This window comes from Phoenix dactylifera, chromosome 8 (assembly GCF_009389715.1).
Source record: "Phoenix dactylifera cultivar Barhee BC4 chromosome 8, palm_55x_up_171113_PBpolish2nd_filt_p, whole genome shotgun sequence".
Classification (NCBI taxonomy): Eukaryota; Viridiplantae; Streptophyta; class Magnoliopsida; order Arecales; family Arecaceae; genus Phoenix; species Phoenix dactylifera.
Window position 1 is genome coordinate 20,246,593 of NC_052399.1, and position 140,140 is coordinate 20,386,732.

At 40.8% G+C, this 140,140-nt stretch overlaps 15 protein-coding genes, 1 long non-coding RNA gene and 1 other non-coding gene across 31 annotated transcripts in view; 9 read left to right on the forward strand and 8 right to left on the reverse strand.

Annotated features, from left to right (window-relative positions):
• Positions 1 to 855, reverse strand: part of LOC103707348 (putative pentatricopeptide repeat-containing protein At1g53330) — a 4,742-nt gene extending 3,887 nt beyond the window's left edge. The window contains exon 1 of the mRNA XM_008791794.4: positions 1 to 855. This exon is cut by the window's left edge and continues 1,368 nt beyond it. Within this exon, the coding sequence (XP_008790016.1) occupies positions 1 to 733 (733 nt within the window). The 5' untranslated portion in view covers positions 734 to 855.
• Positions 856 to 970: 115 nt separating this feature from the next.
• Positions 971 to 10,086, forward strand: LOC103707347 (protein HIGH CHLOROPHYLL FLUORESCENCE PHENOTYPE 173, chloroplastic). Of its 5 annotated transcripts, none has more exons than XM_008791792.3 (18): positions 971 to 1,124; positions 1,635 to 1,880; positions 1,992 to 2,153; positions 2,272 to 2,322; positions 2,651 to 2,785; positions 2,918 to 2,941; positions 3,087 to 3,198; positions 5,734 to 5,859; positions 5,994 to 6,043; positions 6,441 to 6,599; positions 6,683 to 6,778; positions 6,877 to 6,992; positions 7,220 to 7,343; positions 8,580 to 8,693; positions 8,913 to 9,014; positions 9,157 to 9,305; positions 9,426 to 9,734; positions 9,812 to 10,086. In XM_008791792.3, the coding sequence occupies exons 1-16, from the start codon at positions 1,056 to 1,058 to the stop codon at positions 9,295 to 9,297; spliced, it is 1,827 nt and encodes a 608-aa protein (XP_008790014.2). In that variant the 5' UTR covers positions 971 to 1,055; the 3' UTR covers positions 9,298 to 9,305; positions 9,426 to 9,734; positions 9,812 to 10,086. The 5 variants fall into 5 exon arrangements, with proteins under 5 accessions (XP_008790014.2, XP_026660564.2, XP_008790015.2 ...); XM_026804763.2 differs by having other exon boundaries at positions 9,524 to 9,734; XM_008791793.3 differs by having other exon boundaries at positions 8,913 to 8,993; positions 9,524 to 9,734.
• Positions 10,087 to 13,465: 3,379 nt separating this feature from the next.
• LOC103707349 (ras-related protein RIC2) lies at positions 13,466 to 21,576 on the forward strand. The gene is made up of 2 exons (XM_008791795.4): positions 13,466 to 13,910; positions 20,838 to 21,576. Exons 1-2 carry the CDS (start codon positions 13,690 to 13,692, stop codon positions 21,268 to 21,270), a joined length of 654 nt encoding a protein of 217 aa, XP_008790017.1. The 5' UTR covers positions 13,466 to 13,689; the 3' UTR covers positions 21,271 to 21,576.
• A 5,613-nt stretch (positions 21,577 to 27,189) lies between these two features.
• LOC103707350 (probable WRKY transcription factor 65) lies at positions 27,190 to 28,767 on the reverse strand. Its single transcript, XM_008791796.4, has 3 exons — positions 28,348 to 28,767; positions 28,154 to 28,276; positions 27,190 to 28,050 (listed from the first exon to the last, which is right to left on the reverse strand). The coding sequence occupies exons 1-3, from the start codon at positions 28,479 to 28,481 to the stop codon at positions 27,453 to 27,455; spliced, it is 855 nt and encodes a 284-aa protein (XP_008790018.1). The 5' UTR covers positions 28,482 to 28,767; the 3' UTR covers positions 27,190 to 27,452.
• An 8,358-nt stretch (positions 28,768 to 37,125) lies between these two features.
• LOC103707351 lies at positions 37,126 to 37,884 on the forward strand. Its single transcript, XM_008791799.2, has one exon. The coding sequence runs from the start codon at positions 37,126 to 37,128 to the stop codon at positions 37,882 to 37,884; it is 759 nt and encodes a 252-aa protein (XP_008790021.1).
• A 4,111-nt stretch (positions 37,885 to 41,995) lies between these two features.
• LOC103707385 (pentatricopeptide repeat-containing protein DOT4, chloroplastic) lies at positions 41,996 to 46,278 on the reverse strand. The gene has a single exon (XM_008791844.3). It carries the CDS (start codon positions 46,225 to 46,227, stop codon positions 43,594 to 43,596), a length of 2,634 nt encoding a protein of 877 aa, XP_008790066.1. The 5' UTR covers positions 46,228 to 46,278; the 3' UTR covers positions 41,996 to 43,593.
• An 887-nt stretch (positions 46,279 to 47,165) lies between these two features.
• Positions 47,166 to 47,238, forward strand: TRNAE-CUC. Its single transcript has one exon. It is a non-coding gene; the product is annotated as a tRNA-Glu (tRNA).
• A 75-nt stretch (positions 47,239 to 47,313) lies between these two features.
• On the forward strand, positions 47,314 to 51,770 carry LOC103707352 (60S ribosomal protein L11-like). Of its 2 annotated transcripts, XM_039129200.1 has the most exons (6): positions 47,314 to 47,461; positions 47,568 to 47,675; positions 48,303 to 48,345; positions 48,433 to 48,628; positions 49,798 to 49,874; positions 51,334 to 51,770. In XM_039129200.1, exons 1-6 carry the CDS (start codon positions 47,459 to 47,461, stop codon positions 51,468 to 51,470), a joined length of 564 nt encoding a protein of 187 aa, XP_038985128.1. In that variant the 5' UTR covers positions 47,314 to 47,458; the 3' UTR covers positions 51,471 to 51,770. The 2 variants fall into 2 exon arrangements, with proteins under 2 accessions (XP_038985128.1, XP_008790022.1); XM_008791800.4 differs by lacking the exon at positions 49,798 to 49,874 and having other exon boundaries at positions 47,321 to 47,461.
• A 3,154-nt stretch (positions 51,771 to 54,924) lies between these two features.
• Positions 54,925 to 57,565, reverse strand: LOC103707353 (E3 ubiquitin-protein ligase MARCHF8-like). Of its 2 annotated transcripts, none has more exons than XM_026804766.2 (2): positions 57,119 to 57,565; positions 54,925 to 56,961 (listed from the first exon to the last, which is right to left on the reverse strand). In XM_026804766.2, the coding sequence occupies exons 1-2, from the start codon at positions 57,550 to 57,552 to the stop codon at positions 56,934 to 56,936; spliced, it is 462 nt and encodes a 153-aa protein (XP_026660567.1). In that variant the 5' UTR covers positions 57,553 to 57,565; the 3' UTR covers positions 54,925 to 56,933. The 2 variants fall into 2 exon arrangements, with proteins under 2 accessions (XP_026660567.1, XP_008790023.3); XM_008791801.4 differs by having other exon boundaries at positions 55,051 to 55,513.
• Positions 57,566 to 59,187: 1,622 nt separating this feature from the next.
• On the forward strand, positions 59,188 to 61,067 carry LOC103707354 (berberine bridge enzyme-like 15). Its single transcript, XM_008791802.4, has one exon. The coding sequence runs from the start codon at positions 59,273 to 59,275 to the stop codon at positions 60,935 to 60,937; it is 1,665 nt and encodes a 554-aa protein (XP_008790024.2). The 5' UTR covers positions 59,188 to 59,272; the 3' UTR covers positions 60,938 to 61,067.
• Positions 61,068 to 64,110: 3,043 nt separating this feature from the next.
• LOC103707386 (berberine bridge enzyme-like 18) lies at positions 64,111 to 66,752 on the forward strand. Its single transcript, XM_008791845.4, has one exon. The coding sequence runs from the start codon at positions 64,857 to 64,859 to the stop codon at positions 66,537 to 66,539; it is 1,683 nt and encodes a 560-aa protein (XP_008790067.2). The 5' UTR covers positions 64,111 to 64,856; the 3' UTR covers positions 66,540 to 66,752.
• A 1,647-nt stretch (positions 66,753 to 68,399) lies between these two features.
• Positions 68,400 to 69,420, reverse strand: LOC103707355 (enoyl-CoA delta isomerase 1, peroxisomal). Its single transcript, XM_008791803.4, has one exon. It carries the CDS (start codon positions 69,348 to 69,350, stop codon positions 68,622 to 68,624), a length of 729 nt encoding a protein of 242 aa, XP_008790025.3. The 5' UTR covers positions 69,351 to 69,420; the 3' UTR covers positions 68,400 to 68,621.
• A 4,407-nt stretch (positions 69,421 to 73,827) lies between these two features.
• Positions 73,828 to 82,511, forward strand: LOC103707387. Of its 4 annotated transcripts, XR_003385787.2 has the most exons (6): positions 73,828 to 74,195; positions 74,374 to 74,451; positions 77,664 to 77,767; positions 78,797 to 78,917; positions 80,032 to 80,128; positions 82,279 to 82,511. It is a non-coding gene; the product is annotated as an uncharacterized LOC103707387 (long non-coding RNA). The 4 variants fall into 4 exon arrangements; XR_003385788.2 differs by lacking the exon at positions 77,664 to 77,767; XR_003385789.2 differs by lacking the exon at positions 77,664 to 77,767 and having other exon boundaries at positions 78,852 to 78,917.
• Positions 82,512 to 83,491: 980 nt separating this feature from the next.
• LOC103707356 (shaggy-related protein kinase eta-like) lies at positions 83,492 to 95,602 on the reverse strand. The gene is made up of 12 exons (XM_008791804.4): positions 95,456 to 95,602; positions 94,305 to 94,391; positions 94,151 to 94,210; positions 93,795 to 94,067; positions 93,641 to 93,715; positions 93,149 to 93,205; positions 90,783 to 90,923; positions 90,610 to 90,660; positions 90,434 to 90,529; positions 88,054 to 88,137; positions 87,065 to 87,166; positions 83,492 to 83,952 (listed from the first exon to the last, which is right to left on the reverse strand). The coding sequence occupies exons 1-12, from the start codon at positions 95,543 to 95,545 to the stop codon at positions 83,857 to 83,859; spliced, it is 1,212 nt and encodes a 403-aa protein (XP_008790026.1). The 5' UTR covers positions 95,546 to 95,602; the 3' UTR covers positions 83,492 to 83,856.
• Positions 95,603 to 111,389: 15,787 nt separating this feature from the next.
• On the reverse strand, positions 111,390 to 114,151 carry LOC103707357 (U-box domain-containing protein 17-like). The gene has a single exon (XM_008791806.4). The coding sequence runs from the start codon at positions 113,836 to 113,838 to the stop codon at positions 111,634 to 111,636; it is 2,205 nt and encodes a 734-aa protein (XP_008790028.1). The 5' UTR covers positions 113,839 to 114,151; the 3' UTR covers positions 111,390 to 111,633.
• Positions 114,152 to 121,139: 6,988 nt separating this feature from the next.
• On the reverse strand, positions 121,140 to 127,879 carry LOC103707358. 2 transcript variants are annotated; one of them, XM_008791807.4, is made up of 7 exons: positions 127,543 to 127,879; positions 127,349 to 127,420; positions 127,097 to 127,267; positions 126,673 to 126,843; positions 126,377 to 126,586; positions 122,364 to 122,446; positions 121,140 to 122,105 (listed from the first exon to the last, which is right to left on the reverse strand). In XM_008791807.4, exons 1-7 carry the CDS (start codon positions 127,616 to 127,618, stop codon positions 121,464 to 121,466), a joined length of 1,425 nt encoding a protein of 474 aa, XP_008790029.2. In that variant the 5' UTR covers positions 127,619 to 127,879; the 3' UTR covers positions 121,140 to 121,463. The 2 variants fall into 2 exon arrangements, with proteins under 2 accessions (XP_008790029.2, XP_008790030.2); XM_008791808.4 differs by having other exon boundaries at positions 127,349 to 127,417; positions 127,543 to 127,850.
• A 7,321-nt stretch (positions 127,880 to 135,200) lies between these two features.
• Positions 135,201 to 140,140, forward strand: part of LOC103707359 (protein GRAVITROPIC IN THE LIGHT 1) — a 6,605-nt gene continuing 1,665 nt past the window's right edge. The window contains exons 1-3 of one of the 5 annotated variants that reach the window (XM_039129202.1): positions 135,201 to 135,374; positions 135,451 to 135,565; positions 139,296 to 140,140. The exon at positions 139,296 to 140,140 is cut by the window's right edge and continues 1,665 nt beyond it. In XM_039129202.1, the coding sequence (XP_038985130.1) occupies positions 140,067 to 140,140 (74 nt within the window). In that variant the 5' untranslated portion in view covers positions 135,201 to 135,374; positions 135,451 to 135,565; positions 139,296 to 140,066. The remainder of the gene's footprint in view (positions 135,375 to 135,450; positions 135,566 to 139,295) is intronic. The other 4 variants (XM_008791810.4, XM_039129201.1, XM_039129203.1 and 1 more) reach the window with 4 other exon arrangements.

The following is a 140,140-nucleotide window of genomic DNA, read 5'->3' on the forward strand; positions in this document are numbered from 1 at the left end:
GGGCGAGATCCAACTTATTTGTATTGCAAAGCCCTTTTATCAGAGAGGTGTATATGTAAACATTAGGCTTCACGCCGTGCAATTTCAGCATCTCCTTTTTTAACGTAAAGGCTTCATCTAGCTTCGAGTTCGCGCAGAGAGCAGAGACCAGAGTCCCAAAAGTGGCGACGCTCGGCCGGATCCCCTTCCTCCGCATTTCGTCGAACAAGTCCCAGGCTTCGCCCAGCGACCCGGACGATGTCGCGGCGTGGATCAACACGTTATAGGTGCACGCATCCGGAACGAACTCGCGCTCGTCGAGGTCCCGCCACAGGGACTGGACCCTTTCGAGCTCTCCGCAGTTGAGCATGGCGTGGAGAAGGGAGTTAAAGGACCGGATGGTCCGCCGGCACCGGAAGGAAGGGATCCGGTCGAAGGCGTGGAGGGCGGGGCCGGGCATGCGGGCCCGGCCATAGAAGGAGATAACGTGGCAGAAGAGGGCTTCCTTGGTGGTGAACCGGGTCTCGAGGCTCATCTGGTGGAGAACCTCCTCCATCTCGGCGAACATCCGCGCCCTGCCCAGTTTGCAGATGATGAGGTCGTAAGACCGAGCACTGTAGCGAAACGGCTTCGGGGGCGTCGCAGGCGCGGTGGCCCTAGGGTTCCTGAAGAGCTTGAGGGCGAGGCGAGCGTTTTTCTCGAGGCGGAGGAGGGAGGAGAGACGGAAAGGCGAGATCTTGGTGGCTTTCTCCATGCCGTAGGAGAAGTCTCAGCGATGGAGCAATGGAGAGAGGAACGAGGCGGGAAGAGAGACGGCGAGGATTTGGCGTCTTGTGTTCCGGATGAACTTTTAGCAGGATGCACTATCCGTTTGATAGAGGCCATGAATGGCGGTTGATTGACTTGTTCGGTGTATGATGGTAGGAAGTAGTTTAATAAACATGGGGAGAAAGGATATTGGACCGCGTCAATCTGCTCCTGCGTTTTGTGGTCCATACTCGCTCTTACCTTCGTGTACTGTTATTTGTTGATATATAATTGCATTTCCGGACAGTAGGCTTTTGCTCTTCTGAGAAATGGAGTACTGCTTCACTCCTGCTAGTCCTTCTTCGCGGCCTTCTACTGCTGCTCTTCTCCATCCTCAGGTGATAACTCTATATTCAACTTGGATATTTGAGTGTCTTGGAGGAAGAGTAATTACTAGGTTGAGATTTGGTTGCTTTCGCTTTCTGTTCTTCTCTGTCTCCTTTGTTACCTCTGTGGGATGTTTTCTTTTCTTTTGACTAATTTTGCCTAACTATGTAACGTGGATGACCATGAACCTCTTCATCAGTTCACAATATAGTATATCAAAAAGAAAAAAAAAGAAAGTTAAAAAAAAGGAAGCAGATGAATAGACTGCATAATTTTTGAAAACATGTCTTATATATGCAAGGTAATTGAAAGTGGCACAAAGATCACCTTATGCATAATTTTTGATTTTCTTTCCAGATGTATGATTTTTAACGAGCATCAACAGAATATACAACTGCAACTTTAAGTAGGATTTTGTGATACTTCTTACTGCTGAACCCATTTCTTGTTGAAGTTTCTAGATCGTCCAATGTCATTTACAATTATTTGCTGATGGTTAACTAAATTAACTGTTCTTTCAGGGGTTTTCTTCATCATATACTCGTAGAAGTCATTCCAGTGCATTGCATCTAAAGGTGCCATCCCATCAATCTAAACAATTTATCCAACTTACCCATACAAGGGATCAGCACAAAGGAGCCTCCCGCTTTGTATATTCAAGACCATCAAAGGGGACCATAATTGCCAAGTCTGGTCGACAAGCTTGGGATTTTAGTAGATTTTTTAGAACATTGTATTTCTTCAATGGGCCCCCAAATCCTGTCGAGGTTGGTTTCTTAACATTCTTACTGTTGTTGGTGTAAAGGCTATTATTATTTTCTCTTTATGTTGAGAATACTCTATGTTGCGCTTATCGTTTTTTTAAAAAAAATGCGAAGTTCATCAGGTCTCTGATTGAAAAACTGGCAAGCCCAACCGCTAGTGAACCATCGAAGGAGATGAAAACTTCTAGTATAGTCCTGGTAACTGGCGCTACTGGTGGTGTTGGGCGAAGAGTAGTTGACATCTTACGCAAGAAAGGGTTACCTGTTCGAGCACTGGTATCTTTCCATAATGAAATATTTATACACATTCTGATTGGTTTATTGCTGAGATCTTAAGATAGACTTCCCCCTTCATCTTATTCATTAAGGTTTTGGACTTACTATGGATGTCCAGGTTAGAAATAAAGAGAAGGCTAGAACCATGTTCGGACCAGATGTGGACTTGGTGAGCTGCATGCACTTATTTGACTTTTTTTTATTTTTTTTATGTTTTTACAGAAAGAGATTATTTCAAATTCAGTTTCAGACCTATCGGAAAGTTGAAATTATATCTACTGATGTAGATGTATATGCAAAATGTTGATATCTGAAGCTTGATTGAGCAAACTATGTTAGGACACTTTATTTTTTGATTTTAACTAATTATACAGCATTGAATGGGAATTTCTTTTCCAATTATTCTTTTGCTCTGTGGATGCATCTAACTCTATTTCTAATCTAGCATTTTACAAAATATTTGCTTGTAAATATCCATAGCTCTCAAACTTTTTCAGATTGTTGCAGACATTACAAAGGATGATACATTAGCTCCTGAATATTTCAAAGGAGTGAGGAGAGTCATAAATGCGGTCTCTGTTATTGTAGGACCAAAGGAAGGGGATACTCCTGACAGGGCAAAGTATAGCCAAGTATGTTCTATCCATATAGAATCTACATGATGAAGCACATCTATTCACTATTTTTTCTTGATCTAAATTGAAAATGAACTCACTTGAACTTTGCCTCAATAACCCTGACATTGCACATCTGGTTTTGCACAGGGAATCAAATTCTTCGAACCTGAGGTAGTAAAATGGTCTCCTAAATTCTGCATCATGAGTAGAGTTGATTCCTGAATATATATCATATTTTCCATCTTATACTTGTTTAAATTTCTATCTTTTGCTATTTTTAAATCCATGAATGTGACCAATTTCCTTTTTTAATCAGATAAAGGGAGATTCACCTGAAAAGGTAGAGTACATTGGAATTCAAAATTTGATCAGTGCCATAAAGAATAGTGTTGGACTACAAGATGGAAAACTGTTATTTGGATTCAGAGGTCTGCATCACTTCTTGACCTGCCTATTTAACAATCGATGAATATGAACAATTCTGATGAATGAATACAGATAAAATATGACTTATTATGCTGTGCAACTATTTGAACTTTGCGCCCAAGTAAATGAATGTAAACTATTTTCTCACAAGCAATGTAGTGGTCCTATGGGTTCCTGTGAAATTTGTATCATTTATGCAAGCATACTCAAGTTGTGGAGTACTTGTTTGTTGCATGATCTTAATTAAGAGTAGTGGCGTTTGTTTCTGGCATAATTTTCATCTTCTGTCTATGTTCTGGAACATGCTTGTATGTGGCCATTCTGTCAAAGTTGAGGATTGGTATCCTCCTTCTCTCGCATTGCTTTTCTGCCATATTCAATATGCTGTTTATATTCTCTGAGGATGATGGGTATCCAGAGAAGGGACTAGAGAGCTTCGTTACATTCTCTTGGAAAATATTTAACAGGCAAAGGGAACAGCAAATGAAGATTACAGGACACAGGAGGTTAAAACAAGTACAAAGCAATGTTGGGAATTAGTTTTGTCTTTATTCAGCATTTTTAAATGTGCTAATCTTGCATGAAGTCATGGAATTACGACCTATTATGTTCATGACCTTGTGATGCACTTCAATGGAGGTTTAGAGTGCTCTAGCTGTACAGTGTGGATCTAGGGATTTCGGATTTGATTTCATTTGGCAACCAAATCATCTCGTCGTTGCTTATGATGAAGCAAAGACATTCTGGCTGTGATGGAGGTGAAGGCACTAGCTTTTAAAGTTAATGTCAATTTGCTAGCATAGCAAATCCTGTTTATAGTTTTCTTTCCTTTTTCAGATTGTTAACAATGGGTGAGAGATGAAATCAATTTAAGGGGACAAAACTGGATTTATTGGACAGATCTAGGTGTCTGATGTTGGATAAGCAAATGGCATCTGCCAAGAGAAGAAATTGCATCATTTCTGGTTGTTAGTGTGGTAGGAGTTATCTATGTATAGAGAAGAGGTTTAATAGTTTGGAACTTTGGATGCTAGTGGCACAGACTAACTCAAGGTAAGGGTTGAGGGTACTTCTCTGTTGTACACCTACAGGAGGATATTTGCCCACTGATTGTGGACAGGTTTTGTCCGCTGTCCACCTACAGGAGGATATTTGCCCACTGATTGTGGACAGGTTTTGTCGTGCAGCTTTAATTCCAATGTGGTTGAAACGGGCTAGAATGATATATCTTGAAGATGATTCCTAACTACATTATGGTTTGTTTTTTCTTTGAATAATAGTTTGAGGACCTTATAGTTCTGCAGTCTTGAGGTTGTGACCTCAGATCCTCGAGCTTTTTAGATTTTATTTCTTGGAGTTAGGATCTATATCTTCTTTTAATCTATGGAGGCAATGTAGGCTTCCTTTGCATAATGCTATTGGAAGCCCCAAGATTTGAGCTTGTTGGAGGTACTCAGGGAGCTTTTGTTGGCTAGGTGTTTTACACAAGGTTCTTGCAAATTATGATTGGAATTACCCACAGTGCTCTTCTAAGCTGTCACTCTTGCCCATCATGATTTTATTGTCGGCTATGAATGCATTTGCATAGGAGGTGTGGCATAGATTCTCTCTCTCTGTTTTTTTTTTTTTTTTTGAGAGTATCAAGTCCTAGTAAAAATTTGCTCAACTCTTTGTTTTATTTCCTCTTTCCCAACCAAGGATGGCTTCTTGAGTGACTTGGTTTGTTATGCCTGCAAATGTGGAAGATATGGAACTTACAAATTCTAAGCTTATTGGTGAATTTCCGTAAGTCAGTTTTATAGGTATTTGGTAATAGGTATTCAGGTGGTGAGCTCTAATGGGCGGTGAGTAAGTTCATGATGCCACAAGTGATGACCCATGAAAAATATTGGAAGAATTTAAAATGCAAGGCTGCAGTATTAATTAGTAGGCAATAGACTCCACTCAACAAGGAAACTTTTTGACATGGAGGGGAAGAAGCCAAGAGCTACTTCCTCAACTGTTCTCCTCAATGCCAATGTTTACTCTACTTACTTTAACTCCATGGTGCCACTTAGTATGGTGATATTCAATGGAGGGGCTGCCCTTTTGGATTCTGTTTACTCATAGATTTGCTTTTCAGTAGGTCGGGAGAATGACCGACTTAATATATCTCCCTGTTTAAATGCAGCACAAATGCTATAATTGGTCATCGGTGGAGTTTGTTGAAACATATATTTGCATTATCTTTATGTGAAGTCAAATCTAAATATCTATTCAGCAGTTGACCTTGCTTAAAACAAATAATAATCCAATAAATGTTTGTGAGTCATTTCTGAGCCATTGCTTTCAGTTCATCCTTATTTTCTAGTTTGATATCTCCTAATTTAATTTGACTCTGGTGGTGAATTAAACATTTTTTTCCCTTTTATTCCCCCAGCCCATATTTTTTTTAACCACTCAGCATACCAGTGATAATATTGTTTATGTTTTAAAGATCCTAAAAAAGTGATAGCTATGTGCACTTTCATAACCTTCCTATGACATTCTACTTGTAGGCAATTTGTCAGGGAAGCTTGTATGGGGTGCCTTAGATGATGTTGTCATGGGAGGTGTTAGTGAGAGTACATTTCAAGTTGACCCGACTGGTAACGAATATGGGGGACCAAGTGGGTTGTTCAAAGGTTTCTTCTTGTTCTCTTTTCACTAACTATTGTTGGGTGATTTAAAGCTAAAGTATGGAGTGATATCTATCATAATGTCTCTTTTATGTTGCTACATAATGTTTATATCTAAAATACATAATTTGCTCTTTCAGGAGTTGTTTCTACTGCAAACAATGGTGGCTTTACCAGTATCAGGACAAAAGTAATTGTTCTATCTTGTCGTGATAAAATCATAATTTTCTTATATTTCTAAGTATGAAATATAATGTTTATGTAATAGAACCAGTATCAATGTAGGAGTCCTAGGTATAAATCTTTCTGATATCTATACCAAAAATAGGACTTGATTTGAATTCTGGTAGTCTCATGCTTAGGACCTCAATGCCATGAACATTATTTTTTGTCAAATCATGCTTTTGCTGTATTAAACTGTTATGATCAATACTTTTTCCTATGGGGTACATTTAGTGTTTATTTAGTGTTTAAACTATATTAACTTTATCATTCAAAACTTTATTCTGTGCCCTTTAAAGATAATTCAGTATTATCTTTGGGATATAATTGCTTCATGACAAAATCTGGTGTTCCTATAAATTCAGAATTTTTCTGTACCTGAGGATCTTTCAGCTTATGATGGTATTGAACTGAGACTCAAAGGTGATGGACGTCGTTACAAGCTTATTTTACGCACTAGCGCTGATTGGGATACTGTAGGATACACTGCTAGCTTTGATACTGTAAAGGAGCAGTGGCATACAGTAAGATACACTACTGTTTGTATATTAGATGTAATAATATTTTCAGATAGTTCTAATTAACTATTTTTTTCTGTTTGCTTCAGATAAAGATACCTTTTTCATCATTGAGGCCTGTATTTCGTGCTCGAACTGCAGTTGATGCTCCACCCTTTGATCCAAGCAACATCATTTCACTGCAGGCATGCCTCTCTCTCTCTCTCTCTCTCTCTCTCTCTCTCTCTATTCTATCATTCCTTATATTTGCGTCCCTTAAAGTCATGAGAAAACTGTTTTACAGCTTATGTACAGTAAGTTTGAATATGATGGAAAGCTCAACCCAACATTTGTGGAAGGCCCATTTCAGCTTCCATTGTCAAGCATACGAGCATACATAAATGAGCCAATCACTCCCAGGTTTTATCTCTTAACTATGACTTCAAACTATCATTATCCACATGCTTTATGTTGGATAAGAGGCCAAAATCCCCAGGAACTGTAATATAGAAAGTTCTCAAACTAATGTGGCCAAGACATTATGTATGAATTAACTGCATAACATTGACTACTGATTTGCATGGCCAAGTGTGCATATTAAGTAGTATGTGGAAGAATCACACCTCTTATGTGGCTTCACGTTGCAGGTTTGTACATGTGAGTTCTGCAGGAGTTACCCGACCTGACAGGCCTGGACTTGATTTAAGCAAACAACCCCCTGCAGTGCGCTTGAACAAGGAGTTGGGCTTTATTCTCACATATAAACTAAAGGTCTTTCCATTGCATATGTGAATAATTATCATCCATTATGCCACAGTTATAGAAATGGAATGATTTTATGCAGTGCAGAATAGCTTGAGCATAATAGTTTCAGATATGGTTGACAAGTTTGTGGACAACATTTATTAGAAAAATATTGAACCCTCCTAATTTATCTGAGTGTTTTTGATCAGGTTAGATAGAGAGATAGAGAGAGAGAGAGAGAGAGAGAGAGAGAGAGAGAGAGAGAGAGATGGTTAATTTCTTTGATTGCTCATGAATTAGTTAATATATGTTAGAAAAGGGGGATGGTATCACATGGAACAACCTCTGTCTGGGACTCGAGCATTTGTGATATGGTCACCAGAACATAAACTTTTAGGACCTATATGATGGAATGCGTATGATATATTTAGTTTGGAGTCATTCGAAGACGATAATTCTACAAGATTGCTAGCACAGGAGACTGCTTTGAACCATAATAGTAGCTTCGAGTTGCATGTGCCGATGAAAGTGACAAAATACTTTGTGGATGAAGTGGTATATTCCATCGCCACAAATGAGTAGTGAAAACAAGGCTCATTTTAGTGGAATACCATTATGGTCCTGCATCGGTTGGATCAGAAGTATGGCTTGTGCAATTCTAGATTTTCCATGGGTGGCGTAGATGAATTGATTCAAACTTTAAGGCTTAGATGGTACAAGTGCAATTGATTATTGGTATTTCTTGTCTGCTTATTACTGGGGATCACTGAGCATGTTAATAAACTAGATGTGTTTCTATGGCTCAAGAGGCCAATTCAGGAATATGATTCATGGTGGTACAGAAGAATCAGTTAAATGTGGGCACTAATTTATCTATTAGCCATTCTTAACAGATCATTTCTATTGTGTACATGTTCCTGCAGGGGTGAAAATTCATTGTTATTTTTTTTTTGAGAAAAATAAAAAACAAAAACTCATGCTGAAGCAAACTTCAAGCTTGTGATTTCAAAAGTGTGTTGTATGCACATATATGTGTGCGTTCGCACACACAGAATGGATGTTTAAAAGCAAAATCTGTTGGCTGTAATTTCTAGATGTTCCGTTGGCATACTTCCATGACATACTCATAGGTTGATACATAACCTTTTCTGATAGCATGTTTTACTAGATAAACTGAGGTGTCTGGCAATGAATGTTTCTTGTACTTATTATCAATCTTCACTCCAAAAAAAAGTTTTTATCAATCCCTTATTTGTGCATCAGGGGGAGGATTTGATACGAGAAAGTGGCATCCCTTATGCAATAATTCGGCCCTGTGCACTGACTGAAGAGCCTGCGGGAGCTGATCTCATATTTGACCAGGGAGACAATATAACGGTATTTAGAACTCCCTAACATTTATGTTTTTCATAACTGTTGGGACATCAATTTTTCTCACTTACTGAAGGTAATGGGCCATAGGTTCTATTGGCTGCCTAAGAGTACTCCTCTAGTGTTAGCAACTCCTATCTTCACCTGTAGTTCTTAACTATAGTGTGTTAAATGTAATTTTTCAAGAAAATCATAATGAAGTACTAAAATTTTATCTAATTGCAGGGGAAAATTTCAAGGGAAGAAGTAGCACGAATATGCATTGCTGCTCTGGAGAGCCCACATGCATGTGGGAAGACCTTTGAGGTCTGGCACTTATTATATCATGTAGGATTTTAACAAAACCTATTAGCTTTTGATCGTGCTAATATGAAATGGCTTAGCAATTTCTTCATTAGTGCTCGAAGAAGTTCGGTATATTTGACCACCCTCAATTAGTTATCAATTATTGCATTGTCTATTGGTGCAGTTTCCATGCTTCCTCTCATGCTTTTATTTTCTTCCTGAATACCCATTTGCCGAAGTATCCTCAACTCCAATAAGGTCATCTTTTTGGATAATGGTCTTGTCAGTTTATGGACGGGGGCTTTGCTGTCCAATCTCCATCTGATGCAAACGGTAACAATTAAATTTAATTGTCACAAAGTAAAATCTAATAGAAGGAAAGAATTTCTTGCATTTATATCAACTGGATATAATGAGGGAAATAATTGGCATGAATTCACTATCTTTTGGCAGGGAGCTTGGTTTGCACCATGTGATTGGTGGCAACAAGAAGAGTACCATGATGATGTTGTCTCTAGAAATTTACTCTCCCTGTTTGTAATTGCATGCAGGTCAAAAGCACCGTACCATTTAGTGAGCCATACACAGTGGACCCTTCAAACCCTCCCCCTGAAAAGGATTATGATGTGTACTTCAAAACTTTGAAGGATGGAATTACAGGGAAAGAAGCATTGGAAGGGAGCTTGGCGCCAATTTGAGAATTATGCACAACTTTAATTGATGCTTATGAGATAATCCTACTTATACAGCTCTCTCTCAAATGTAAGTGACCATCAACCCTTAATTGTAATTCTCTTAAAATGCTTTGGTATGTTTCAAGTCATTGTGTATTTAAGCAGGTCTTCAGCCCGGATGAATCTGAATATTCTTCCTTCCCTATATGGTTCGCTCTTGATCAGCCTTCCTCCAATTCACTGGCAGAATTCTCTATCATTTGCTCTGTGCTTGTTTGGCCAGGAGTGCAGTCTCTGCATGTATGTTACTTCTAGTCGTGGAGTTACGTGATTAGCAATGCTTGATTGTACAAATTCCGGATATAGATGCCTTTTGTAGGTATTAAACCCAGAATATCTCTTAACAAGCATGACAAAAATTTTGTTTCTATTTTCTTGAATGCTTCGGAGCAGCATTTGGTTGCGTAAGATCTAAGAATCTGATCCAAGTGACCTAAATTTTAAGGTGCACTTTGTCTCTCGTCAGGCGATAGCCTAAGACAGACAACTTCTAGTGCGGCATGCCATAAATTCCGCTTTGGTTGGTAAGCTTTCATCATCTTCTTTTAGTAGTTGAGTATCTTCGTTCTATAATTAACTCACTAATGGTAGATGGTCACATTTAACTCTTGTTTCGTCGTTGTTTCATTTTCTGATTAATAAATTAAGACTCTTTTGTTGCCTCTGCTTCGGTTATCAGAACAATAATGGCTAACCAACATAAAGAACTGAAGTAAGAAATGATGGAACTCCAATCTCTAGGAGTTGAACATCTTTTTGGTACTGTGGTACAAGACACAAAATGAGAATATTAATTTACGCAAAAGAATAGTTAAAATGAACTTTATAATCTTATAAATTGTCAGTAATTTAAACACATTCACTAAAAACCAGAAGAACAATTCAATTATAAAAGGCAGATTGAGCTGAAAAAAAAAATCCACGGCCCTCATCTTTGAACCCCAATGAATTTTCCAACACGCCAGCATCCCTCCCTCCATGTCGTGCGCCAACAGGGCCTGCAAATGGGAAAACAATTAACGTGAACTGTTGAAAACTAAAACCTTTCCAAAGATATATTTAGAACTCGTTTGGTTTGCGAGAGGCGAAAGAAAAGTATGGCTAATGAAAAAAGAAAAAATATTTTATATTTGGTTGGAGTTTTGAAAGGAGAGAAGGATGGAAAATAGTTTGTTCATGAAAATAAGTTTTTTGTGTTTCATAGAAAATAAAAATCTATATGTGATATGAAAAAAATTCATTTTCATCTACTAAAAATTGGGATATTTGTTTTTTCAAAAGTGCTCTTAAATTTTTCGATGGAATGATATGTATTTTACATAACTTTTCATATAAGCTACTCTATAATATTTCTTTTTTTTATGGTCAACTAAATATATAAAAATTATTTTTAAACTATTATATATTCAGATATCTACTTTCTTAAAAAAAATATTTAAGTGAGAAAAACGGCAAACCAAACGAGTTCTTAATGAGTACTTTGTGATCAATTCGTCTTGAGAGCATGCAAGACCCAGCGAGGTGAGGACAGCGCCACGCGGCACCAGCGGCAACCACAGGCCACTCTTCTGGTATTCGAAGTTGAATTCTGACGTGTCAGACAACTTGACGCGGTGTATTCGAAGTTGAATGCTGACGTGTCAGACAACTTGACGCGGTGGTCGTCGGCGACGAGGTGGGCCGTTCTTGAAGGAGAGGCTTCATGGGATGGAGACGGGAGTGGTGGTCTGTGAGCTGCTAGACCTTGGTGAAACTGAACGTATTGGCTAACTCCATGATTAGAGGAGGAGATGGATCATGAATTAGAGTCGTAAAGGTCGAGAGCGGTCTTTTGGATGATGAGAGAGGGTGGTGTCTCCTCCCGCTTTTTAGACGGGGAGGAGGAGAGTTGAATAAGAGGATGGTGGAAGTGACGGAGAAAAACGATGTGGATATCGGTCTTTTCGTTAAATAATGGAGAGGACGTGGGAAGCATGATTGTGGAGTCCATTTGCCGTTAGAGCTTTTTCCCTTTGTTTCCTTATTCCATGCCACCCGGCTATGTTACGTAACCACCGCATGGGTCAAGCACACTAACCTATTCTGCAGGATCAAATGTGATATGCGATGTACTTTGTAAATATTAAATATGGCACAGTATTCTACTCCGTAAGAGTTAAGTATGGTATTTTGATTCTATTACCATCATAGTATTAGAGTCAAGTATATTTAAAATTTAATATCTATGAGTATATCATCTGCCACGTCTCAGAGTTATAGAGCAATTTAAGAAGATGATATCAGTTCTGCATATTACTCATGTGTTTGGAGAGGCTAATCGGTCAGTTGATTGGTTGCAAACAAAAGTAATTACGAGGATATGGAGTTTTTTGAGATGGATGTTCTTCCTTGGGAGTTATTAAGATTCGTGCCTGCTAGGGCTGCAGAGCGTATCGATTTTAGTTTTGGAGTCTCTCCTCCAATTTAAGTGTTTGAAAAAAAAAACACGAAACATTGGACTTGAATAAATAGTCCTTGCATTCACTGGTATATGCCTTGAGAAATGAAGGGTCCCTCTATGGCTCCCTTGCAAGCTATTTTCAATCTCTTCAATACCAACAGCACTACTTTAACAGGCCATCCTAGGGCAAGCGCCATACTCTTAACATTATTTGTTCACGCAATAGCCGTTTTTTTTCTTCCAACCATATCATCAAACTGGCACATGAACCCACTCCGACCAAGGGACCAGTGACATGTGTGAAACGTACATGATATAAATGGTAGGTGATACATAATGTGACATAGCTCAATCATAATCTATGCTTTAATACATGCAAAATAATAGCCGAGCTTTTTTCAGTTTCTTAACATTAGGAAATACGATGCGGAGTGGCAATTGAGTGCACTCTATGGCAGAAGCCACATCTAAAAGCTTCATTCACAGTGATAACTTTATAGCATCATCCTTGCGCCAGAAATACTTTTCCCCACGTAAAATGATTTCGCATGCTTGGCACCGGCCCGATTCTAAAATCTAAACGGCAATCAAACACCATCACGGCGGCACCACCAATGGCGATGAGAGCGGAGCCATGAAGGCATTAATGATTCTTCTATGCAAAGCAAGTTCTAGAAGTTCGAGGTATCATTTTGGAGGGAAACTCTAGCAAGATGATTGATTGAATTCTATAGGAGAAGTTGAGGGTGCTCGACCACCAGCTTCTAGAAGACATTCGACAACTATTGAGGAAATGTGATATCTTTCAAAAAGTGCACGTATTTCGGAAGACAAACAAAGCTGCTGGTTGGATTGTATTATTTGCTGTTCATCATTTTAGAAATATTTTATAGTCCTGTTTTGTATCTATTTCTCTACTTATGTGTAGTATTTTATCTTTTGATTTATAGTGCTTATGCAAGATTACTAGATTAGTATCAGCTGCGGATGTATAAAAAAATAATAATAATAGGTAATGCGTACTAACCCGCTAAATTCACTCCTAAACGCTCGTCCCGTGGCCGGTCGAATGATTCAAATCCCGTCCATTCCCCAAAAGGGAAGCCTTATCCCCACCCTCAATAACCCCTAAATACCCCTCTCATTAAAGCGTCGTCAAGCGACTGAAACCCCAACTCTCTCCCGTCAAGAAACCCATATTAGTAATTTCCTCCTCCACACCGACTGTTCCATCTAAGAAGCCGCCCCGCATCGCCCGTCTCGCTTCCACATAAAAAGATCCGGCCCGAGCCGATTAAAATCTCGCCTTTCCCCTATAAAAACGGGAAAGAGGGACACAAACGCAAGCCACCATCGCTACCGGCCTACGGGAAAGAGGGACACAAACGCAAGCCACCATCGCTACCGGCCTGCGTGACCGAGGAGGAGGAGGAGGAGGAGAACCGTATCGTGCCCAGCTCTTTCTTTCCTTCCTTCTTGTTCTTGTTAATTAAGATCCAAGAAGAAGAGAGAAGCACGAGAAGAGGGGAGAAGGAAGAGAGAGATGGCGGGCTACAGGGCGGAAGACGACTACGACTATCTGTTCAAGGTGGTGCTGATCGGGGACTCGGGGGTGGGGAAGTCGAATCTGCTGTCGAGGTTCACCAGGAACGAGTTCAACCTCGAGTCCAAGTCCACCATCGGCGTCGAGTTCGCCACCCGTAGCCTCAACGTCGACGGCAAGGTCATCAAGGCCCAGATTTGGGACACCGCCGGCCAAGAAAGGTATCTTTTTCTTTTCTTTTGTTTTGTTTTAAAGAAAAAAATACTGTCTTTGCTTTCTTGAGGTAGGGCAAGGGTTCAATTGAGTGTAAAGAGTTAGGATCTACTGATGGTGGCTTATTATTAGCAAGGGTTTCTTCTTTTGGAATATCTGTTAATGTTCTCAGTTGAATCGATCTATTACTGACACTTTCTCTGGCTTCTCCTCGTGACCTTCTTGCTTCTTGAGTTAGTTTCTAGGCTGTACTGTTAGATCTCAATCTTGGACAGCGGTCCTTTGTGATAGTGATGTGCTAGAAAGGGATAAATACACGATTTGTTGGTATGTCGGCAAGATCCTACATGCGTGTCAATGCTTTTTTTTTGTTTGTTTGTATGTCTGTTTCTTGATCTTGTGGTAGATTACTGAACAAAGCATGCTATCTGGAGGGGTCTGTGCCAGCGAATCAGCTGCACGTCCGGGCCATTTGGTTCTGGGTAAGATTGGAAATATTGAACAAGAGACCGCATGCTGTTGATGAAAATTGAATTCAAAAGTGACGAAAAATTAGATGGACCGAGTCTTTTCCTAGATCTGGAGCTGAGAATACCAAATAACAGTCACTCAGAACTCTAAAGAATGCTTAATGGATATGCATAGTCCGGACATTTGTAACCACCGTTCTTTGTTCGGCATTATGGAAGCAATTCCCTTAGTTGAATGGTGGATCAACATGGCTGTTTGGGAGAATTCCTGCTAAGTAGTCTATCTGTCATTGCTAAAAGGAACACATCCTTTGGCTTGTTACTGTAACTCTGAGCTAATGGTACTTCGCCAATTCGATATCGATAGTAGTCTATCTGTCCTTGCTAAAAGGAACACATCCTTTGGCTTGTTACTGTAACTCTGAGCTAATGGTACTTCGCCAATTCGATATCGATCCACACTTGCTAAAGAGTGCATTTTGCTGGGGAAAATATGCATTAAAGACATTATCGACCATTGATCTTGAACTGTAGTGGCAGTAACATATCAAAATGGTTAACTTTAAATTTCAAGAAATACTAGAAGATTTAAATACTTTTCTAGGTTTACTTGAGATCAGAGACTTAGTGATGATAAACTTTTCTACATTATGTTGTTAGTATTAGATTGCAGGAAGGAGAGGGTGAAAAGCTAGTGTCAAACTATGATTGATGCTTGTGACACATTGCTTATGGAAGCATTTCTAGTGGCACCACAAGTATTGAGTTCTAGCTCATTTCTCTTTACATCACAAGTTTTGAGTTGTTTAACAGTGGTACACTGAAAAATTCTTGACATCTTAGTTATAAGTGCATGTAAGTTGCCTAAGTAAGATCATAATCAGTTTTTAGACAGTGGAGGTCTCTTTTTAGAGTTTTTCTGAGGATCAATATTGGATTAGTCTTCTTATATAGAGGCCAATGGTAACAACAACCCAAAGTGAAGGTTGCTACTATAACTACAATGGATAGAATCCACGTTGATCCATAAATGAATGCTTGGGATGTCTACCTTAGAAAAGTGTGGGTGTGCGTGTGCACGCGCGTGTGCGTGCGTGCGTGAGCGTGTGCGCATGTGTGCCTTTAGGAAGAAAAAAAACATCAAAATTTCCAACTGGCACAATATTTCTTTATATTCTTGGAACCGATGCTCATGCCAGAAATCAATTCTTGTAACTTAAGCCCATATCGGACCAAAATTATACAATCTATCAAGGTCCAATTTGGTCATATCAAGTTGCTTCAGTCAAGTCCTAGCCTAACCCACAACAACATTCATACATGTCCCCATATCCCCCTGCACCCACATTTGCGGATAGTAAAGAAATCATTGTCTAGAGGATTCGGGGTTAGATATGGAGATAAACTGAAGGGAGCGTAGGAGGCGATGGATTTCAACATTGGCGAGAGAGGGATCAAAGATTTTGGTTTTGGCGTTATGAGGAAGTATTTATGTTGGATCATTTAGGATTTGATCCTTGTACTTTTTCAGTTAGAGATCCTCCCAAGGTGGAGGGTGGCTTAGCGATAAGGAAGAGATCTCTTATTTGGGCCTGCAAAGAGTATCTTTGCTAAAGTAGGTTTCCCTTCTTCATGTTGAAGGAAAATGAAAATAAAAAATTTGGATACTATTCCAGCCTATAAGTTACTTGTTGGCACAATGTTGCACTTGAGTTTTGGTAGTTTCTCTGTTGTAATGTTTTATTTCTTTCTAGAGTAGTTTATAGAGAGATAGTTGTATGAATGCATATATAGAATATTATATATACTTTTGCTATCCCTACTTTTGGATGATATATGACATTATAAATAGGTCGACCTTTGGGTTAGGTAGGATTGACCTGTGGCTGACCTGATATCTATTATGGTCCAATGAATGTATCCAGATTGGTTTACTGCTATTAATTTTTTGAGTCATCTGACTCATTTAACCGAGTCAGCTTCGTGGCCCTTTGTGCTAGCCCATGCTATTTGCTTACCTACTAGAGTGTATGTATCATCTCAGTAAGGTCACAAACGTATCCCGAACATAATGAAATATATCCTAAACTTTTTTCTTTACAATGCTTAGGGGTGTTGACTGTGTGGCTCTTGCCAAATCCATAATTTAAGTTAGCAAGGTTTAAAACTCTCGAATTAGATGACCATTATTGATTTTGCAATGATGAGAGTGGGCTACAGTCAGACTCTTTGGTTTTAGCTTAACTCTCACTTTGTGGGTGTGTGTGTGTGAAATACTTGGCTATCTTAGTTTTTTTTTCCAGTTGACTTGGGTATATAATTATTGCATTGTCTCAATATGTGGAACATGATAATCATATTAAGTTTACTCTTTTCCTAAAAGAGTTTTGTCTGTTTTTTCAGCTAAACTTCTCTAGATTCATTTGCATTGTCTCAATATGGGAAACATGAAATCATAATCTTGTTTAAAAAGCTCATGGATTTTGTTGTGGAGAGTATTGCCATTTGAACATATCCATTTTTTATTTCATTTCCGTATGAATTCTGCATTGAAATCATGATCTTAGCCAATTTCATAGTTGGATATTTGTTTTCCTGACTCATTATTTCTTTCTTCCTTTTTTTTTCCTCCATTTCATGCGTTATCTTCTGTGTGCTGACCATGAGTTCCAAGTCATTTACAAGCTTCCCCCTTTAATAATATGGACATACTAAACCATCTTTGTGGATGGATGTTAAATAGTCTCTGGCTCTCTGCCATCTTTTCTCTCCCTTTTATTCATCTTTTAAAATTTCTTTTCTTCTATCATATTCTTATGTTTTACCCTCAGGGCTAATTGCTGTAAGCTTGTTGTCTCATCTTAATATTAGTTTACTTCTCTTTTGCTTTACTGCTGTACTTATTGACATGGAAGATTTGATGTTCCATATCATTTTATTCTCTGCTGGATTCCACTGTACAAAAGTAGGCCTAAGATCAAGAGGGATTTTTCGTAAGCAAGCTCTATTGAAGCCGATAACAGATTCAAAAAGAGCCTCCTTCCTTCGGATCCAAACCCCTTTTTGAGTGTTTATAATAGGTTTCTTTTCTGTTGCATGGCATGTCCATGTATTTTGGTTCATCTTTATGGGCAACATATGATTTAACAGCATATCCCCTAGCACCCCCTCAATTTATGGATCTGATTGAATCTTTCTCTTTGCTAATATTTTTAAATGGGATTCTTTCAACTATATGCAAAAGAACAATTTCCTGGTTCTTCTGCTCTGAAATATTTACATAAAGAATTATTAGACTGTTACGTTGTCTTGACTGCATGTCTGATCTTGAGACACAAGATTCTGATGTTGGCCATTCTGCAGCATTGCATTCTTGTGTGCTGGTTATTATGCCTTGTAACGCCCTGTTTCAAGCAGGGTGCATGAATATATTTTAGATTGCATCTTCTGTATGAATATATCTTTGTTTGCATCTTCAGTAACATTGTGGTTTATAATCTATTATTAACCTTGTGTTCATGCTTTAATTGTTATACCTTGTCGCAGTCCTATTATGTTGGCCTTTGTCCCCACACCTCTCTATTTTATTGGGGTGAAGCTGCTTCTTGTGAATCCTTTGTCTTTGTAATACACTAATGATTGCATGAACTAGTTATGAAGAGTGAACAAACACTTCATAGTCTAACATGCTTGATTACTATGCTTGCTTACAGCAATGCTTACGGACTTTATTTCAAGCTGGCCTTAAATCTTTTCCCCTGAAAATAGTATTTTGAATTGGAAACTTCTTGAGATACACAAAGCTTCTTCTGACTGAAACTTAGGAATATTTGTCATTTCTTTATATAAGATAACTTGAAGGTGTTCCTTTTTCGAAAATGAAAGTTAAATCAGTCCTGCAGTTTAATATATGTTCTCACTCATTCTTGGCCAACTTTAAGCTTCACCCATCTGCTCATTATTTAGAACCTTACATTCAATATCTTATTTTTAATGGAAGGTGTAATGGCTGCTTTGGTCAATTTTTCTAGTTGTTTTGCCCATCCTTGTAAATAACATGACTGTAGAAGAGGCCCATTCAGTATCGTGCCATTTGTCACCCTCCCATCCTTGTAAATAAGATGACTGTAGAAGAGGCCCATTCAGTGTTGTGCTTTTTGTTACCCCCCCACCCAAAAAAAAACACACACGCATGCACATGTGCGCTGGCACACGCATCCCTCCACCTAGCCATAGCTGATCCTGTACTGAGTTGCTAAGGATCTACTTCCAAGTCTACCCTCATTTCTCACAATGCTAAATTTAGTCACCAAAAGAAGATTATCATACGTGATACCCTCTGGTTGCGCTACTCCTTATTAGATATCATCAACAGATTTTACATCCCTCTCAAATATGGGCCACCAATGTATGATCCTTAGCATTGATTGATATAAAAGAATGCCAAACAATAACATCTCTGTGTTCACATGCTTCATTTTCAAAAATTTTCTTGACATAATATTATTGATTCAACTAGAGGACCGCCAATTTTAATGAATTCATCAACTGGCAGTTGCTCTGATTGTTGGCCCACTGGTTAAACCTAAGACTGCCACGTAGCATGTACAACACCACTAGAATGTATCTCCATATCTCCACCATAGGTCCTGAATTTTACTCCCCCCCTTGGGTGAATAGTGCCTTAGTTAATAGTGGAGTAGATTTTGATTAACCTAAAACCACTATTATGACTTCAATAAATTTTCAACATATAATTAATCATATCAGTTCTTCTAACAGAAGCCATTTGGATTAGATATACACTGTTTTTTTATTTTTTGACTGTTTAGGGTTTTGGGATTAGGGTTAGGGGGACCCTCACAGTCATTACATTTTTTTCACCCTAGATCTACGCCAAATGATTCACAATAAAAAAACCTCAACGTAGGTAATCCTCCATTTCAACCTAGGAGTATTCTCATTTCGACTTGACACCCAATGGCAAACTCCCACTCACACTCCTTGAACAAAATCAATACAAGGGAAAACTTAAAATATAAAACGGTCAAATTCTCAGCAACCTTTTCTACTGCCCTCTCTCATTTTGTATTTTAGCTTCGATAACTTGAAGAAGCTGTCGTACAATTCTGTGACACTCTCATGACCAAATTGTAAGAGGGCTGCCTTCTCTATTTCCCTCTAATTTATGTCTTTCAGTTGCATTAACCTGAGCATGCTGTCCAGTTCTGTTTGGCTTTCCAGACCAAATTGTAAGATGACAATCCCATTCTCCTTTCGACAAATTATACCCTTATCCTCTTCTAAACAATCTATGTCCTTCCAGATCCACATCTATCAATTGTGTCCTTTCATGAGTCACAGAGTGATGTACATCCAAAGCTCTGATTACCGAGTTACTTCTCCCTAAAAATACCCATTTCTTGTTCTTAAGTTACAACTGTCAAAGCACTTAAAAATGATTAGGTCTCCCTAAATCTCTCCCTTTTCACTTCAAGCAATTGCTCCCTGTCCTGATTCTGATTCTCAATGCCTTATATTTTTCTATACCTTTACTAATTTTGTTATAATGAAGCTATCAAAAAAAATTTTACTGAACAATTTATGGTCCTCTTTTTCCCGTAATCAGTCTAGTGAATGATAAGGAAGCTTATCACAGAAAACTATCTAGCGTTTATTTTATTTATTATGGTAATAGCCTATATGAATCATACCTAAAAGAATAATGTCTGTGAATGGTTTCAGGTGCATAAGCTCCCCACAAGCATTGACTACCAACTTTTCATTGCCCTTCCATTTGGATTTTTCTGCTTTCAGCATAATGATGATCTCTCGCAATAAATTAATATTCCAAATGTTAATCTGAATCAAATTATCACTGCGAGTATCTCATGGTGATGCGATAGTCCAGTTTTTATGTACCAGGGGGTTATAGGGAAGGTATTATGTTCTGCTTGTAATACTAGTAGTGTCATTAATTATTTATAAAAAATATATGATATCATCCACCCTGAGCAAACAATATGGGCCAATATTGATTGCTTGCCTTGTTAGTAGTATCTAAATGTAGAAATGTAGAATTTGTACTCTTAAAACTGTTTTAAAGTTTCTTAGCAATGTGAATACTTGGAGGCAGGTTTTATAATGATGTTCTCATAGTTTGGAACAAGTACTGATCGACATTTTGTATCATTAAGAACTCTCCCTTTCAGCTGGTTTTACATGGATACCTGGATTTTTTTCCCCCTCCCATTAACTGGTTTTTGGCAAGATTGATTACATAACATGGCCATGATGCTGTGCGGTAGCTGACATGGACACCATAATGAAATGAATGATTTTGCTTGAGCTGGTACCATTGAGAGACAGTTCCGTTTTAGGCCTAGTTTATGCATCATTTATCTCTAACCAAGTTTAGTCATACGGTGTACCTGCTATGCCAGCGTAGCTCACATTTAAGTGCAGGTATCGTGCCATCACCAGTGCATACTACCGTGGAGCTGTAGGTGCATTGCTTGTCTACGATGTTACTCGGCATGCGACATTTGAGAATGCTGAGCGCTGGTTGCGGGAGTTGAGAGACCATACAGATCCAAATATAGTTGTTATGCTTGTTGGAAACAAGTCTGATCTTCGTCATCTTGTAGCCGTTTCAACGGAAGATGGGAAAGCTTTTGCAGAGAGGGAGTCACTCTATTTCATGGAGACGTCTGCGCTGGAAGCAACAAATGTGGAAAATGCCTTTGCTGAGGTCTTAACACAGATCTATCGGATTGTAAGCAAAAAAGCCGTTGAGGCAGGCGATGATTCCGCTTCTGCAGTCCCCAGTAAAGGGGAGAAAATTAATGTGAAGGATGATGTTTCTGCACTAAAGAGAGTTGGCTGCTGCTCCTCTTAAAGTTGCAACCAACCTTTTCCAAGGTAAGGGCCTGTTTCAGATGAATTGTGTGACTTAATGTAATTTCTTTTCTCCTCTGGAGTCGACAATGTTTGTAGCTGAAGGGTTTGGATAGGTTCTGTTTTTATTACATGTCATCCAAGAACAGGAGAGCTTGATTCGGTTTGATCTTTACTAGATCTGATATGGCCGAGTACTATCAGAAAGTTGTTCCTTAGAGACATACAGATTTACATCTCCATGTTTAGATTGTAGCAATTGTGCACAAATTCCAAGTGGATTCAAAGGTTCAAATTATCGACGATATATGGTAGCACACTGAAATCCACGAGTTCTAGGTGATGGTATTTCATACTTTGTGCATCATAATTCAGTTTTCAACCCATTATGCGAGAAAGTGTGGACCAATAATGCTGCTTATTTTTTGAAATATTTCTTTCTTTTCCGGATCAAACGCTCAACCTTTTATCTGGAGAGGTAAATTGTGGATAATTCAACTTTTCCTATAACCAACTGGATTCGATGTACCTCTTGTTACTCGATAATGTCAAAGAACGCTAGTAGCCAAATAATAACAAAATCGTCTACAAGCAAGCCTAAGATATAAAAAAATATTTATAGGTAACCGAAAAGAGTGTGTTTGGGTCCGCTGCCAAAGTAGATACTTTTTTTTGACACTGCATGACGCCCTACTTAGACAGCAAGAGATATTATGGAGACAAAAATCGAGGGTACAGTGGATAGTGGAGGGGGATAGAAATACCAAATTCTTCCACCAGGCGACCGTGATCAGGAGGCACCAGAATAGGATTAGAGCCATCAGGGGAGAGGACGGGCAGTTGTTGGAGGACCCGGCTATGATTCAGAGGATTCTGGCGGGCTTTTTCAGGGCCAGATGGACAGAGCAGACTACGGGTGGCAGGCCATCGGATATACCACCGCCTCTGGCAGGGGTGGTAGAGGAGGAGTCTGTAGCATTGATTAGGCCAGTCTCGGAGCGAGAGATCAGGGAGGCGGTGTGGTCTCTTGAGGGAGACAAGGTCCCAGGGCCAGATGGCTTTCCACCTATTTTCTTTCAGAGATATTGGATGATTGTTGGGCGAGACGTTACGGCGGCCATACAGCAGTACTTCAGTACAGCAGTTATGGCGACAGACTGGCAGAGGACTTTCATCACCTTGATACCGAAGCGGCAGGACGCTACGGAGCCGAGTCATTTTCGCCCGATCAGCCTTTGTACGACTTTGTACAAGGTTACGGCGAAGATACTTGCCGTCAGGTTGAGGGATGTTCTCCCCAGACTTATTAGTCCGGAGCAGGGGGCTTTTCTGGAGGGGCGGAGTATATCTGATAATGTACTTATTGCCCAGGAGTTTATGTTTGATCTTGGTAGATCTCCGATGAGGAGGAGTCTGATGGGGATCAAGCTTGATATGGAGAGGGCCTACGATAGGATGAGGTGGGATTTTTTGCAGGAGTCTATGCAGGGGTTTGGTTTTCATGAGACATGGATCAGATGGGTTATGGGCTGTATCCGCGCCCCCTCCTTTGCTATTTTGGTGAATGGCACTCCTTCCCAGTTCTTTGTGTCGTCAGGAGGGCTACGCCAGGGATGCCCCCTCTCCCCGTTACTGTTCATTATTTGTGCGGACGCTTTGTCTAGATCCTTGAGGCAGGCGGTTACCACTCAGGAGCTGGAGGCCTATAGACCGGTGGCGGAGGCTCCTCCGATTTCTCACTTGCTTTTTGCTGATGATTGTTTGCTTCTAGCCAGGTCGTCTCGGCAGGCGGCACGGGTTATAGGGAGGATTCTCCGAGATTATTGTGCAGTGTCGGGACAGCGGGTCAATCTGATCAAGTCAGCTATTAGTTTCAGCCCGAGGACCAGTTTGGCAGCGAGGCACTCTATACTGGAGATTTTGGGGGTAGGAGAGCAGGAGGGCACTATGACATACTTGGGGATTCCTATCTCCGGCCGACGGCTACGAATTAAGGATTGCACTGCTCTTGAGCTTAGCATCAGACGCAGATTGGAGGGGTGGCAGGCGCATACACTTTCTATGATGGGCAGGATCACTCTGGTTCGATCAGTGCTTACTTCCGTCCCTATCTACCTTCTCTCTAACGCCATTATTCCAGTGGCGGTCTTGAGGTCCCTTGAGCAGCTATTCAGGAGTTTCATATGGGGCAGGCGCGGTGGCAGAGATGGTATCCATCTGGTGGGTTGGGAGGTGGTGTGTCAGCCGACCGGGTCTGGAGGGTTGGGGGTGCAATCCCTGGTGGCGCGACGGGAGGCCCTAGTGGCCAGACATGCAGTCAGACTAGTGTTGGAGCCGGAGAGTATGTGGGCCTCGTTGATGAGGGCCAAGTATGGAGCCTTGGTACCTGGGGCACGATCTGGGCGTCACCACTCTCCGATTTGGAGGGAGATGTGCGCCAGAGCTGCGGTGGTGCTCCCGGAGATTAGGTGGGCTATTGGTGACGGACGATCTATCGATGTGCTGGAGGACAGCTGGGTGACTGAGCAGCCGATGTGTCGGATGCCCACCATGGTGGATTCGGCGAGATTAGCCGGCTGGAGGGTGAGCGATCTACTGGACTCAGAGGCCGGTGGCTGGAGGGAGGAGCTGATTCGGGAGACTTTTGGAGAGCAGTTGGCAGAGTTGGTTCTGACTTTGCCGGTTCCTATCGGGGGGGAGTCTGACAGGCTAGTGTGGATGCCGACGGGACGGTCGCGAGTGCGAGCGATGGATCTTCTCGGCCTATTCAGATCGGAGCCAGATCGGCAGATTGAGGGTGGTTGGATATGGAGGTTGCGGATCCATCCTCGAGTGGCGCTCTTCATCTGGAAGGTGGCATGGGGCTGCCTCCCGACTAGGAGTTTGTTAGTTCATCGTGGTATGCGGATCTCTCAGTGTTGTGAGGTTTGTGCAGATGTGACCATCGAGCATGTTCTTGTGTAGTGCCCTAGAGCCCGAGAGATATGGAGGAGGTCACCGGTCCCACTCCCTGACACGGTGGCTTCAGTGGATGACCTGATCCGCCTGCTGAGAGATTCCACGCGGGGCCCTCGGTCTTTGGAGGTAGGGATTCTGATGGCTTACTTATCTTACTACATCTGGTTGGACAGGAATGCTGGTCTGTTTGAGGGGAGGAGGATGTCACCGAGGATGGTGGTGGATAGAGCACTGACACATGCGAGGGAGGTTTTGATGGCTGCCGATGTGTTTTCTGCTGGGACGGCTAGGGACACCTGGGGTACTCGTCACACTTTTTTAGCTCCCCGATTTGCCCTTATTTCTTGGGTACCCCCACCCCTTAGCTATATCAAAGTTAACTTCGACGGCAGTAGGTCAGTGGATGGTGTGACTGGAGGGGTTGGTTTTGTGATCAGGGACCATTTTGGTAGGATGATAGCTGCAGAAGGTCGCCGCACGCCGGGACTTACGGTAGTGGGAGCTGAGCTGAGGGCAGCCTGGGAGGGTATATCCTATGCGAGGTTGGTTCTTGGTGCCGAGCGGGTGTACCTCGAGGGAGATTCCTCCATGGTGATTGATTGGGTTCGAGGGGCGGATAGGTTTGGTGATGGTCATCCCCTTATCCGGGAGATTCGCAGGATGGCTCAGATGCTGGGCGGCTTTCGGGCAGCACACGTGTTTAGGAAGGCGAACAGTGCAGCAGACTGGGTCGCCTCCTATGTCGCCCGACATTCTGGGGATGTTATTTGGACGTCTGTTTCAGATGTTCCCTGTCCTTTGTATTCTTTACTTTTCCGTGATTTGGCAGGATGTACTCACGTTCGAGTTATATGATATGAGTAGCCGTTTTCACCAAAAACAAAAAAAAAAAAAAAAATTGTAGTAGATACTTTCACCCTCGTTTGCTTGCATTGACATTTACCATTTGGATAGGTTTTAACTTTTCCGTGTACGATCATGTATGCATCACAGGATCCACCCAGATCTAAAAATTCTCAGTGCATGGCAGGCAGGCTGAAGGGCGGACCCAACCACACTCGTCTCCAAGATAAGTGTGCTTAGCTAGTCATAAAATCTTATCAAGTAAAAGGAAATGTGTTCAAAATTCAAACACATTTACTTCTTAAGCGTTAGGAGAAGTTGGTACTATATACCTACTAGCATAATTGGATGAACGACAGCAACAATAGCTTTGGGTAATTACCATACAAATTTGACAAGCAAAACATGTATAAGAAAAAATATATATTTGATAGCGTAGTCTCGATCTAGTACTTGATACCGTAAATCCAAATCTCTTCCAATATGAAATGCCAGCTTTTAGATAGAAATCAAATTTAATCCTCTTCCGTTAACTGCTGCTGCCCCCAAAGCAGATAAAGATTCCATGTTGGTAGTTGGTTTATCCACCTACAGAAGCACTGATTTTGGTGTGAATTCTACCCTCGTCGCCACACAGTAAAAATCAGGTTTTCGGGGAGCCATGCGCAAATGTCTTACGTTAAAAGACTGGCAATAATTCATTTAATAGGCATAAACCGTGCCTTGTAAAATGATCAATTAGCTGATGTCCGTGAACCAATTATATAATTATAGTACGCGTGCATGCCGTCATTTGTATGATTACATAGGTGCACAGCAGTTACATGGAAAAATAGACGTTGCTAATGATATATAGACCGGCCGCTGCTGCTAATTACGTACAACAAGATGAAGCCGAGTCAAACAATGCAAACACCTCAAACTCTATCACCATTTCTTAACAATAACTTAAGGCATATTTGGTAGGAAGTAGTTGAACGCTAAATTAGAAATAAAAATAAAAATAGAAATGAGTGACTTCAGTTCCAACCGTTTGGTTGGAGGGAGTTCAATTTTCATTTTGATTTTTGGAGCACTAGGAATATCCCAAACCCTTCAAAATTCAATCCTTTCGGAGCGTTTCTCCAAAACTCAATCCTTACTCTCCTATAGTATTCAAATTGCATTCTGATTCCCATCCCTATTATAGCAACAACCAAACACGTCGGAAGATGTTCACGCCAATTCATTCTAATTTCGATTTCGAAGCTGATTCTATTCGCGAACTCAATGCGTCCTTAATCTCTCACTCTTTTTAGCCAAAAGGACAAAAAAATAATCTAATAAAAATAGTAAATAACTTTATACATTAGTACAAGTGCATTGTATGGTGTACTCACGGAGAACATGGTAGGTTTTCTTGTTCTAAAAGGATTCTAGAGTGCATTTCGTTTGCAATTGAAATTATAATTGATTGAATTAGAAATTAGAATAACCAAATTTCTCGACGCGTTTGATTTATGACTAAAATTGGAATAAAATTTGAATACTAAAAAAAAGAGTCTAAATTAAACTTTATTAAACTTTGAAAGATTGGGGCATTTGTATTCTTCTTAGAATGGGAGTCCTTCGTTCCTATTTCTATTCTCATTCAGGAATCCAACTCACGTCAGTTAACTAAATAAATTTATATGATTCGCTTTTTCTCATGCAGCATATAACAGATAGATTTTGATGCAAATTGTTGTTAATTTTTTTTACTCTCTTTTTTTTCCCCTTCATTCTACCGATATCGCCCCGTCAACAAAGAGCTACAGAGCAGTGCTGCAATCCCTGCCGTCCATCTTAAGGACCAGCTGCAGCAGATCGTTGCCATCTCTGCGAGCCGGCGCTGCAAAGCCTCACGAAGAAGGGAGTCTCCGCTTCCTGCAAGCAGCTCTCCCTTACAATCAGACAATTACCCTAATCATCCCATAGAACCCGCGAAACAACGATCAGAGGAGTCAAAGCGATAGGAGAGTAGGAAGGTGGGAACGAGAATGAGAACCGGCGAGGTCATGAACTCATGATGGCGGCAAGGGGAAAAACTTGCGACCCGGTGCACTCGCGCAGTTGATTAAAGTATGGAGATACGAAAAAGTAATCGTTAAAGACAAGCACCGACGAAAAATTATTTCCTACACTGTATACATCATATATATTATATATCACAGCCGTTCGTTTTCGTAGTGGTGTATCAAGTGAGCTCTTTGAGTAGATCATACAGTAATAATTGACTGTGATACGGATGACGTGGTGCAGCAGCGTCTTCATGTGCATACAAGAAAATTTATGGAGTCGCACGGCGCACGACACGCTCTCAGGGTAAGATGGGTAAGGCAGCGCAACGATGACGTCATCGTATCATCCGGTGCTCCCGCAGCACGGCGCCGTCGTTAAGGTGCACCGCCGGCTCTCCTCCCCTCCCACGTGCCTCTCTACGAACGCTCGCCGGAACACCGCCGAGCACTCCGGCAACTCCCCCAGGTCCGCGAACATCGAGTCCTCCTCCCCCTCGCCGCCGTGGCCTGCCAACCTTTCGCACTCGTCGGCGAACAACACCGCGATACCGGCAGTGGCGCTGTCGCCCCCGGCGCAGCATATGGAGCCGTAGAGGTGGGCGTCATCGGTCTCCGGCGGAGAGGTGGACCCGACGTCGGAGAACCAGTAGAGTTCGTTGGGCGTTACGAGGGACGACGACTCGTCAGCGATCAAATCGGCGAACTTCTGGTCCGGATCAGCTGGACCGGGCGGGACTGATTCAGCCGTGGCCGGTTCCGGGTCCGGGGTCGGGGCTTCGACCGGCCGGAGCTTGGAACTTTGGTGGTGGTTTTTTGGGAGGGGCCCGGAGTGGTTGTGCTGCCCGGCGTACGTCATCACCAGCATGGTGGGGTCCACGCGGCTCCTCTCCACTTGCTTTCTCGCCGGGCACCCCTTGTGGCTGCCGCACCTATAGTAGCCCCTGGAAGCGAGAAGAAAGAGGAGGCGCGTTATAGCGGGATCCGACTGTGTCCGGTTAAAGTGCACCGGAGGCGGCGCTTGATAGGAGGGGAGGCAAATGGTACCTGGGATAGGGGGAGCCCTTGATCGGCTTCTGGCCGTACTTCCGCCAGGCCCAGGAATCGGACGGCGGAGCAGCTCCGTCGCCGTTGGGTACGGACACCACTCGTTTCTGGACCGACCGCCGGCTATCAAAATAAATTTAATTAAAAATTACCTAATATAAAGCTAATTAGAAGAAAGAAATAAAAAGACCAACCTTCGGTTGGGGGACGTACGGGAGGGAAGGCGGGTGGAGCTGTTGAGGTCAGCGGTGGCGGGCGGACAGACATCGTTGGATTCGGGATCGATGCAAGGATCTTCCGGATCGCTGCTGTCGGAACGGCCATCCATGACGTGGATTCGCCGTACTCCACTAAATCCGAGCCGTTGATTTCGCGATCTCCGTTCCTCGGTCCGTAGGGAAGTCCGGAAACAAAACGAGAAAAGAAATACTAGAAGAATATCGCGGAGGAGGTGAGAGAGAAGAAGCGGAGGGAGAGAGGAGGAGAAAGAGCAGGAGGGTGCGCCTTCGGGTTGGAAGAGAGGTTAGGTTCTTGAACCAGAAAAAAAGGGTTAGGTTGCCAGGCAATGCGGACGGGTAGCCCCATTGTCCTTTTTTTTAGAATACTGAAATGAGTAATGGAACTATGGAAGGAGTATAAGACGCTATTTGGGTATATAAATTAATTGAAGTGATTTGATTATAATATTAATAGGTATTGTGGGGCATAGCGTTTTTGCCTTTGTATATTAAGCCAGCATGATTCAATAAAAAAAAGAGATGAATATTTTATGATATGTACCGAAACGGAGAGCATCTTCAAACCTCCATCGTTAATATCCTCCAACCATGGCTATTCATTTTTGATTTTTCTCCTTTCTCTATTTTTTTTTTGTTTTACCAAAAAATCATTCCCCTTCATTTTTCAACTATTGACGATGGGTCAGAGCGAAAAAATCAAAATCCAATACCATGGTTCCAAATCGAAACTAAACTAAAATCAAAATTAAACAATTTTTTAAATCCAAAAATTATAACCACCACAGAGAAAAAAAAGTGCGAAGTTGAAATTGAAACCAAAAATTGTTTTATTTTTTTATTCATAAAAAAAATCCACCTCTCTCCGTGCTAGGATTTGTGGCAATGTGGCAATGGAAAGTCCAACTTGAATGGGATAAGGAGTTAGGATTATTGATGACCATTCTTATGAAGTTAGTAATTTAAATTTATACTAAATATAAAAAATATTAAAAATCGAGTATTTTTTATTTTGAGTTAGATTTTGGATTTGGTTTCGAGTTGGAAAATCATCCAAACTGCAATTAAAACCAAAACCAAACTATTCTTAATTTTTAAATCCATCATTAAAACCATTTTCATTTAATTTTGGTTAAACTGTCGTGTTCGATTAGAAGTATGCTTGGTTTAGAAATGAGTAAAATATTGGAATATCTAAAATTTCTAGTCGCGATAGAGTTCGGATCTTCTACGTTGCATTTTTGCACCGCAGAGTATTGTATACATATAGATCTCCGCCAACCTCATCCACCGATATAGATGACTATTTGTTCATGTATCATGTTTGATAGCCATTTATTTTTACAATAGGATGATGTAGCATGATCACGGTGCGTATGGCATTCTGCGGTGCGCAAAACTAGCCCTGCAGAAAATCTGAACCAATGGTGATAGATGTGGGCGAGCTCATGGCTTGCTGGCTTCGGCTGTGGCGGGACCCAGCGGATCTCAAATCTCTGATCTTGTCCCTCTCTCCCAGCCCCCAGGCTCCCCCTGCCGAACATGACAGTAATTTGTCCGTTGAGGTTTACCGTTTACCTTCTGTCATAAGGCCTAAGAACTTGGATTACCAATTTTCACACCGGCCGGTAGGTCGGGTTATCGAAGGCTAAAATCAGGCATCCATCTCCTCATTAAAAAAATAAAAAAATCCATCTTCATCCCCTTCATCTCTACAATCAAGGAGCAGAGGAATGTCTATCTGTTTTTTTTATAATAAAACAAGTATTGAGCTTGCTCCACATGATTTATGATAACATGCAAAGTATAAAACTAATGCCATTTCTAATAAGAAGATTGAGCATGTTAATTGCCATTGAGGCATCAATATCAAATCCATGCCTCAATTACAGCAACATTTTTTTTTATTTTAAAGAGAAAGATAGCATCTCTTGGGATTCATTCAAAAAAGGATAAAATAATAAAAATAGGTTTTTTTTTCCTTTTTGTCCTTTATAACCCTTCATATGAACTGACTCAGCATAAACAGTAATAAATCACTCGCAATAGCTAATTGTTCTTGATATATCTCAGCACAGAAAAGTTCAAATAATCGAAGTGTTATCATGAAATAAGTTTTAAGCCAGGCGTCGCCTCCTGCTCTGCTTTCTCCGACTCCTGTAAGGGAGGTCACTCAGGAATCATGATATGTACAAATTAATCATGTCCAAGTATCATACTTAGAAATCCCCATTTCCAACACTAAAAGATTGGCACCGAGCTGCGATGGAAAACCCGTTTCCACATTTCTTTAGTATCCCCCAACTCGATGACTTAATTCCCAACTATATTTTTAATCACTTGCCATCTCTTATTTAATTTTATAAGCTTCCCTCTACCTTCCTCTCTTCGATACGTTGATAACCTTGCTTAAATCGAGTGCAAGACATCTAAAACTAGCCATCCAAGTTTTCGACTTGTTCGATACCTAATTTGGGCAAGCAACAAACAAGAGGGGAAGATTCATGCCACACAAATACCAATCATCAATTGCCAAGTACTTCACACAGACGTATTTGAGCGTAATCTTTAACTAATTTGGAGAGGACTCAAACTCATTTATATTAACTTTTTAAGTTCATTAGACCATGGCGATATTTAAAGTAATGCGAGAGCTAGTCACGACGAGAATGGCATTTAGATTGACTTTATTGGATAATTAAGCTTTAACCATATCAAGGATGAAGGGACCCATTCTCTAATTTAGGCCGTTGTTCCACTTTACAGCCCAAGAGACCGGCCTTGTTCTCGCATAAGCAAGTGTTTGGGCCAAGGCATTATGGGCCGGCCCATCTATTCGAATCCGGTCTCGGTCCGTTTGATTTGGTTCCTTCTATTTCATCCAAATAATGACTCTCGCCCTGTTCGTGCCTATCTCCAACTTCGATCTTGAACCTCGAAACATGTGAACTTCCCAACAAAAGTAGCCTCCAAAGGTTTCAGTAAATAGCTATGTACCTGGCTATGTTTGTAATGCAGCCTCCAGGAAAAGCTGGTGCACGCTACCAATCACTGCAGTGTATTGCGATGGACCAATTACTAAAATGAGCATATGATCACTGGAACCTCTTGTGGTTGAAATTTGGCCTAAGGGCGACCAAGCCAGAAGGGAGCCGAGAAGATGCCGGCCAGAAATGGAGAAAGAGGGCTGCCTCCGGTGGTCCGGGGTACCTCCGAGAAGATGCCGGCCGGTAAGGAGCAAGATGGCCACCTCCCTGTGCTCCGGCATACCTGCACAAAGCCTTGGCCAGAGATTCCGGTGAAGGCCCTCCGATGGTTAAGTTACCCGGGCTTTTTTGTGAAGAGGAGAGCTTTCTGAGTGCCTTTGATGACCTCTTGTCGCTCAAAAATAGTTTGTAGAAGCTTAAGAATGCCTGTAAAAGCTTACCGAGGGTCTTTTCCTATCCCTTTTATCGGGTGAGGGTGGCGGCTGTTACCTAAAATTTTGGGCTAAGATGTGATCAGCTAGTCAATAGCTGGAGATGGCGTGTCGGCAAATGCGGCAGGATGTAACCCTTAGCAGGCGTGGCAGGGTATGACCCTTGACAGGTGGGACAAGGTATGGCCCTTAGTTGACACATCATGGCTCTTGGTAGGGCCGAGGTTAGCTTGGCTCTGAGGTCTGCTCTGCTGGAATTGGGTGACTCCATACCGAAATAGGACGATCCATTTTGCCTCCTATCAAAACCCATGCTTAGTATGTGGCATGCACGGGCAAGGCCGTGCATGCAGTGCATGCAATAATTTTTTCTTAATTGGAAGCCACAAAATTTCTCCAGTCATGGCCTACATCGGTCTCTTCTTTTTGGTGCTCTTCCACTTCTCCGAGTTCTCTCTCCAGGTAGCGCCTGCTTACGAGACTCGGATAAACAACAACGATTCCACTCCATTCACTGCCCATGCACTGTGCGTGCGATGCTTCTTACAGGTGCAGCTAACGCTAGACCGCGGCTGGCATTCCCTTCAATTTGCTCTCGGATTCTACATCTCGTCGACCATTGTTATACCTTGCCATCAAGATCCGAGACTCGACAAATTGATCCAATCTACGGCCTAAATCTGCTCAGGTGGTCTGGAGAGCAAAGCTGCATAGAGGACAGAATTAAGCTCATATCAAGCCTTTCAACCACTTATTTGGGGGATGGTTGGTTGGTTCTATCAGTAACGTCTTTCGTGGATCGCAACCCATATCAAATCAGACCCTATGTCCCATATCAAGAGAGAAAGCTCAGCCTGCTTCCCTATTTCTTTGCCATATGTGTGGCTGGCGTGGAGATGCCTGGTTATATAGCTAAGGATGGAGATGAAAGGAAGGAGCCGGGAGATGATTAAGTCCGGTATACATGAAATATGAGATATATTAGTCGGACTAGATCTATGAGCTCAATGGTGGATCAGTTCAATCACGAACTAACACACGCAAAGATGGACAAAATGAAATAAAAGGAGGAGGGTAATACCGATATATTGGTTCATAGTTGGACTAGTCTAGCAGCTAAAAGTTTCATAATGAAATATGGGTTACTTGGATTTTACTGATATGACAAAAATACCCTGAGTCTTTCGGGCAAGATTTGGCTAGAACATAATTGCACAAACCGGCCGAGAATAGGACAATAATTATTACCATCCCAATCGGAAATTCGAGAATCCTGAAGGATACGGAATTATTTATTTCTCATTTAATGTCTTATTCATAAAATAAAAAAATAAAAAATTGTACATATCAAAAATTAATTGTACATAGGGTCGGCCATTTGTGCAAAGTAACCCAGCCCATGATTTTATTTAGACATTGAACCTTTGTGCGGTAGCATTGCTCCATCATAGTCTTTTGAAGTCGATAGCATACTTTTGAAAATAAATGTTTAATCATATTGATAAGACCTTGTTTTTGTATCAGGCTTTTAGTCGTAATCTTTCCCTCAAAATATTACGTTGGTAACACAGCTATTCAAATATTGGTATATAGCTACTTATGCTTCCCAGGCTCATCTAGTTTGCCCTGGAACAAGATGCGACCTTTGACAAGAAAATTCTCGAACAAAGGGTGAAGGTAAGGCTGTGTTTGTTCATGGAGTGGTGGCCACATCACCGAAAGGGTTGAGAATAAAAGAGCTAGGATTTCCTTCGATCGACATCCATGGCATCCAAAATGTAGAGATGGATCCACCCCCTCTGCAAGCCCACTCAAAACGCATCGTTCCAACGCGCAAAGAGACATAAAATCTAGCGGAGCTGGATTACAGGGCAATTACTTCTTTGGCAGGCAGCGACTGCCAAAGGAGATTTGCCCCGGAATTCACCTCCACAGTGCCTTCGTCTTAGAATTATCATCAGGTATGCTTCCATTTCCAACTCTTTGAATGCACACATTGAAGAAGGAACCGGCAACTTTGTCCGCATTTTGCGAGCGGGGCGGGACCGGGTTGTAGCTTTCGCGCGAAAGAAGGATCAACCTTCCTTCCTCTGCGACGAAGGCGGGACCGGGTCCAAATGGTGAGAGGTACTCGATAAAAAATCTTAGTTTTTATATTATTTTATTTGGCAGATAGGGCCATAGATAAATTTGGGCTGCTAGTACTCTCTACTCATATGTTCCAACATCAAATAGATGTTTTTTTCCGCGGTAAACCGATCCATCCTGAGTATCAAGTTGGTGGTGGTCGCAGAAATCTCAGCTCGTCTCATGTCCAAATTGGAAAAATTGGATAGGATTGCTGCACGCCTCCAAAAAAATATTTCGGGATCAGCGGTGATCTCGTTGTCAAGCACCTACGAGTCGATGATGGATGGCAGAGGAAAGACTTCGAGTAGTATTCCGATGCTGGCTCCAACCTAAGACAACAAAAATCAAGAAGTCCATGCACCAGAGCATATTCGGCGAGGAATCCTCCAATACTTAAGTCAAATGCAACTTTTAGGGAATAAAAGGAGATCTAAGAGACGCGTAAAACAATCAATATGGAGCTTACTTGGAAAGCCCTTTGGAACACAATATATAGGCAAGGGTCGAAACCCGTTGTCAAATGGTTTAGAGTTATATACTGGTTGGTAAGGCAACAAAGAGCATATTTTGCCTATAATTTTGCCTACACTTCTCGGTCGCGGCATTTACATGGATATCTTATTTATTGGAAAATAGTTAGCAATTATGGTCAAATTAAAATATCTAAAGAGCTAAAATATTATCATTCATCTTAAGAGCTAAAATAGTTAGTAATTAGGGGATTTGCACCTTCATTCATTTTAAGAGCTAAATTACCTTCTTTTACCACACCCTTCCAAAAATCAATACATTTTTCCTTGTCATATGAAGACAAACAGTATAGTAATAAACAATTGAAGAATAATTCCAATCTCCATACATGTTGGCCAACAACTTCTTTTTCTTGCTTTGTTACAATGGTAATGGATGCTTTAGAGATCTGGGTTATAATTAAATAATCCTGTAGTTTCATCCGATCTAACAATACCTTCCAATCTTCCTGGAAATTTCACCTTGCATACCGATTTTCATCAATTTTTCTGACTTTTAGAAGAAAACAAAGATAGAGGAGAGTTTGGCTACGGAGTTCAACCAGGAGAAGGCTAACTGACTTGCTTTTTTGCTGCACTATCTTCTTGAGATATCGAAACTCCATCAAAATTTAGTTCAGAATCACCGACAAGAATTATAGATCCTCATTATCTCATGATTAATACACCTCCATCCCTTTCTAGCTTCAGTATAGCCAAGAAATATGCACTTGACGGATTTCTTATCCAATTTGTTTTGTTAGGAAAACAATCATACTCGTGCACAATAAACAAATCCAAATACAAGAAGATGAGAGATACTACACTGTTCCCAAATAAATTTTATGGAATCATGTAACCAGTACTCCTCCAAGCTGTCATGATAGTAACATATACCATCATCTACAAGCACTCTATCCAAAATAAATGCTTCATATTTATAGCATTAATCATACTACGGATAGCTCCAAATAAATGTTTGTTCTTCGTTCTTGTCATACTTATTATGCCCAGAAGTATATGGACAAGTAAGCCATCCATATATGCCACAACTACCCTAATTGTTTGTAAGTTTTTTGAAAACATATCACCACCACTGTCAGTCCTCAAATAACCAATCTTATGTTTAAAAAATGTTCAATAAGAATTTTAAACTAACAAAAATTTTTAAATACTTCTAACTTGTCTCTAGCAAAGTAAATGACAGTAACAGAAATAATCAGTAAAGATAGGTTATGTACCTGTATGATCATGAATAAAAATAATTATCTTTATATAAACAGTAAAATAATTAGAATATTTAGAATTAAAAAATATGTTTTTTTCATCCGGTAGAAATCATGGTCATGATACCCATGTTCTCCCTCTCCCCTGTTCTCTCGCCCGCTCTTTGCCTTTCCCCGGCAGCCTCTCTCCAGCCGGACTCAGCGGGAGATCCGACGTAACCCAAATTAGATTTCTTCCCATTGTAATTATTAAAACTTAAAATAAAAAAAGTTGGGGTCAACGATCCATTGGGTTGGTCATCAGTGATCGCACGCCCCTAGCTGATGTGTCATCAGACGTGGCAGGTCATTATTCGTAATCCCCATACAAATTTCGACGGAATCCGGTTTCGTCCGCTTGGGGAATATTCTCAACCGCAATCCCATCGCCATCCCGTCTTTCTTCTCCCAGCGGCAACCCAAAAAAGACATTCCTCCGCGGGACCCGCCGCACAGTCACACCTCCTTTTGTCTCATTCCTTAATCCAAATTTCCGCCGGACCACCGCAACGCATCCCATTCATAAATCACAATTGGATCCCGCTAACCTTGCCCCCGGGCAATAGTTAAAAAATATTAATTAGCCTCTAACTACCTTCACTATATTTTTTCCAAAAAATAAAGCGAAATCTTTATTTAATATAATATATCCTTTAAATATTATATTAAATGGAGAGAGAAAATAAAAATAATAATCATAAAAGTATAAGAGAGAATAAAGAAATACTTCCATCTTTTTTCCATTTCCTACTCTACCAATCAAGAGAGGATAAAAATGAAATGGCAAGGTTCAGTGGATACCACTATGACTACTTTTGCACCTACTCTGCCCATGGTGACATGATGTTATTTTAGTAATTTTCAATTAACAAATGGAGATACACCAGTATAGCTAACAAATACTGTACTAATAACTTTTCCACTTTAAAATTTCAATCAAAAAGCAGAATCAATTAAAATCCCACTAATCATCCCAGGCAACTATGTGTAATATAATTTGAATCTCACTAATCATCCCGAGTTAAGGGATAATAATTAATCTCCAACCATCTTTATTACATTTTTTTCCCAGCTACTTTTTAGAAGCAATTAATATCTTTGGAATAAGCTGTCTTTTGGAAGCAATTAATATTCTTGGAACAAGCTGCCTTTTAAAAGCAATTAATATTTCTAGAACAAGTTGTTTTTTGGAAGTAATTAATATTTCTTAACCATCGGCCCCGGGCGATGGTTATCATTTGCCATCACAATTAACCAATTAATAATTAATCACGTGGTAATCACCTCCTACCAGAAGAAGTAATGGTATTTCTGTAATAAAGAATCCACCCAGTGTCATTTGCGAAGACCGCCCCGCTGCCGGCTTTATAAGCTATCCAGCTCGGTCTATCAACTAACGGTCATGCTTTCGCCGATGGAGGAAGGGAAGGAGGAGAACGCGGACTACGTGCTAACCCTCTTCGATGTCTATTGGTTTCACCGCCAAATCCTTCGCCCTTCTCCCCGGCCGCCGCCTCCACCGTTGCCGGTGCTACCTCCGCCTCTTCTGGACCGGGAGGACGCTGAATCCCAATCCTCGGAGTCGCCTCCTGCCTCCCGCCGCTCACTTCTCCTCCGTCGCCACCGACGATCTCTCAGCGACGAGGACGCTCCCTTGACGGAGCTCCGCATCCAGACCCCCAAGCTGCAGACAATCCTCTCCGGCAAAGAAGGCCTCGTCAGAGACGAGCCCCGGCAAAACGGTGCGACCGCCAGCGGCGGCGAGAACTGGACTGCGGCCACGAGGCGGAGGCGGCGGCGGAGAAGGAGGGAAAGGAGTGGGAGGAGCAGCAGGAGCTTATCGGAGCTGCAATTCGAGGAGGTAAAGGGGTTCATGGATCTGGGTTTTACGTTCTCCGAAGCGGAGGCGGACCCCAGGCTGATATCGATCGTGCCCGGGCTCCAGCAGCTGGGGAAACGGGAGCCCGGAGACGGGGAACAGGCGGCGGAAGGCTCATCTTGCGCCTCCGAGGAGGTGGACGAGTCGGCGATCTCGAGGCCGTACCTCTCGGAGGCGTGGGACGCGCCGGAGAACAAGCTGGTGAATTGGAGGATCCCGAAGGCGGCGGACGGCGTGGTCCTAAAGGACCACCTCCGGTCCTGGGCCCACGCGGTCGCCTCCACCGTCCGATGAAGGTCAGGCGCCCATCACCGCCGTCTAGTTTTTCCTAGGAACTTAGATTCGATATTAATTGGGAATCAATTGTAAATATCGCGAGCGAAGTATATTTCCTATCAGGCCTTCAGCTTCTAGTCTTTTGTCTTTACTCGATTTCTTTGTTTAAGATGGGAAGTAGACCGTCGACCCCAGTTTCGCTGATCCAAACGTTGAGATATTGTATGATGGCGGAACATTGATATGTCATAGAGAAGTTACTTAGTTTTTTTTGCAGTGGGTGACGCTCAACCATCTCTCTTGGCGTGCAGCTCTTGCTGCAGTTGGTTAGGAATTAAAATGTTGCACTGGCTTTTTTTTTTTTTTTTTGATCCTAGATTGAAGACTTTCTTTGGTTGTAAGTAATCTATGATTGCGGGAGACTTTTAATGGAATTGAAAGAGTTTGCTGGGCGATGGATGAGTTGCTAGGGCTTCATGAAATTGATATGATGGAAAGTGTAGATCACAAATTACATGTTCATGTACTGGTGAGAAATGTGGAAGAAAAGAGGGGAAGGTTTTTGCTATTTTCTTTTGAACTTTTTCTACTACTTGCGTTACAGGCAACTTTTCTATGCAGCAGAGCTTAGCGTTCTCAGATCCAATGGCCAAAGGATTTTGCATCAAGTACTGCAGACTGCTGGTTGTCAACTAATGGAGCTGGTTGTACAACCCGTTGACATGACGACCCATTTAGATTTTTTTTCTTTTAATCATATGTAGTCTTCCTGGCAGAAGGATTTGCAACGAGTAATTGAGGTGGTTGTGGAATCCTTTGGACATAACAATGTCATATGATATCATGGTCCATGTAGTTTTTTTTTTTTTCATTAAAACAAGTTCCAAGTGGTTTTTAAATTTTCAGCTGATGCTCTTTCGGAGGTGTCAAGGATATTCTTCCTATGATTCCTGCCAAAGTAAAATATTTTTCTCTGCAATGAAAGAAAAAAAAGAGAGGAGAAACAAATGAAATATAACCACTAGAAATTCAATAGCTGGTGACAGTTGATCAAATACCTTTAAGCTGCTTCTTTACCATGTAATCAGCAGCTGCACACTATAACCATTTGCTCAGCATATTTTATTAAATTATTAGAAAAATACGGCAGCAGCATCAGCTTAAATAAGGTAAGTAATGGGAGATTATCAAAAAATTGAATGGTGGATTTAGAAAGATCATAAGCAATGTAAGCCAACAAGTCAGTCACTTGATTTTCTTCTCTGTAGGTGTGAGTTGTTTCGGCATATCAACCATAAACTCGAACAATAAATAGGATTATACCTTCTAATCTGAGTTAAAAAAAGTGTAGTGCCTATTTTGTTCAAAAGTTGCTCATAAATTTTAACTAACAGAGGAAGGAGGTTATATTAAGCTTGGAGGAAGAAGATATTTCCTGCATGGTTGCTTAAGAAGAAAGCAAAGATGTCACATGCTCATAAGTTGGGCAAAAAAGTCAAAATGAATGTCTAATAATAACTTTCGAGAAAAATCTAGATTTAGGGGCATAGTTTGGATGTCGATAAAAGATACCATGTAAAATAAAGATGAAAAAAAAAGAAATAGTGATATCTAATTTCATCAAAACAATATTGCATATTTTTATCATGCTTTGGTGTCCACTCGAGTAAAAGCTTGTGAATTAAAAGAAGCTTTCCATTCTGAACATCTTTGCCTTCTTTTTTTTATAGGCAGGTTAAGAAGCACAGTCCATCTGCCGGCAAAATTTTCTTTTTTTTTAACATTGGCAGCTCATATTAATTTTGTATGAGCATTGTCATTAAAATTAAAAAAATAAAATATTTCATAAAGATGGCAGATTCAAAAAAAAAATTTATTACGGTGGGCAGAGAAGACTTCTCCATGCTGCTTATATTGGACGGACGCAAAGATTATTTTAATGGCAGATTAACTTATTAATATTTTAGCCTACCCAACGGGCCATTAAAAAAAAACCTTCTCGCATCACTTGCGTATCCAAGGGAGCAACCACGGGCGACAGATGACATCAGCTCTCCTCCCCCTTCGTGAGGGTGATGGGTTAATAAACGTGCAATAATTCTCGTTAATAATTGTGAGTTGAGAGGACGCCGCTATCCTAGCCTGGACGCCATGTTTCAGCTCGCCATCACGTGAAAATCCCCCCCGCGGGCAGTACCGATTGCATCTCCCCGCCTCACTTGAATGGACGTGCCACCCGATGTCACCCTGTTATCCGGGTTTGTAGACCCCATCACGCACGGCGGAAGAGCCCACCCGAGGCCACCGATTTGACGGCCCTGATGGAGACATGGAGACCTTAGCCGGATTTCCATCCACTTTATTTTTCTCTCTTAAATTTTTTATATATTAAAAATAAATTTGTCAAACAGTATCACTCCTTTATCTCGCAGAAAAAAATTATTTTTACTAAATTATTTTTTTAAAAAATAATATTAAAATATATGATGCTTGGGAAAATACTTTTATATATTTAGTTCTTAAAAAAAATTATGTGCCAAAATAGCTTATATTTTTAATAAAAGTAAAGATATTATTCTATTCTATTTAAAAACTCAAAAATATTTTAAAAAAATATTTAATTTTCAGCTAATTAAAATTGGATTTTTTATCTCATATAGATTTTTTTCGAAAAATAAAAAAATATTATTTTCAAAAAAAATTATTTTTTATCTCTATTCTTTAAACACTCTAATTAAATATAAAATATTTTTTTATTTTTTTCGCTGACCAACCTCCCCTCCCTCCTCCTCCTCCTCCTCCTCCTCCTCCTCCTCCTCCTCCAAACTAAATGAGTTTTATATTAAGTATTGCTATTAATCGCCCACCAATGGCCCCTGCTAAGCGCACCCTGGACCTGGATTGGTGCGAGACACGGTGGAATTTCAATACGTTGTGTGCAAAATCCAGGATATCATGTCAAGAATAAAGTATCGTAGTTTCTGCCCACTGATACCTCCACCTATGGCGTCCTCGGTTGTTGTCTTCTGAAGACGTAATGGTGAAATATCTGAGGATGATAGTCTTGTTGCGGCCATTCATGTCGATTGGCCAAAGAATTCTTCCTCTATTTTCTTTTAAGGCAGTTGGCCAGCTTGGGTAAGCAACCTGCACCATCCCCAAACTGTTGCATAATCTTGTAATAGTCTGAAAGAAACATACCCATGGGTAAAGACACGACTTTCAGGCGTCAAGCCTGTTCAGATTATACCGTATGTCAGTGCTAGATCTTTTTTTCTCAATAAAAATTACATGGACCTTGGTGTGCTTGACTATTTGGTTTCCCTGTTCAAGGACTCATCATGTCTTATATCACAAGGGCCTCCTGAGTTTTGGAGAGGATAGAGATAAACTGTGGTTGCGAGTTTCACTTTCATAGTCAAATTGCAACTTTGACTAAAAAATCTATTAAGAATGGTCAAAACTTATCTAAAACTTGTCATATCTTTCATAACTCGATTGAATCAATAAGTCCAAAAAAAAACTAACCAAACTGTACGTTTTTCTTGATTCAAGATCTATCTCGATCAAGTTAGAATATTGGATTATTATTTTGATAATGCTAGTTTTGTATTTAATTTTTGATATAATTATTATTATTAAGTCTATGATATCTATGTATTCTTTATTATTTTAAAATTATTAAAACATATTAAATTTAAATTAGTTATAAATATTTAGATTGATAAAATATTTTTTAGTGATTTACAAATGGTAAGTTGCTGTTCGTTTGTTGAGGCGAAAAGTTTACAAATATGTTATGATTTATTGCATAAGAAATGATGTCAATATAGAATCATGTTGGGGCATGATAATACCGATCTGCTTTCTTAATTGTGTTCGATAATATGTCTACCTATGCATAAAAGAAAGAAAAAAAAAAGAACATACATACAAAATAAATATTTATGAAAGTATATAAGTATGTATATATATATATGATAATTTATTTTGCCTAGCTATGTCATTGGAGACTACCAAGGCGTTGTTTTGCGTGCTCTTCTACAAAGTCTTTTGCGTGAAGACACCAGTTTATTAAAATAAGTACACAAATAAAAGATCACAGCAAACCTCCTACATGGTTGGCTGCAGGCAATCAAACCAAAAACAAACCTGTCTTTGATGCCAGGTTTAACTTTTATTTTTCTCCAAATAAATTTGATAAACCTGCAGTTTTTTTTTTTAGTACAACGACAGCTCACACCCTACGGGTGTAGATACAGCCAACAAAATCAGTAAACAACATAGCAGATAAAGAATTCGACACTATGTCACGCTCCAGCCATACGAAGCTTCCGAAATGGTGAGCCGCATAGGAGGCAATTCAATCAGCTTCACCATTTGCTTTCTTGTAGACGTGTGTGGCCTGATGGAAGCTATACTTCTGCAGTAATCTGTGAATGTCGAGGAGCAACGGCCTACACTCGCCTACACATCTCGGACCTCGGATCCAGTCGATCACCGTGGCCAAGTCGCCCTCGAGGATGAGTCAGTCGGCACCCAGTGCCTGTCAGGCATAGGAGATGCACTCGTAGGCGGTTCTGAGCTCAGCACACACCACCGAGGAGTCGAAGATCTGTTGACCTGCAGCCGCCGCCACTAGTCTGGAATCATGATCTCTGATGACAAAGCCTACGCATCCGCATCTCCCGTCATCGGCCATACTGCCATCGAAATTCGCCTTCAAGAAGTCAGAGAGTGGGGCACTTAGGATACGAACATATATCTGGATGCCACAAGAGCAGGAAGAGGGCCCAGATGTCCCTGGCCAACCCTGCAGTTCAAAAGCAGATGCTCGACTAGTTCTTTAGGATAATTAGAGTCCAAGAACCAGAAATCATCCATCCCTTCTATCCCTCCTTGGTGTGAATCTCATTTCTTACAGCTAGTCATATAAATATTTTGATCTTTCCTAGTGATTTCTACCCAGAAGAATAGAAAGGACATAAGACTTTATTCTGAATTAAAAACTTTAAAGAGAACTGACAAAAGTTTTTTGAGACAATCAGACGTGTCCTGAAGATAAAAGAATATTCTTTTCCGGTATATAATCTTTAAAAATTGAAGCAATTCTATCAGCATTCATCCATAACATCCATCCGCTGATTCATCAGACTACAAATAACAGTTTTGTTTCAAATTCTTTCCCACGTCATTTTTCTTCCTTAACCAGCGATGCATGATATCTGATCGTAGCTATAGGTAGATTGTAAATTTCACCATTGTAGTTGAACTGACTAAGAGGGGAGGATGGAGGACTGCAAGTTATCAATCCTTGCAGACTTCAGTTTGTTTTCCTCTGCATTGTAAGTTCTTGATGTAACATAAGTTTTCCTCAGCCCATCAAATCCAGGCATTGCAAGTAATCACATGGATGAATGACTACCGCATAGCTTGGACTTCAAATGCTTATGGAATGACTGGAGCAGTCACAGTGCAAGGACACCTTGCTAACCTTTCAAAATGTCAATCCTTTCATCACTGTAAGAAAAGCTGTGGTGTTCACACTGCCAAAATTGTGATATGTACAAGTTGTCAAGCAGCAACACGAGATTCATCTTCAAAACCCATCCATGACTTCAACTTCTGGACACTTGTTAGCGTAAATGCCAACTAGAGCTTTTCTTCTGAGAGTTTTGTATTCCTGCCTATAGGCCACCTTAATTCAGTCCAAGTTCTAGTCAAGGTTCACCAATAACCTCTGCAAGAGCACCTCCCTCCCTCAAAATGGTGGAAGTAATTGGAGTCCCTCAAGATGATTTCCCTGTCCACCATCTTGGACATGAACTTGGCAACCTCATGACAGTCACCACACACTCTCAGGTTCTTCGAGACTCGAATGGGCTTACCTTTCAGGGAGTTCAAGATACCAAAGGCAATGGCTAGCTTCTCACTGTGTCCACAAAGAGCATCTTCCTTCACTGTATCGTCTACATTTATCAAGGCATACCTCTTCTTTGGGACATAACCCTCATCCCTCATCCTTTTCCTCACCTCTTTGAGAAATAGCTCGATCCTCTTCGATTGTGGATGCGACTTGTCCCCTGCAACAAAGACATGAATCTTGCTCTTGATCTCTATCCAACTGCAGCCTGGGTTTTTCCGCAGTCCACGGCCGCTGATCTTTTTCCTTAGTTTTCTCACAGCCTCCCACTCCTCTGCCTCTGCATATATATTTGCAAGGAGCACATAATACCCTGTATTCTCTGGTTCTAATTCAAAAACATGTTCAGCAACTCTCTCGGCAAGTTTGACATTCCTATGTATTCTACAACCACAGAGCAATGCACCCCAAACAGTGGAATCTGGCTTGACTGGCATTGACTTTATGAACTCGTATGCTTTGGCTAAATGTCCAGCACGACTAAGTAGATCAACCATGCACGCATAATGCTCCAATCTAGGCTCTATCTTGTATTCATTTCTCATTATATTGTAGAATTCCCATCCCTCATAAATGAGTCCAGAATGGCTACAAGCATACAATATGACAGTAAAAGAAACTTCATCTGGCTCCACGCCACTGCCACTCATCTCCTTAAAGACAGCGATAGCATTTTTTCCATGCCCATGCATGCCATATCCAGCAATCATCACTGTCCATGAGATAAGATCCTTTTTGGACATTCGATCAAAGAGTATACGCGCAAGAAGTAATGCACCACATTTTGCATACATATCAACAAGCGCATTTGCCACATAACCATCTGAAAAATGCCCTGACCTTAATATGTGGCCATGGATCTCTCTGCCTTTCTCTAAAGATGAAAGACTAGCTGCAGCAGGAAGGATGCAGGCCATAGTCACTGAATTAGGCCTCATGTGGACTTGCATTTCGCTGAACAAACTAAGTGCTTCATTAGGAAAATGGTTCTTTGAGTAGCCTCCAATCAAGGTATTCCACGAGATAATATTCTTACTGGTGGTATTATCAAAAACGGATCTAGCATCTTCCATACTCCCACATTTTGAATACATGTCCATAAGTGCATTGGCAACAAAAAGATTCTTCTCCACTCTATTCCTAACTATATAATCATGGATATTCTTCCCTTGGTCTAATGACCCACTACAAGCGCAAGCATGAAGAGCACTTGTGACAGCAAATAGATCTGGCCTGACACCCAGCGATTCCATTTCTCCAAATAATGCAATTGCTTCATCAAACAACCCAGCTCGAGTGGATGCCTGGATCATCGAAGTCCACGATACAACGCTCCTCTGAACCATCCTCTCAAAAATTCGAGATGCACCTTCCAAACTCCAGCATTTTGAGTACATGTCCACCAAAGAGTTACTGACAGTTACCTCCTTACTATAAGCAGCTTTTATTGAATACCCATGAACTGCTTTGCCTAGTGTAAGAATACCCAATTCGGCACAAGCTGGGAGAACAGTCACGAGTGTTGCTGAATCTATATCCATCCCCAAAAACCACATCTCCGTGAACAGGTCAACACCCTTTCTTGGAAGACTATTAAAAACACAACCATTGATTAAGGAGTTCCAAGATATGACATCTCTATCGGGCATTTCATCGAACACATCAATAGCGCTGGTAATTCTATTGCATTTGGAATAGAAGGCAATGAGAGCATTCCCAACTGCATTGTAAGCACCAAAACCTAGTTTTATCAGACTCCCATGAACTTGTTCGCCTTCGGAGACACCGCCCGAAGTGGCAAAACACTTCAAGGTCAAGGAGAAAGTGTAGGAATCGGGCTTAACGGATGAATACTGCATCTCTCTGAAAAGATCGATGCTTTCATCAAAATCACCAACCTTGGCGTACTCATTTAACAATAGATTCCAAGGAAAAATGTGATCTTTGGCGGCACTCCAGTCAAAAACCCTTCTTCCCTCCCTCAAGTCGCCACATTTAACGTACATAAAGACCAGTTTTGAACCCAAAAGGGTGTGAATTTGGATACCGGAGGACGATAAAATACTGTGGACCTTCCTACCGTCGGCCAACGAGCCGAGCTCCGCGCAGAGCTGCAGAACAGAACAAAAAGTCTCGGAATTAATGCAGCGATCCTCCGAATCGCTGTCAGAAATCAATCTCATGACCTCCTTCAGATCGCCCTTTTGGCAGAACTTCCGGATTTTAACATTAAGATCGATCCGTTGCTTCTCATAGACTGAAGTGGAGGCTCTCGTAATAATTCTCCGGGAATCGGAACTCCGCAGAGAAAGTTGGGTCCCTGAGGAAGATGGGAGTTTAGAGAGACTTCGGCGGTGCTTCGGCTTCGAAGGAGAGGAGGAGGAAGGAAGGGAAGGGTGGAGGCTGGAGATCGAAAAGAGAGGCGACGCTGCCGCCATTGAGGAAGGGAGTTCGCCGGGAGAAGGAAACTAACGACACCGGTTTGGGATTCAAAGATATATAACCCGCCGATTTCACGCGCAGAGCGCGTGCCTCCTCGCGGGTATATATAATTATATAAATGGGAATGCATAGATGTTTAATGAACTTGTGGTAATATATTGTTTGTTCTGATTTGCCCACAGGGCTTCGTTAATCACTTCATTGGAACAACAACAAAAAGGCCTTTGTTTTGAGCCTGTGTTACAGTCTGCGTGTGCGTGTGCGTGTGCCTGCAAGCTCGTAAGCACACGTGTTATGGCGTTCTTTAATTCATATCAGCTTATCTAATTCTTTTCCTTTAAGAGCCATAAGACACCTAGTGTCGGATGGTTTGAGCATTATTGTTGAGCAATGGAGTAGCTAGCATATGGTTGATACTAGATGAATAATTGAACTATGTAGGTAATTGTTATTTGTTAATGGTGAAACTAATTCATTAGATTAATAGGATAATTATATTCCTCTTAATTCTAGCATTGCTAAGGCATCGTCTATTCTATAGGCCTAGGGTAAATATGTTAGAGAGTTACACTGCTGTGTCACATGACCAATCTAGACAGTAGATTAGAAGCGTGATAGCATTTATATTATTTACAAATGTGTTAGGGAATACCTGATTATGATTGAAATTATCCCTTCTTTCCTCCTTAGATGAGAAAAAATTGAAAGATTTGTTGCTCTCTTTTGGTACAATTTCTATCCTTAAGTAGTGTTTTCTATGCATTAATTCTAGTAGAGGATGGAGTGGCAACGTGAAGATTTATGATTCATCACGAAGAAGAAATTTCAGAGGCGTAGAAGGTGTTTACAATGAATTATGAGAAGCTAATTGATGTAACCCTCGTTGTAGGAATAGCTATTATATTTAATATAGGATGCAAAGCACAGCTGCCTCTCCGTTGTAGTCTAGTCGGTAAGGATACTCGGCTCTCACCCGAGAGACCCGGGTTCGATTCCCGGCAACGGAAGATATAATTTTTTTATCAAAATGATATTCGTAGGACATCGCTATTTTTTTTATTTCAAAAAATTTATCGGTAGCATTTTCGTCATTTTGATCGGCAACAGAGAGAGAACAAAACCCTGGCAGCGAAAGGGTTTGCACCTTTTTTAGGGTTTCTTCCTTCTCCCGCCTAGTGGCGCGAGTTCGACTTCGTTCGGTGTCGACTGCCGTTCACCTCTCCCTCCATGGTTGGAATCCTCCTGCCTCTTTCTCTCTTTTCCTGTGATCTTTCCTTGCCCTTTATTTTCATTCTTTCTATTGACGGTGGCGTCGTCTTCTACTCTTCCTTGGCAGGCTTCGGAGAAGAAGCTGTTGAACCCGATGAGGGATATCAATGTGCAGAAGCTCGTCCTCAACATCTCCGTCGGTGAGAGTGGTGATCGTCTCACCAGAGCCGCTAAGGTACAACCCTTCTTTATTTCCTTGTAGATAAGATCTCGGATGAATCCTCTGATGGATATCTTCCTCTATTTTTTCGATTTTATTCTTCTTCTCTTTCGAGTATCAAATAATTGCATCATTCTTTTTCCTTTTTCATATTCTTTTTTGGAGTTGAAAGAATTAATCTTTATAGTGTTTCTTCAATGTCTCGAGTTTTTTTTTCTCCGTCTTCATTTCTTTGTATGCGGAGACTTTAGGATACTATTTGGGTGTAGCAGGACCAGAATGTGACTGTTTTTATGGATAATCGAGAAATTTATTATGAAGTTATTACTGGTGAAAACTGTAGAAATTTTGAGCTCTGTTGGTTTGTATTATTTGTAATTTGGTAAAACTTGCACGTATTACTTAATTCCTTAGTACATCCGGCTTGGAATATTTATGATGTATGGAATGAAGAGTGTCGTTTTAATGTTTTTGTGGGAAATATTGAGTCGAGGAAATTGCATTGTAGTTTATTCTCTTCGGCTTAAAGTCAGCTAGTAATTTTATTGCGTAAAACGCTTCTCTCTCTCTCTCTATCTCTATCTCTATTTAATACAGACATTTGGTTTCAGTATTATTCTCTATATGCACTTCGGTTTGCAGGTTTTGGAGCAGTTGAGTGGGCAAACGCCAGTTTTCTCAAAGGGTATTATTATCTTTATTTCATTTCTATTTTATATTTATTTTTGATTCCTTTGCTTGATGGCTGATATATTTTGATCTCATTCTGCAGCAAGATACACCGTGCGGTCCTTCGGAATCAGGCGTAACGAAAAGATAGCATGCTATGTCACTGTCAGAGGCGAAAAGGCAATGCAGCTTTTGGAGAGTGGTTTGAAAGTGAAGGAATACGAATTATTAAGAAGAAACTTCAGTGATACTGGGTGTTTTGGTTTTGGCATCCAAGAGCATATTGATCTGGGTATTAAGTAAGTGAAATTTACTCTTGATTTTTGATGTTAGCCGAACGTCCTGAAATCACAAATTATTGAGTAGAATAGATATAGATATGAAATTTGAGTGTCTTATCCATTAAAGATGTGGGGGGGATTATATTTTTGCAGTTCGGGACTGTTGAGTTAAATATTACAATTTTGAGATTGATCAAACAGTGATATCCATGAAGGAGAAATGGTTGTCCTCCCTTACTATGTCTCTGACTGGTCTGTTCAGTGGTAGATACAGATCCATTTCCCCTCCTTGGGAGGCTCGTGGTTCAATTTTTTTACTGATGTGTGCATGTCTTAATTTTGCGAGATTGGTTTGATAAGTTTTCTTGATCAACCCATTTAACTACTTTACATGTGTATTGTCTTGATGAACTACTGATGAGGTAATTGTTGTTAGAACAAGGTGGGGCTAATTTTCATTCTTTTTTAATAAACACATATTTTAGTAGAGAATTGAAGTGAATGGAACATGATTTAACATGCTCTGGAAGAAACAAACCATAACCCTTTTTGTGCCTTATAGCTAGATCAATGTCAAACTTATAAATCATGATTTATTTTTTGATATGTGAATTCCATTTGGATTTTTGCTAGGATTTTGTTATTCAACTGCTCTGAATTTTATGTTGACCGGTTAGGATTTACAAAAGTATTTGAGGATGGTCTAAAACATTTTTGGTTTGTCTAAAGCTACTACTTCAATTTTCTAATAACCTTGTCATGGACCTCCAAGATTGCAGGTGATTATGGTATGACTTTAGTCCAGATAATTGTTCTTCAGGCTTATAATGTTATCTGAATTCTTGTTTTTTTCATTCTTTTTAATCTATTTTTATACATTTTATTTGTTTTAGGTTTTTTTTTCCTTAAAACCAAGCTGCTAGGTGTCTTTGTTTCCGTATTCCTGATTTATCCAGGGGCTTAATCTGCTGAGTCAATATGGTTGGTTGTGTGTGCCTATTTTGGCTTAGGTAGTTCTGGGTCAATCTGATATGCAATGCCCCATTTGCCTGCATACAGTTATTTCTTTGAGAACATTCAACCTGCGCTGCCGTCACCAGTTTGCTTTGCTATCAATGAAATTGAGTACCTACCTTTGCTATTACGTTCTTCTTCAAGTGTGTAATCATTGGGATTTTGAATTTCAGATTTGGCCTTATTTTAAGTAGTGCTAAGGTAGACTGGAAGATTGAGGAGGTGGACGTGGCTATCTATAACAATGCAGGTAGGGATGCCTAGAAAGGGGAAAAGTAAGAAATTTTATTTTATTTTTCTGGTTACTAGTTATAATGCATATGCAGACACTTACATGGCTACTACTAAGCTTCTACATTGCCAGCTCCGACCCACTTTCCAGAGTGGTACATGTACTGCATGACATTCATGCAAGTGTAAGAATGCTCTCTATTGTACAGGTGGTTGTGTTCTATACGGTCTCTAGGTTGTCTTTGTATGGCACCTCTTGTAGGATGTGTCAGTTGTATGGCATTGTAGTCCTGGTGGGCTGGATGAGCACTGCATGCATTTGCATGTTACCTGTACTACTGTATGTAGTTGGTGGTCGGTGTATACAGGTTTGTAGCATAAATAAAGCCACCTTACCAGAAAAAGTTTTTTTAGGGCATAGGTTAGGTGGTAATGTGCCTTCTCCATGGATTTGTTCAAGATTTTTTTGGTATATTACATTTTTTTAATCTTGAAAAGTCTAAGTTTTGCTAATCAATCACTATGAATTTGGATTTTAGAGGACATGGAATACATATTATGCATAGAATCAAACTTAAGGAGAGTCCCCCCCTGGATGACTCAGAATCCAGTTATTTCTTAGGTCTTTTTTTATAGAAGTTTATCATGGTTTAAACCTGGGGAGAAATGGAACTAGGGTTACCTTGGGAAGCTGAAAAATTAGAATTTAGCCACTTGTTTGTATTAATAAAATTTTGGAATGGCAAAGTATCATTCCATTTGCTGATGGGGAGCTAGTAGAGGTGGTGTGGTGGTGGTTAGACTTTGAGGCTCCGAGGGAACAGTATGTAGTTACCATTTTATTTCACTTAAAAAAGGAACGCCTAAAGTAGAAAGCCTGGTAATAGAACTTAATGTAAATAATTTTTTATTGAAATACAGCCTTTTTTCTTGTTGCAAGGATTGGCCATCTTTGAATCCTGCAGGCAGTTGGGGCTGGCAGTATCTAAGATGGGCCTATTTTTAATTGTTAAGGTATTATTAGGTTTTTTTTAATAGTTGTTTATCTGACTACTGACATGAGCGTGTTTATGATACATCACCTCATGCATAATTTGATTTTTTTCCCAGTCGGAGATGCTTCAAGTAGCTAGCTCTTTGGTGAAATTGACTTCTGGAAACAAATGAACAAATAGATGCAGAAAGTTATATTGCAATATCTCATCTGTTTCCATGCGGACTGACTTGTGATTGAAGTCCATGCCTTAAAACTGCAATTCTACGTTACATGGTGATTTAGCTTACATTATGACATGCATTTTCCTAGTTTCCATGGGTGTTTAAAAACTACACGCAAGTCTTGAAAAGGCTGCATCTATGCACATACACATTTTGCGCTTACAAGTATGATGGCTTACAGCTGACCTTGTTGGCTTGAGAATTCAAGATTATGACTTCCATCAATTGGTATCTGATATATATTCATGTTATTTTGACAGGTATGATCCCTCAACAGGTATTTATGGCATGGATTTTTATGTTGTTCTGGAGAGACCTGGGTATCGTGTGGGACGTCGCCGCCGGTGCAAGTCTCGTGTTGGAATACAGCACGGGGTCACCAAGGAGGATGCTATGAAGTGGTTCCAGGTCAAATATGAGGGTGTTATTCTCAACAAGTCCCAGGCAACCACCGCTTAAGATTTTCATGTCAAAGTATCAAAGCCTTCAACTTTTTTTTTATCTGTAGTTTAAGTTAGGCTTCTTCTGTTATCCATCAAAGTAACTGGTTTATGGAAGAATTTTGCTTCAATTTTGTCATTGTTCATGAGAAATTGTATCTGAAAGAGTAATTGATTTTATTTTGCTGCTTTGATGTGCTGTGGTTTTTCTTTCTGACCTTAGATATTATATGGGAAGTCAGCTGGTGATTCACAAAGGTTGTGCGAATATTATTGCTTACTGGGAAGTCAAATGCTGGATGGATAGTTCATTGCTAGTCTCATTGCAAATATTTAGGTGTTCTTCGGCATCGTCATCCATCTGAATGTTCTGTTTTGGCCATGAAATTTGCACGGCTGTTTAATTTTTACAGTGGATGGATGATTTTTAGAAAAGAAAATCTAATGATTAAGATGAGATTTGGTTTCTATCACCATGGAACGTCCGTTGACAGAGTCTTATAGCTGGTTTACGGGCTTACGGGCAGGGGGTGGTTAGTCGCTGAGCTCTGCCCCCCTCTCCTTCGGCGTATAGCCTAGGTTAGCAGGGAGGCCATAGCATTGCCAGGTGGCAAAGTTACGCCAGTGTTACATCAATGGGCCCTCGCTAGTTCCGTGGCACGTGGCCGAGGTGGGGAGGGAGGTCATAGCATGCAACAGGTGGTGTCCGCTCGTCGTCGACATCTTTCCGTTTTGGTGTCTGGGCACGTGTTAGCAGGCCGTTCTGTCATCGTCTAATGGGCATGTTTGTGATCAACAAAATATATATAAGAAAATTACATAAATATCCTTCTCAAAATTTAAATTTGTATAAATATTTTTTTTAAAATTTATATTTATTTTTGTACTTTTATAAAAATATTACTTTTTTAATAAATGCCGCTAATGCCACAGTTCTTCTAACACCATTAATAAATATCATATTTATTGTAATTAAAATAAAATAAAATTTTAAATTATTTTTTGTTTTTCATTTTGATCTTTTTAAAAATATTTTTTTTGCATATTTACTCATTAAAAATATTTTAATCATTTTAATTTGAACCCGTTAATTTTTTAACAATGTTAGATGGTGTGGATACATATACAAAAATAAAAAATAAAAAAAGATAGAATAGTAAAACAAGTGTTTTACGAGGGTATACGTGCAAATATCAATTTTAGGAAGGTATTTATGCGAAATTCGATATTTAGAAGGGTATTTATGTAAAAAATTAAAAAAAATAAATTCTCTAAAATAAAGAGCCTCAAAAGATGTAAGTCAGTCAGCAACACTGATCACCTCTATGGTTAGCCCGAAAAGAGTCATAGCCTCTCAAAGCAGTGACTGTCCGTTAACATTGTTATGCCGGTTTTGTATCCATTCGATCATTGTAGCCAGTTCTCAGCTCCGCTCTAATGATTAATAAGATCCTGGTGAGCGTAGGGTTAGCCTCTCCACCGGTGAGCACAAAGGCGCAGCAACAACACCGTGTATGTGGGCTCCACAAAGCTGGTGGTTGTTTGGAAGGTGGAGATGGCGAGGAAGATGGCATGAGGGTAGCTCCACTTATGGTAATGACACGAGGTGGTGGAAGGATGCCCGCGCCATGTCAAGCTCCCGCTCGCTGAACCCTTGCTAGGCCTCATCAACCCTGTCTTCGCCCTTTCCACCTCTTTGGGCTTTACAACCCCGTCGACGCCTCTGCCAACCCTACTGCCATCTACGACCTCCCCCTTAAGCAGCACAATCCTCGACATCCACTACCGCGTTGACTCTTCCTTATCTTCGGCTCCGCCACCAACTCCTTAGACATGGAGTATTACCAAATTTTTAACAAAGCTTTCGAATAAACAATTTAATAATTTTTTTTATTAGTCCATCAAAACTGAAAGCTATTAGCACGGACTATTTTGAATATTAAAATATATTTATATAAAAAATAAATATTTTAAATTGATTTTACATATATGAGAATATATTTTGTTACAAATAAATTTTAGTATTTTTAATTTCTTATTAAGTTTGTCGGCTGATATTTTGTTTCAAGTTGGGTTTATCGTGGGATTGACAATACTAAAAAAAAACATACGTGGATTTCAATGAAAAAAAAGCAGGGATATTTCCATCAATACAAATATTCACGAAAAAGATAGAGACAATCATATCAAATATAATTTATAATTTTATAATTCAGATAATTTGAAATTAATGAATAATTCGAAAGTTAGTAAAGAGTATTAGGGTCGCTTACCTCTTCAAAGCTATTTAAGAATACGATTACTTCATATTCAGCTATTTTAAAATCTAAACATGCAAAAAGAACTTCTTAAGGATTGAAACATACTAAATTGAGCTTTATACCCGAATTGGGGCAGAGGAAGAAAGGATTGGCCAGCGCCAGTGGTCAATGGCCATGGCCAGAGGACCGATGACAAAGGGTACAACAATGCAACTAGATGTGTTAGTAGCAGGTAGTGAGAAAAGGCCGACGCCGATGACGGGACAATAATAAAGTTGGTACATGGTTGAGAACAAGAGATTTTTGGCTTGTTTGAACATGGAATCTAGTCTATTCGCCGGGGATTGGGGCTTCGGCAAAGGCTAGGGACCACTGCAGGGGAGAGAATGAGGGCCTCGGCAACGAATGCCTGCGGTGGAGATGGCTAGGAACAAAGAAAAATAGGGTCGGGTTCCTGAAATAGGGGAGGGGTTCTCACCTTGGTACTGGTGAAAATTTGCCACGACCATAGGGAACCCGACGCAAGAAGTCTTTGGCGGCACAACCGAGGCATGGCAAGCCCAAGTGGAGAGAGAAAGGAAGAAGGAGAGAGTGAGAGGAAGAGGAGAAAGGGAGAATCGGTCGTGGTGGCTATGGAAACTAAGGGAAAGAAAAAGGGAGAAGGCTCGCTGGTGGACGAAATCGAGGGAAAAAGGAAAGGGGGCGTGCGCCGTGCCTCCTTGCTTGCGCACATTCCAGCCAACTAGTTTGGTTTCCACCCAAACAGCCCAAGTCAACTCGGCTCGACTGAGTCGAGTCGGCCAAGTTCTTACAGCACCACCTAAGTTTCAAACAGAAAATCTTTGGCTATCAGGCGGAGGGGTGTGACTAATAGGGTCCTAGTTCAATAATGATGCAATTAGAAAGATAGGCTATTTTTGATACATTATGTGTGCGAAACCCTCAACTTTTATTGGAGAACAACATAAAAACAGAGTGTTGAGCTTTGAGTGAAAATGGAAGGTTGTTTCATGGTCTTGAGGTCGCTAATTCAGTGCAAGTTTCACGCACTGTAGATAATTTCACCATTTAAAAAAAAATAAAATAAAATGCCACTTCAAAACTAAAAAGAAAAAAAAATGCAATCAACATCCAAAAGGTAACACAAAGATCAAAACGGGGTTAACATCTGTCAATTGACATCCAATCATAATACACTGATATTGTTCATTCAAAAAACATTCAATGATCGAAGTTAATATATATGTCCACATTAGCTTTGGAATATCTCTCAGCATACTAGAAATGATGATGTCTTGCTTTTCTATTCACTTCTCTAAAGAAATCTCCAGTGTTTTTTACAAAAAAACTCAAAGAACATTTCTGTATGGCTGCTGCCCTATGAAGATTGCTTTGTGCGAACTAGTTCATAAAAAATTTACTAACTTCTTACATTATCTCAAGCGTCTATTTTCCCTTCTCTAGGCAAGCTGTCATGCCCGAAAATCTTCAAATTCCCAAACATATCGAAAGAGGTGGGGGCCATTCATAGTGCGAACAACCATGTAAGTATGTAGGTCAGTACTAGCAGCAGGAAGATCAAGAGAAGACAGAATGGTTGACTCCAACAACTGCCATTCTCTGATGAGTTTCTGTTGATGCTGCTGCCCAACATTCTGCTCTCATGCCATGCCTCCATGAAACTGCTGTCTTCCTTACCAATGATGTTTTTTGCATTCACACCACAAATTTCACAACACCTGCACAATGCTCAAGAGCTGGAGACAATTATTTATATAAAATCTTACGTCTTCTTGATAAGTGAAGGGACTCATGGAGGGAATGCTTTACCTAACAGCAATATAATGGAGTCAACTGATAGGAAAATGGTTGTGCCAGCATTAAGGACATGCGATTTAAGAAAATGACAAGAGACTGTGGGTTGGCGAAGTGCCAAAAAGCTAGAGACAGCCCCAGCAGCACTTGCTTAACTATGGGTTAACGGGTCTGGGGCATGGGAGCAGCTATTAAGGAGCCTTGAGCAGAATTACTAGCATTCTCAAAAGCTCAGAATGATAGAGAACTGTGGAATATATTAAATGCTATTAGCAGATCAGAGCTTGCAAAGTTATTGCAGACTAATGGGAAATAAGAGGGGTTTGGAGTACTTGGGGGAGAGTCAGGTAGGTTTCCGCTCAAGAGAGGCGTACACCAAGGGTCAACAGCAAGCTTATGTCTCTTTACACTACTTTTGGATAAACTTACTGCTAATGTTATGCACCAGATTCGTATTATTATAAATGATATTCCGCTAGTTGATGAGGAAAGGACAAACTTAAATGCTAAATTAGAATTACAAAAGAAAGCCATGGAGTACAAAGGCCCACAGATGAATAGGATGAAAATTGTATCAACTGCAATTGCCAATAACATCAAACTGAATGTGAGGCACCAACCTAACCAATGATCACTACAATGCAGTTGGTTCAAAGTAACAGGCATATGTATGAAAGGAATAAGGAGATCGACAGACATACCCAACATAAACAAAACTAGATGGATAACTTGGCACCTAATTGTTTTTGATACTCTACAATTAATAAAAGACCACGTAGAGATTGATTTTGAACATAACATTTTGCACAAAACTTCGGCTATTTCTTGCTTTCATTTTATTTTTTTTGAAAATTATGGCCTTTGCTAAAAAAGCTCTAAAGATTTCATATATAATTTATAAAATAAAAGAATTTCATCATGTGTTGTGGATTTCCCAAAACTAAAAATAGAAGAAAAAAAATTCAATACCAAACAAGTTCTTGGAGATATTTTTTGGATGTGACTGGTGTGTAGTGCGGCAACTAAAGCCAATTTTTATAAACAACCAGTAAATGGCAGCGCTGAAGTGGATATCTGGTACAATGATAAAGGATATTGGAGGTGCGAAAACTACAGACAAGTTGAGATGGTTTGGGAACATTCAACAAACTTCGGGGAGCAGCCAGAAAGAGAGATGCTCGGGTCTATAATGAAACGGTTTGGAAGAGGGAGGGGAAAAAACTAGGCCAACATGGACAGAGTTTCCTGGAGAAATATGAGGAAACACACAGTAACAAAATTGGATGTTGCTGTTGAATCGTAATAGAGCTTCAAGCAACACCCCCATGAAAGAATCTTGAAGTGTTATTTCCAAGAGCAACACACCTCACAGCTGCAACAGGGAAGAAAACAAGAGTTTTCTCTTTGAAATTATCACAAACAAGTATAGCAAAGACGACCGAACAGAGATAAGAAGTCAAGAACAACCACAAAAGGGAGTATACTAGCAGCACAGTATCTAAGAACTAAAAAACATGGCGCTAGAATACCTGTTGCCCTTCACCTTAAACCAGGCCTCAGCGCAGCGCTGGTGAGCCGTCCCGAGCTCGCCCTTGCAGCCGCACCCGATCTGGATGAACCCCGCGCCCTCCAAATCCTCGGCATCGGGGCTCAAATGGCAGATCCTGCACAACTTCTCGGCCTCGGGATTCCACTCCCCGCCACCCTCGGAGCTCACGTCGATGACCACAACGGCAGCCTTCTCCAGCCCGGATACCTCCGACTTCCCCTTCCCCTGTTGCCCCCCGCTGACCTTGTCCTCTACCGCCCTCCGAGACTTCGCATCTCCACCGGAGCACTCGGTGTCGGCCGAGCGCGCCATCATGTTGGCGGCGGCGGCTACCTGCGGCGCTACTGGAGTAGGCGGCGGAGGTGCGCTCGCGCCGCTCGCTGCTTCATCGTTTGCCTCCGTTCCCGTCGTCATCTCTCACCGTATGTTAAACGAAAGTAATCGGGAAAGATTAATTATATGTGGATAGAAACAAGATTGTTACGGAGCAAGGTGGTGCTGGGTTTATGCTCCCCCATATTTGGTATACCTCGAAAAGTCAAACATAATTTCCAAATAAATCGTAATATATATATATATTAATGTAAATCAGATTACCAAAGTCTACCGTTCATGACCAATTCAAATTAATTAAAACCGATCAGAACAACTTTAGAAGATTATCAAACATTTCCGACTAAAAAAAATAATTTATAGTAGCATTACACCCTTCCCATCGGGAAGAATCTTTTTTAAGAGATCGATGCTTTTGGTAATAATTTTTTTCTGCTCGAACCAGAGAGATTTTATCCTTACATCATTTCCTAGAGTGATTTTGGAAACTTAACATCATAGAGTTGCATGATGATTTTAAAAATAAGGTTGATTTATGATCACTGTTATATAAGATCAACAAGATATAATTAATTATATCATCATTGATTTCGGGGTCATCATCTCCTACCAAATAGATGCCCGGAATTCTATGTTGTCCTGCACAAAGAGGAGGGTTGACCACATAATCCTATTCAAAGAATTAGGACAAAAGAATTCACAAGTGGAAAAAGAGGCAAGCAAGGAATAGAGGAGAAAGAGTTTTAATTTAACTAAGGACTCATTTAGTTTATAAGAAGATGAAAGAGAAAAGTATGGTCAAGAAAAAATAGAAAAATGCCTCATATGTGGTTGGAATTTTCAAAGAAGAAAGATGTGAAATTAGCTTTCACAGAAAAATAAGATTTGCACATTTCATAGGAAAGAACAATCTATATAAGATATGGAAAAATCCAATTTTCAGCCATCGAGAATTGGGATAATCTTTTCCAAAAGAACTGTTAAGCTTCTAAATAGAATGAGGTAAGATTTTTTTTTTTTTATTAGGACAAAGGTCAACTAACATCCATTGAGTTTGAGCAAGAATATGACAATGGGTGGATTGAAGCTTAAAATTTGTGGTAACAAAGGGATACGACATTGAATGTGACTCATTGAAATAATTTTAATTTTTTTTCAAAAAAATAACTAATAAGTCATTGTTCAGGAAAAAATTTATGTAATGTATTCTATTTATTTCTTTAGATATGAATAGAGAAAGAACAATTAATTAGATGAATGGGTCTTTGTGGTATTGCTGGATAAATTGGTTGTCATCAACATTTAAATAATTGAGTTCATAGATAGCATGAAATAACTAGATAAAGTGATAGATAATAGCATTGATACGGGGAACCGGATATGCTCTAGATAAAGAAAAGCCTGGCATGCATTAAGTTTTAAATATTTTAAGACATGCATCTAATTTTCTCCCACAAATGTTTGGTATACAAATCATTTTTTGTTAGATAATACCTATTTGTTTAGATTTCCTAAAGTATTAAAAAACCGAAGCACGTGGTGGTTTAGCCTATCTCATTGACAAGACAAAGAAAAGTCAGCAAACAGATGCAAACAACATGCATTCCAATCGGGAAATTTATTTACCAAATCTATTAATGACACAGAAAACAAACGATTAGGTTTAGAAGAACAGGGTCTTGGAATTGACAAGCGAACTACTCCCCAACCTGCCAATGGATAGATACAACAATAATCTCCCTCGCGATAGCAGGAGCATCTCCAACCTCTCTCGTACAAGGGAAAGAGAGAGACAGAAAAGATGGCTTTAAGCTCCGCAAATCTCACTCTATATTGCCTTCTGTGCCTGTTAATCTCATTAGCCTCTTCGCATCCAGTCTATGAGAGATTCCTCCGCTGCCTCTCCATTCATAGCCCACCTTCCACCAACTTCTCGCAACTCATCTACTTGCCCAACACCGGTTCCTACTCCTCTCTCCTCCGATCATCCATCCAAAACCTCAGGTTCGCATCTCCCACCATTCCAAAGCCCCTCCTCATTCTCGAGCCTGCCGATGAGTCCCAGATCCAAGCTTCAGTCATCTGCTGCAGGAACCACAGCCTGCCAATGAGAGTTCGGAGCGGCGGGCACGACTATGAAGGCCTGTCCTATCGGTCCGACCATGACAGCCGCTTCATCTTGCTTGATCTCACAAGGCTTAGATCGATAAGTGTCGACACGGAGCATGGCGTCGCTTGGGTCCAGTCCGGGGCCACTCTAGGCGAACTCTATTACAGGATTGCAGAGAAGAGTAGCTACCATGGCTTCCCGGCAGGCATCTGCCCCACTGTTTGCGTCGGCGGGCACCTGAGTGGCGGCGGTTTGGGGCCCTTGATAAGGAAATATGGTCTCGCTGCTGACAACGTCCTGGACGCTACGTTAGTTGATGTTAATGGGAGGCTCTTGGACAGGGAGTCCATGGGGGAAGATCTCTTCTGGGCTATAAGAGGAGGTGGAGGAGCAAGCTTTGGTATCATAGTCTCGTGGAAGGTCAGGTTAGTTCCTGTTCCCCCCACTTTCACCATTTTCACTCTCCACAGGACCTTGGAGCAGGGAGCAATAGAGCTTCTGAATAAATGGCAATACGTCGCACACAAGCTCCATGAGGATCTATACCTCAAGGTTGATATCCAACATGTGGAGGGTGGAGAGAACGGAGTGGTGGCCGTTTTTGAATCCTTGTTTCTTGGGGGGTGTGCTGAGCTACTCCAGCATATCGGGAAGAGCTTTCCGGAGCTGGAGGTGAAGAGGAATGACTGCAGGGAGATGACTTGGATTCAATCGGCCCTCTACTTTGCTGGGTATCACAGCGAAGTGCCCATGGAAATTTTGCTGGATAGGAGTCTGCAGCCGAAGGAATTCAACAAGGGCAAGTCTGACTACGCGAGGGAACCCATCCCTTTAAGTGGATGGGAAGGGATTTGGAGAAGGTTTTTGGAGCAAGGTGCTGGGTCCATGGTCATGGTTCCTTATGGTGGGAGGATGGGTGAGATTCTGGAAGCAGAGATTCCATTTCCCCACAGGCAGGGGAATTTGTTCAGTATCCAATATCTAGTTCGATGGAATGATAGTGGAGCCTCGGCATCCGAAAAGCACTTGGCTTGGGTTAGGAGAACGTATAGATATATGAGCCCTTATGTATCAAAGCATCCGAGGGCTGCTTATCTAAATTATAGGGATCTGGACTTGGGTAAGAATGAGGAGGGTAATACAAGCTACTTAATGGCTAAAGTCTGGGGAAGGAAGTACTTTAAGAATAACTTTAAGAGACTGGCGATTGTGAAGGGTGAAGTTGATCCCGAGGATTTCTTCTGGAGCGAGCAGAGCATCCCACCTCTTGTTGTAGACAAAGAAAGGAGGTCCGGACAGATTGGTTTCAAGGATCTAATTTCTAAACCAAAGCCACTGATCAAACACTTCCTTTGATTTCTGAAGAACGCATCGTTGTGAAATTGGCTTGTTATTTAACTGAATCAATCAAGAGTTCTCTCAAAAAACTGAATTATTGGTGTCTTCACGGTATCTTTTTGATTAAAAGAATGATGTCTTTTTTTTTTCTTCGACTCCAAAATCTACCAGCTGTGAGATCTACCGATTGTGGGAAAACTTTGGATGGCCACGGTCAGCTCTTTCATGACTCCGTAATCATCTGTTCTGTTCTGTTCTTTTGAGGTGCTGGTGTTCTGCGTCTTACAATCAGCAACCTCTCCCTCTTCCTTCAATTCAATGGGGGAAGTTCCTTACTTCTCCCCTTTTACACCTAACCAAAAAAAAAAAAAAAAAAGGTCTACTAGTATCTTGTGCTTACATTGTTAGAGTTTGAAGATGAACTGTTTTTGCCTCAATGATGATCCCTGTAATTTAATGCATTGTTAGGATGCTAGCCTTTCGTTCCCGGAATTCCAGAACTTAGGGCCTTCTCTGTACCCATGAAGTGGAAGTACAATATATATCGGGGGCGTGGCGGACCCAAGGCTGCTCTTGTGATGCGACCGGATTGTACCTCTCGACACTGACAACCCAATTGAAAGATAGCAGCAGAACGCTTCGTCTTATAGCTTATCATCAATGATGGTGAGGTAGTGGGCATTTGTAAACAATCATCCAGACTCAGGCTTCTCTTCCATTAAAAGCATCATTCACCGGAGCACTTTGATCCCTGATTGCCAGAAGAAAAGAGGAAAAATACAAGTAATAGCTGATAATTACTTTAGCCATGACCATTGGTCACTTAAATATAGTATATAATTGGAGACACTTCGAACTGTAAAAGGGAATAACTTTCTTATATGATGGTACCAAATCCTAGTCTATTTGACCTAACACATTGCCAACCTTAGTGACTAAATCAACCCTACTCTAGTAAATCTAGCTCAATCAACCAACTAGGCAACTACTCACTCCCTCCTCTGGAGGACACTCAATCTTGACCAATTAAGTCATGTTCTTATCTAATCATGACCAATCATGCTTAGATATTCTTGATTAAATCCTATATTGAAGAGTCCAATCCTTCTTTAGACCTATGACATATATCCTATCCTAATTCATCTTATTTTAAAATGGAAGAGAAGGAGGCGGACAGAAGTAAAACAGGTGAGAGGAGGCAAAGTAAAAGTAAAATCTTGACCCATTTAAAATCGTGACCTCCGTTTCAGTTGGGTTAGCATTTCAGGAATTTAAGTCATTTAATTTTAAATAGCTAGACTGAGAAGATAACTTAACTACAGAAGCAGGCGTGCAATAACAAAACACAAAAAGTGAATTTTAGAAAATATACATGCAATTTCAAACATTTATAAATGAATAAACATATATACACAAAAAATCATTTTTTTTCCGGTAGATATTTAAAATTATTTCACAAGATACGGTTTAGATTAAATTGGTGTTTATGTTTAGTTAGCCCAAGCTACACATGCAAAAAAATTTCTCCCAGGAAACTTATTTTTCCAAAATTATCACTTTAGATTTTATATGTTTTATATTTCTTCTCTCTATTGGACATGATTAAGGATTTTTTATATGAAACTTACTTTTCCAAAATTTTCAAGTTAGTCGTTATGTTTCCATCTCCTTTTCAGTATTTTTTTATATTTTAAAAATTTACTTAATTAGGTTTCTTGATACATGTTTCATTGCTTTTTATTCAAGAGTAGAACCAAGCGTGTGCATGAAAAGAAGAAAGATACCACCAAGGTGGTAGCCTAGTTGGAACGGGGCGTTTGCTTCTAACCAAGTGGTTCCAGGTTCGAAACGCACGGGCGTCGATTAAATCTGGGGACCGGATGCCCCGCGCCTGGACACGGGGTCTGGAAGTGCTACTGGTCGGCTGGTAGCCTGGGTGGTGCCAGGTGTGACGTACTCACACGGGGTACTCGTGCCAGGGCCCAGTGGGGTAACTGAGCCGGGGCCACGGGTGGGGAGGGTATGAGTAAAATATGGCTGGGGTCTGGTGAGCTGGGCCTATACCAAACGGTCATTCTGCCCGCATCGAACATGCTCCTGGCGGGGTGGGGCCCAGTGTGGGGCTGCTACGCGGGGGTGGGCTTGCCTTCCCCCCTCTTCCCCTTTTTTATTAGCAAAAAAAAAAAAAAAAAAAAGAAAGATACCGGAGAAAGGCAAGATTTTTTATTTTTTATTTTTTTTGGAACAACCAGGCAAGTTTACATAAAATATTTATTGAGCCTACAAACAGTACGGTAACCAATCGTGTTCGGCTAAAAATTGGTGTATACAATGTCAGGAAATCTGGCCTTCTATACCGAACTCCAAAATCTAATATAAAATAACCATGTTTTTTTTTCTTAATCACAACTCTAAAATCTACTCCAAAATAACCATCTTTATTTTTCTTAATCACAATTATTAATAGAAAGATATAAGATTTCTTGCACTTTCAAATCTTATATCGTGGGAATCCCAATAAAAATTACGAAATCTTTAATCCATATTTTTATCCATCCGACTCTCTCTCTACTTTAAAACAAAACTCTCCTCTTAATAAATTGGGATTATGAACGCAACATGAAAATCCCATTTTGACTTGTCTCTTGCACAATTGTTCCTATTTTAATTAAAAATCATATTTATTTTAATTAAAAATAAAAAAATTTAAAATTATATTTTTTTTCCATCATGATCGTCTTATAAAATATTTTTTTACACATCTACCCATTAAAAATATTTTAATCATTTTAATTTGAAACCGTTAATTTTTTAATGATGTTAGATGCCGTGGATATATTTGTAAAAATAAGAATAAAAAAAAATAGCAACACAAATGTTTTATAAGGATATATATATATATGTAAATATCAATTTTGAAAAGATACTTATTTAAGATTTGATATTTAGAAGGGTAGTCATAAAAAAAAATCTACTTTTTGATTATATCACCTTATATTTACTCTCTCACGCTGCATCAGCAAACCACGGATCAGAGGGACGATTCAGACCAGTCTGATACCGGAGGCTAAAGTGGTCCCATGTAATCCGATCCGCGTAAATGTATACTATTAGGAGTCATATGCACCGTCCGTTCAATGGAGCCAATTTGTCCGTCCCTCTCAATCCCTCTTTCACCAATCTCCACCGCCGGCCCCTCTCTCTCATGCACCAACCTCTCATCAACCCCCTCAGTTTCTTCCAATTTGCTACTTCGTTTAGAGGAGCCAGCGCGGCGGTACCATGCGGCGAAGCAGAAGTGCGTCGAAAGATGAGAAGAGTTGGAAGAGAAATCAGACGCGTGCCCCGTTCTAGCTGGAAGAAATGTCAACGTGGATGCGGCACCGAGTGACACATTTCGATGCATGAAATAAGGCGGTGTTGATCGACTTTATAAGGCATGATATGCTATAGTTGAAGCTGAAACTCTTCCTTCTTTATCAAACAGAGAACAGATAATCTATCTCTGATTTTGGACTAGATTTTTGAGCAATCTGATACCTTTCTTGTTTGTGGAGAAAACCAACTATGTCGACGTGGATGGTGTACGAAGTGACACATTTTGTTGAATGAAGAAATGCTACTCCTGAAGCTAACACTCTTCCTTCTTTATCAAACAAAGAACAAATAATTTGTCCGTGCTTTCAGAAATACTTTTTTGAGCAATCTGATACCTTTCTTGTTCGTGGGGAGAAGCAACTATGTTTGGTTCACATATCTCCACTTTCAAATATCAGAAGCCGGCTCAAATCTCTTCTATCCTCTCTGGTTCAAGTTTATATAGATAGCTTTATACTGCTAAAATCGCAACCAATTCTTCTTTCTGTGCCTCATCAGTTTCAACAGCCAACTCAAATCTTTCTATCTGGTTCCAAACAACAGTCTTAATCAAGTAGAGATGGCTACAAGCTATGCAAATGTCATTCTATGCTCCATTCTACTCATCACAGTTTCAGCCAACTCAAATAATCAGGGTTATGCAAGCTTCCTTCAGTGCCTCTCCCTTCGCATTCCACCGTCCACCAACATCTCCCAGATCCTCCACACTCCAGATACCACCTCCTACTCCTCCCTCTATCTATCCTCCATTAGAAACCTGAGGTTTGTAACCCCGGAAACCCGCAAGCCCCTACTTATCATCACGCCCATTGACGAATCCCACGTCCAAGCATCAGTCGTCTGCTGTAAGGAACACAGCTTCCAGATTAGAGTTCGAAGCGGCGGTCATGACTACGAGGGCCTCTCCTATCGAATAGAAAACGAGAGCCCGTTTGTTATCATCGATCTCGTCAACCTTCGGTCCGTGGCTGTTGACCCGAAACAGGGCACAGCTTGGGTCCAGGCCGGTGCTACTCTAGGTGAATTGTACTTCAGAATCGCAGAGGAGAGTGAATCCTATGGTTTCCCAGCTGGTGTTTGTCCCACCGTCGGTGTTGGTGGCCACATAAGTAGTGGCGGTTTTGGGACGATGTTGAGGAAATATGGCCTTGCGATCGACAATGTCTTGGATGCTAGACTCGTTGACGTCAACGGACGAGTTGTAGACAAAGAATCCATGGGTGAGGATCTTTTTTGGGCCATACGAGGAGGAGGAGGAGCAAGTTTTGGCATCATAGTTTCATGGAAGCTCAAGCTGGTTCTTGTCCCTCCCACTGTCACTGCCTTTACCATCCGGAGGGCTTCTAGCGAGGGAGCAGTTGAGCTTGTCGACAAATGGCAGCAGATAGCACCTGGACTCCAAGAAGACCTGTTCATCCGAGCCGTCGTACAGGCACAAGGTGGGAATAGTGAAAAGAGGGAAGTGGAGGCGTTGTTCAACTCCTTGTTCCTTGGGAGGTGCGGGGAGCTGCTCCAATTGATGACCCAGACCTTTCCAGAGCTAAATTTGAAGAGCAGTGACTGCAAGGAGATGAATTGGATACGCTCAGTTCTATATTTTGCTCACGGTACCGATGAGAAGGCCGTGGAGACTCTCTTGGATAGAGGTTCCAAGCCAGAGAAGTCCTTCAAGGCCAAGTCTGACTTTGTGAATGAACCCATACCAAGACTCCTATGGGAAAGGATTTGGGAGTGGTTTCTTGAGGATGGAGCAGGGATGATGATCATGGATCCATATGGTGGAAAAATAAGTAGCATCTCGGACTCAGCTACTCCATTTCCACACAGGCAGGGGATTCTATATAACATCCAGTATTATTGCAAGTGGTGGGAGAGCGAAGCAACCTCATCTGAGAAATACATGGGTTGGATTAGGAAATTATATGGGGAGATGAGTCCTTATGTTTCCCAGAACCCAAGGGCTGCATATCTCGGCTACCGGGACCTTGACCTGGGAAAGAATGATGAGGAAGGTTCCAAGACACGCTACTCCAAGGCTGTGGTCTGGGGCAGGATGTACTTTAAGGATAACTTTGAGAGATTAGCAATTGTCAAGGGCACAGTAGATCCTAGTGATTTCTTTAGAAATGAGCAGAGTATTCCTCCTCTGGAATCGAGGAGTTCAGGGTGGCGGTTTAGAGAAGTCGATTCCAGAGCCCATGTTACCGTTTGTGTTGTAGGAATCTTTTTAATTCTGAGATGATACAGACTCTTAAGAATGCCTGATTTGCTCTTCAAAAGATGACAATTTTTTTCTTTTTATTTTTGTTTTTGGCTTATACATACATAAAAGATTGCTATCTTTTTTGCTTTCTCATGATTTGTTTGGTTATAATTGACACTTGTAGTTTTGATTTGTAACTCATCCTCTCTGTAATTACTAATTTTTTTATAAAATCTTGGGTGGCTTTTGCTCTCTTAGTATCAAAAAAAAAAAAATTCTATGATGCCTTCTAGGATTTTGCTTAAACGTGTCACAAAAGTTGTGATATAGGAAAACAGCTATAGTCTTGTTGAAGATGAATACACTCTTTGTACCCTACATTATTTAAATTATATTATAATATAAATATAATATTATATTACATTATATCATAATATATTGACATATTATGTTAAATAATTTAATATTATATTAAATTATTATGCTATAGTATACAATATTATATTACTATATTATAATAATATTATATTACATTATAGTAATATTACACTATATCATATATTTATGTATTAATATATATTATATTTTATTATATTTTGTTGTATAATACTATGCAATGTCCTTTAGGTCACCTATTTTGAGTTATGGACACACAAGCTGGTCATTTTATCATACCAAAAGTACTTTATTAGTTTGTTTACTGAACACATGTTAAAATGGCACAGCACTTTAGAGATGTAGTTACCAAACAGTAAATAGCTTTATATAAAAGTTTTACTTCAGAAAGCTCTACTTCCAAAATTTTACTTCTAAAAGCTCTACTGTCAAAAACTTCCCTAAATTGGGCCTAAGAGGTTTAAGGAATGAGAGGAAGAGGGAGGCACTAACTCAAAATGGATGTCGTGTCGAGGTGGAAATGTCTCATATAGCAATCTCAACCTCCATGAAACGGAGCGGGGTTGTATAGTTCGCGCGGAAGAAGGATTCAACTTCCTTTGCGCGAATCTACCGATGGCCTGATCGCATCTATTTGAATTTGAGGTTGAAAGATAGGAGCAGCGGGCTAGCAGCACAAATTTACCTATAGATTCTTTATACCAAATCAAATTACAAAAACTAAGCCTTTATACAGGACCTCTCACCATGCTGGATGGGGGTTGTATATTCTATACGAAAGAAGAAGTCATCTTTCTTCGTGGGGATCCACCATTGGTCTAATCAGATCTATTTCAGTTGGAAGATAACGAGTAGAAGACTAATAGCCAAAGTTTGTCTATGAACCTCGTCTACCTAATAAAATAATACAAAAACTATAACTTTCTTTATGCAGAATAACTCACCATTTTGGACTTTCGTGAGAATTCACATTCCTTGTGAATCCACCGTTGGTCTACTCACATCTATTTGAATTTGATTTTGGAAGATATGAGTAAAGAGCTAGCAGCCCAAATTTATCATTGCATCCTATCTACCAAATAAAATAATATAAAAACTAAAATTTTCTTTATGCAAGACCTCTCATGATTTTGGATTGGGGTTATATCTTTCATGCGAAAGAAAATTTTCCTTTATTTGCATGAATCCAACGTTGCTCTAATCACATCTATTTAAATTTAAGGTTGGAAGATATGAACATAAGACTCGTAGTAGCCCAGGTTTAACTATTGACCCCTATCTATCCAATAAAATAATATAAAAGTAAGACTTTCTTTGTGGAGGATTTCACCAGAGAATGTATTTTCCAAAGGATTCATGTTTTTTTGCACGATCGTGCAATAACTGCTTTGAGATCTGTATAGACAGTGAAAGAAAAAAATTTGGTAGGATTTAAGACTGTGCAAGATAGTTGATAATATATATATACACACACATAAAAAAAAAAAAAATCATTCTTTTGCGTGAAAAATAAACCCATATAAGATAGAACTAAAAATATATAAAAACCCAAGTTTTGAAAGAGGAAAAAAAAAGCAGCCAAAAGTTGTCATCGACATCTTCCTAAAGTCATCAGGATAGTACTTAGAGAAGCGTTGAAACCATAATATGATATGCTTAACACATAATATTTGAATCTAATCGTGATAAGTGCAATCTAACTTTTTCCTAATCAGGGGATTCAATTCAAAGCTTTGACGCCAACCTTTTCGTCTCCTCGTCGCCCTCCTCAGCCAATTCCAGCGCCCTGCACACCTCCGGGAACGCCGCATTCCGGATGGACGCATACACCTCCCCGTTCCAATTCTTTTCCGCCAGCTCCTCCCCCATTCGCACCGCCGTCTCCACCGCTTCCGCCGCTCCGCCGACCGCCCGCTCGATGATCCCCTTCCGTTCTGCCTCCGCTGCCGTGATCTTGGGCGCCCGCAGCAGCACATCCCGCCGGACCCTCGGATCCGCGATCTTGGACCGAAACAGAGCCATAACAAACTCCGCGATCGGGATCTCGATGTCGAGCTCGCTCATGTACAGGAACCCCCGGTCTCTCCTCATCACCACATAGTCGTGGATCAGCGCCAGGGCAAAGCCGGCGGCGGAGGCGTGGCCGGTCACGGCGGCGATCGTCGGCATGGGGAGGGTCATCAGATCCGCGACGACGTGTTGAAAGGCAGAGGTCATGATCGTGGTCCTGTTGGCCGGGGAGGATTTGGCCCAGGCTAGGTCGAATCCGTTGGAGAAGTATTTGCCCTCGGCGGCGGTCACGAGAGCCGATCCGCCGCCGGCACGGGCGGAGTCCGAGCGGACCCGGGCAAGGGCGGAGCGGATGGCGTTGAGGAGGGTAGGATTTAGGCGGTGCTCGCCGTCGCCAGTCAGGGTGAGGAGGTACACCCGGCCGCGCTTCTCTAGCGTGCACATCTCTCGCTCTCCCTCTCCGAGTCGTCTCGTGGTCGTCGGAAGGGTCGCTGTGCGGCAGTACAAGTTTGATTCAATAGCTTCTCTTACATATGTCCGCACATTTCAGAAAGGACAAAATAGGGGATAGCACGATAGAAACGTACTTTGATCCCATCGAAATGATTCAGATTCTAAATGCACGAACGTTGGTTAGATGTGAAAATCGGATGCTTCCAATCTAATTTCCTTCAATATTTAGCCTACCATTTACTTAGATGATATTGATGTGATGTACTCACATACGAATAACGCTGCTATGCTGGTGGAGCTCTGCTACGGATGAAGAGGATATGAGTAAAACTTATCTATCTGTATCGATCATTCTTCAGTGGGAAGGGGCAGTGGGGTTGCTATGCGGGTGAGGTTCTCCTCACCACTCCTCCCTCCTTCTTAAAAAAAAAAAAAAAGAGACAAATAGAAAAAAACTGTTTGACTAGGTGTACTGATAAGAACTGATGAATTCGGTGCGTCGGTGTTGAGCTTTAACGTATCTCGAAGCTCGTTTTTTATTAGAATATTGAAGGTTTTTTTGTAGGGTATCCCCTTTTTTCACGATTGCACACGATTGTATCTATGAGGAGATGAGCGTACCAGCTCTTTTGTCCTCTTTAAAATTAGTCATAACTTTTTATAAAATTACAAGCAATACCATTCTAGGATGATCGTCGATGCATATTTCTCTAATGTCGTTGTTTTTACATTAATTTATTAAAAAAAAATTGTGGAGATGCTCAGATCTTAAAAAATTTAAAAATATTAATTAGCCAGTTCAACCGTTTGTCTAGATCCTAATTAATATTATTAATGGAGTAAAAAAATAAAATAAAAATACTATTGATTGTGAGAGGTTATCCTTTGTCATCTTAAAATCCTCCATTTTCTATCATCTATCTACCTGCATAAATCCCAAAGCACTTTATTCTTTGTCATTCATCCATCTACACAGATCTTAAAGTATTGCATTCTTTGTCATTCATTAGCTAGCACAGATCTTAAGAGTGCTTTGGCCTCAATCATCCATTCACGTGCATGGATCTCAAAGAACTTTGTTCATTGTCATCCATTTACTTGCACAGATTTCAAAGTACCTTATTGTGATCTATTTGCCTTCACAGATCTCAAAGCGCTTTGTTTGTTACCCATTCGTCTATATAGACTTTGAAGAGCTCCATCTTCTATTATCCATTCTCCTACACAAATCTCAAAGTGCTCCATCATCTATCATCCATATACTTGGGCAAATCTTAAAGTATTCTATCCCCTATCATTCATCTACATGCACATATCTTAAAGTGTTTAATCCTCTATCATCTATCTGCTTGCACAAATCTCAAATCATCCTCTATGATCCATCCGCCGGCATAGATCTTGAACACTTCATCCTCTATCATTTATCTAGTCACACAGATCTCGAAGCACTCCATTATCTATCATTCAACCGCTTACATGGAGCTCGAAGAGCTCCAGCTTTTGTCATCTATTTGCTTACATATATCTCAAAGCGGTCAATCCTCTATCATTCATTCGCTTGCATAGATTTCAAATCACTCCATCCTCTATCATCTACACAAATCTCAAAGTTCTCTACAATCATTATCTAATGTATAGATCTCAAAGCACTCCATCTATTATCATTCATCTGCATGCACCTATCTTAAAGCATTCATATTTCTTTATCATCCATCCATCTGCATTCTATCTTTTGTCATTTTTTTGATAGCATAGATCTCAATGTGCTATTGTCCCGTCCTAAAAGAAGAGCCCCTTACTAAGTTGGTAAGAAAAACTGAAATTTTATGAAAAGTTAGTTATCATATGATTTTTATGTGATAACATTTTGTAGCAGAGGGATCCGCGATTGAGCTAGTTTTGATGGTTAATTGGTACTTTTAAAATTTTTAGGGTCTAAATATATATAGCCCCAGTTTGTAGGGGTGTTTCTTTAATTTTATCTAACTTTGGGTATGGGATCGGTTAGAATATCATCTGTTCAGCAGTGTCAACGGGCCGGGTCGGACCCAGACGAACCAGGAACAGTAAATTTTCTGGGCCGGGCCAGGTTCCAACAGGGCTCAGACAATCATATTGGTTTTTTCACAGGCTTAAAAAACTCTAGGATCTGAAGTTCGAATCGAGCTAGATTTTTTGGGTTCTTAAACTAGCCTGGAGCATTGATACTCTTAGACTCGAGATTTGTCACTCATCAGTGAGATGTCTATAGCCTGTGCATCGAACACATATATTGTTATTTGTTAGAGATAGAAGTATAAGAAATACATCAGACAAATTAAAGTCTGGAATCATCAGTTCACGTTCAAAAATAAAGACATTTCTTGTCATGTGTTTAAAAATAAATGCTTCACCTTGTGATAGGGAGTGGTTTAAATGTATACATGGATTGGACTCAAATCATATCAAACTTGATTTCAGTAATCTTTTAGATAAAATCTTTGATTTGATCCAATCTACATAGTGTATCATGGAAGACAAAAAATAATTCTAGATCTGTTCTTTTAAAGCTTCTAAGGCATCAAGTTATGGATGGGGGTTTATCAAAGAAGCAAGCTTACAATGGAGGCAGCGAGGATGTAGTTTGTGCACTTATGCAATGAATGAGAGAGAAAGGGGGCAAAAGGTTGAGTCATGTTTTAAAATTGATTACATTTTTATATATTCCAAGAGTAACTTTAGATGATGCTCATATCTCGGTTAGGTGATTTTCAAACCATGATCCAACCTAGATTAACTCGAATAAGCACATTAATTTGTTATTAAATTGCTAGGGCAAACAAAAAAAGTTAACTAATTTTGTTCAATCATATTAAACTTCAATTAGTCTAATATAATCCAATTTTCTCCCATAGGGGATGATGTGGAGCTGCTTCTTGTTCTAGAGATATGGGAGGATGGCTAATCCTTTGAGTACAAGCATCCACACTATCTACCAGCCATCCAATCACCCTAAGCCTTACTGCATGGTTCACCCATTACTGGGCATTTCTTTTGCCCTTGGTCCCAAGAACATGCCCACATTAACCATAGCCACATTCATAGCACTCAGAATCCAAAAAGAATTTGGTGAAATTGGCACTTAACCAAATTCAGGAGACAACATGGGATAGTCTTGTCCAATCCTGCAAAAAAAGGCCTTAGCCCTTATCTTAGATAGTTGGGCTTATCCTGAAATTATTGCATGGAATGGTATATATTGCATCTAAACAAAAATTGGATTATCCCTTTAATAAAGGAATTCTAGAGGAATACTTAAGAATAGGGATTGCTATCTCCAAGATGAGACCTTAAGGCAGTATTTGGTAAGTGGAGGCTTATCCTTTTTAAGTGGGGTTATCAAGTAAAAGTTCCAAAAGGTTACGAAATAGCCTTTCTCTTCTTTTTTTTCCATTAAGGCCATTTGTTCGGATTCTTTATTCTGCCAAAATTGCATGATAGAAACTTAGCCCTCTTAATGACAATGTTGCCCCCCATTACTCTTTAAACATGTAAGAAAAATAATTTAATCCTTTAGTATAATTTAAATAATTATAAAAAATGATGTTCTTATTCATTCCTATACATAAACATCTAAAAATAATTTAGATTTTTTTTTTTGGGTACATAAAAGGGGTAGGGGGAGGAAGGGACAAGCCCACCCCCGCGTAGCAGCCCCCATTGGGCCCCCGCCCCGCCAGGAGAATGTTCGATGCGGGCAGAAATGGCTGTGTGTTGAGCACCCCGACCGGTTTTACTCATGCCTTTTCCACCCATGGGCCCGGTTTAGCTATCCCTCTGGGCTTTGGCTCGAGTCCCAAGTGTGAGCACATCACACCTGGCACCACCCCGGCTACTAGCGGTCCAAGAGCGGTACTATACCTCATGTCCAAACAGTGGCCGAAGCCACATTTTAATCGTCGCCGCAGCGACTCGAACTTGAAACCATGAGGTTAGAATCCCCGCCCAGTACCACTAGGCTACCACCTTGGTGGCAATTTAGAATTTTTTTACGAATACTTTTCTAAAAATTCAAATTTGCGTATATATTTTTTTAAAATTTACATTTATTTCTGTACACTCATAAAATACTATTTTTGCACAAATGTTCCTAATATAATGGTTCTTTTAACACCATTAATAAAAATCATATTTATTTTAATTAAAAATAAAAAAATTTGAAATTAGTTTTTTGTTCTCCATCGCAATCGTTTTATATATATTTTTATTACACATCTACCTATTAAAAATATTTTAGTTATTTTAATTTGAAACCGTTAATTTTTAACGATATTAGATGACCTAAAAAAATATAAAATAATAAAATAATAAAATAAATATTATATATATATATATATTAATTTTGAGAAGATATTTATGTAAAATTCGACATGGATACTTTAAAAATAATATTAATTTATTGTGGAATAGACTATCCCGTCCAATGGCGGCAAAAATCCTCGCACCTCCAAGAAACCCGTTACTGCATCAGGCGCCTTTTCCCCGTCCCCGTGGCTCCCTTCCCCTACTTGGAGTAACCCTCTCTTTCTTTCCATCTTCTTGAAATTATTGTCATCATATATACCTAAAATCAAACAGAGCAAGGGCGAGAAAGAGAGATGCAGTTCTCATGGTGCTGAGGGCTGCGATCTGCCGAGGGATAGTGAGGACTAGGGGCCTCGTGGTCGTGGGCGGTGGGAGCTCGATCGATGTCGTCGTCGTGGAGCCGCGTCGAGCCGGCGCCTAAGGATCCGATCCTCGGCGTCACGGAGGCTTACCTTGCCGATCCCATCCCCAACAAAAGTGAACGTCGGCGTCGTGAGTTCCCCTTTCCCCTCATCTTTCATCTAATCCGCTCGCCCAAACCCCTGTTCTGTCTTCTCTATGCCACATCTGCGTTCTTTTTTTCGCCTCTCATCGTTAGGGTTAGGATTTCGAAAGATATCGTCTCTGTAGATCAAGATAAATGACGTTGGGTTGTTTTTTTGATCTTTAGGGAGCTTATTGTGATGATAATGAAGATCCTCGAATGCGTTAGGGAAGCTGAAAGGAGGATTGCCGGGAACCTGAATATGTGATCTCTCTTGCTCACCCTCTCTTTTATTGCTTGCTTCCTAGTTTTTTTAATTCTAATTTTCTTGATTTTGGGAATATAGCTATGGACATATATTGGTAGACATGTATCTGGAACCTTTTTCCTTAAAAAAAAACTATTCACCGCATTTTTGCTGGTATATCTTGTGCCCTTTTCTTTCTGATATTCTGCCCTTCTTTTTTTTCTTTCTTTCTTCCGTTTGCATTTATATGTTTTCTTTTTTCTTTTTTCTGTTTTTTCCCTACTGTCATGTCATGGACCCGTGGAATCTGCTTTTTCTGTGTTTTCTTTTTTAATTTTCTGTTTTGTCCTCCCGTATTAGCTCTCTGTTATTTTTAATCCTAGCTTGTGCTGCCTTACTCTTACCCCTTGCTCAAATCATTGGTAAACGTCCAAAATTATTAAAAATATCTAGTTAATAAATCGATTTGTATGATTCCTATCCTGTGCTCATTATCAAATGTGTCATGATTTTGTTGAGAAGTGTTTTCTTTCTTTCATGCCCGGATGACATCATCATGATTACAAAGTTCCATGAAAACTTACGATCAACAATCACAACTGAATCCTTTCTCCATACTTGCTCTATGTTTTCTACTACTACTTAAGAATTATGTGCGTTCATAAATCTAGTGTAACCAGCCAGTCACTGCTACAGAGATTTCCTTGAAGGAATATTAGTGATAAATTTTCTTTCCCCCGTTTTCTCTCTATATCATGATAGAATATAATTTAAACCCTGGTTTGGTATCTGAAGATTGAATATTGAAGAGGGCCTCTTCGCTGCAAGGCATGATAGGCATTTTAGTCTGCCTGTGCAAATAGTTAGTTATGTTCATTTGATTGAAAATCAAACTGAAATTGAATAATTTTGAGGCAGGTTTTGTGAAAAATGCTTGTTTAGGGAGTATCTTCTCATGGAAGGAAGCTATAAGTGATTGAATAGTCACTAAAGCTAGCATATGGGGAGTGTTGCCCAAGAAGACAACCCAAGAGGGGGGGTGAATTGGGTTTTAATTAATTATTGACCAATCAAAAATAAAGTGAGTGATTAACTAAATCTATTGCAAGTGGATTAGTTATATCACTAGATGCAATGAACGAAGAGAGAGAAAGAGATAAAGACCAATACAAACACAGAGAGGTTTATAGTGGTTCAGAGCCAACACTTGCTCCTACGTCCACTTCCCAAGCCGCATTTGGGAGTTCACTATAATTCCTAGGATTACAGCCGGTTGTTTTGCAAGCTCATAACCAAACTTGTTGTTTTCACAAGATCACAACGAACTCGGTCGGTTTTGACGGGCTTATCGACTAGAATCAACACGATTGTTTTTCCGGGGTTACAATCAAACTCAGTTGGTTTTTTCCTGATTCACCAACCACAACCTTACACCGTTGGTTTTATCTTTGGCTTACCAACAAACCTTACAACCCTTGATTCAATCCCCTGATTGAGTCAAGTAAAAAAAAACAAGAGTTTAAAGTTCACAAGTAGAGCTTCTGAAAAGCAAATATGAAACAATATAAACAAGATTGAGTTAGAAACTCTCAAACAGATTTGAGATGAGGAAGAGGGGCTTCTTGATTTCTGAGTCTCCTCTTGAATGAACCGGAGGATGGGGAACAGTCGGTAGAGCTTTTAATGTGAAGGAAGCCTTTTTAGTTTTAGTTGAATGCACTTCTCCCTTCTTTTGCTTAAATTCACTCTTGAGATGCTTTTGGTGGTTGAAAAACTTTAATGCTCAAGTGGAATAACTCTCTTGTTGTCTACTACTGTTCACTCTGGCTATTTAAGTGATCCTTTTGAAAAATAGCCGTTAGAGACTGATTGGAGCCGTTCTGACCCATATGCATAATCTGACAATGTATCTGTTGGGATCGGAGTCGACTCGCGCGATCTGGAGTCGACTCGGCTGTTACTGGAGACGACTCGGCCACTGTTTCAAATTTGAATTAAAGTGCATGCCTTGTCCTGGAGTCGACTCGGACCAAACTGGAGTCGACTCGCCAACAGCTAGAGACGACTAGGGTACTTAGGGGTCGGCTCGTTCTCAGGAATCCAGAGAACCCATTTCTGTTTTTCTTCCTTGAGTCGACTCGGGTTAACTTGGAGTCGACTCGGCTGACTTGAGAGGCGACTCGAGATCTTCGGGAGACGACTCGGACCTTGTTGGAGTCGACTCGGCTAATTTGGGAGTCGACTCTGGATCCATTGGAGACGACTCGATATCAGATCTTCAAAAATCAATTCTCTGCCGTTTTCACTGTCTTCTTCTGGGAGTCGACTCGGGACCATCTGGAGTCGACTCTCCAAGTATCGGAGTCGACTCGCAACCTTTTGGAGTCCACTCGCTTTCAGGGTCGAAAATCCAACATTCTGTCTTTCTGTCTGCTCTCAGTGGAGTCGACTCGGGACTATCTGGAGTCGACTCTCCAAGCACCGGAGTCGACTTGCAACCTTTTGGAGTCGACTCGCTCTCAGGGTCGAAAATCCATCGTTCTGTCTTTCTGTCTGTTCTCAGTCGGAGTCGACTCGCAGAGTCCCGAAGTCGACTCGAGCTTGTGCCAAAAACTTCAAGCGTCCCGGAGTCGACTCGCAGAGTCCAGGAGTCGACTCGTGATGCAGACTTTGGTTCAGACAGAGTTCGATACTTAACCAAAAGACTCTGAACCAAAGCTCAAGGCACTTAGACAAAATTTAATAAAGATTTTTCTGAAACACTAGATTGAATTCATTAGAACAACATAAAACATACTCAAGTGCTTTGAACTCATCAAAATCAACTAGGGGAATATTCAATTACTCCACAGGGAGGACTCCGAGCTCTAAAAAGACAAAAGGATAGCAGCAATTCAATCTCTTTCAGGGACTGGTGCATGCCAGCTTTTCACAGATTTCCAGAAACAGTTCTTCCCCAATTCTCAAATTTATATACCGATACCTACTTGGGACAAGTGAGTTTATTTGTGCTTTTCTTATTAGAATTTATTCTTCTTGTGCATATACAGTTATGCTTATCTGCCCTGTTTGGAAGCTACAAACATTCTGCAATGCATTCTAGCCATGCACGCTAACAAATCTAATTGAAATCACTTGGTGGTCTGGTTCGTATGTCAAACTAAATAGTGCAGCTGTTTATCTTGACATGTTTTTAAGTTGCCTCAGGCCTTGAAATAATATCTTGCAGCCATCATAATATTTGGATAGATGCTTGGGTCACAACAGACATTTCATTATCACCATCCTGAATCAAGGGGACTTGATTTTGCTTCATTGATGGTAGATATTAAGGTATAATCAAGACTCAATGACATATCAGTTGACATTGACTTTACATCATAATTTAAGCATAACCAAAAGTGACAAGCATTGTCTGATAAGTCTTTGAATATATTATATTATTGCTGTTGACATAGATGGCTTTTAAAGAAACTGATCTTATGTCATTTCTCATTAGATCCCTCTGTTGTTTCACTCAAATCCAAGGTCAGCAGAACCATCTTGAACCAGGCGATTTTGGCCGTCCCGAGCCATACCAGTGGCTCACCGGTACAGTTCCAGCAACGAAAACGAGACTCGTTACTGGAGCCGGAGAAGGAGAATGAAAGTGAAAGCAAGCGGGGGACGGAGGGAGAGAGGCCGGCGGAGGCCACGGCCACGCCGGCCTCTCTTTCTCTCTCCCCCTTCTCTCTCTTTTTTTCTCTCCCACGATATCGTGCCCTTGTTGGTTTAGGCCTGGTACGGCCCGTACTAACTCGTGCCGTTGGGGAACCAGTATGGTACCTGATATCAGTTTCTCCGACCTTGCTCAAATCTTTCATGGCAGTCTAAATTCCTATTGGTTCTAATTTAGCTTCCATAACATATGGTTAGACATTTTAAATCAGTGTCCATTGGTGCAACTTGTTTTCCTCTTAATGTCTGATGAGCAATTTACTCTGTGTTTCGTATTTGTTTCTACTTATTCATTACTTCATTATTTCCCATGCTTGCTCAAATGTGCGAACTTCAAGCTCTACCATGTGCTCAACGTACAGTTTTCTTGACTCATGAGATTTTCTGTAGCATCTATCTCAATCCATATGGTGTCTAGACCTTAAGATGATAATTAGTTATTTTAACATTCAATTATGTGATTTCCATTAAAAAAATTCAATATTGAGATGACATGATAATTAATGATATTAATCTTCCATATAGTTACCAACTCATCTTAGTTGATAATATTTTCACTGATGCAGACTCCTTTTTTCTTCAAGTCCTTTTTTTGCAAGTTCTTCTAATCCTATAAATTCTTTTTTTTTTTTTTGTTCTGTTTAGAATGATCCAAATGGGTCATTCTTTTGCTTAATGCATGTGCACATAATCCATCCAGGGTGGATCCTTCTGAGGAACAATGGAGGGAGATATCCCATCAGTTTAAGATAAAGAATTCTGGGAGGTGATTTTTCTTCACTATATAAGCTTAACCAGGTTGCCAAACTGTTTGCTACAATATGATGCTACTTTTGGCTGTTTAGGTTTAGAATCATTTCCCATTCCTTGACATGGCATACCAAGGTTTTGCCAGTGGTGATTAAGAGAGAGATGCAAAGGCTATTCAGATTTTTCTTGAGGATGGGCACTTGATTGGCTGTGCCCAGTCATATGTAAAAAAATATGAAGTTCTATGGATAGAGAGTTGGGTTCCTCGGGTATTTGTTTCTCTAACTAGGAAGATGTTTTTGAGGTAATTATTGGCATTTTCCTTCTTAATTCTTGTTCGTTAGATTTATTTGCTTTAAGTTGTGCCCAAGGTCTATCGTGCCGGTATCGGAGCTCATTCCGTGTCGGGCCCATACCGACACAGCAGAGAGGACGAGGGAGCGGAAGAGGGAGAATAAGAGAGAGGAAAAGAGAGAGAGGAGGGGAGGAAGGGAGAGGGAGAGGGAGGGAGGGCCGCTGGAGGCCTCCGAAGGGCGTTGGAAGTGCCCCAAAGAGCCGGAGCAGGGGCTCCACCCTCTAGACTCCTATTTTGTTCCATTGGGGCCCCTCTGACACCCTTCGGAGGCCCTCCCTCCCTCTCCCTCTCCCTTCCTCCCCCCTCTCTCTCTCTCTTTTTCTCTTTTCTTCTCCCTCTCCCCCCACCTATCGATTTAACGTTTTGAATGCCAGAACCATCTCGATCCACCGCTAGCATGGCTCAGTATGCCCCGAATAGGATGGTTCAGAGCGGTTCTGCATTCCTTGATTGTGCCTTTGTTGGCTTGTTATTTACTAGGCCATGTATAGCAACCCTCCTGTTCATGGTTTACTAATTGTTTCAATGATATTCAGTGAACCAGACCTTGAAAGCTTATGGCTGAAGTGAACGTAATTAAATGGGTTTTTTCTAGCCTTAGTCTAAAAATAATTTATAGATTCCTAAAGCAGTAGGTTAGATCTGTTTTACTGGCATAATGATATAGGTGCTATGTATCTGTAAGCAGGTTTGCTCAAAAGGATGAGTTTTTTTTTTATCATTTTTTTGCTGTTTCTTCTCATTTCATTTGAAAACTTGTGTCCATTGTTTTCAGGTGATGGCTGATCGAATCATTGGAATGTGAAAGGCACTTAGGGAAAAACCTTGAGAAGTTTGGTTCACTGCTATCCTGGGAACATATAACTAATCAGGTGAACTTGCAACTACAGGTTTTACGTGTGATTGCATTGGCATGCATACTCTCATACGCTGTGTCTGTCTCTACAAGACAGGCTGTTTGGCTATGACTTATTATGTTGATTTATATAAAAAATATAGGTAAGGTTAACAATAGAGTTGTGAAACCCATTACTAGATGACCTATATCAGAACTGGGAGCATGTGAAGATTGATTGGAGGACACATAAATTGGAAAAGAAGATACTTGATGGCAAGTGAAGAAAATAGTTAGGATAAGGAAAAGAATCATAATCAATTAGTCAAAGAGGCAGGCCTTATTTCGAAGAGAAACAATAACTAGTGCTCTAAAGAAGATAAAGTAGATTTACTATTTTTCCTTCGTGACGGGTGATGCTGAGAACTTGAACTACATTAAAAAGTGGAGATTGACTGGAGGGAGAATGGACTGAGAATTCATAATATTTTATCTTGCCAAGTATCTTTCTGAATATTGGCAATATCTATCTGAATCGAAGAGGCAGAGAAGTGACTCTTGGTTGCCTTTCGGTGTCATTCTTGATTGCTAAAAGATTTGCTATGTACCAAAGTGACTTCATCGAGAATGGGGAAGATGTTATTAGAATATCTCCCTATAAATTGGGAAGCCATGTTAGGACTATTCAGACCATTGAGTTAGGGATAACTAATCTTTGCAGGCATGAGTTGATTATCCTGTTGTCCAATATCGTGGCTCAGAGTATGCATTCTTCTGAGAAATGCAAAGATAAATGTGCGATGCAGATATAAATGTAATTCTGGAGGTATCTCTAAATTCAAGAAAAAAGTTCTGGAGAATTGCACTCCTTTGGCAAATGTGATGATACATATTCTGGTTTGACTTTTGGAACAGAGTCTCAAGAGTCTTATTTCCCTAGACTCTGGAGGGTGGCTACACTTCTGGCATGGCTAATGGTAACTTCATTTGGAATACAGATGTTCAGTAGAGGCCTTTTCTAGTTGGAAGAAGTGTATATCTTTCTAATATTTTATGGTTTGAATTTGTCCAAAATATATTTTTTACCCAAGATGTATCCATCATCTTCGGTGGCCAATTTAAATGATGAGTGCCAAAATGGTGTCCTTGTTTCACCGTTTGGAATATGATTGAAGGATCCTTTTTTTTTGACGAAGGATGATCTCAGGATCTTAATAATTTCATTTACTTTTTTCTATATCCTACCTAGTGGCAGATACATAAAGCATTTCCTTTTTGTTACCTGTGTGGATGGCAATTTTCCAAGTTGAAAAATGTCAGGTTAGTACAATAGAGACCACCGCCACTACTTGTGATAATGTTGATGCAATATATTACTCTTTTCAAGCAACTACCTTTTAAATATTATTTTTATGACGAAGAAAACATAACTTTATAGCTCTACTTTGGTAAAAACTCACTTGGATCAATCAACCTTAATGAGATGAATTACTGAAACCTTTTTACATAGTGTAGGACCAAACATGTCCTAAAACAAAATATGTGGACCTTATAATATGTTTTAGGATGTATGTGTCTCGTCATGGATGGAAGACATGCGAGTGTGTTCTGGTGGATTCACTTGTGAATATTTCTTTGGCATGGTATTTGTGATTACACAGGAAGCCTATAATGATCGGAGCGGCTTGGCTCCCCTAGAAGAAATTGACATGTTACCATCAATAAAGGTGTGAAACACCTCAAACTTGTGTGCATATGAGAAGTAATCAGTGTTAAAGCATTAGTTTGCAGACATGCTTGTGCATCAAATTTGTTGGTTACTCTGAAGATCAATCTCTGCAACAAAAATATCAGAAAGAATCTTACTAGATTTGTAGCTATATTGTTTCCTTCTGTTACTACAACAAGGGATCCATTTCTCTGTGATAAGAATGTATCTATTCTGGGGGAACTGTAGCTCAAGGTTTCCTTTCAACTCTTATATTCAGGGAATAATAATTATTGCACCAAGCAATCGTATAATCAACACTTAGATTAGAAAAGTATCTCTGCCATCAAAGACATATTTAGACATCTATGTTTTCCCTTTTTCACAACCTCTGTATTATCATGTGCAGCTGCCTTTAATTAATTGCATATATAACCTTAATTTGCTTCTGAAGAATGGTTCTCTTGAATGTTTACCAGATTGGCATGTTTTGCTACATACAGCGGAATGACCCCTGAACAGGTTGATTGCTTGACAAATGAGTTCCATATCTACATGGCTTGTAACGGCAGAATCAGGTATTAATTGAGTTGCAATGCTTTTCCATGTCCTTTAATTGTGCATGTTCTTCCCTTGCTTGTAAAAATGTATCTTGTATAACTGATGAACATTTGCCGTGAAAGTTCAGTGGTGTTACATACTTTGGAACCAAGCAGGCAATTATATTTTGAGGCTGACATTGAGCACGAAACTTAGCAACTAATTTAACCAAAACAGGGAAAAGTAAAAAGAAATTCCAACAGAAGAAAAGAAAAGAAGGAAAATGCTTAAAAAAGTAAAACTAGGATTTGTTTTGGCAGAACAAAAGGTGCGGATATAATTCTACCGTGCTCGTGGAGAAATGCTTGTTAAGAGTTTTAAAGATTTTTAAGGGAGTAGCATTATTTGGCTTTTTTATTATGTTCGCGACTGCTTGCGGTGGAGAGTGCTGATTATCGTACTATACGCGGGACCACAGCGGGAGCCCGCCTTTTCTCCAATATGAGCGACGTGGCGACTATCTCACCATGCATCTCTGCCGTGCAAAACGTGCACCGGTTTCACATTCGTTTCGTTCACCTCTTCCCGGTTTCCTCTTACCAGTCGTCCAAACAACAATGCCATGAGCAGCGAGACTCCTGGGATCCGCTTGTACTTGCGGACCGCCAGTTCTCGGCTTTTGATTGGACGTCATAGGATTCAAACCCACTCGCTCAATCTGCCATGCTTGTTGGGTGTTCCATCACTGCAGGACCAATCCTGCAATCAAAAACATGTTTATCGACTTGGTCAGCTAAACAGGAATTTATTATCTGCCTGGACGTCTTATGCCCCCCACCCTATGAACCAGGTAGCTGTACCTCCACTTCAACTCTACGTACGAAATACATGTAACATACCTGACATCTGACGAGCGAATTTTCAATAATGGCAACTCCGGTAAGATTTTATACTTCAACCGGGCGCTGTTGTCTCATGCAAACCGGACAATCCCTTATCAACGCAAATGCAGGGAAGAAATTCGATAAGCAAGATGCAACCCCCCACCATCATGCAACGGAACAAACAGCTTAGATTTTCCATGGGGTTAGAACTAGCGACACCCGAAAATCTATTTCCAGCTTCGCAGAGCACTCCTGCCGAGCGACAACATTTACGCGAACCATCAAAGCTTCAAGAGTGTCCAACTTAGACTACTAGATACTAACATACCATCAGAAAGAACAAGAAAGAACAAAGCGAAGACTCGGCCTACATCTGCTTCTAACACAAAGTCGAAACCCGCCACCACTTTCTGGCCCTTTGCTGAACACTCAGCATCAGCATCTCCTTACAATCATTTTTAATCCCAACAATCAGGCAATATACAAGGCTGCAATATTGGTAGGATTAAGACATGAACCACTTAATAAACCAGCAGCTCACTAGTTCAGCATCCATCATTTTCCGTTCAAACCCTGAAGGCCTCCGTGCTTCTGATCGCAATTCATCAAAAAGTGTCCTGCCTAGTTACCGTCTCACGTCCCACCTGGAAGCGGGAAAGTGAGACCATATTGTCGCCTCGCATGCTCGGGCACCAGCTTGTTGATGAGCTCTGGCGAAGCACATGCTGCCTGCAAACGGAAAAAAAAAAAAAGAAGCAGCAGCAAATGCATCAAATTATGAATATCACATCCACATGATAGGTTTCAATATTGCTGTCTAAAGAGCATGGTAGCCCAGAAATTGGTTTCCCACATCCAGATAAGTTTCAGGGGAAACTGAATCCAGAAACAGATTCAATGCATGGGAGAGGCTTCAAGGAATGACTCCAAAGAGTCTCTTTGAAAACATGGATTTTTGGTCCTTGGGAACTAAAATTGGGACTTTTAGAGAGGATGTATTAAATGAGAACTAGATCTCCTATGGGCAGTGGATGAGGAGTTAAATTAGTTTCATTAATGTACTTGATATAATAACCCTCCTATGAATTTCTTAATATATACAGGAAGTAAAAAATAGCAAATACTCAACAAGAGGGGTTTCTACATATTAAATGGACCTTATGAAGATCAGTCCCTAAAATCTTTCATATATGCGTATTAATTTCTCTCTTTTCTGTTACATTTTAATCAGTGAAATCTTGTAACTTAATACTTGTGTCCACCTGGTTACCTAGATAATAACGGAATTCTCCTAACAGTGTCAAGTTCATATTTTTCTCGACTTTGTTGCCTTTCACCCTTGCACTTTACCAACCCTTGAGCCATGCCCCTCCATCATTGGTCCCTAGCCAAGCCTCGAGTAAGAGAAGGGTGAAACGAGCAATGAGAGGGAGTCCTGAGCTTTATTAAGCGAAGAGCATTTTTTGTCCTTCTGCAACCATGGTTAACCTTAAGTAGGGTTTAGACAATGAAAACTAGCAGAAGGACCAGTTTGCACAAATAGAAAACTTTACAAGGACTTTTATATAAATATGAAAAGATCGGAATTGGTTATTCAAATATGGAAAAGCTCAGGGACTAATTTGCAGAAAAAACATGTTAAGTTTCCGGTTAGTGTTAAATCATCCATGCATGACAAACTAATGGGAATACAACAAAACTAGTTCTTCCTAGAAAACTAACAGATATTTTCCATGTAAATAACCTTTAAATATTTTTTTTGCTTGTTTTAGGAAAATCTTTCTCGCTTCCCGAATTAGGTGGTTCTCTTCACCATTTGTTTCCTGATGCTCTGTTAATGCTTCCCGCATTAGCTTACCCCTTATGGCAATTATGTTACGAACTCTGAACATCCATAGTATAAGCAGATGCTTTCAAGAACTGAAATTAGCTAGGTTGCAGTTCCCTGTAGCTCCCAAACAGCAATGAAAGAACATGACATCCAGGACTGCATGACCATGCATATTAAACATCAAGTTCTGTTCCAATGCAATTGGGTTACTAAAGTTTACACAGGCATGCTTTGTTCCTCACAAATACCACAAGGGAAAATGCTTCATAAATGTAACCAGTTTGATAAAAAAATCAGATGCAATTGCCCATCTGTTAAGCCAGGATACATCATCCTGACAATAGCTAGCGTAAAAATATCTCACCACTTGCATGGAACTTGGATATGTTTATCATTATCTAAGCCTACTCTAACGTTTTGTAAATAAGTTTTCTAAGGTTTTAAAAGTCCACAAATATATCATATCTAATTTTCCATGCAGATGCTGGAGTTTAAACATCACAGAGAGCATCAGATGATGGTAATGGATGCTTCATGTGGTAAAAAAACATGCTTCTGATGAGATAATCAGAAGCATCCAATTGTCTAGTCAGACTAGCGAAGAATTGCAACTGTACAAACATCTTGTATTAATTTTAATTAATAAGATAAGAAATAGACCCAACGACTCTTTTACCACCTAACTTGTCAGAATACAAGCACTTAACTAATGAAAGTAAAGCTGGAGTTATTTCAAACAGGTATAGTGACTTCTATTTTGTTAAACATATACAAGTTGCAGCAGTTCTCCAGGACTAAATTACATGCATGTAAGAATGATTCCTGCCTGTTGATAAGAGATTCTTTGAGAAGATCATGTATGGCAGTTATACAATTCATCTACAAAGTTAAATAATTGATTTCTAGCAGATACATATTGGACTCCTTATTGGTACTTTATTTTATTCTAACATTAAAACTTTAAGGATTAATAAAAAACATGACATCACAGATAAAAGAATTTACTAAAGAATTAGTTGATGGGATTCAAAAGGAGATGAAGAAAGGAGATAAAAGAATGGACTGGTGAGGCTGCCTGCAACAGGCAAGACAAGATGCACTGCAGGTGAGATGAGCTGCATGTGGCAGTAAGTTCGAGGCTGTAAAGAAGGCCACAAGGTGGATTAAATGATCCAACATTGGAGGTCCTGCCTATCACGCTGGCTACTAATGTCCATTTTATATGGTGGAACACAAGTTTAAGACCATACAACAGAAATGTGCTGCTAATTAGCATTTTTCAAAGCTATTTGTGGTGATATTCTTCCTGATGGCATATTATGTCATAAAAAGAAAGCTCGATTAATCTCACCCTACAGTCGACTGAACTTTAGTCAACCTAATAGATAAGTGGCATGCACATTATTAATTCAAGTAGAACATCAGTTTAATAAACAAATTATGTACCCAGAAAGTTCGGTTGTACTGATCTTATAAAACATTGGACCTTAGCTAACTTGGTAAATATGGAGCAAAGACATTTAACTAAATTTGTTTCAGATTCTTGATGGTCCATGCAAATTTTAGCAAGAAATATAAGCCAGTGATATTGAATGAAGGACATCAATATAGAGACCGATTAACTTCCAAAAAAGAGAAACTATATTTCTTTAAGAACATAAAATTACTAATGAAATTGATGACAAGAAAGAGCTGAAATATCATCAGCTAGCTTGCCTACTGCACAAGGAGCATGTGTACTACACTGTTGACTATCCGTATGAGAAAGAAATGAAAAGAACAAATACTCAGATATACTGGCTCAAGAAATGATTGCATTCAGAAAGCACGGTAAGAAAGATGTCTCTGAATAGTATTTCCACATTTTGCACAATTTAGCCACACAAGGAGCAGAAGATTAACACAGTATATCAAACTCGGATTTCTCAAGCATGTGCAAAGCAGTAATATTATAGTCCTGTTTAAGGACAACCAAATCATTTTGGAATTTGAAGGAGTTTGAAAACTTACTTCTTGTTTGAAGTTGAAGAGATGAGGAAAAGGGCGACCATTTGGCAACCGTGCATTGGGCTCTCGTAGCTCATCAAAAAAAGGATGGGCACAAGCTTCAAGCTGCAACAAAAATAATTTGACATTGCACACATAAGAAATTCAGAAATTAATTTTCCTGGATCAGTTCACATAATTATGCATGTAATTTTTTTAGAAAATAAATATAGTCCAATAGAGACAGAAAACAGCACTCCTACCTGTGGTAACAACCAGATAAATCCACCTAAATCCACCAGTCAATAGTTTGACTTGGGGGAGAAGTGGTCACTCTAAAGTGCCCATGATTAAAAATAGGACCTATGAAAGTTGATTGTATTCAAACAATTAAAATTATTAAGTCCTGGGTTCAGATGACCACTCAACCTTGTCCATCAATAGAAAATCGGCTTGTGGCATTGATGAGATTTCTGGTCCAAACATTATCATATTGAACAGACACAAGTTGTTAAGCTACAATCTGTTGGTGCTTCAAATTAATCATGTTATCTGTAGCTTTTAAGTCTAAAAAAGTAATAAACCTCATATTTGTTTTTTTCCCCATTTCAATGATCAGCGAAAAAAATCACAAACTGGCAAGGAAGAATAGAACTTGCAACAAAGCAAAAATGGTACTAGATTAACAGGCATCAAAAATACTTATGGCAAATGTGTGAGAGTGGTTTGAAAAGCAAGCTGCATTTATCAAATAGAAAAGAATAGTTGATATCAACACGATAACTGCTAATTGACAAATACAAGTTATTGACAGAGAATTATCTAGAGGTCCACAAATAAAGTCACTGCATGCAAATTTTGAAAATATATAACAAGGAAGTGGAGAGAATGAAGTATTCTGATTTAAAAATGTACGATGGAATAACAGAAGATGACTCCTTAGCACAACTTAAGAGTATCTAGATTTCATTGCAGTTAAAATTATAAGATGCACAACCCAAGGGAGAACTCACTGCAGTGCAACGAAGGCTTGGTGAATATTGAAGAAGACGGGATGCAAGATCTATAGCTTCTGGAGGCATTCGCTTGTGGAAAACCTGATGAATAAAACTCAACATAACTCATAGGCACAAATACCAGAAATAATGCACATGCTAGTAAATTAGGTGAGTGCAAAATGGCAGCGAGAGTTCTGAAAAAACAAATGCTAACTAATCTCAGTTTCCACTTAGTAGCTACTGCATAGGAGGGCATAAGGATAAGCTCTTCCCAAAGATCAATAAATCAGTTAATGAGCAGGCCACAGTCTGCAATGACTTAACTGCTTATTATGGGGCTGGTGAGCTTCCTTCTCAATAGCTGCCTTCCCTTCTTTATCTAAAGTAATAACAACTTCTCTGCTAATTATACTATGTTGCAATGGTTCGCGATGGCTGATGTCTGACTTTTGAAGAGGGGGAAAGATAAGTACCTTTTTTGTTTCATTTTAACTGTGCAACAACCGTATTAGCTGCACTATCGTAGTGCAACCTGGGCCAAGTTGACCAAAAGCAAACCCAAGTTTTTGGTAGGGGCTCTACCCAAATCATGTTTAGGTTGTGCTGGAGTCAAGAGCTTACCCAAATGAAACTCAAGCGGACTAAACAACTAAACAACTGAATCATGTACAAGATAACCATTAAACAAATTTACCCTAATCCATAAACATAACGATTAAACCATGTTCCACCTACTAGGTGCATGCTGTCTGAATCCTCATTTCCCCATTGTTCACCTCTAAGGCCAAGATGCTAACCTCAATGAAACCAACCATAATCAAAACTCGAAATGACAAAGCGCAACCCTTTAACAAAGACCAATACAATCCCAAATCCTAGTTGATCTAAAATGGTGGCAATGCATATATTAATGGCACAGTATATACTTGTAGTAATATATGCAACTATGTATGCCAGAATTAGTGCACCTTGCTATTAAATTTGATCTAAGGTGTAATCTTGTTATCAGATAATTCATAGTTGTATGCTACTCAAGTCTCCAACAAAAATGATTCTCCACTGCAATCTAACTTGGCCCATTTCAAACTATTTTTGTCCTTGTTGATAGCCGTGTATAGTGGCACTTGGATTAGGCAAGATTGTTAATAAGCTGGACTCGAGTCAGACGACCCTAATCCCAAGCCTTCACCGAAGCGTATAAACACTTTGGATCAGGCTTGATCTGAATAATAACATCAAGGCTGGAGCCTAAACCTAGCCCAATTTAAAGTACACTTGCCAGATATTCTAAAACTCAAGTTCAAATCATTTACCATCACAACAGCATTTTAAGGAAATTGGCAAAAGTCTGCTGAAAAAGAAACGCTTCCTGCATAATTGTGTACAAGAGAGGTAAATATGGATAAGCAAAAGTCATGCATAAAGGAGACGACCAAGATTTAGGTCGGATTTAGTGATTTTGAGAGGTTGCAAAAGAATTAGGGCCTTTTATCTCACCAAATAGGCAGGCCAAATTATATTTTACAAACTTAAAGTATCTGCGAATGCATGAGTGCATCTGCAGGCTATATACAATAAACGATTTCAGTTTAGACAGGTTTGAGCAATGTCAACTGATACCTGTTACAGATCAATTTCAAGCTTAAAAACCAGAGCTCGACATGTCTTGGGCTGAGACAGGCCAATCATCCCAACCAGGATTATGCGGTCATGTTAGGTAAGATTGGTTTTTTGATACTTAACTAGTTAGACCAGACCTGACTGACCCAAATTGCACCTTCCTACAATGTGAAGCAAAGCTTTTGTAGAGTCATCACCTTGAAGCTAATATAACACTCAGTCTCTAAATCATCTTACTGATGGATTGGCTGCATCAAATACCAATACTTCAACATAAGCAATAATCTTATCAACCAGCTAAGCTATAAATCCAAGCTTCAACAGATATAATATATATATTTATATAATCAACAATGCAGACAGTTGGGTACCTAGCAAGCCACAAAGTAGACCACAACAATACTTGCTGGAATGCATTTTGTGAAGGATAAAAAACTTGTTTTAAGAATTAGTCAAAGAGGTCCAAGACATCTGCATGTTGCAAAGGGACGTGGGCAATATCTTAGAGTACCAGCTAACAGCAATTATTTCTTGGATTTCAAGCACCGCACAAGAGTTTGAGAAGCATTAAATAGGACATGAAGAAGTGAGCAATCAATGTAGCACTCCAAGGTTATGGAAAGATATCCAGGAAACAGGCCTTAGCATTCAAAACAAGTGAGTTGTTGGTAGCCTAAAAGCATTATAATCTTGTAAGGTAAGACAATCAAGAAGGGGTAAAAACCAAAAAAAAAAAAAAAATGAAATGGTGCTAAAGAATGTATGTGAAGTCTACCTTGTGCCAAGGATGAGCTTTTATCTGAGGAAATCTAAATTCTGTATAGTTAGGATTCATGCATCGAATTTCTTCTCGAGTCGGAGTACCAAGAACCTGAAAGAAAACACCTCATACATAATCAAACCCTGCTACAGAAACAAGAATTTTTTAACAGATGAGGACTTATTTTATACCTTGATTATCTCAACAAGCTGATCAACAGCACTTTCTCCAGGAAATAATGGCTAATGAAATTGTAAAGAAAAGGAATAAGTAAATGATTAATGCTTTTTTATGTGGCTGAAAGGATATTACTATGACAGAAGACTTATAAAGTGAATAAGGAAATGAAAGAGCAAATACTCACCTGGCCAAGAAGCAACTCAGCAAGTACACATCCTGCTGACCATATATCAATTGATGTTGAATATTCTGTTGCACCAAATATAAGCTCTGGAGCACGGTAATAGCGAGAGCAAATGTATGATATGTTTGCTTCACCCTTAACCTGATGTGAAAAATAGAGATGTAAGAAGCAACCATATAAAATAGGTACTCCAAGCAAAGGTCAAGATCATAAAGATCTAGGAGGCGTGAGGCATGCCACTTATCAAACTATATCCAAAAGAAATATTTTCACTACCTGTATCTGAAAACAAACTATGGTGGATAGATAAACAAAATATTTTCCAGGAAAGATCAAAAATTGCATCTTGATATGTATATTTAACAAAAGAACACTCATTTAGTTACCATAACAGAATAAAATTATTAGGATATAAGGTAAGATAAGCTAACTATATCTCTTTCAATATGTCATATGCATGAGATGGAACATATTCTAGAATGACCACTCAAAAGAGAACCACCACAGCATGCTTGAGCCCAACTGGATATGGACCACACTGATTGTTCCTTGCTCAGCTGACATGGAGAATTTCAACATGAGGACATATTGAGAATACCAACATGCAAGTTTTACACCCAAACCACGTCAGTACTGAAGTTCTAATAGGATCTTATGCTCTGATCACGTATTATCCTGGCTTATTGTATATTCAAGCATGCAAGGAAGGAAAAAAATCTTCAACCATATCCCTTCCTGTTATGATTCTCACATGATCTAAGGACCTCAATACCTTACAAAGTTTCATAAACTTATTTCCACTCTATTTGTCCTCGATATACCATCAATACTTATAACCTACTAACCATGTGTTCCGAAAAAACAAAAGCAAAATAAAAGGTACAAGTTTTCTATCTAACTTAGCACCCTTTCTGCAAAATACACATTTGGCAGGCTAGTAAAAATATCCTGTAATTACATCTGATTAAGAAGTGGATACCTTCTTTGATGCTTGCTTGATTCATGTGATCACTATCAACTAACCCAAATGAGAATGGAAGATGGCTATCAGCCTAAATGAATCATCAAGCCCTCCAATGACTACAAAGCAGTCACCTACATGAAATAGTTCACTTCCAACTGACAAGCATGCTATGGATAAACTGATTAAAATTGATTGGCTATCTAGGAAAAAAATGAATTGACCACTAAATCAACAAGGTGTTTCATTTCCATCTACAAAGTTTGCTAAATTTGTAATGCAAGACCAGGACTACTCATGCTTATAGACTTCATTAGTGTTCACTGCTCAGAATCAAAAAACTCATTTCTACTCAAGCTGCGTTCGAAGACACAAGTACTAAATCAAAAAATTTCATGCGATAAAGATTATTATGTGGTTTTCTCATGTCCCGAATGAACACATCCATCTGAAATTACACAAGCAACTAGTCTTTGTCATTCTTCAATTTGACACTTGCTGATGTATATTTATACATGTGCTTCTGGTTATCCTTAAAAAACTGTTTACTTCGGTTGCTCCATATAATATAAAATAATAATCATCTGAATATACATTGTATTTGTCCTTTGACATAATATATTTCAGGCATCCTCTTCATCCTTGTATCAATCTAACGTCAGCAAGGCAAGTGTCCATATCCATATATTTTCGGGAAGAAGAATTGGTTAATACCAAACATATCACCACAAAAGCATTGATATGCCACTGTGCTTGTTGACCAAAAGGTCGGGAACATCAGATGGTGCCTTAGTTCTCCAACCCAATAACCAAAAAGCTAATACGTATAAGGGAAAATCTGTCAAGAAGGAAACATTCAATTAAACAACTGTTGTGGATACAGGTTCTCTCTTGGTAAAGATAAATCCAAAGAATATGCTCGTTGAGGAATTATCAGAGGAAAGCTTTCACTTTATAGGAAAACATCAAAAGACCAAAACATAGTGCAGAATTCAAAATAAATTATGACACGATAATTATCAACAGATTTGAATGCAACATATATTGTGAAAATATCACATAAGTCTTTAGATACAAAATGAGTTGGATGATTTACATGAAATCACAGTAATTTTCATATGCATCCATGATACACCACCAGATGTGAAGATACATCAGACAGGCTAGAGTGAGAATCCATGCATGCCAGAAATCTATAGTGATTTAAACCTGTTTCAGGTAAAAACCTGGTTCCGTGCAAGGATTACATTTTCTCATATTTTTCTATAAGGCTAGCAAATAAGTACTTTAGAGGTGCCACAGCAAAAGCTACATATATATGTCATGACATTCATTAAATCTAAAATTGTACACATACATGACCTATCTCATTTAAAAATGTTGAAATTCAGAACTAGTAACTTACCAGAATTTTGGCACTTCCAAAGTCACAAAGCTTGACTTGATGAGTAAGAGGATCGACCTACATGATGCCCATTGACAATAAGAGAAGAATCAAATAACTAGGATATGCAATCTTGGTACCGGGCATTATACCAATACGATAGCAGTTTAGTATGGTACAGACAGTATTGTATGGTACACACCCTGTATCAAGACAGCTCCCTACCCCTCTTTTTCTCTTTTTTATCATGGCACCACCCGAAACCAAGCGGTACGTGCCAGTACGATATGGCAAGCACCTTAATTTCAAGCAATACCGAGTAGTATGGGATGGTTCCACTTGGTTCAAACCGGTTCAACTCATATACACAACCGAAGCTGCTTAGTATTACACCAGTACCTTACCAATATGGCACAGCATGGTTGGTATGGGTCAATACGGTAAACCTTGCAAATAACCATTCTCCAAAAATACTAACAAGTTTACCCATTTATATATGCATAACAAGCATACCAGGATATTCTGTGGCTTCACATCTCTATGACAAACTCCTGGAACAGCATGAATGTATGCTAACCCTCTAAATACCTGCATCAAAATGTCAAAGTAATCAATTCAGGCCAATTTCCATTGTACACCTAAAGGAAATAAAAGAAATGAAAGATACCTGATACATATAAAGTTTCACATAGATAAGCGGCATCCTCTGCTTTACATTGCTGTAATGCTTCAGGACACGGAATACAGTTTCAGGGACATATTCCATGACCAGGTTGAGAAACAGTTCATCTCTGTTAGTGGTGGAGAAGAAACAGTGCTTCAGAGAAATCACATTTGGATGATCCATCGAACGCATCAGTTGTAGCTCACGGTTTTTGTATCGCCTGTCCTGCAAGACCTTTTTTATAGCAACAGTCTCCCCAGTTTCCAAGCATTTAGCCTGCATGGGAGTAACCAACATAAAAACCAATTACTAAACCTCTGACGTAGATAAAATTAGACACACAAAACTTATAATTATACCTGAAAGACAATTCCAAATGACCCAGTACCCACAACACGCTCTGCCATGTAACTAATGGTCTGAAAGACATGAGAAACAGAGCCCAAGTTAAAAATGACATTATTTTGTGGCTCACCTAATTTTAGGTTATACAGTAATTTCATGAAATCTTACCCGTTTGGCTTCGCCATTCTTGCCTCCAATGGTAGTAGAGATAATGTGACCAGTTACTGGACCATTCCCCTCAACAACAGACGCTTCCTGGTGACATTTTCACTCAAAAGTATAGAAACAGAACGGCAGGGAAATATGAATCAAGAAGAAAGACGTTAAGTACTCAAAGAAATCAGAACCAGCGGAAATCAAGATCAATATACCAACCATTGGAAATAATGACTTTCCAAAGATCCTAAGGAAGCGCTCAAGGAGAGGAAGAAACGGCAGTAGAATTGAAAGAAATGCTACCACGAAAAGGAAGAAAACGCAAAAGAGAACGCAAACAGCCCATAAACTCCCACGAAAGCAACAAACACCTCAAAACTTGCGCATCGCAACCATGGAACCCGTTAGCAGTAGAGATCGTTTAAAGAGAATAAGGCGTAACCATCCAGCAATGTGTAAAAGATTGAACCGCAAGCAACAAGAAAATTTTATGATGACGCAAAGAACCAGATGTCCAAGGAACGGTAATCCGGAAAATACAAAGAAAAAGACAAAACTAGAGTTCAGGTAAAGCATCCAACCTAAACACTACAATGTGTCGAGGATCCCATGGCGACCGACGCTTCGAAAACTCTAGATAACGACCACGGGTGGGGATCTAAGAAACTTAGCAAAATCGGAAGAGAAGCACATTTAGGGGGGGCAAAAAATCAAAGCTAGCTCAGCGTTAACACAGGATCGTCATGGGAGAATAAACTTGGTTTTGCCAAAACTGGAAAGAGAACTCAGTAGCCCAATCAAAGGAATTTAGAAAAGCATAAAAAGAAAATACAAAATACTCGGATCTATTAGCCGATTCAATCAAGAAGCCAGAACAAGAATCTTAAAACTACAGAATAAATCGGGGAAAACAAATGCCGCAGGATCTTTAAAAAAAGGGAAAAAAGAAACATATTTCAAGAATCGAAAAGAAAGAGACTAAGTAGTTTGCAAGCCGCGTTTGATCTCCCTCCAAAGACCAAGAAGAGCGGTCAAAGGATCAAAAACAGAAAAACCTCCGCCGATCGATCGGAGGAAGAGATACTACAACGAATCCAAACCGCGGAAACGCCAGAATCCGGCCGCAAGCCGCCGGGAAAGCTACAGAGTTCGCCGGAAAATACCTTGTCTTCGGCCATCTCCGGCCGGCGAGGACCGGTTCTCGTCGCCTCTGGCTCGGGGGGATGATGAGGCCCCAGCGGCAGCGAACCCATGTGGAACAGCACCACCTCCTCGGTCCCTCCCTTTCCCCCCTTTCTCCCGCAGTCCCATTCCCAAAATATCCACAATCTTAACCATTAAACTTTGTTAATTACCAAATTAACGATACAAGCCCCACCATTTAATTTTTTTGAACTTTTTAATTCAAGCTCCTCTGCGCCGGAGAGATGGAAATAACCGCCTCGACGTTTGGGGATACTACGGGGCTGCCCCTGGAGGGGCGCGGTGGCAAACGTGGCAGGCGAAAGGGATATTCCCAGAATGCCCCTGGAGCTGGCGGTCTCCGACAAGGAGCCTGACGAATAAAAAAAAAAGGGCCCCGCCTCGACCAGATCACATGGGGAAGGGTGGACTTGCCCGCCCTCTCATGCATCCCACCTGCACCACGACCGTTATTTTTAGCTTGACCACCGGGGTATTTTCGGAACGGCTCGTCCCAAAATGGCCCCAAACTTTCGGGTAGTTCTAAATACACCCCCCCCCGATTGCTCAGGACACCCCCCCCAAAAATTAAAAAAAAATTAAATACTCTCTACACCCCCCCCATTTGCTAAGGACACCCCTAAAAAATTAAAAAATCCTAAATTACCCTTCACCCTCCCCACCCCCTCACCTAAATTGCTCTCTACACCCCCCAAACCCCCCCCCCAACCCCGCTCTTCCCCTCCAAAACTCCACTCCAGCCGGCTTCTCCCTTCCGCCCAAAAAACTTCGCCTCAAGAACCTCAAGCACCTCGCCGGCGGCCAAACCCCCTCCGTCTCCCCCTTCTCCCTCGCCCAAAACCCCCCCGTTCCCCCTTCTCCCTCTCGTCGCCGGCATTCTCCCCTTCTCCCTCTCGTCGCCGGCATTCTCCCGGAACCACCTCCCCGGCCATCTCCCGAGCAACGAGCACCTCGCCGGCGCCTCCACGACCACGTCGAGGTAGCTCCCCGCCCCCCCGCCCCCCCGCCTCCAGTGCTCTGTTCGGCACTGGATCGCCGAACAGAAGGGTTCTGTTCGGCTGAACAGTGCCGAACAGAAGCCCTCTGTTCGGCAACACTCAACCGAACAGAAGCCTTCTATTCGGCTGCACGGTGCCGAACAGAAGCCTTCTGTTCGGCTGCACAATGCCGAACAGAATGGTTCTGTCCGGCTCTGAGCAGCCGAACAGAAGCCTTCTGTTCGGCTCTGTGCAGCCGAACAGAAGCCTTCTGTTCGGCACTGTGCAGCCGAACAGAAGGCTTCTGGTGCGTGCCGTGCTGAATTTTGTGCCGAACATTTATGTATGCAATTGAATTATTTTCTTTGATATAGCCTAACATTGAATTTCTATATTTTCAGACATGGATCCCCGTCCCGCCAGAGTTAGACCTACGGCGTCAGCTAGGAGACGTCGTGCTAGGATTGCTTCTCCCGAGCCTGCTCATATGCCATCGGACTCTCCTGAGTCAGAGCATGATGATATGCCCGCTAGGGGCGAAGACGATGAGTCCGTTGGACCATGTCCAGGAGGTCCAGAGGATGAGTCCGTCCTGATCAGTTTCAGGACGCATATAGCAGCTTCCATCTGGAGGCAACAGGTATTGTTTATTTGTTATAGCATTATATTTTGTTTATTGATGTTTTATAAAGTAGTAGTAATTATATATTTATATTACAGGAACGAGCTCCACTAAAGTGCATGAACCATACTGCCAAGGTTGGTGAATGGAAGTGGTGGTCTTCAAACCAACCAAATACCAGGTTCAGAGCACTATTGAGGCAGTCGGGCCTCGTAGAGTTAGTACAGTGCTCTTATCGATTCATCGATAAGATTCTGATTTCGGGCTTCGTAGAGAGATGGCAGCCCGAGACGAACACCTTCCATATACCATTTGGCGAGATCACTATCACGTTGGATGATGTATCCGCCATTTTAGGGATTCCTGTCGCAGGTTCCTCAGTATCAGTTTCTCCTGAGAGGATGAGTGATCGGGATGCTGAGGAGCTACTTGTGGAGTTGTTGGGGGTGTCAGCTGGAGACGCGCGTCAGGAGGTACTGTCATCGCGCGGTCAGTCTGTGAGGATGGAGTGGCTGAGGACTCAGTTTCACTCTGTATCTGATAGAGACAGGCAGCAGAGGATAGAGTGTGCAGCACGAGCCTATTTGTTATTTTTGTTAGGCTGCACACTCTTTGCTGATAAGAGTGGGACCAGGGTGCCTATAGCGTATCTGTGTTTACTGCGGGATCTGGATAGGGTGAGCACATATGCCTGGGGTACAGCTGCCTTAGCATATTTGTATCGGCAGTTGGGGATTGCGTCGAGGTCATCAGTGAGACAGATCAGTGGTTATATGACGCTTCTGCAGGCATGGATTTATGAGCATTTTCCAGCACTCAGTCCTCACCCGTCGCTCGAGTATACTGATGCCAGTCCCCGCGTGCACCGCTGGATGCCCGGTACTCCATCCCGTACCACGATGGACCATTTAGTGGTTCTACGTGAGTCATTGGACCTTTTGAGCATCGATGAGGTACGTATCATATTACCATTTGCTTGTGTTTGTCAGTACATTTAATATGCGATATAGTATAAAACTGAAATGGACCTTTTGTTTTACAGGTTATTTGGGATCCCCATCATCGGCTTCGAGGAGATCGCCCATATATACCCGTCGCATTTTTTAGTGGCTCCATCAAGTGCCTTGATATCGTAGAACCCTATCATCCAGAAAGGGTTCTTAGACAGTTTGGTCGTATTCAGACCATCCCTCGAGCGCCACTAGCCCCTACGCGAGCCAACAGAGGTTCCACAGCAGGCTCGTACCGGATACATTACTCCTATATGGATCAGCTTTGGGAGCGGTGGGAGGACCACGTGCTGAGCCAGGCGAGCAGGAGCCACCCAGTTACCCGGCCATCAGACAGCGTACCGGGATACATGGAGTGGTATCTCCGTATCACGCACGTTGCAGTTCAGCCTCCTCATCTGCGCTCGAGTACTCATTCTGGAGCTAGGGGAGGTCATGATGATGCTGACATGCACCGGCGGCGTAATGCAGCTGCACTCGGTATCAGTACCGACATTGTACGGATGGGTCCCTCAGAGGCTACGTCACTAGGTGCCGGGCACCTATATGATACTATTTCTCAGATGCATCAGGTACTTCTGGGTGATGAGCCTGGCCCGAGTACAGCACCCTCTCATTTGGATCCAGGACCCTCTCATTCGGACGTACAGCAGTACACGCGTCGACGATGGCGTCATAGGGATTGATGATGGAGCCTTTGTAATCTTTGTAAAGCCTTTGATATTAATGAAAAATATATATTTTTGGTACATTTACGTGTAATCTTTGTAAATCCTGGCCCGTTCTATTTTACATAAATATAACAGTGCACATAACAATCAATCTAACAATGCGAAGACAGATATTTTTTGATTTATATTGATGATGGAGTTTCAAAAATTGTACATATATAAACAATCAACTTAACTCTACTGTCTTGCCTCCACCTCCCCCTGAGGAGATGGAGTCCCGTGGGGGGTTTGACCCTGAATCTGATACGACTGATGTTCTGCCTCCACCTCCCCCTGAGGTACCTCCAAATGTTGTTCCAATCAAAGCTGACCCTGGACAAAGTTCCCCTCCAAAAAAGGCAGCAAAGCCTAAGAGGGTGCCAATGGCAAGACCTGGCCTTGCAAGGAGAGGCCAGCCGATTAACCTCTTAACCAAGAACATCACAGAGCCCTCTTTTCCAACAAATGTGTTAATCATCTGCTCAAGCTTGTCACCGTTAAGTTCTTGTACATCAGAAAGGTCTATTAGTTCCCCTGTTTGATTTGTTTGCTCCCACCAGCTCTTAAGTATGTTTCTGTTTACATCTGAAATCTCAACGGAAACAACAGTCGTCATATGTATTCCCAGCTGATGATGGAGTTTCACAGTACATGACTCTAAGAGCCCCAAAAAATTTACAACTTTCAAAAATTGTACATATATAAATAATCAATCTAACTCTACTGTCTCGCTAATTATAACATTAGGTGAGATGCTCTCTTTGAACTGTTGAATCCGTGCTTCATATGAATTTTCCCATCCGGTAGCACAAGGAAGATGATATTTTCGCCAGTTGGTCGCTACTGGCGGAACGGGATGTCCCGGCAACAAGAACACCTTCAAAATTAGAAATAAGAAAATATTAATAGCTACAAAATTATAAATAAGCAAGATTAAATAAGCAAAATTAAATATTCGCAAGTGTTGTGAACGTAGTACCTCAACAAAATGATTTCCATTTACGAATCCGATAGCGATATCTTTGCGGGATAGAAGAGGTACTGGCACAGAACGGAGAGGTAGGAAGGTCAGACATTGTTGCAACGAGAGGTATCGGCACATCTCGGCACGGCACGTCCCGACATGTCCCGTATCGGCACATGACATACCGGCACGGCACGGACCGTCCCGTAGACGTTGTGATACCTATTGTAAGGAAATAAATATTTGGTACTTACCTTTTGCTTGGGCCGTCTCTTTTGAATCTGAGTAGATGGATTGCGGATGGTAACTTTCTCAACACCAGGTGAATAACTATCCTGTCCAGATAGAACCAACTCAAACGCAGACGGGTCACGTCGAGTAGACGTATCAACCTTCAGTGAAGCGCGCCCACGTGAACCGGTCTTCCGTTTTGCAGGCTCTAAAAGAGGTGTACTATCTGGACTTGCAATCTCTCGTAACTTCTTGATCATCTGCAATTGAGAAGCCCCATCTAACTTCTTGAATCGTAGCGCAATCAAATCTAACTCTGCATCACAACTCAACTGAATTGGCTGCACGGGGGGGGTAGGCAGAATATCAAGTTTCCTCCAATGAGGATCTATGCAGTCGAGAGGAATGGGCCGACCTTCCACCCTGTACCGCGCAATCTGGTGAGCACATGGTATACCATGTGTGCGTCGAATAGCGCACCCACAATTTGAATCATCAAACCCAACTGAATTGGCTCGTATCGATTGGGCGAGGACATGATTTAACGCACTTATAGATATGAAACCTCGCAACTCTTTGAATTCAGCTGGCTTGAAGTTGTGCTGCACTACCAATAAACTCTTCTCCAATGAGGCTTTAACGGAGCTGTGCTGCAACTCAATCAATCCATGTATTCTAGTCCAAGATGACTCGAAACTTCCTTGGCTTGATCCAAGCTGCTTTTTGAGCTTTGCATGTGCACTCTCGACCCTAGTAAACAAATGAAAGTTAGATATAAGAATTGAGGCAAATTAAATTTAAATGAGTCTTTATTTGTGATACCTATTTGTCGTCACATTTCCGTAGTGCCTGCATGTATCAGTCCACGCCGCAACAAATCTTTCCTTGTATTTGCTCAGCCAAGTATCTGACACATACTGTAGTGCATCTGGATAGGTACCGAACTCTCTCTGCAGTGCACTCCAGCGATCATTATACTCGTCTTCCGTGGAGGACAGCACTAGTACATTCCAACTCATAATAAATTTATCCCATTTCTCCTTCAATTCGAAAAATTTTTTGCACTTGGCCAAAACATTCCTACTAATATGCCATCTACATAATAAATGTCTAGCAGTAGGAAATACTCTATGAATTGCATTCATCAAAGCCAAGTCTCTATCTGTAACAATCAACTCAGGCAAAACATCATCAGCTATGACACTGCGCAATCTCTCTAATGCCCAAGTATAGCTTTCTTCCCCCTCAGAATTTAAGTATACAAAAGCAACTGAAAATGTCATGTCAGTAGATGTCACCCCCACAATCTCTAAGAGCGGAAGACGATACCTATTCGTCTTGTACGTGCAATCCATTATCAACACACGGAGAAATGCACGGAACAAATCAATGCTGCCAGGGTGTGCCCAAAATAAGTCATGCACAACATCCGTATTAGTACAATTCCTATGCCACTCAATATATTTAGCCTCTGATAATTTACCTAATAGATGTTGCATTTCAGACCTCCCGGCTTTCTCTGCAACCTTAAACCGTTGACGTACATTGTAGATAGTCTTGATAGTCGTAACATTAAGGGCATCTCTTTCCTTCAATGTGGATAATATGTCCTTTGGACGAACCAAACTCTTCGACATATCCACTAACAATTCCGTCTCCTGCTCAGATAATCTCCCTGCATATGAGTGCCCCTCCAGATTCTCTGCAGCGGGATGATTGTGCACTCCACATACGACCAGTAATATCCAATCATCCGCAGTATCCAATTTCTTTCCTCTTAATGCAAAAGGGCATCCACACTTCTTTGTCCCACAGGCAGTCTTTATTCGCTTTTCTTTTTTGGTTCGGTACGTCCCACCCCTCTCACAACCTAACGTAATTCTGGGTTTCTTAGAAATGGTACCTGCATCGGATGATTTGATTACAACAACAAAACCATTTCGCCTCCCAGCTTCACGACACCAATTACACAAGTCCTCTCTACTCTTGAAGATCTATACATTAAACAATTTATGTAAGTACACAGTTGTAAAAATAGCTCGCTAAACTAATACAAAATTGCACAATATATTATAATACCTCGTAAGTTGTAAATTCGCTTGTGTAATCCAGTACAAATTCTGATCCAATTATACTCGATTCGGTTGTAGCATAGCCCTACATATAAAATAATTTATCACCAAGAATTAATGAATCAGAGGATCTGTTCGGCACAAAATTCAGCACGGCACGCGATTTGGCACGAGAAGGCTTCTGTTCGGCTGCAGAGTGCCGAACAGAAGGCTTCTGTTCGGCTGCAGTGTGCCGGACAGAAGGCTTCTGTTCGGCTGCAGTGTGCCGGACAGAAGCCTTATGTTCGGCACTGTGCCGGACAGAAGCCTTATGTTCGGCACTGTGCAGCAGAGCCGGACAGAAGCCTTATGTTCGGCACTGTGCAGCCGAACAGAAGCCTTCTGTTCGGTAGAGCGTTGCCGAACAGAAGGCTTCTGTTCGGCACTATGCAGCCGAACAGAAGCCTTTTGTTCGGCGATCCAGTGCCGAACGGAGCACGAACCGTGAAAAAAAAAAACTTTCGAAACAAGGTGGAACACGTACCTTTGCGGCCGATTCTTCGTCCTAAATCACTAGTTGCTTGTCCATGCTTCGAATGGGGCTTAAATCTCCTTCAAAGATCGCCTAAACGATGTAAATGGATCGAGGGGTTTAAGGGGGGTTTGAGGGGTGGTTTTTTTTTTCCTTTTCAAAACGAAACGGAGGAGGAGATGGAGGAGGAGGAAGGGGGGTGTACTGAGAAAATTTCAAGGGCAATATGGTAATTACACTAAAGGTTAGTTTGGGTTTTTTTTTTTTGGTTTTTGGGGGGTGTCCTGAGCAATGGGGGGGGGGGGGGGGGGGGGGGGGGGGGGGGGGGGGGGGGGGGGGGGAGGGGGGTGTATTTAGAACTACCCCAAACTTTCCCCCCTCCATGATGGCCCGGAAAACGACCAAAATAGCCCTTTATAAAATGATTAGGGGGCAGGGTCGGCTTCGAATGGTGATTTGGAGGGCGGGAATCCGGGGGTATTTTGGGATTCCGGGAACGGCCCGATCTTGGGGCATTGTGGTAATTGAGAAGGAGTCAAGACTCAAGAGGGGCAGAGCAGTCAAACACGCGGATCGAAGCGAGGGGCGGGAGGTACGTTTTCTTTTCTCTCGTCACGGAATTCTCCGGTTTTTCCGGCAGAAATCAATGCTATGCTGTGTGGGATTGCGGGGCCCGCAAAAAGGGTGCAAGGTGGGGCCCGTGGCTGGAGGGAGCCTGGCGGTACCGTAGACTTGGATCTTTTTCGCATTCAAAAAACTTGAAGGGTTGATCCGCTGTTTCGTGCCGAACAACGATTTGTTTGCTGTTTGGAAGGGAGGCGCTCCAATCATAGAGGAACGTGATCGAACAGCAACACGTCTTTGCATTTTGTATGGTGTTGTGTACAGCCTACTGCGTACATCTGTACCGCGGCTGGTCCTCAAAATGTCCGGGTGAGGTAGGGCAAATAAGCCAAAGCAAAAGCTACATGCTCCGAAGCCGAGCCAGTTACCATTACCAAACTACTTCGCCATACGAGCCGGCATGAGGGGACTTGGCTTGATCCATGGGAAGTCGGTGCGACCATGAGAAGAGGCTGTTGGTGCCAAAATTCTGACCGACTATAAAAATTTAAAAAATATTGATGGAGGAAATACTGGATACTCTGATCTCGAGCTAAATTGATCTATTTGTCATCAAACGTAAACCAACGCAAACGACTTCGGATCGGCGAATGATTTCGACTCCGACCGAGAAGTCGCTAACCGTAGAGAACAATCGATATGTGTCAACAAAGACTGACAGCCCCAACAACCGACAATCATGGCAATCCGCAGTCACGGTGGCTTCACATTCTGCACTCTACTAGCGCACTCTATCGCCAATGTGGATTGCCACTTACACCGCGGTCGTACCACTGGCCGCTGCCTAGCCATCATTGCACGCCATTTCGGCTCAGGTAACAACAAAATGGCTTTCCTATATAAGGGGAGTAATTTGAGGGACCTCAGGTATGCAATATACATGCAATACGCTATCCTCCTCACAAAATCTTCACTCTGTTGAAATCTCTTCCTTTCATATTGTTGCTTCGTTGTTGTGACTTAGGCATCGGAGGGTCTCTGCCGAAAATTCTCCGACAAGTGGACTTCTTGCAGGCCATCCAGTAGAGGAATTTGACGCCCAACGCTTCAACCAACCTGCTCAGCCTGTCTCTAATCGACCTCAGGGTCATCCGAGCTGCACTCCTACCTCGGTCAGAATGCAGCGGCACTAAATTGGCACTCAAGGAAGGGCCCTGTCCCCAGCTACATCAACATCAATCGAAAGGAGAGACAACCAGCAAGAAGTCGCAAAGTACCTACAACGCATCGCATGTTTCGCAACCTTCCAAGGGTCATTGGAGAGCTTTGAACCTGCTCCACCAAAGCATTCCACCGTGTCTGTAAACAATGATCAGTTCAACCTGCTCACTCAACAGTCCAGGGCCTACAGCAGACAATAGTGCGGTTAGCCCAACCGGAACCCGACTAGCAGAGTCCCCATTCTCAGTCACCGGCACACCATGTGCCCCAGGACAGTCACCGCTCTTAGGACCAAAATCCTAAGCGGTCGCATCAGAGTCGGCACACCCGATGGAGCGACCCCACCCGGAATAGGAGACAACGCCCCATTCCGACGGGGACTCCATCAAGAGCCTCTTATCTGTTCGTTCGCTGCAACCCTTCACAAGGCGGCTCAATTCTGGTTCTTCAGGCTTCGGCTCGAGTCTATCCACTCCTTCGGGCAGCTCACCTTCCTCTTCGCAACGCACTTCATCTCCAACCAAAAACGACGACGCGACTCAGACACGCTACTCAACATCAAGTAGAGGGAGAGAAAATCCTTTGGAGAATATATTAGCTGCTTTAATACGGTAATGCTGGAGGTTTGCGATCTGAATCAGTCAGTCGTGATATCTACAATAAAGAGCGGCTTATGGCCATCGAGCTTTCTTTTTTCCTGGGAGAAGCATTTCTCCATCGGCTTCTCCGAAATGTTGGCACGAGCCAACAAATAAGTCAACGCTGAGGAAACCATGGCCTCTTGCCACGCATCTGCTAATGGGAGAGTCCCCAAATGAACCAAGAGGGGACGCAAGGAGCGAAGAGAGCCTAGGAATGTCTCGTCTTGGCGCGAGAGAGGCCTGCGATGGCTCAAGAACCCTCCTCGAAAGTTCGAGAGGTACACCCCTTTCACCACCTTGAGCACCTAAGTCCTAATGAAAATTGAAGGTCGAGGCTACCTACATCCCCCTCATCGGATGAAGGCTACAACATTCAACAGGGACAAGAAGAAGTACTACCATTGCCACTAAGACCACGGCCACGACACCGAAGTGTCTCCAGCTCAGAGACGAGATTGAGGCGTTCATCCGATGCGGGCGGTTGGGTCAGTACATCCATACTTGGCATGACTGAGAAGTGCTTGCTTCCTCCTCTAGTCCGCCACCCTGGAGTCGATCGACAATCATCCGACAGCATGCATCATCAACACCATCACAGGCGGGCTTGCCGAGGCCCCCAAGTGCCTTAGATAGCTGAACTCCTAAAAAAAGATGACCATAGAGCCGAACTCCCAAAGATCAAACCCACTCAGATTTTCTTTAGTAGCCAACCCTTAGAGATGCCTCGAGAAGTATACTCCCGAGATGAGAAAACCGAATCCACTTGATTTTCCTCCGATAGCCAAACCTAGAGATGTCTCCGAAAGCATACTTTAGAGACGAACGGAGGTGTCGACTTCCCAAAGGCCAAGCCCACTCAGATTTCTTTGGTAGCCAAACCCAGAGATGCCTTCGGAAGCATACTTCGGAGACGAACGAAGGTGCCGACCTCCTAAAGATTGAGCCCATTTAGATTTTTTCTGATAGCCAAACACAGAGATGCCTTCGGAAGCATACTTCGGAGACGAATGGAGGCGCCGACCTTCCAAAGACCGAGCCCACTCATCTTTCTTCTGGTAGCCAACCTCAAAGATACCTCGAGGAGCATATTCTCGAGATAGGAGAATCGGCCGCCGTGCTAAAGACTCGACGAGTCAAGCGACCTTTTCAGGTCCATAATGACCCTTGAGTATAATCAAATCTCTCTCCCTATATATATATATATATATATATATATATATAAGACTGGTTTATTGGAAGAAGCTATTGCTCTCCTTCTACTTCCTATCCGCCCAAACCAGCCAGCTCGGAGCCTAGCACTAGGTAAACCGAGCAAGTATTTGCATGATTGGAGCTTAATATAGTTAGGAGTTGAAGCAAGGATCGATGATCTGTGGAATCAAACCCTCACTCCTTGTTTAGAGCGGCAGTGGCTCGAACCATCCGAATTAAAGTTCGGTAGCTAACAATAATTTTTATTATTTTTAATTATCCTTTTTAACTTTCTGTTCTAATCATACAAACAATTGCCAGCGCCTATGGGATTACTGTCATGAAATAAAACTTGGAACCAAACCGTGATAAACAAATTCAGTAATTTGGTTGAAGTTCGAGTTCTACATGAAAGTGCTGCCAAATGTTGACGTGCAGAACTAATAAAACTTTCCAAGAAAATGGACCACTGTTCCCTCGACCTTGATGGGAGGACTCAAATGGGTATAAAATTTTGTTGATGTGGGTCGTTGTACGGGCCTTTACAGTCTTTGCGTGCTGTAACCATGCATTTGTGGCCTGAAAAGGCTGATCACCGGGCACATGCCTTCACTAGCAGTTCAGTCAAATCACGCCAAGGCGATAGAGAAGAGGCCCTCGCTACGCTTACCATTTGCAAGCGACGACCAAGAGAGAAGAAAAGGAGAGAAGATATGATATCGTAGAACTAAACTGTACTATGTGAATGCCAATATATGCCATGTCGGAAGCATTCAAGATCTGTCAAGGTCTAGCTTCTGGGTGACTTTTTAACGTGATTGACCCTCTGGAAGAAAAAGAGCTTCCAACGCAAACTGTTGAAAGGAAAAAGAAGGTTATGACACCGTAGAATTGTAATATCTAAGTGCCAATGCGTGGCCGATGGAAGCATCTAAGTTGTATCAAATAGTAGCTACCTGTACTTTTTAACACCATAAACATAGCTTGCTCGCCTGGAAGCAGATCCTCCAACGCAAGCTGGTGCTTGCGAGCTGAGACTAATGGCTTGTTGGGCTGGCCCAAGTTCTGTGCAGGTGAGCTCTCCTTGAGCTAGACTTGGGTAGGGAATTGACATGGTTGTAGCCTTGGTGGAACTCCAAATTTAACTCAACTCCTGGATCAGTATTTGGGACAGGCCTGAGAAAGATTATACCCTATACCGCATGCACTAATATGGCCGTGCGTCATGCCAATCATCGCATCTCTTTATATATATATATATATATATATATAGGCTTCATTCGCTCGTCTGAGTAATTAGCCCACAGGAACGAGATGTGGTGATTGGGATGATTTTTCGCCCAGCCCAGCCCACGGGAACGAGACGGGCGACACGCTTAAGCTCAAGGTAAAACCTGGAAACATCGTTATACGCCTACTTCTACTCTGCAGAGTCAAACATTATTCAAAGATACTCCTCCGAGCCACCAATATCCTGCTTCTACTCAGCTCTTTCTTCTCCTTGTTCTTTTTTTTTGTTTGTTTGTTTCCCTTGAGTTTAAATATATCAGATTCCGAACTGCAATCCCTGAAACGCTCGGTTGTCACGGATCTTTCTCACGCTAGCTGAAACGTTGCCAACCAAACCTCAGTTTCAGAGTCCCAGCGCTGCTGACGAAGGTTTAAGAAATCGATCGACGATTGACTTGCAAAATAGTCAATTGGATGGGCGTTCTGTAGGAGCCACTCTTGCTGGAGCCCTGCTGATCCTACCGACTGTTAAAACGTTTCCTTTAGCAATTGTTAATTGATCAGTCAAATTTTTACGAATCTTCCGTGCACCGAGTGAAGCCTACAACGATCTTTCATCAACTGCCAAAACTTTGTTACCATAATCACTGCAGTAGCTACAACAACACTGCAGTAAGTACAACAAAAGATGCATTTCAAGCAAAGATAGATTTGGTTTGTTATCACGGATCAGTGAATGGAAAGAAGGAAGAAGGCAGTTTCGGTGCATGTTATATCAACCAAAGAGAAGGTGTCTTGGATAAATGGTCCTCATTGAATGGTGGGCTGGTTGTAATTTCACTTGCAATTGCAGATCTACCCCCTCATCAATAACCCTGAGCAAGTAGATCCAGACCTGATCATGGACAAGTTTTATAGGTAGTGGTTATTGGGACTATCCTAGCAGTCAGTGGAAGGAAGTGGAAACGACAGAGATCTTCTTGTCTTCTTAAAAGTCAACAGTCAGTTTCTACGTCAACTACTTGCGTCTTCATCGACCATGGCGGGAAGCAATGGCCCTGGCCATCGGTGGGAAGCCAAGGATGAGCGCATGTTCTTCCATGACTGCTCTGTAAACGTGCGCCACTTCTATATTTTTTTTCCTGATCTTAAAAAGAAGCTGCTAAATGGGTACCTAACCAGCTTCATTCATATTGGCGACTGATGTTCTCGCTAAATTGCTTAGGTAGGTTGGGGCTCTAAGGCTCATTAATTGAAGGATTGGTACCAACCAAGATTTCTCTGGTATCAGATATCTTCTTTTTACTGATGATATACTTCTCTCTTGTGCTGGCAAATCTGAAAGTATTGCGGCCGCCGAGCAATTTTGCTTGCATTTGAAGGTGCTTCGGAGCTGAGAATCAACTTTCACAAAAGCTCCTTAATCTGCATGAACATTGATGAGGGAGAAGCTACCAGGTTTTTATCCATGATGAATTGCAAGAAAGATTCTCTATTATTCACATACTTGGGTCTTCCGCTTTGTGACAACAAGAAGGTACCAAACAATGTTGGATGCTCTTGCTTGAAAAGATTAACTTAAAATTGGCAACTTGGAGAAGCAAGCTGCCCTCTCCTCACTCTAATTAACTCAGTACTTACTACTTTACCTTCTTATTTTATGTTAGTATTTAAGCTTCCAAAATGGACGTTGAATAGAATTGATCAGATGCGATGGGCATTCTTATGGAAAGAAAGGGACAAAGTGTGCAAGGAGGAGTGGGCATCAAGAGCATTGACCCGATGAATCTTGCCTTGCTTGCCAAATGGGCTTGGAAGTATACGCTCAAGTTTGAGACCTCCATGGAAGCAAATTAGAAGTGCCTATTACCTAAGGAGAAGGCTTGGGATAAGAACTGAAAAATGCTATTGGAAGTTCTCTCCTATTTGGAAAGATGTTAGTAAGCATCTTGGTACCTTTTGGAATTGTTTATCCTTCAAATTGGGGAATAGATATAATATCTACTTCTTGGAGGACACCTGGGTTGGTCAAGTGCCACTTGCTTCTCTCTTTGGTGATCTTTTCTCCAAAGCCTCGAAGCCAAAATGTTTAGTAATCTCTCGGTGGTCCTGGAGGTTCATCAATTGGACTATTAAACTAAGAAGCCCATTGTTTAGGGTGCAAGTAGAGCAGTTGGATGCCCTTCTGGACATTCTTTCCCATGTCAGGCCATTGAGGGTTGCTGATGTTCCAATCCGGAAGCTCACTCAAAATGGTGTCTTTTAAGTTGATTCCAACTAAGTTCATTAATAATGGCAGTCTCATTAGGAAGCTGTTATCCCAAAAAAGGTCAAGGTATTTCTTTAGCTTGCCTTGCGTAACAAACTCCACAAAGGGAAATGGTCAAGAAAGGTTGGCAAGTCAAAGTTGTGTCCTTTGTGGCTAAGGGAGAAGTCTTTTTCTTATTTATTTATCAAATGCTCCTTTGCCTGTAGTTTGTGGAATGCCATCAAAATTCAAATAAGAATAATATGGTGGCCTTCAAACATGCATGATCTTAGGACTGGTTAGAGGCGAAAAAAATTTCAGTCTTCCATGCTGAAAGCGAGAGCCCAACATTGTGCAGCTCTACATTTAAAAATTTGGAAGAAAAAAATGCAAGAATCTTCACCAAGAAGACCTCCTCTCTTCACGCAACTCTTCAAAAAACATTGCATACTTTCCACAATTGGCAGCACTTGTGTTCTAAGAAGAAAATAAATTATCATGAGAGGCCATGGAACAACCTTACAACCTCGACGCACAACCCGGTAGGCTGAAGTTGCAAGCGTCTTCTTGTAGCTTCTTTCTTTCGTATATAACCATCTTCTTTACATAACCTCTTCTATTATTAATAAATAGAGGGAAGCTTCTTCCTTTCTCCACTTTCTTTTCGAAAGAAAAAAACTTAGTTTAGTTGGCTCTTTTTATTTTTGAAAAATCTTTAAGACACATCTAATATTTAGTGCCTGCAAAATTTCTTTTTCTTTCTTCGCCGTTCTACATTGCTTTTGTACATTATGGGATCCTGAAGTTACATTATTTTGATGGTTATATAAATATCAGAAGTTATATATCATCATGATTTGGGGATTAGTAGAGTATTACAGGGAGCTCATTTCATGCACACGCAAAAGTTTCTTTTCCATTTGATAGAAGGGGATTGCTATATAGCTTGAGAGAGTTGATGCCAACACCGTGCTTTAGTATTGAACTGTTAAATGAACGTTAATAGGTCCAAGGAACTTACAATATGTACTTAATAGATGACCCAAAACATTTTGTTAAGGGAACGACAGAGCTATAATCTCTCTCCTGCATTTCTGAGATACATATCTAAATGCAAATGGATCTAATTTGATAGAAGTTTTCCTCACGAATGGCCTATATTTCAAGTCGAAGGCTAGCAGGTGAGCTTGCAGCTGATAGCGTGCTTCATTTTCTCCTCTCTCTACATTTTTCCTAGGAAACTACTCCTTTTTTGCAACCAGGGAGGAAGAAAAAACTTCCATATTGTAACCAAACTTGAAATCATTGATCCCTTTAGTGGTGCACAACTGTTCGTGCAAGTAATTATATGGGCTGCTAGAATTAAATTGTTGGTGCAGCTTTATTTTATTGTGATGCAGAGGGTTATGTAACTCTTTCCCAATTTGTTCTATACCTGGATCTCATTAAAAAAATGGCAAATTGGGCTTAAAATGGCACACTACATAGTTCTTACAAACAGATACGAACTCTATCTACGAAGAATGTCCACAACGTATCCGTTCATGCTGCATTCCTCTCAGATTTCCACTTGTGAGAGGAATCAAGCATCCATTGAGAGAAACCCATAATTTCTAACCGAAGCAGAATGCTTTACCGGATTATTACAAATGATCGGATAATCCACGGAACAGAGTTGAGACAATCTATAACTAGCTCAAGGTTAAGATGGAGCTCCCAATGCTCTCCGAAACAAGATTTTCATACCAGTATATAACAACTGAAGGAACTACAATTAAATGCCTGATTATCTACAGAACATGTATAATATCACAGTATTCGTTTCATCTTTTTCCTGCTAACTTCCCCTTACCCAAAGGTATAAATGAAAGAATTTCTTTTTTTTTTTTTGAATGAACTTAACCGACAGCGACAGCCATGCAACAAAGGAAAACTAAAGCTTCAGGCTATATCGCGTGTACCGAAATGGGCACTGGCACTGAGACTGAAACCTCTCCACTACCAAAACTCGAACTCCGCCTCAATGAGTCGTTGGTCATCGCAGATGTGCGATCGATAGCCCATCCACTTCCCAGGGCCATCGCTGCTGGTGACGCGCACCTTTGGCAAATCTTTGCGAGCAGGGCCGCTTTTCTTCTCGCCCTCTTCGTCCCCGTGAACAAGATGGTGTGAAGCAACGCACCCAACGATGGCATCCTCGCCACCCTCTGAGTCAAGACGAAGCCACCGCGCTGGCACAGCTCCTGCAGTGCCGCAACCGCATTCTCCTTCCCCTTTGCAGTTCCCATCCTCATCAGCCCCAGTAGGCTATTGATCGCAGCCTCTTCGCTCCCGACCACCTCTGCTACAATTGGCTGCTTCAGGAGCAAGGCCAGTGCACCTGCTGCCTCCTCAGCCACCCCTTCATCTTCCACTGCTCCCACCAATGCTGAGACTGCCCCCATATCCATCATCCGGACCCAGCTTTCCGGGTGAGTCGAGAGATTGAACAGCGCCATCACAGCATCCTTCCTCCCTCTCGGTCTCCCATCGGTCAGCATGCGCGCCAATGCCTCCACTGCACCTGGCTCGTCCAGGATTGTTTTCTTGTGTTCGTGCACCGCGGACAGGCTGAACAACGTGGCTGCTGCATTCTCCCTCGCCTCCGTAGTCCACCCTTGTCTCAAGACGCTAACAATCAACCTCAAACACCCTTCTTCGTCCATAATTCGGCTCTTGTTAACGTCATGAATCGATAAGTTCAATATGGCAGTCACTGCATTCTCCTGAGCAACTGGATTCCACGTACAGAGAAGCTTGGAGAGGAGCGGGATCGCCCCTGTCTCCGCGATGAAAGCCCGGTTCTCCCTCCCAGTCTTCGCCAGCAACCGAAGCTCGCGGACGGAGACGGTCCTCTCATCCTCCGACCCAGTCGACAGCTGCCGAACCAAAATTGTAGCCGTCGCCCGGTTGGCTTCCACCGCGGCCTTGCTGGAACACGCGGTGGCGATGCTCTCGGCGGAAGCTTCGGCGCTCTCCGGAGTGTCATAAGGTATTCCATGAGCACTACACCACTGAGAAATTAGGGTTCGAAGGGCGCGATTGGGCACGAGAAGGTTGTGGGCGAGCATCAGGCCAGAATTAGGGCAGGTGTAGTGGCCTTCATCGATCCATTGCGTGATCGAGGCACGGTCATATGTCTGACCGGTGGAGGTGATCACCGGGTCCCTCATCAAATCAAGTGAAATCGGGCAGCAGAAGTCCTTGGGAATGGTGAAAGAGGAATCCAAACTCCCCTGGCTGGGCAATCCCTTGCTCAATTTCCTTGCTTGATTGCTGCATCTCTCGACGTCAATCTCTTGAAATCCAAAGAGCAAGAACCTACAATACCTAGTGAGGGCCACGACCCCGCCGAGAATGGCGAAATCGGCATCTTCCTCCTGGTTATAAATCTGTTCTTCCAAGAATTCAATCTCGGTCCGGCAATCCGTGGCATCTCGAATTCCCAACTGATCGACAAAAGCCGCCCGCAGCTCCTCCGCGTCCGGAGCCTCGCCCTGCTCGAATTCATTGAGGAAAGAGAAGAGCTTGCGGCGGAGATCCTCGTCCTGCGGATGGACATAGAGCTTGGACCTCCTGGTCTGCCTCTGGAGCAGCTCGATCTGCTCCCGGACGTCGGCGGAGAGATGGAGAGCATCGAGGGGGAGGACGTCGAGGAGCGTGGCCATTTCTTGGTTGAGGTCATGAAAATTGCCGGAGATCTGGGGGTTTCTGAGAAGGAGCCAGAGCCGGCTGGACTGCGAGCAATACTCGAGGAGGAGCTTGGCCCGAAAGACCAGGATGTAGAGCTCTCTAAAGCAAAGGATAGCGGAGCGAGGGAAAGGAGGAGGACGACGAGGAGGGGAGGAAGAAGAGGATAGCGAATCTTTCAGGAATTCGAAGAGGCAAAGGAGGATCTTGACCTTCCGGACGAGGGATCTGGAGTTCCGTCGCTGGAATTGGGCATGGGGGCTGTAATGGGAGGTGACAAGTTCGCGGGCGAGGCTGGCGAGGATGTGGATGAGAGCGAGGTCGGAGAAGTCCGCCGGCGCGAAGAACGCCCCTGCGACCGGCAATCTCCTCCGCCGGATGGAGAGGAAGGCGAGCGCGGAGGACATCTCGTCGACCGCCATAGGGTTTCGCCTTTGCTCCAAAATCGAAACCCCAGAATCAAAATCAAAATATCCCCCTCTTCCTATTCTTCTTGATTTAAGGGAATGGAATGGGATTGCAGTGCGGGGATTGACTTGGTTCTTCACAAAACGTGACGGGGGACAGGGAGGATGCCGGCAAGGAGATTCTAAATCGAGGAAGGTGATCCTCTGGACTGCGGGATTATTAGATTCGGCAGATGGAGACGAGGATTGATTTGAGAAGTTACAGGGACGTAGTTGGATGGCTCTTAAAATCGCGGAAGGGGGGGGGTTTCCGCGTTCGTTGAGTGGAAATTTCGGACGCCTGCCTGCCTTTAGAAGCAAAAGCCGACACCGGTTTTGACGCCCACAACCAGGCGGCCACGGGCCCCACCACCACGGAAAGGGTAGAGTGGGAAACAAGCGTGTTCTTTTCCCGGAATGACTCAGCGTACTGCAGTGCCAGCTGGCATTAGCTGGGGGTATTCTGCTCATTTCATCTCCATTGGTCGGCGTACAGCGAGAGGTGGGGAGAGGCGTGGGAACGGGCAATTGGGCCAAAGTCAACGTTGGCGTTTCAGACACGACAGGAGAAAAAAAAAAAAGGAACTCTCTGGCGTGCCGTTCCAAATAAAAATTTACTCCTATTTATTAGTGGCCTAATGGATTCGGTGAACGTACCATCCCACGGCGGTGAAAGAGGACGGAAAGGTGAGCGATTACTTACCGCAGTCAAAAGTGAAAACAAAAAAAAAAGAAGAAAAAAATGAAATGGTTTTTGTTTTATTTTTTTCGTAAAAATAACACGCATGGCAATGCTCGCGACAGCGACCTTACTTGTTTGACGGAAGAACGAAACACTGGATGGAATGATCACGGTCAGAGAAGAAAAGGCGCCAAGATTGGAAAAACCAAGCATGGGTTCAAGAAAGAGGCAAGAAGCCTCCCTGGCTCCCTCACTGCCACGGAACCGCCAAAGAAATTTACCGGACTACAACTCTTTTTTTTATTTTTTTTTCTCCGCGCATGTAGGCTACAGTAAAAATGAAAAATAATAATAATAATAAAAAAGCTGTTGAAGGGCATCATTTTATTTCCCACTCATCTATAAGGCTGCAAATGGGTCGGGTCGACCCGTGACCCGACCCGACCCGACCCGCGTAGACCCGACCCGACCCGAATTTTAGGACCCGCGGGTCCGGGTCGGGTCCTAAAATTGGACCCGAATCATTTTCTGGGTCGGGTCTGGGTTTACCAAACGGACCCGACCCGACCCGAATGGACCCGAAGAGAGAGAGAGGAAAAGCAAAAGAAAGTCTTTTCTTTTTCTTTTTCTTTTTCTTTTTTTTTTGGCGTGGGTTGTGGTACTGTTGGTCAGTGTGGGAGGATAGCAAGTTAGCAACAAGCATAGGTTCACAGAATCCAAAGGAACGTCGGCCCGTCAGGATTCTCTCTCGATCTATTACACTGTTGAGACCTCTGGTGTGTAGCTGCCTTTTTTTTTTTTTTTCCTTCTGTTTTTTGGTTTTTGTTTCTTTTAACTTTTGAAGGGAGAAAGTGAGGGAACACTGCAACTGAATATGGGTCATGTGCCAGTTTTCTGTAATGGAATTGGATTTTGGAAGAAGGTCTGGGATTTTTTTTTGTCCTCGTGAGAGGGGAGCTGGGAGACACCGAGTTCCGTCCAATCAGTCATATAGATAAAAAATAGTGTGATATGAAATTTGGCTTGTAGACCGACTTAGTTAGTGAGTCATGGGTCATCTGTTCTGACTGGAGCTCAATTGCAAAGTCTTTCAAGTCATGGGTCACCCAGCACCTCATAATTATGGTATGACCAAATTAGATTTATCCAAATTTTTTCCCAAAAGCACAAAAAATTGGACCCGATCGGACCCGGACCCGACCCGAATCAGACCCGGACCCGACCCGAACCCGACTCGGACCCGACCCGACCCAACCCGATCTTCAACCGGGTCGGGTCCGGGTCCAAAATTGGGACCCGAACAAAAAATCGGGTCGGATCGGGGTCACCTAGGACCCGACCCGACCCGACCCATTTGCACCCCTACTCATCTACACTGTATTGTACTGCTACCCAATTACCATACAGGATGGGATAATAGTATACTTTAAAATTAACCATCATAATGGCTGCTGTAATAATTTTAGAAGCCTCCGGGAGAAATAGAATTTAAAGTGATAATTCTCATTCAGCTGTTGATCTATTCAAGGAGCGTAATTCAATGAAAATAGAGATCGCCATTTGACAATTGTTGTTGTAGTATTGTCAATTTCTATTTGTTATTCTCGGGGACAATGGCTATTATTAGAATAGTCTTTACTTATTTTCAGATTAATTCAATTAAGGGATAAATTCAGAAAAGAAGTTATTACTTTTATGATAAAAGAGAAAAAAACAGCTTTCAAGGGAATGATATTTGAGGATATCAATATAATTGGAACTTCACATGGGAAGAACGTACTCTGGCGAAAATAGGAAGGAGGAAATTGCATGAGGGGAAAAAAATCTAGAACGTATCAGTTAGTTAACTACTACTTACCCACTATGAAAAGTTATACTTATTTGAAATTTTATCACATTTATAGAATATCTTTATTTGAAATGTATTATGATATTTCATATTTTCATAATTTTTTTAAAACTTTAAGGTACGTTTGACTAGGGTAGAGTGGGGCTTTGGAATAGAAACAAAAATGAGTGATTCCCCATCTGGCTGGAGGGAGTCCTATTTCTGCCCCCATTTTCAAGAAGGGGAAAGAATGGGAATACTCTAATACCCCAAAATTCAATCCCAGCTTTTCTCCCAAAATTTAATCTCATTCCGCTGGATTTACATAAAAAATAATTTTCTAAAAATACCTTTCTATTTAAGTAATTTTTTGAAAAATACCTCAACCAGCTAATCTAATTATGATTTTAATTCCGATTCCAATTACAAACCAAACATGTCGAGAAATACTATTCTGATTCTGGTTCTAATCTATTTTGATTCCGATTCTAAATCTGATCGTGAATCAAACGCATCCTTATTTTATTCTTTTTAATATTTTCAAAGCCTTCTTATTTAAAATATTAAAAATATTAATAACATCAACAATTCGTATATTTGTACATGATTTTTCTTATAAGCTCTTTTTAAAATAAAAAATTTTAATGCTTTTATATTATATATCTTATTTAATATATTTTTAATATAAATTTGATGAATTAGTGTACGAGATCCTTGGTGAAATCGATCTCCATCTTGATAGCATATTTTATTCCCATCCTTTGTGGTTGTATTGTTTATATTAGGTCTCATAATTAAACTCTACTCAAAATCTGATATATATATATATATATATATATATATATATATATATATATATATATATATATATATATATATATATATATATATATAGCCACACACACATAACCCGGTAACATCAAACTAATATATTTGGGTAAAGAAAATATTAATATAATTAATATCCAATTTGTATCCATGTCGATTTAAAACAAATATGGATATGCTTAATATCTGATATATATCTATATTCATTTAAAACAAATATAAATAGCAATTTTGATAACCATTGAATATTCATTTTTGTGTTCACTCACATTAGACTAATGTATTTGGATAAAAAATATTAATATAATTAATATCCAACTTGTATCCATATCTATTTACAAAAATATGGATACTAATTTTGATAACTATTTAATATTCATATTTGTGTTGCTGAAAAGATATAAATACAAACATGAATGTACCAATATCTTATTCATTTTCAAGCATGTTCACAATTCTTGGTTTAATTAGTTGCAATTAAATAAGCAGGCTTTGGCTATTTTTCATGTACCTTTTACACTTGTATGTAATTGTAACCTACATTATAATACTTTATCACTAAACAATCTATTTAATTTATATTAACTACTATTATTCTATGCATTTTTAATTCTATTTTGTAAATAAAATTTAAAGAAAAAATTACAAAAAAATTCATGATTAATACCTTTCCACAAGAAAAGGTATATCCGGCGACGTCATTTTTATTTATGTCCTCTCTATCTTGAAAGACAACAGAATTCGGGCAAAAGAAGGTAGTGCTCGCATGTAGACTCGTGTGATTCTAAATTTGGAAACGACTAGACTTATTCTCGGGCGAAAACCTCATGATATTTCATGGCAGCAACTCCCTTTTCTTCCTAACTAATCTCCACCACTGTCACTGCCTCCTCTGCTCCAACCTCTATCACCACCCGCCCATCCAAGAGTCTTCAGCTCCATCTCGACCCCTCTCCAACGAGTAGAGCCATCTCTAACCTTAAGCTTTTACTAAGGCCCCATCTAGAAGAGTTTTTGGAGGGCCAAAAAATACTTTCTCCCCCTCCCAAAGTATTTTTGGATGAAAAAGAATGCTTGGTAAAAATTTCGAAAAACTGTTTCAACTTTTCTAGAAAGCTAAATAAATAAATATATTTTATTATAAATAATATAATATAATATAATATAATATAATATAACATTTATAGTCTAATATAATAATAAATATATAAAAATATTATAATTATTAGTATAAATTAATTTTTCACCCTTCTAATGACCATTTATCTCTCAAACAAATTTTTAGCTTGATGATAAAATTAGTTAAATAATTACAAATATTTTTATTTATTTATTTATTTATTTATTTAGATCAGATTATTTGCCACTACTCATCATTTTATTTATTAATTATTTTATTTCATTAAAATATTTTTATTTATTATTTATTTATTTATTTATTTATTCATTCATTCATTCATTAATTTATATATTTATTTATGAATTTATTTTTTTATTTTCTTTTCTTTTTTTTCCTTTTTCGTTTTTTTTTTCTCTTTTTTTTTTCATTTTCTTCTTTTTCTTTCCCTTTTTTTCTTTTTTTTTCCTTTTCTTTTTTGTTCTCTTCTTCTTCTTCCTTCCTCTCTTCCCTTATTTATTTATTTTTCTTTTTCTTTTTTTTTGTTTTTTTTTTTTTCCTTTCCTTTTCCTTTTTTTTTCTCTTTTTTCTTTCCTTTTCTTCTTCTTTTTTTCTTTTCTTTTTCTTTTCTTTTTCCTTCTCTTATTCTCCTTCCTTCCTCTCTTTCGTTCTTCTCCTTTCTTATCCTCCCGCGAGGCCGGCGGCGCCGGAAAGGGGCCAGGCCACGGCGGCCACGGGAGGGGGCCAGGCCGCGGCGGTTGCGGGAGGGGGCCCGGCCGTGGCCACGGCTCGCCATGGCCAGCGGCTGGCCGCGGCATAGTGAAGCCCCACGGTTGGCCGCCATGGGAGCTTCGCTGCCACTCGCCTCTCCGATCCTGCGGCTGGGATGCCGTGGTTCCGTAGTTGGGACGCCGTTGTCCCAGGGCTGGCAGAGGCCCGACCACCCCATAGCCGAGCCCGGCCGCTCCACTGGTCGGCCGCACGCCACAGGTGGCGTCGTGGCGACCTAAGGAGGGGTCGCCGGCCACGGGTGGTGGCCGGCGTGGTGGCTGCCACCATGGGCAGCCATGGGTTCAGCAAAAAAAAAAAAAAAAAAAAGGAGACGGGCGGCGGCGTTGAGAAGGAGATGGAGAGGGAGAGAGAGGGAATGGTGAGGGAGAGGAAAACGCATGGGATGGAGGGTTCTAGGAGAAAAAATGGACTTTTAAATAAGGGTATTTTGATAAAAAAAAAAAAAACTTTCCGATAAAATTGAAAATAGTTTTCTGGGGAGCTTCTCCCAGAAAGCTGTTTTCAGCTTTCTCAGAAGCTGTAATAGCTTTTCGAAATTTTTACCAAACATTTTTTTTATCCAAAAGTACTTTTGGAGGGCGAGAAAAAGATTTTTGGCCCTCCAAAAGCTCCTTCAAACAGGGCGAAATCGGCATCGTTGTTGCCAGAGTAAAATAACATATGGATTCTCAAACTAACTTATTTATTAGCTCCTAAGTTCCAAGCTTCTTGCGTTGGCGACTTCAGTTTATATAGAGGTGTTACTATTATTAGATGTCTGAAAAACTACTTACAGATCCTTTAATTGAATATTAAATTACTCATCATCCCCCATACCATAGTCCTTACAATGCCAAGTTCTTTTGGAATATGACGATTTTTTGTTGTGCGAGATGGGAGCATAGAATCCTGAAAACGAAGGTATTCGTGAGTCTGATGGTTCTGGTGTTCACCCTGCAACTCCCATAAGCAGGGCGATAGATTTGGGCAGGTGTTTTAAAGAAGAGAGCCACTCTCTATGTTTACTGCAAATTAACGATCGAAGGGACCATTTTGTATTCATATCGAGTGATTTCAGTCGGATTCATGCAAGCCAAGCTTCTGTATGCATAGAAGGGATTAGGGAGGAGAAGAATTGAGGCACCAGTGGCTGCTAAGAGCACCTCAACAAACGAGATTGAGATAGATCTTGACACTCTTGAGACTTCCTTGTTTCTTCCACATTTTCCAGCAGTTGTACGTATGAAATCTTTGCGTCCACTTATTAACACATCAGCCCTGTTATTATTGCCCAAGCAAGTGAAAAACCACCCTGGTGTTCAGAAAACGTACAAGAAAAGACGTTTCAAACAATATTTTCCGACAATCATTATCTCCAAGAAAAGATGCTACGAGGTGTTGGATTCGGTGAAATCGAATGCCCGAAGGTGGTGACTGATGGAGGTGAGAACCAAAATCTCCTCACTCTACTAGGATTAGTGGACACAACAAATTGGTCATTTGCCCATTCAAGGAGTTCCTTACTTTACACTGCAGAGGTTTATGTAACGGTGACTAAATGGAAAGTCTATCAACAGAAAAGTGTGCCATCAGTGACTTTTCTTCATAAACATTAGTGATGCATATGGTTCTCACCAATCAGACTCATTACACAAGAACACATCTATATCGCCTAGAATCGCAGAAACATATAGCCCAATTTAGGCATAGAAATGGAGAACCTACATGGCCAACCACGCCAGCAGCATGGTGTGAGCAGAAGATGAAAAGCTGCCTCGGGAGCTTCATGATGTTCTCTTTTCCGTCTTCATTGGATGTATCCATATACATGTTGTATGAATTATCCGTCTTAGTTATAAAAAAAAAAGAAAAAAAAAAAGATGACACTTATTGACATTGAGATTTGAGGCTTCAAATGTGGCTTGTCCTCTTTCACATAGGCAATGAGAGGAAGTCTAAATAACATGTGAAATAGTATGCTATATGATTAACTTTTGGTTCGTGGTCTGACAAATAGTTTATCTAATGCACATAATTGGGGCAATATGTCCAACAGATTCATGAGCAAATGGATTGGTCTATCAGAGAGTTCCCAGAAAATATGGGAATCCAAAAACTACAAAATACAAGTGCTACACATCATTTCATAGAACCTCTTCAAACTACCAGTTCAACCAACAGTATCCTTATGGAAGGAGGAGAAAAAGAAAACATCGAAAAAGATAAAAGCATATAGTCATGAGCATTAATCTGAGTACTCCATGGCCATGACATCTCTGAACTGCACTGGATATACCCACTGTATATTAACCAAGAGAACAGTAAGCAAGACAAGTAATTGCAGGATACCAGTGACATGCTTATAATTACATCATTCAGTAGCGGTAGGCGTTGTCTGAACCATACTTGCCCCTGATGTTGTAATGATCAAACTTGGGCTCGCCGTAGTCCACCGGCTTCATCTCAACTGATTTTGGCTCTGGCCCCACAGCTCCGAAAACCTCCCCAGTCTTATCACGGTGACGGTGCCGGACCCGATCTTTTTGGCTTTTTGAGCTAAGTTGAGGAGACTCTCCTGAACCATAGAATTCTGCGAAGTCTTGCCTCTTTGAGGACCTATGCTTGCCAGAGGGATCCTTGAATTTTGGTGGTTTGCTGCTCTTCTGGGGCTTCGGTGGTGAATCGCCAATAACGTTCGGGGCATGCAGTGTCTCCGACATAGGTGAAGGGTTCTTTTGCTTCTGCACCAGGGGTGGCTCTGCTTTGTCCTCAGGCATTACAAGACTCTCTTTGAGGCGAGTGCGGCCTACCTTGGCTCTGCCATGTCTGAAACTGAGCGGAATGAGGTTGAGAAGCAAATTACCGATTCCTTCAATACCAAATTTAAATAGGTCAGAAATAAGCCTTCCAAAGGATGGCCATCCAGCAACAGGATCCTCTTTTAAGCTTTCTACAATCAGAGCAGGCTTCTCTGCAATGCTGCTATCTTGCTGTTCGCACTGATTTGAGGCTTGCTTCTGGATAATCACATCACCAGATTGATTGTCAAGTGAAGAAAATAGCAATTCACAAGAAAAAAAATATAGAGAATTCAAAATAGCTTAGGAATTTGTCTAGCTGGTTCCAAGTATCTGGTTACTGCATGACAGGAACAGATTGGAAATAATCTCCTTAACTGAAGGCTGAATGGGGGCAATGGAAAGATAATAAGCATTCTTGTTCGAGAAAAGCACTTTACTATATTAGGTTAAATGGAGAGGTGTGTGACATACTACCTTCTGGAAGATAGGACCAAATCCATGCTGCAGCAAGCATGAAACATATCCTGCCAACACTGCACCAATGACCATGGCGATATCTGCCAAAAAGGACACAGGCAACATATAAATTAGGTTGCAGAAATAAGTTTCAGAGAATTTTGGACCAGGGTTGAAAAATGTAACAAAGGTTATATCCTTCTAGGTCCAGAACCTGATGTTTTAAAGGTAGCCCCTATCATTTGACACACAAAAGGTCTTTATCTGATTGCATATTAAATTAATTACGTACTGATGAACCTAATAAACTTTCAAAATTCACTGGGAAGCATCAGGCACATTTCAGTAGGCATTCATGTCAGTAACTTTACGCCTCTTTAATTGAAATAACAGATTTTTACTGGATGCATTTTGGGATCATTGTTCTAAAAACTGTAAAAAAACAATATAGAACTTGGGCTTCTTGGTTCACACCAGAAACCATGAATTAGCTAGTAGTAGTATGTTTCTGTTGCCTGTTGATGGAATATGATTAAATCTCCTGTAAGGGGCCAGCGCAGGGTTATTGAACTTTGCAAAAATTTACTTTCCACCAAAGTCAGATACACTTCCATATTGCATCTCATAAGACGAAAACTTGGTTACATAAAGCTTGATGATGGTAAAACAAGCCAAATGGAATATTAGAAAATTGCAGCCATTTTTCATTACATTTGAATGTCCTATGAACCGGATTTGGACATAATACAAAAATAAGCAGCTCCAGTTAATGTACCAGACAAATTGCATACAGAGATTGGACAGGAGTAAAAATAAAATTCTTGTCTGCGTCAAACTTAAGTGGAAAATTTTCATAAGTTGTGGCATATTGATAGTAGAAGATATAGCAGAACTGTGCTTTATAGGTTATGCTGAAAACTTCGAGCTCTTTTCCATGGCGAGTAACACTGCATTGTATAGGTTAAGGTGAAAATATTGTGTTCCTTACTTTTCAACAGCAAGTACACTCATGGTATCAATTTAAGCATGAAAATACAAGTGGCATTAAAGCAACTCATTTATGGTAGCAAAATTAATATCGAAACATGTGATTATATTAAATTCATCTGCCCACTAAAAGTTCATACAGAAAGAAACCATCTACCAGTAAAGCTAATACAGACTACATATCTACAGAAGCATGAATAAGCATGCAACAACTTTGCAACATGGATGCTGTAAAAGAAGTTAATGGGGTAACATATACTCTCCCTCTCTAAGATGAATTCTCTCTATCTCTTTCTGAGATGAAGTTGCTCATTTATAAAATTCAATAAGTATTAAATGTCTTAACCAGACCAAAGCATGTTAAACAATGAACGCATCCTCACAAATACTCAACTTTCTATGATGATCTAAACAAATGAATGATGCAAACAGAAGCAGTGCTTTTCTTTTTTCTCTTTTCTTAACACAGGAAGAAGTTCATTACTGCTCAGTATAAATGCTCCATATTTCAAATTAGGTAATAAGAGAAACATCTGAACAGGTACTTGTTTTTGCAAATAATTAGAAAAGGAAATCCCTTGAAGACTCAAATTACTCAGGGACTAGAAAGAAGAAAAGACTTCATATTGCTCAGGCATGGATGGAGGGAAACTGAGACACGCTTACAAAAAGGCAAACAGAAGGCAAATGGTTTCTTCTATTTCTTTCTAAAGTTGTTCATTTCACTGGTTTCTCTGCACCATTGGGCATGAATCTTGTTGGTTCCAATCATGATATGTTTTTCTCAAAAATTTCTGATATGTTTCTCTAGGTGTTTTGCAAGGTAAGGGTACCTAGATGAGCAGGGAATGCGGCGTAGACAGTTACCTGATTGTTTTCTTGTTAGAGGCATGAGACTGAGTAACAGGTGGACATGCACTGCTAATTGCCATTATGACAGCTTGAGGGCTCTGGATAAATAGCAGAACTCAAGGGGCTAGGAACATAGCGCTGGGCATGGACTGTAAGGACAGAAAAGATATGGTTCAGCCCAAAAGCTAGTAGAAAACTCCTGAATCATGACCATCCAAGCCCAAACCAAGCCCGAACACTCATAAGCCAACCCACTAGCTAACAGCACCCTTACGTGCCATAACCATTACTAAATTAAGCCTAACCTGCTCCTAAACCGTACAATTGTTCCAGAACCAAATCTAACCTGCTGAACCATGCTCTAAATGCGAACATGCAAATTACTCATACTAAACCCAGCATGCACCCCAGAATTTTGAATGAGGAATCTCTTTGCACTAGATGCAGGGTGTCAACCACTTGTTAGCTCGCAAAGCATGTTATCCTTGTACAGAAATCATTTTCCTTCATAAGAGTTGCATTTTCCATAGTAAAGACCAGTAGATGGATTCTTATTTTCTCATATTAGTAGAAACTCCAGGACTCTCATTTGTGGGCTTGTCCAACTCGGGCTGAACAACGCATATCCTTTTGTCTTTCTCTACTGGATATTCCCAGTTCGACTCATTCATTCTTAGTAAGTTTGAATATAAGGACACATCTTGCGCATGCCTTCCTTCAGAATTCTATTGTCCAACTAGCATATGACCTAATCATGCACCCTTTTCGGAGGGTACATAATAATATCATCAATCATAGAATAAATAGATCATAACAACCTTACCAAAACATAACTATAAACAGAAAACTTTTATCTAACTATTTGAGATTGGCTCTAGAAATCCTTATTCATCAGCCATTCCTGTTAGGGTGTCATCAGTGTTAAACAGTTGATCCAATTGTTTCTTATGACCTCCACTTGTGCTAGCTTAGCCTTTCCTGACCTTTTCCTAGGCCCTTGTACTGAACATAGACTATGATTGGGAAGTAAAAGAACATGGCAGACTGAATGTGATTACTGATCAATGTGTGGCACATCCATATAAATTGAATGGGTGTGGTTCGAAACTAACATGCTTCAAAGTAAAAATAAATAAATAAATAATTCTTGCCAAACTCTGCTCAGACTTGTTGTTCCTTGATCTTGGCTCTGGCTGGATTAACTCAGCTTTAGGATATCTTAGTTCGATTGAAAAATGATTCTAGTATTATGCTATCATGGGCAGAACGATGGATGCCCATGCTATGTGTTGTTTCATTTCCAACAACCCAACTAATTCTCATACTGTTTCACCAATCTTATGTTTCCTTGGCTTTCCCTTCTCTACTGGCTCCTTCCTGATCTTTTCCCACAAAAAAAAAAAGACAAAAGCAAGAATGAGAAGAACATATAAGAGACAAAAATGACAATTCAAAGGCATGTTCCAACATTTAAAGACAAAAAAACCAAAGGCATTAGTCCAGGAAAAACTTGCAAAACACTAAAAATAATAAACTCCTCTCGCCCGCCCCCACCCAGGAAAAAGAGTGACCAGCATCACCACTAGAGGACGATAGCTTAGGAGACTGATGGAGCAAGCATGTACACTTTATGGAGCCTGTGTTGCCCAACCAACGAATATCTTGTCATTGAAAGCAGCTACTATGGTGGGAAAGAGACTCCAAAGAAATGAAGACACACATTTCAAAAGTGAAAGTGCAAAATATTGAGCTTATCTATGCCGTTAATTTAACATGTTAACAACCAACCAAGCAACAAGCCTCATTCCATTTAAATGGGATTCATGAAGATATAATCCAGTAAACAGTAGGAACATTCTCCAGTAGGCATTTATCCTAGTAACAAATTTCTACAATTTGCAAATGACAACCCACCGCACAAGAGAAGCATGACATAAAAGGCAGAAATCTTAGAATTCCCTATAAATAGAATTATTTTACACCTCTGAGAAAATGTTAGTAATAATCTGGCTCATTGAACAGATAGTAAACATTTGTCAAAAGAGAAAGGGGGTAACACTAATATATTGACCATCCAAACTTTACTGAAAGGTGGCACTTATCCCAGTGAATGTATACGAAAATGAGTGCAAGTGAAACAATTGAGGAAAGAGATGACATTTTAGGTAGAATACAGTGAATCCAGGTCAAACCTGAAGGTGAAATGGAGCTATACTGGTAATCACAGTCTTCCTGCTGAAGAGAAATTTGGCGAAGAGCAGCGTTGCCTCTGTCGACAACCAATAGAGAACAGGTCTTTCCAACATAAACCACATCAAAATCAGTAGAGAACTTAGCATCCTCGCTAGGTCCATCTCTATATCCTGCCACATTTGATTTCCCTCCAGCAATAGTTGTCACTCCTGCAAGGAAATATATCCAATCAATAACACCCCACGACACGCCAGGGCCAGCATCACCAAATTTTATGAAGTGCCAAGGGACACACCTCCTTCCCCTATCTTTCGAACAGCCAAATTAGAGGTATCAGCAACATACACATTTCCCTTGCCATCCATAGTGACACCTTTTGGATGATTAAAACGAGCATCGCTCGGTTTCCCATCTACATGCCCTGAGTATCCCTGAAATGACCCAGCAACCAGTCTTGCCCCGCTATCTGTGTAATGCTCTTCCGTCAGCCCTCACTATCAAATCCAAACGGCGCATACTAAATAATATATAGCAGCATCGCATTAAAAAAGGATACGAACAACTCGGTCGCGTATTATATTAGCTCAAGCAGTCATATTTGCTAGAAGAACCCCCGAATTAAATATAAAATGCCTCAAAGAACTCACGGCCAATGATCCAAAAAAGAAAGAAAAAATGGTTCGCAGAATCCAGGAAAGAACAAGAGTTTGTAGGCGTACATTGGGACAGCGGCGGGGTGATCCGGACGATCTTATTATTGATGGAGTCCACAGCGAAGAGCTCCCCTTCCGGCGAGACCCGAATGGTGTGCGGCACCACCCCAAGCTTGTCCCCGTCCACCACAGTCTCCACGAAGTACCCGCTCTCGAAGGCCAGAATATCCCCATCAGCTGCAAGATCAAATGTGGCATCACAACACTCAGTGATCACAGGCACCCCTCAAACATAACCTAAAATTGATCTCAACTGACCGTTTTGGGGGGTTTTGGGAGAAGCCCTCGTCCATCTAAGAACGGAAGACAAGTGCTTCACGATAGCTCCTGCTGGAAAATAACAAGCCAGAAAAGGATTTTAGGTTTACTTAGAAATAAAACAGGGGAAGAAAAAGAATGGGCGGGGATGCAAAAAGGAGAGAGAAAGTGGGTTCATTTTTTTTTAGGATTACCTGTAGGAGAAGCTTGAGCTATGAATGGGAGAGGGGTGGTGGCGAGAAAGAGGAGGAGGAGAAGGGATCTTTTCATGGCGCTTTCTTCTTTCTTCTCTGGCAGAAGAAAGGGCTTCCGGGAGAGTGATCCCTTTCCTTTCTATTATATAGCTGTAAAGAGGGTTTTAGCGCGGAGTGATGCGGCGAAGATGAGCGAGTCGCTGGCAAAGCGAGGTTCGGCTCTTTGATAAACACCCCGCTGTTGGGTTGCCGGGGTAGGAGAAGCGCCGAGAATGGACAAACGGACGGTGGAGGATGCACCAGAAGTGGCCTCTACAGTCTCGAGAGCTCTTGGTCTTTTTTTTTTTTTTCCTCTCTCTCTCCTCTCTGTGAAAAAAATAAAAAAACAAAAACAAAAAAGGATAAAGTGGTAAAATTTTTAGTATTACAGAACTCGAGGCCGAACCCAGCCCAAGACAGTAGGGCCTGCCCTAACCCGTTTCCATATTTAAAAAAAAAAAAAAAAAAAAACTGCTGAGATTTTTTTTTTATCTTCTCGTATGATTCTGGCCGACCTACCCCATAAAAATTTCTATAAATTATGTGAATATGGACTTGGCCTAACTTTAATCCTGTGAATCTTGTTGGATCCTTTATGATTATCCAAACGGTCTCAAACTTCTCATATAAAAAAATACTGATTGGTTTGCCTCTTGACAAACATGGTTTGGCAGAACGAAGCTGAGAAATGACTTGGAACAGACAATGTTTGATTACGAGATGATGGTTGAGGGCATGTTGGCAGAAATATGGTTTTTATTCATTCAATCTATAATTGTAGTAAAATTTCCTTCTAACTATATTTTAGAATAGTTCAGTTTATAGGCAACGGTTATGAAGCCCTTTAGGGTTGCTCTTAACTTTGCTTCCAGCATTGTGGGAGTATAGAAGATTTTTTGTCCTTGCATTGATACGGTGCCTGGTCAATAATTCCTCCTGATGAATCCCTTGTCATCCTTCCGTGATGCATCAAGATTCATCTTCACGATCACAGGATAGGGTGCCTAGGAGATGGAGATGGAAGAAAATGTGGATGAGATTCCTTTATCCATGTGTGGTGCCATTGGTGATGGATGACAAGATATCAAAGAATTTGGTTGTCAAACAACTTGCCCAATGATAAGCACAAGCAGGGTCATAATGGTTATTAATAGACGGCAATAGGCATCCAATATAGTTTAGTTTTATCGTTGCTGGAATATGAGGATCAAATAGATAGGCAAGTATAGATTGCGGTATGACAACCCAAGACCTCGCATAAAAAAATCGGTCATAAAGTATTATTTTGATTTCTTAATCCTGCGTAAGTACCCAAAATTTATCTAGTGCATAGCCAATGTAGACCTAAATATATGCTCGCACGGATCATCGCATGCTCTTCTCATTTAAGCCCTGGCATTCCCGCCAAGCTAAGAGTCCAAATTTATTTAAATCTAATCACAACCACTATGATCGAATATGGTCAACATCAATGGATTTGTGCTGCAGTGTCTCCTAATCCACAAAGACTGTAAGCCGGATCCGACTTGATACAATTTGTAAGTACTCACAATTTCACCCACAAAGACTAACCGGAAGGTATTATTTGGGTCCCTTGATCTAGTAAAAGTATTCAAAATTTATGCAGTGCATAGCCAATATGGGACTAAATATATGTCCGCATAGAAGCTTCCATGCATTATGTCAATCGTTGGAAGGTTAGGATTGTTGACCCTCTTTTCATTCCAAACATCTACAGCAAAGTTGTAATTTATTAGCATACATTGGAGATCTGTCTCAGAACATGGACAAAGTTTGCAGTTGATAGTATTTCCTGTAGGAAACCTTCCTAAGAAATTTCTCCGAGGATTTCTTCCCCATGCAATTTCCCTCCAATAGATTCTGACCCCAGGCCCTGCCGCGAGTCTCCAAATCCAAGAAAATTGCAGCTTGTGTCTGAATGGGCCTTATTGTTGCAAAATGATCCTGTAAACATCTCTCGCCCGTAGTCTCGTGAAGCTAGCTGCTTGCCGTACCAACGTATCAAAATATTGATGCTTAGAAGGATGGCGAAGTAAACCTCTATGCTAGTTCTAGAGAAAACAATTTATATGGCAGTTGCTGGTTCCAAGAGCCCTCATTGGCACTTGAGTTATGAGACATGCCAATCATTCTCATTTTGATCCGGATTGTTAGGGATTGGTAGTTGATTTATCGGTATGTTGAAAATCATGGATCCTACGAATCATCAATATGTTGGCCATCTTCTATCTACCCATTTTCCTTCTTTGTTGTTAAGATGGGATCACAAGTTAGCGATAAGATTGTGATAGATGCATGGGCGTGCTACTGACGTTGAATTAGCCGGAAATAGGGTGATCAGATGATTATGAAAACAACGTGGGTCAATGTACCTTGATTTTTAAGAACTTTTATTATCATCATACCGCTCATTCGAAAGAAGATGAATAAAATAGGATAAGATGGAGCTAGGGCTATAATCTAAGTAATCTACTGTTATTACTACTCCTAAAGATAGAGTTATACTGATGAACTACGACTCTACGAGCAAGACAAAGTAAAGATAAAATAAAAATAATTAAAAATAAACTAAATTTATTGATGCATCAAAAGATCTTCTTTTCAGCGTACATCCACCTATTTATATACATACAACAACTATAAAATAACCGTTTGTAATCGACCATATTATCATGATCTTTAGAGGTTTTTGAAATTCATCTCCACGATTCAACATTTTTCATATATATAATATAACCGCAAGTTGAATCTTTTTCAAAATAAAACTAACATCTTTTGGCCTATACATGGCCAAGTCATGATCCTTCAGCCCATGCTCCCAATACTTAGTTGCATTTTTATGGCTGGATTTTTTTCCTAAATCTAGCAAGAGTCACATGGCTCTCATTTGTTCCAATTCCTTTATCTCGTTCATGTATTGCTTGTTTATGGTCGCCTGCTAAATTATCGAGATGGGATGTACATTCTCCTGTTGAATAAACTTTCACAGATTTTGTATATAACCAATAGCTCCCCAAATTGGCAATGGTCCATTTTGAACTTGGAAGTTATCTCAATTAGTGAAATTATACTTTGCTGACACCACTTGACTCCAAATGAACCGTACGTTGCCACCAAGGTAGTGGCCTGGTGGTAAGGGGGCGATAATTTCGCCCAAGTTATCCGGGTTCGAAACGCGCGGGCGTCGATTAAATTAGGGGACCGGATGCCCCACGCTCGGCTGGCTTGTTGGTTGTTATGCTTTCGTTCCACTTGTACCAAGGTGGCGCTGGGGTGACGTACACGTGAGGCGGTGAACCCAGTGGGGTGAGCCCACGGGTCGGAAAAGGCACGCGAAACCTGCGACCTGTATCGAACATTTTCTGGTGGAAGGGGGGCCCAGTAATGGAGCTGCTACGCGGGTGGGCTGGTCCCTCCCCCTCCCCTCCTATTTTTTCACCAAAAAAAAAAAAATGAACTGTACGTTCACAATTAATTGCCCAATTGCCTTTCTCATAAAAGCATCTCTTCGAATCTTTTGCTGCTGCAATCCCAATTCTTGCTTGTTTTTGGATATATAAATGCTTTCCTATGCTATCAAATACGACTTTCTCTGCCCAGTCTCATGATCCCATAGAAAGGCCTTAAAAGATTTTTAGTCTGATACAAACAATATCTGCAACTGCACAATCAGAAAAGAAAGAAAGGAAAAAAAACAAAAATGCTTCCTTCAAGATGTTTGTTGACTCTATCAAAAAAAAAAGAAAAAAGAAAAAAAAAAGAGACTGAAATGAATGATCTTGATCTGAAAAGAGGAGAGAAAGAAGGGTTGGGGACCCTTAAGAGGAAAGGAAGATGGGTGTCTTATAGGGATTTGGGTTTGAAACTTTAGTCGAGTGGATTGGGCTTCGTGTAAAGAGCTCGTGTAAAGTGCGCGCATGCAGTCCTCTTGCCAAGTGGTATGCAAAAAATTCGCAACACTCGTGAATTTGTTGTCAAGCATAGCACACGAGTTGATAATAGAGTAGAGTTGCCAAGTTAGCAATCACAGTCTTGAAGAATTTTCATGCGAGCTTCGTTTTTATATTTAAAATGAATCAAACCACTAGTCTATTCTCTCCCATGATATAAGTCGTTTGCTGATGAAACTCTAGAGGCAAAATAATCAAGTTTTAAACATGACCCCACTTTATTTGCTACCCAGGCAACAAGTGGTTGCAGGATGATTCCAAGCTCTGCGATATCAATGCCAACCTCATCCTTTTTCTAGATGAATGAAACCTTTTGCAGGACTACACTGGATTAAATCAATATTAATTATGACGACGACGATGATTCCTCCGCCTCAAGCTTCCTAGCAATTCAGGTTTGTAGACTGGTTCGCTGGTAGACACAGTCGTTGATTTGGGTGGAAGCTTCAACCACTCAACCTAGTAGCTGATTTTCCGGGATAATGAACAAACCGGAGCCTGCTTTACTTCAACTCTTCAGCCCCATATCCAAATACCATCATTTCTTAACAAATAGGGCCACGCCATCTTGAGGATTAAGTCTTATTTGGATGGCTGAGTTAAAAATTTTATAAAATTCATTAGTTAAGCTAGCACAATCAGCAAAATTATAGGATCGTAGGTCGGACTAGGCTTATATCCATAAATATTCCGCAGTGGTTTTGAAGTAGATTGGCCGAAACTCATAAAGAGAGAGGAAAAAAAAAAAAACCTCAACTCAATCCACGAATATAGATTTAGCCCGCTTCAAAACTATTTCTCAATATCCCTAGGTATGGGACTAGTTTAATTTGTAATTCTATAATTTTGTTAATTGTACGGACTCTATTCACAAATCTTGAAGAATATTCAGCCGAACCATCTAAGGAGCCTTTTTAACGGACTACGAGCTAGATTCAATTTTCTGGCTCCCCGTAGAATTATGGATAGAGTATTCATCAGCTAGGCTTGGGCCTCGTGCCGGCACCGGTTGTGGGTGGAGTTCCCTGTTTGGTCGCGCAGCCTCACCGAACCAAAAAAAAGCAAGGAAGCCCTCTCTTTCTTTTAGGCACCAGGCAGGACGGCACGGCAGCTGCCGACCCACCCAAGGCGCGCGGGGCCCGTGGGCCCCCACGCTCCACGAGCCAGAGTACGATTGGACGGTAGCGTCGTCCGACGCTGCGGCGGTACAGCAAAAACGAAAAACGTCGAACAGGTGATCGATATTTTAAGGTGAAAAAGTACGCGCGGTGGGCTGCGACTCCGAGAAGGGCGGGCCCCACCGGGCCTGCACGTGATGGAACAGTGCTACGGGGCATGGGCGCCGAGTCAGGCGCGGGTCCCGGGAATCTCGATCCGAGTGTGATGGCCGCTGGGCCTTGGGTTCGAATGCATTTTCGATTTGACGCTGGTGCGCTCGGTAAAGGCCGACGGATGGAGGCATGGGGCACAGTAGAGCGACTACCAGCCCGTCTGCAACCTTTCTGGGGAATCTGAAAGCTAATGGCGTAGTCTGTGGGCTTTTAACGAAGCTCCAATCTGCGGCTTCCTATCCGCTTACGTGCTTATCATTCATGTAGCTCAGCTTTTTCAAAAGTTCCAAGGACGCTGCAATGATTTTATGCAGAAAAGCTTATACGAATGATGAATGTCTCTGATTATATTCTCTCTCTATGTCTCCTTATAGCTTTTTCCTGTATTATTATCATCTGTATTTGCGGTATATTGGATATTTAACTGGTTTAGTGCGAAATACAATTATGGTCCCACTCCCACGTAGTACACGAAGAGAAAATTGCTTCAAAAAGGGGGGGGGGGGGGGGGGGGTGGGGAACTAGCCTGCATATCAAGAGCAATCCTTATTGCCGCATGTTACGAAGGAATTGATGCTCTAAATCTCTATCATCACAATGTATCTCATAAAGCTATTTAATTATACAATTTTTCCCATGCTATATGGCATCTCATTTTTGGGGAATCATGGTTGGGTCCTGTAGCATTACTAAGGAGCAATTTTTTATTTTTCATTGATTTGAATGCCATCAAATTCTAAAGCTACTCCTTAGATCTTGGCCAACCTGCTTTCACCTTAGTATCAGCCAACCTTAGCAGAGCTCAAGTAATAACCGACCTCAACTCAGATTCTAGCAACAACACCTTTAGCGGCAACGTGATACATGGCAAGCACATATAAAAACTGGAGAGATCAGGAGAAGTAGTTATAGCTCCACATAGTTCAAGGGTGCAGATAAGAGTAGATGGTTGTAGCCCGTCCACTAATCTCGAACCTAGAGCCTAATGGAATTGCACTCTCATTTCTATATAGATAGGGCTAGAAAACTCAGGCATACATCTTATTTCAACCTAATCTTATTACTCGTTTATTAACTTGTATTTTTCACTTTTCAAATCTTTTTATATTTTTTTTACCAAAGTTCTACCCAATTTAGGCATCGGAAGTGATGTTGCTAGAATCTAAGGTTTGTTAAGTTCGGCTAACTCTCAAGGTGAGATTGATGTTGGCTGCAATCTAAAGTGAAACACTTTATGATGATGGATGATGGAGATATTTGTGAAATGGTTAACTAGGCTTCCAAGATGTAAATCCAACCTGAAATTACAATTCTTTTGCTAGCAATTTTCTAGCAGGCGATCCTCCGAGGTTTAAGTTAGCCGAATTCGAAAAAAATAATAAAAGAAAGATAGAGTTTCTAGAGAGAGTGAAGTTCATAGAATGACTTACTTAAGAATCCTCTAGTTGCCTCTATATAGAGGATGAGATTGGCGTTGGTTACTCAGATTAATAGAGCATGCAATAACTGCATGGTAATGACTCTTCACAACATTCAATAGTGAAAATATGTACACCGTGATAATTGCTTTAATTGTACAATTATGACTAAGCTAGGCATGACCATTTTCTTAATGGGCATTAACCACCTTCTGTAGGTCTTTAATGAGATAGATGGAGTTTTCCCATTACTTAATTAAGCCGGAACAACACGTTGGCCAAAATCGAGGTAAAGTACTTGGGACCATATCGAGATTAAGAACTTCGGTCTGTCCGAGATCAGGTTGACAAATATACTATCATATTAAGAGGGTTCTCAATCGGATCTGTTTCAACAACATTTGATCATCTTTTGGTCTACGGGTTACATTCCATGGTTATTGGACTATTTGACGGTCCGACTTCACATCGCCGAATCTACCGCATGCCTTCAAGATCAGTGTTTTGGTGATTAGAAAAAAAATAATTACTCTACCAAAAAGGGGCATCGGGTGTAAGAAAATCGAATGAGCGACGTGGCAAGTGGCAACGGACCTATCCGATAATTTTCAAATATAACCCGCACCCCACCTAGCGGAAAAAGATCACTCCATTGACCGTAACAATTAGAATGCCCAGAACGCGCCTACCAAAAGTCCAAAATCATGGCAAGACCTTCCACCCCCCGGTCCTTTTTTTTTTTTTGAATAGAATTCTCCCCTGCTGTTCACACGCAAACGGAGCATCTAGAGAAATCGGGATGAAAGATGTTCCCAGAATTTCAGGTTTTAAATTGGAGGGCATTTTCTGTAATTAAGCGTGATAAACCCGACAAATAAGTGGACATAGGAGAAGTTCAGAGGGGTTTCTTTATTTCCGATGCCGCGTTTTCGAACGCGGCTGCGCTCCTTTTCTTCCCTTCCCGCGCGACTTTCTCGTCTTTTGCTACTTCCACCTCGCTCTCCGCCTCGCTTTCTCCGCCCTCGTCTTCGATGTTTTCTAGGCGATAAGCCCCCGATTACTAGAAAATAGAGGTAATTTTCTCCATTGACGAGCTTTGAGCGAAAAAGATTTCTCCTCCGCATACTACTTCTCTAACTAGTAAAATAGCTATAGGCGTCCGATGTCTGACGATCGGATCGGAAGCGCAGGCTTCGTCGAAGAGGGATAGAAGGACCAAGGGGAGGAAGTGCGCACATAGCCCTTTTCCGATCCAAGATTTCTGGTAAGTTTTCAAACCTCAGTGGTTGAAATATTTGTGGTTGAAATATTTGCGTTCGTTTTCTTCTTCCGATCCGAGTAACGAAAAACTCAGTTCAGTTAGATTGATTAATCGATCGCTGCAATCCGACAAAAATCGAAGATCAGAAAATAAAATTATAAGCCGTGCATGGCCAGGCCTTGCCGCTCGCCATTTTTTTTTTTTTTTGGTTTCGAATTTTTTTAATAAAAACTACAGTTTAATTAATTTTTCCTTAATTATGCTTTTTTTGTGGTTTTCTGTTTGCTAGCTCGATATTGAAAATATCAAGCGCCGGTTTATATTTTCACTCCCCGTTGTATGCATCGAGTGTCCGTACGAGTCGTGTTCGAATTTTTTTGAATTCGAATATCAATAGTTACCGGTTATAGCCGGTTAAATGGGGCTACGCATTCAAAAAGCGCTGGGCCGGGGTAGCAATATAAAACCGCTATTATTCTCCTTACAAAGTCCTGCCCATGTCGAGCCACGCTTTGAATCTGGAAGTGCTTTTTGGGCGCGTTATCGTGATGGTCCACGTGAGCATTTTAGCAGTGGGTGGGTCCGCTTCGGGAATATTTGTCCTGTGCGAGTCATATTATACAACTAGGAACCCACCAGATTCCGTGTTAGAATAAAACAAAAGAATTCCATTTTTTTTACTAACGAATTAGAAAATGCAACGTGATCAATAGACATAAACAAAGAAGTCTAACTCTACTTTGCGTTGGATTTTACGTAAAAGTTATTTTGGTCTCCATTATGTTCCTCCTATTTCGCCATTGGCTCCCGTTTAGGAGGACTGTAGTCGGCAAGGTTATGGTTTATTGTGTCATCAGGCTAACCAAATAAACTAATCAACTTATTCTGGGCCTGGCTAGTTTTAGACTACCAGTAATCGTTAGGTTCTCCTTGGTCTGTGTTAGCCTAACCTAACCACATCCACAATCCAACATATTAACCACGGATACCACATTGATGTATGAAGATCTTTGTATTTTTTAATTCCTTGTGCTGGCTATTGGCAGATGCATTATATTCATAACTTGATAACAGTATAGGAAATTGTTGGTTGAGCTGTAATTGTCAATAATAATTCTTATGACTCTAAAGCGATTTTAGATTCTATCCTTCACACAAAAGATTTTTTTTTTTTTCGAGAAGTGTATTGTTGGATCGCGCAATAGTATCTATAACATCTGTGCTGATAGATGAAAGAGAGTTTGAAATGCTTTAAGAGATTTGTAAGGTTGATCCAATGGTTGATGTTGCAAAGAAAAAAAAGAAAAAACAAATATTATTTCGGGCCAAAGATGCAATCCGAACCCTCTAAAGTGTTCGTTTGCCAATGTCAACGTTCGGTAGGTTCGCTAGAACTCGATGAATTCTACAATTAATTCTCCAACGGATGGAACTTAATCGTACCCCTGGTTTGGTGTCCTGACGCGGTCCATTTATACCCCTGGACTAAATGGCTATCTAAGACCCGACTTTTCCAAAGGATCTTTCTAGAACTTCAGGACTTCTGCCCATCTGCCGTTCAATATTTTTTGCACCGGGTCTTAGATTTGCGCACTTGGAAATATTCAAATTACCAATATTATTTTTCATTTGAAAGTAATCATGCAGACTACCTTTCTAAAACTTTGTGTGAATGTAAGCATAGGATCCTACCGTTTCTACATGATTGTATTTTCCATATTTGACTCGATTTTTGTTTTCTTTCTTAATAGATCATGTTACATGTATCTACCTAAATATGGTATCCTTGTCTGGGAGTTCCAGGCGTTGCATACCGGCATGTTTCATCCGATAAAAGCTTGCTTATAGCTATTAAAAGTTCACGCCTATCTCATTGTCTAGAGGGGGTCTACATAATAAAGAGTGACCTATAGAGAGGGTAAATATATTAATAATACTCCATCCATTCTTAACACTAACTTGGGGTTCGGGAGTTTATAAGGGTGATCCAAATCTGATAAAAATATCGAGAATTGAGCATGTTTAGGTAGCTGCTATAAATTTGCTATTTGTAGCTGACGTGGGAGATCGACCAATAGCTACCATGAAGCTTTTGACTAACCAAACAAAGCTTGCCACATGATCGATCCAGAGACACGTGGAGAGTCTTTTAAATTTTAAAATCTCCTCTAGTTGGCAACATCTGGACCATGTTGTGAACGCAAGTGAAACATCCGCACATAATTTTGGGATGTGCGATTGGTTACCAGAAACGATCAATTCGTACTTTTAAATTCTTTGGCGATGGGCATCGATCCTTGTATGCATAAATCATTTCTCGAAGATCCTATAGGTAAATATTTTTGAACTCTTTTATGTCTGTGAGGACTCATATGGGCATGTGTTTAGTTCCACATCGGTTATTCGTTGGGTAAAATTTTGGTACTTATACAGGATCAAGGAATCCAAATAATAAAAACTTCCGGCTAGCCATTTTGGGTGAGAACCTAGGTTGTTACAAATGGTATCAGAGCGGATTCGACCCATAATCTATGTGGACTAGAGGATACTGCACCACGCATCCATTGGGGCGGACCACGAGCTGATCATGGTATTTATGATTAGATTTGAATGGATTTGAATCCTTAGCCTGATGAGGACGTTAGGGCTTGAATGAGTGGAGTATGTGAAGATTCGTGCGGGCATGTGTTTAGTTCCACATCGATTATTTGCTGGTAGATCTTGGATACTTATACAGGATCGAGGAACTCAAATAATACCTTCCGGCTAGCCATTTTGGGTGAGGTCCTAGGTTGTTATAAATGGTATCTGAGCGGACCCGTTCCATAACCTATGTGCACTAGGGATACTAAAGCACGAATCCATTGGGGCTGACCACGGGCTGATCGTGAAATTTGTGATTAGATTTGAATAGATTTAAACCCTTAGCCTAACGAGGACATCAGGGCTTAAATGGAGGGAGTATATGAGAATTCATACGGACGTGTGTTTAGTCCTACATCGGTTATTCGCTGAGTAGATCTTGGGTACTTATACAGGATCAAGGAATCCAAATAATAAAAACTTTCAGCTAGCTATTTTGGGTGAGATCTTGAATTGTTACAATATCTTTGTGCCGCCATTGTACCGCTCTCACAACATCTCTACTGTTTCATGAGAATTCGTTTGACTTAGGCATCAAAAGATTCATTCTAGGGGTGAAAATGGATGAGATAATATTCGTCCAGATCTATTTTCATATTCGAATTTATTCGAATATATAAAAAAATGTAAGCATTCTACTAATATCCATATTTTGTATCCATATTTGTCAAAAAATAAATAAATATGGATATATAGATAGACAACTATCCAATCAGTATTCGAATATTTGATTCTATTTGTAATTTTATTTAATTTTAGATGATATTCATAAAAATTTTTAAAAAATAAATAACCACATTAACATTCTATTAACTTGATTTCTTATTTACTTAGTAATATTTTTGATTTTGTGATCATAAAGTTTAATTATCATTTGTATCTATATTTTTTATATCCAATTTGTATCCATATTTATTTAAAATAAATATGAATATAAGTTTTTATATCTGACTAATATTCGTATCTGCATCTATATTTGTCAAACAAAACAAATATAGACATGGATATACTAGTATTCAATCCGATTTCAACTTTAATCCCTTACGAAACACTCTCTAGCAAAAGGATTTTTTTGTTTTTGTTGTTTCAGATAGGATCTGGTGCTGGAGTAGAGGTCCAAGCATGATCTCTTCTTTCCACTACCACTTTGGGAGCGACCAACGTTGAAACCATCGCTATCCGAGCAAAACATCCATTAAATCTCCACCTCGAAGACATATCACTATCTTCAGCTAATCCTTATGGTTTGAGCAGCTGATCATTCGAGCACTCTAGTAGCTTGATCAGCTCGACGACTTGATCAGGCCGATACCTAGCGGCAATCGTCACCATTGACATATTCTAGATTTGTTCCCTCAAAATAACATATTCTCGGTTTTTTTGTCTACATCATATATGTAGATTTTTTTAATGTTGCAATGCAGGAATTTCCCCATCATGGCCCATATGAGAATATCATGTCTTGCAGAAAATATTTTAAATGAATAATTCATACTTTTGATTAATGCCGTACACACTAGCTCGTTCTTGCCTTTCACTTTGTCCTTTTTTATTTTTAGATGAGAAACTCTTTGCCCTCTTTAAAATCTCCTTTGCCGGTTCTTTTCCATTTTTAAAGTAGAATAAACCCTTAAAAAAGACCACCTCTAAGTTCTAACGGAACATTTCCTCTAAGAAAGCAGGGACCGCAGCCGTCGGATTGCTTCTCTCAGTGCCGTTGGATTTGTTCTCCGCGCGGGACGCCTCAGCTCCGTTTGTTCCTCTTCATCTATCCTCTCACCAGCTACTTCTATTTCTCTCGCCCTACCGTCTCTTCTGTCTTGGTTACAATACGGGTTTCCCCTTCGGAAGAAAGCAATAGATGGAGACCGCCAGGCCGGCGCCATCTAACTTTGGGTCACTGGCCAAGACCGTTACAAAGATCCTCCGCCTCCG

What these genes read in the sequence shown, in the direction of transcription:
- LOC103707385 (XM_008791844.3), bottom strand. Translation starts at nt 46,227, where the DNA reads ATGGCGGCAGCGTCGCCTCTCTTTTCGATCTCCAGCCTCCACCCTTCC.
- LOC103707351 (XM_008791799.2), top strand. Translation starts at nt 37,126, where the DNA reads ATGGAGGAAGGGAAGGAGGAGAACGCGGACTACGTGCTAACCCTCTTC.
- LOC103707358 (XM_008791807.4), bottom strand. Translation starts at nt 127,618, where the DNA reads ATGAAAAGATCCCTTCTCCTCCTCCTCTTTCTCGCCACCACCCCTCTC. An exon ending in CACCCCGCCGCTGTCCCAAT is followed by an intron (nt 126,844 to 127,096) that starts GTACGCCTACAA and finishes AGCATTACACAG; the next exon opens with ATAGCGGGGCAAGACTGGTT. An exon ending in TAGCTCCATTTCACCTTCAG is followed by an intron (nt 122,447 to 126,376) that starts GTTTGACCTGGA and finishes CCTTTTTGGCAG; the next exon opens with ATATCGCCATGGTCATTGGT.
- LOC103707355 (XM_008791803.4), bottom strand. Translation starts at nt 69,350, where the DNA reads ATGTGCACGCTAGAGAAGCGCGGCCGGGTGTACCTCCTCACCCTGACT.
- LOC103707356 (XM_008791804.4), bottom strand. Translation starts at nt 95,545, where the DNA reads ATGGGTTCGCTGCCGCTGGGGCCTCATCATCCCCCCGAGCCAGAGGCG. An exon ending in TGAAGCCACAGAATATCCTG is followed by an intron (nt 93,206 to 93,640) that starts GTATGCTTGTTA and finishes GGCATCATGTAG; the next exon opens with GTCGATCCTCTTACTCATCA. An exon ending in TCTTCAACTTCAAACAAGAA is followed by an intron (nt 83,953 to 87,064) that starts GTAAGTTTTCAA and finishes TTCCGTTTGCAG; the next exon opens with GCAGCATGTGCTTCGCCAGA.
- LOC103707349 (XM_008791795.4), top strand. Translation starts at nt 13,690, where the DNA reads ATGGCGGGCTACAGGGCGGAAGACGACTACGACTATCTGTTCAAGGTG. An exon ending in GACACCGCCGGCCAAGAAAG is followed by an intron (nt 13,911 to 20,837) that starts GTATCTTTTTCT and finishes ATTTAAGTGCAG; the next exon opens with GTATCGTGCCATCACCAGTG.
- LOC103707347 (XM_008791792.3), top strand. Translation starts at nt 1,056, where the DNA reads ATGGAGTACTGCTTCACTCCTGCTAGTCCTTCTTCGCGGCCTTCTACT. An exon ending in ACTGTTATTTGGATTCAGAG is followed by an intron (nt 3,199 to 5,733) that starts GTCTGCATCACT and finishes TTCTACTTGTAG; the next exon opens with GCAATTTGTCAGGGAAGCTT. An exon ending in TTCTCACATATAAACTAAAG is followed by an intron (nt 7,344 to 8,579) that starts GTCTTTCCATTG and finishes TTTGTGCATCAG; the next exon opens with GGGGAGGATTTGATACGAGA.
- LOC103707353 (XM_008791801.4), bottom strand. Translation starts at nt 57,552, where the DNA reads ATGACGACGGGAACGGAGGCAAACGATGAAGCAGCGAGCGGCGCGAGC. An exon ending in TTTAAGGTGAAGGGCAACAG is followed by an intron (nt 55,514 to 57,118) that starts GTATTCTAGCGC and finishes AGCATTGTGCAG; the next exon opens with GTGTTGTGAAATTTGTGGTG.
- LOC103707352 (XM_039129200.1), top strand. An exon ending in AACGCCAGTTTTCTCAAAGG is followed by an intron (nt 48,346 to 48,432) that starts GTATTATTATCT and finishes CTCATTCTGCAG; the next exon opens with CAAGATACACCGTGCGGTCC. An exon ending in GGCTATCTATAACAATGCAG is followed by an intron (nt 49,875 to 51,333) that starts GTAGGGATGCCT and finishes TTATTTTGACAG; the next exon opens with GTATGATCCCTCAACAGGTA.
- LOC103707357 (XM_008791806.4), bottom strand. Translation starts at nt 113,838, where the DNA reads ATGGCGGTCGACGAGATGTCCTCCGCGCTCGCCTTCCTCTCCATCCGG.
- LOC103707350 (XM_008791796.4), bottom strand. Translation starts at nt 28,481, where the DNA reads ATGGATGGCCGTTCCGACAGCAGCGATCCGGAAGATCCTTGCATCGAT. An exon ending in CGTACGTCCCCCAACCGAAG is followed by an intron (nt 28,277 to 28,347) that starts GTTGGTCTTTTT and finishes TTATTTTGATAG; the next exon opens with CCGGCGGTCGGTCCAGAAAC. An exon ending in AAGGGCTCCCCCTATCCCAG is followed by an intron (nt 28,051 to 28,153) that starts GTACCATTTGCC and finishes TCTCGCTTCCAG; the next exon opens with GGGCTACTATAGGTGCGGCA.
- LOC103707354 (XM_008791802.4), top strand. Translation starts at nt 59,273, where the DNA reads ATGGCTTTAAGCTCCGCAAATCTCACTCTATATTGCCTTCTGTGCCTG.
- LOC103707386 (XM_008791845.4), top strand. Translation starts at nt 64,857, where the DNA reads ATGGCTACAAGCTATGCAAATGTCATTCTATGCTCCATTCTACTCATC.